The sequence below is a fragment of the Pelodiscus sinensis genome, chromosome 1 (assembly GCF_052426305.1).
Source record: "Pelodiscus sinensis isolate ZL-2025 chromosome 1, ASM5242630v1, whole genome shotgun sequence".
NCBI classification, from domain to species: domain Eukaryota; kingdom Metazoa; phylum Chordata; order Testudines; family Trionychidae; genus Pelodiscus; species Pelodiscus sinensis.
The window spans coordinates 359935224-360075188 of record NC_143052.1 but is presented as its reverse complement, the minus strand read 5'-3'; the positions used below and the strand labels follow the sequence as shown (position 1 = coordinate 360075188).

Here is a 139965-nt window from a genome sequence, read left to right as displayed (position 1 = left end):
GAATGCAGAAGCCTTGTGAATACATCGACCTTTCCTGTAACATTAAGAACCTCTGCAAGGAAATGGCAAAAGCCTTGTTTAAGGATTTCTTTTATTCAGAATCCAATTAATAATCTCATTTTTGTTATCCTTAACCTGCCACGCACGGGATTTCCCAAGGTCTCTAATATCACTTATCAATAGTCACAACTTCCCTTTCTATTGCTGTACATTCCTCTCCCACTAGCAGCTGTTCTCACTGCATCTGAAGAGGGGGAAAGTTCTCTGCTTTCCTGACTGCGGAATGCTGGCTTTGGAGCTCTCCATTAATGCCTTCTTAAGAACTCCCAGTTTGCATCCCTGTTGTAAAGTTGAGTTTCCTGTTTAGTTTGGCTCATAATTTCGCTCAGCTGTGGGGCCAGTACTATTGAAGCACTAAGTGCCTGTCGATATCACTGCCTGGGGTCTGTTCCCTGTTGGTCCATTTGAATGTAGTTGTTGGGATATGGAAGAGTTAATAGGGGTCCAGGAAGGCAATACACGAGTGGCAGGGGCCTGGCCAGAGCAGGCATTCTCCTTTCTGATGCATAAACACGGTGTTTCCTCTTTCCTTGCGGTCTGAAAAACCAGGTGAGCATACGGTTGCACCAAGACAGTGAGTTGGAGGAAAGCATCTTTGTTAACAGCATTTTCTTCACTTTCCCTTGCTTGTTCCCACTCGCTCTGTAAACACACTTCCAGGTCACATCCTTTGTATCATCTGTCACCTGCTGACTCGGGAAGTGTGGCATGGGGAAGAGTGCTGAGCTCACTGAAAATCCTGTAAACAGGGGCAGGTCTGATAATAGTCATCACCTGCCTCTCAATAGTCATCGCATGGGAGTCACTAAAGTCACTAAACGAGGATTCGGGAGACATAGTGAGAGACGTGTGAATTCACGTACAAAAATGGATAAAGGAGAATAACCGGTACTAAAGCATTGCCACTCAGAACTGTGCGTTGGGGTATCTGAACTTTGTGCTTGTTTTACCCACTACAGCGAATCAGCGAGTGATTCCACTGACCTGTAATTAATGCCACTCAGGGGCTGACCCTCAGGGCGTCCTAGCTCTGTTTGTCACCGGGCACAAGTCTTTGGTTTTCCCACTCCCTGATTCTGAGCCATCAGGTAAATGGGGAAACCTGCCTGGGTTTCATTGCGATACGGAGCAATGGCGGGTAATGTGTGTCCAAATTCAGATTTGTTCCTGCTGCCACAAGCTTTAGGGATTGGTGGCCCAGCGAGCACCATCCGACATGGGACGGACCCTGCAGGGCCAGTTGTACAAAGGGAATTTCACTGACTAGCAAAAGTGACATTTTCAGTGTGTGCAGAGACTGACGTGCTTCCCCCATGAGCAGAGCCTTCAGTAATGCGTTCTCTCCCTCCAGGCGTGTGTCCTGCGAGTGTCATCTTCAACCCTGGGCGCACAGAAGAAGTCGGGGGCTTGTACGGTGGATGCAGGAGACACTGATCTGCATCAGAGTTGGACACCTTCTCCGCAGTTCTATGGCACATTCCAACACAACACACTTCACCAACCCCTCTACCTTCATCCTTCAGGGCATCCCTGGCCTGGAGGAGGCCCATGGCTGGATCTCCATCCCCTTCTGCACTATGTACGTCATAGTAATCTTGGGGAACTTCACCATCCTGTTCATCGTGAAGAGGGAGTCGAGCCTCCATGAGCCCATGTACTATTTCCTCTGCATGCTGGCCGTCTCCGACCTCATCGTAACTACGTCCATCCTGCCCAAAGCACTGAGCATCTTCTGGTTCAATGCCAGGGAGATCGATTTCAGTGCCTGCCTCACCCAGATGTACTTCATTGACTGCTTCCATTTGGTAGGATCTGGGATATTGGTGGCCATGGCGTTGGATCGCTACGTGGCCATCTGCCATCCCCTGAGACATTCCACCATCCTGACAAGCCCCATGGTGGCCAAGATCGGCCTGGCTGTGCTGCTGCGCAGTGGCCTGCTCATGTTACCCCGTCCCTTTCTGGCCAGGCAGTGGCCATATTGCAGAACCAACATCATCCCCCAGCCGTACTGTCTGCACATCGCCGTGGTGAGCCTGGCCTGCGCCGACATTCGTGTCAGTAGCTACTACGCCCTCGCTGTGACATTGTCTCTGACAGGTCTGGATGCGCTACTGATCACCGTATCCTATATCCTCGTCCTCAGGGCCATCTTCAAACTCCCCACAAAGGACGCCCGGCTCAAGACATTTGGAACCTGCAGCTCCCACCTGTGCTCCATCCTCGCCTTTTACATCCCTAATCTTTTCATCATGCTCATAGCCCGGCTTGGCCAGATTTTGCCCCTGCACTTCCACATTCTTTTTGCCTACCTGGTTGTTTTGATGCCTACCACGCTCAACCCCATCATCTACGGGGTGAGGACCAAACGGATCCGGGCCAGGCTGCTCTCCCTCTTTACTCAAAAAGGGGTCTAATGTTTTTCCCGGTGCTCTGGTTTGGAGACTCAGCTCAGTGAAGGGCTGGTTGGTGACACACGGCTGGGGACTCATCCCTGAGTCACTGACTGCACAGAGAAATCACCAGTAACCTCCTTCCTGGCCTCCCTGGGCTGTGTCAGCAGAAGAAACTGAAGTCTCAGTGTGTAGAACTCATATACCCCCAGTAGCTTGGGAGAGAGGCAAAGCCCTGTCCCTAGGACTCGTCCTGGAGTAAGAAGACGGGTTTAAAGAATAGCCAGAGGCCTGGTGGGAGGCTCGTAATATAGGGAATAATGCTAAAGACTTTGTTAAAACTGGGAGGAAGAGGCAGGCCTTGATCACAGCACGTTGCTAGAACAGGGCTGGTTTTCAGAAATGCTTGTGCCCCAGAGGCACTAGGCAGAGGCTGTGAGCACGCTGTAGAGGGCTGGTACCAGAGCAGCTCGATAGGAGACTGTCCGGTAGCTTCACACTCCCCACAGGTAATAGGGACAGGCCATCCGACGGCCAGGGTAAGGTCTGACATGACAACATGTGTGAGAGCGATGATTTGAATGAACCCCCAAACCACCAGATGGGCGTGTCTACACTACTGTGCTATTTCGATTTAACTGAATTCAAAATAGTTAATTTGAATTAAGCTAATTCGAATTAACGCATCTGCACACATGTTTTGCTATTTCTAAATAGCGCGTCCACACTGATTGGATGCTGGATCACATTTTAGGGCAGCTGAAACTGGTTCCAGCAGGGCATCAGGTCAGTAGTTGCGTTGTGTGGCTGCTGTCTGAGGCTATCTGAGGGTCGTGTTTAAAGGGACCCCCCTGGACAGCCGGTTCTCAGCTTTCCCGCTTGCTTGCCTACTTCACTGAGGGACAGCAAAGAATTTTCCTCTGTTTCGGTCGCTCTCGTTTGGGACACCACAGCAGTCGGCACCATGGAGCCAGAGCTGCCCCTGGGCACACTGGTGCTCATGTTGAACGTCTTGCTGCAAGCCTGGCAGCAATTGCTGGAGGCTGCCTGGCACCTTCTGCTGCAGGCCAGCCCCCTGGCCCTCACCCTACCCCCCTCGGGGCTGTGGAGGAGCGACGCCCGGATGCCAGCGTGCCCCGCGTCTGACACCAGCAGTGACTGGTGGGACCACATCATCCTGGAGCGCTGGGGAGACCAACAGTGGACCCAGAACTTCAGGATGAAGAAGGACACCTTCCTGGAGCTCTGCGAGTGGCTCGCCCCTGTTCTGCAGTGATGGGACACATGCATGAGGCCCTCTATTCCCCTCCACAAGCGGGTGGCCATCGCCCTCTGGAAGCTCTCCACGCCGGACAGCTACCGATCCGCCGGCAATCAGTTTGGCATGGGGAGATCCACCGTCAGAGTGGTGCTCTTGCAGGTACGGCACTCACCAGCCACTGAGTCAGGAGGGGGGGATGCAAGTCGGACACAGGCTGGCCCAGGGAAACGTGGGGGAGGTGGAGTAAGTGCCCTCCCCAGGAGAGTTCGGTCTGTCCCAGCCACGCTACAGACCATCCGCGGTGGCCAACGGGAGTTGCTCCTGGGAGTGGGGCGTGAAGCAGTGGCGGGGAACGAAGACGCCCAGCCACCCGGGCATCCCAGTGACCCTCGGTTTTGTGTGTCTCTCTGCAGGTGGTCAAGGCCATCAACAGGGTGCTGCTCCGCATAGTCGGCGGCCTCATCGACCTGGACACAGTCATCCAGGGCTTCCCCAACTGTGGGGGGGGGCAATCGACAGGATGCACATCCCCATCCGTGCCCCAGACCATCAGGCCTCCCTCTACATCAACAGGAAAAGGTACTTCTTCGTGCTCCTGCAGGCCGTGTTTGAACAACAGGGCCAGTTCACGGACATCAAAGTGGGCTGGTCCGGCAAGGCACACGATGCGCGAGTGTACCGCAACTCCTCCGTGTGCCAGAGGCTGCACACCGGGACTTTCTTCCCTGACCGCCAGATGCCTGCTGGGGACGTGCCAGTATGCCTGCTGGGGGATGCAGCCTACCGCCTACAGCCCTGGCTGATGAAGCGCTACACGGGACACCTCAACCCCTCCCGGCAGGCCTTCAATGCCAGGCTCAGCAGGGCCCGCATTGTGGTCGAGGGGGCCTTCGGCCAACTGAAAGCACGATTTAGATGCATCCTCACCCGCCTCGACCTCTCCCAGCACAATATTCTGCATGTGGTGGCAGCGTGCTCTGTGCTCTACAATTTGTGTGAGAGGAACGGGGAGGCTTTCCTGCCAGCCTGGATGGCAGAGGCTGCCTGCCTGGCTGGCCAGTATGCACAGCCCCACACGGCTGCCAGCGAGGAGGCCCTTTAGGGGACTGTCCGCATTTGCGAAGGCCTGCATGCCCCAGTAGGGCCTTGTGCCCTGCATTCCACCCCCACCTCCTTCCCCTTTCTCCTCCCTAACCCCCTTATTGATGTACAATAACAACACCTGCATTACCACAAAAAATTCTTTAATTTAACATAACTGGGCTGAGGGGAGGAGGGGAATGAGGGCGGGAAAGGGGAGAGGGGAAAACTAGGAGGAGGGAGCTGGAAGCGGGAGGCAAGGGGAGGAATGGGGAGGGGAGGGAAGCTCAGGGTTGGGGGTCTTGCCGGCCCTCCCATCTTTCAGCACTGTGGGGGCGGGGGCCTCGGCGTTCCCGGGGGGAGTGGGTATGGCGGGTGGGGCAGGAGGGACAGGGGTGTGGAAGAAGCGGGAGGGGGAGCAGGGGTGGGAGGAGGAGCGATCGCTGGGGAGGCCGCAGGGGCTGGCGCAGCAGGAGGCACCAATCGGTCCGCCAGGGCCTGCAGGTACTCGCAGAGGGCACGGCCCTGCTCTCACAGCTCCCACAAGCTCTCCCGCCGCAGCTGCAGGTCTTCTTGCGCCCAGTGCTCCTGGCTGTGGACCTGCTGTCCCTGTAAACGCAGCTGCTGCCTCTGAAACTCCTCCTGGTTGTGGGTGCACCTGCTGGCCTGGGTGCGGATGAATGGTCCAGGCAGGGTGGTGCGCCCTGCACCCGCAGGTGCTGCGGCTGTGGTGAAGCAAGAGAAGTGGTCAGTTCTCCCTGGGGACACAGTGGGTGAAACCCAGGCCCCCTCTGCAAGGTGAGGACGGCAGGTCTCCGCACCATCCCATCCTGCTATCCCTGGGAGTGTGAGCTGGCCCAGGACTGCACCCCAGCCCCTGTGCTGCCAATAGTGTGGTGTGGGGGGGAGGGGAGATGTGTCCTGCCTCTGTGTAGAGGGGGCGACTGGAGGAAGGGCAGTGCAGTGTCTCTTCCCGGGGTCAGGAGCCTGTCATGTGCCTTCACGCGCAGACGCGTGTGGGAACAGGCCAGGGCCCCTGCATGGCACCCAGTTGGGGCCACAAGTCCCGGCTGCCACGGCAGATGCACAAGTTGCCGCTTGCTCCGTGGTCAGCAAGGCGCACAGTCCCTGGGCTCCCCCCACCCGCCTCTCATAAGGGTTGGCACTCACATGTGGAGGCCTCCCCAGCCTCAGGTGAGGCTGCTGACGGGCTCTCCGGTTTGGCTCGGGGGTCCTGGGTGCAGGGCACGCTCCCCACAGGCTCCTTGCTGTCATCCTCCTCCTCTTCCTCCTCTTCCCCTGTGTCGGGGCAGGGCCCTCTGCCCCGGTGTCAATGACCACTAGAGGGGCACTGAGTATCTGACCCCCCAGGAAGTGGGCCAGGGCCTCATACCGTGGGCAGGCCTCCGGGTCAGACCCCGGTTGGGAGGCCCTGGCATCCCGTCATTGAGAGAGCCAGCCCATGGCAACGGGCACACGTGTGAGAGTGTCTGACAGAGAAAGCTGGGTACGAGGACCTGGCTTCATTTGCAATAAAGTCGTGAGGTTCCTTCGCCCTTTATCTGATTGTGTGTTCATTGGGGATCTCTCAGACTCTGCTACACCAGCTGCTTGCACAGAGCCGGTGTAACAGATGGAGGAGCCCACACGCACAGCCGAATGGTTATCGGCACAGAGCCGCTGTAACACACAGGGGAATGTCTACACAAAGCCATATGGGTATCAGCACAGAGCCAGTGTAACACACAGGGGAGCCCCATCACACAACCGAATGGGTATCGGCAAAGATCCCGGTGCAACACATGGGGGACCCCCCCACACACCACTGAATCATAGAATACTAAGACTGGAAGGGACCTCGAGAGACATCGAGTCCAGTCCCCTGCCCTCTGACAGGACCAAATACTGTCTAGACCATCTCTGAGGGTACGTCTACACTACAGCGCTAGTTCGAACTAACTTAGTTCGAATTAGTTAATTCGAACTAAGCTAGTTCGAACTAACGCGTCTAGAACTAAAAACTAGTTCGAACTAGCGTTTTGCTAGTTCGAACTAGTAAGTCCACATTGAGTGGACTCTGAACAGGGCTTAAGGATGGCCGGAAGCAGTGCCGGCAGGGCATAAAAGGAGGACTTAGAGCATGGAGATGCTGTCTCAGGCTAGCCGAGGGCTGCGCTTAAAGGGTCCCGACCCCCACCCCGGACACACAGTTCTAAGGGGTGCCCCGCTTCCAAAGAAGTTCTGGCTTGGAGTGCCCACACTGGGCACATCACACCACTCGGCCATCAGCCCGGCTGCACTTGCCGCAGGCTGCCATCTGGGGAGAGGGAGTAATTGGGGGGCTGCAGGAGAGCTTCCACCCCCAGAAGCCCGCAGAGCCAGCCCAGTCCTCCCCATCGGGGGCTCGTACCCCATTCCTCCCTCACCTCCTTCCACTTACCCTTCCCTAGCCCCTCTTCTTATTGATGTACAAAATAAAGATAACGTTTCTTCCAACATTGACTCTGTCTTTATTGAAAAAAACTGGGGGACACTGGGAAAAGGAGGTGGGAGAGGGGAAGAGAAAGGCTGGGAGAGGGGAGGGCAACTAACATGATCAGGGGTTGGGAACAGGTCCCAGATGAAGAAAGGCTACAGAGACTGGGACTGTTCAGCTTAGAAAAGAGGAGATGGAGGGGGGACAGGATAGAGGTCTCTAAAAGCAGGGGTTGGGTGGAGAGGGTGCATTCAGAAAAGTTCTTCCTGAGTTCCCATCAAGAAGGACTAGAGGACACCAAAGGAAAGGACTGGGTAGCAGGCTTGAAACTAGTAAGAGAAAGTTGTTCTTCTTGACAAAGCAAATAGTTAACCTGTGGAACTCCTTGCTGCAGGAGGCTGTGAAGGCTACAACTAGAACAGAGTTTAAAGGGAAGTGAGATAAAGTGATGGAGGTTGGGTCCATGGAGTCCTATTAGCCAGAGGGTAGGAGTGGTGTCCCTGCCCAAAGTTTGTGGAAGGCTGGAGAGGGATGGCACGAGACAAATGGCTTGGTCATTGTCTTCGGTCCATCCCCTCCAGGGTCCCTAGGGTTGGCCGCTGTCAGCAGACAGGCTACTGGGCTAGATGGACCTTTGGTCTGACCCAGGACGGCCATTGTAAGCTCAGGGCTCAGTGTCGGGGGTCTCAGTGGACCCCCTTGATTTTCATGCACACCTGGTCCTGGGTGGCCAGGCTGGCAGCTCTCCTGCCCTAGACAGCCACTTTCCTGTGCCTAGTGCGGAGATCGTGGACGAGGTCCACGATGTCCGCACTAGCCCAGGAAGGTGCCCGCCTCTTGCGGTCCAGGGCAAGCTCCCGGGAGCCGCCAGCCTGGTCCCGGCAAGAGGGGGTGGGCTGGGGGGCATCGGGTGGGTGGCTCTGTGCCGTGCCAGGTGCAGGGTCTGCTAGCTGGGTGCTGGCTGGCTTGCACCTGGCACGGGCACCGTAGCCAGCCCGTGCCCCTTTAAGGGGTCCGGGGCCGGGAGGGGGGCATAGAGTTTCCCTGGTGTTGGCCAGAGTGGCCACCAGGGAAACCTGGGGAGGGCTAGCCTCCCACTAGTTCGAACTAAAGGGCTACACAGCCCTTAGTTCGAACTAGCTAGTTCGAACTAGGCGTTAGTCCTCGTAAAATGAGGTTTACCTAGTTCGAACTAAGCGCTCCGCTAGTTCGATTCAAATTCGAACTAGCGAAGCGCTAGTGTAGCGCATAGGAAAGTTAGTTCGAACTAACGTCCGTTAGTTCGAACTAACTTTCTAGTGTAGACATACCCTGATAGACATTTATCTAACTTGCTCTTCAATATCTCCAGAGACGGGGATTCCACAACCTCCCTGGGCAATTTATTCCAGTGTTTCCCCACCCTGACAGGTAGGAACTTTTTCCTAATGTCCAACCTAAACCTCCCTTGCTGCAGTTTAAGCCCATTGCTTCTTGTTCTATCCTCAGAGGCCAAGATGAACAAGTTTTCTCCCTCCTCCTCATGACACCCTTTTAGATACCTGAAAACTGCTATCATGTCCCCCCTCAGTCTTCTCTTTTCTAAACTAAACAAGCCCAGTTCCTGCAGCCTTCCCTCATAGCTCATGTTCTCTAGACCTTTCATCATTCTCGTTGCTCTTCTCTGGACCCTCTCCAATTTCTCCACATCTTTCTTGAAATGCGGTGCCCAGAACTGGACACAGTACTCCAGCTGAGGCCCAACCAGCGCAGAGTAGAGCGGAAGAATGACTTCTCGTGTCTTGCTCACAACACACCTGTTAACGCATCCCAGAATCGTGTCTGCTTTCTTTGCAACAGCATCACACTGCTGACTCATATTTAATTGTGGTCCACTATAACCCCTAGATCCCTTTCTGCCGTACATATGAACGGCTCTACAGGGCTCCGACCAAAGACCCATCTAGTCCACACAGACTGGTGCCCAGAGGAGAGGAACAGGGAAAACATCATCCACTGAGCCACCGCCACAGAGCAGGGGATCAGCAAGTGACCAGAGAGGGTTTGTGTTTCCCTTTTCTATTCTTTTCTAGATCTCTCAGTGTATCTTTATTAATGACTGGCTGAGGGGATGGGTTGCACCCTTGGCAAGTTCGCAGAAGACACTTAGCTGGGGGGGGAGGTAGATGCGCTGGAGGGCAGGGATAGGGTCAAGAGTGACCTGGACAGATTAGAGGATTGGGCCAAAAGAAATCAGATGAGGTTCGGAGTCCTGCCCTTGGAAGGGAAGAATCCCAGGCATTGTTCCAGTCTGGGGACCGACTGGCTAAGTAGCAGTTCTGCAGAAAAGGACCTGGGGATTCCAGTGGAAGCTGGAGATGAGTCAAGAAGGTTCTCGTAGCCAAGAAGGCTAATGGCAGATGAGGGTGCATTAGGAGGAGCATTGCCAGCAGGTCCAGAGACGTGATTGTTCCCCTTTATTCAGTTCAACTGAGGCCACAACGGGAGTACTGCGTCCACTTCTGGGCCCCCCACTACAAAAAGGATGTGGACGAAAGAGAGAGGGTCCATTGGAGGGCAACCAAAATGATTTGGGGGCTGGAGCGCATGACCTACGAGGAGAGGCTGAGGGACTTGGGTTTGTTCAGTCTGCAGAAGCGAAGAGTGAGGGGGGATTCGAGAGCAGCCTTCAACTTCCTGAAGGGAGGTTCCAAAGAGGACGGAGAGAGGCTGTTCTCAGTGGTGAGGGAGGGCAGAACAAGGAGCAATGGGCTCAAGTTGCGGTGGGGGAGGTTTAGGTTGGAGATTAGGAAAAACAATTTCCCTAGGCGGGTGGGAAGCGCTGGGAGGGGTTCCCTAGGGCGGGGACAGAATCACCATCCCTAGAGGTGTTTAAGTCCCAGCTTGACAAAGCCCTGGCGGGGATGGTTGAGTTGGGGTTGGTCCGGCTTGGGACAGGGGGCCGCACTCGATGACCATCTAAGATCTCTTCCAGCCATAGGATTCTCTCTGCCCATCCCTCCTGGGCATTTCTAGGCTATGGGACCCTATCGGCACTAGGTATAACCCCAATACTTTTACTAAGGAACCCCCCTGAGATGGCCCAGAGCTGGGTTATAACCAGTGCACAGCACTGTGCTGGCTCTCGGCCCAGGTCGCTGCTGCCGGCGCTGGGCTGAGAAAGGAGCAGGACGCGGCTGCCTGAGGGGGGTTCCCAGGGAAGACGCTTCCCTCTCCGCACTCACAGGTACCAGCTCTGGCTGAGGGCTCCCCTGCCCCACACACCCAGCACAACAGTGTGCGTGATGGGATAGTGAATAGGTCTGGGGCCCTCTCTGCTCTGCCCAGACATTCCACATCCCTGGGCCCTTGTCACAGGGGATTAGTTTGCTCCGGTGTCACAAGCCAAAAGATCCCTCTTTTCAATGCCCCACCCCAGCTGATGGGCTCCAGGCCTGAGGTGGCTGCATTTCTGTGTCCTGGGGATCCTCCAGGACATGCACATCACAAGGTTAATTCTGAGTCCACGGGCTGGACTCTGCTCAGGCTCCTTATTGTGAAAACTGCCCTTGCCGTGAGAGCTGAGCAAAGAGCTGAGCAGCCAGCGCTGGGTGAGTTCACAGACACCGTCCCCTCCTCCCCGGCCTCTCAGGACTCCGGCTGCTCAGGGTGAAGGAAAAGAATCTGGACACCACAGGTGAAGCAAGCAGGGGAGTTTATTACACACACAGCGCTGGCGGAGGGTCACTTTGCTTGTTAGGCCATGGCGTTGGATCGCTACGTGGCGATCTGCCATCCCCTGAGACATTCCACCATCCTCACAAATCCCGTGGTGGCCAAGATCGGCCTGGCTGTGTTGCTGCGCACTGGCCTGCTCATGTTACCCTGTCCCTTTCTGGCCAGGCAGTGGCCATATTGCAGAACCAACATCATCCCCCAGCCGTACTGTCTGCACATCCCCGTGGTGAGCCTGGCCTGCGCCGACATTCGTGTCAGTAGCTACTACGCCCTCGCTGTGACATTGTCTCTGACAGGTCTGGATGCGCTACTGATCGCCGTATCCTATATCCATGTTCTCAGGGCCATCTTCAAACTCCCCACAAAGGACGCCCGGCTCAAGACATTTGGCACCTGCAGCTCCCACCTGTGCTCCATCCTCGCCTTTTACATCCCTGATCTTTTCATCACACTCATAGCCCGGCTTGGCCAGATTTTGCCCCTGCACTTCCACATTCTTTTTGCCAACTTGTGCATTTTGATGTCTCCCACGCTCAACCCCATCATCTACGGGGTGAGGACCAAACGGATCCGGGCCAGGCTGCTCTCCCTCTTTACTCAAAAAGGGATCTAAGGATTTCCCCGGTGTTGTGGCTCACTGACTCAGCGCAGTGAAGGGCTGGTTGGTGAGACAGGGCTGGGGCCTCCTCCCGGAGTCACTGACTGGACAGAGAAAGTGCCAGTAAACTCGTTCTTGGCCTCCCTGGGCTGTGTCAGCAGAAGAATCTGAAGACTCAGTCTGCGTACAACTCATTTACCCCCCGGTAGCTTGAGGGGTAGGCAAAACCTTTGTCACTAGGACCAGTCCTGGGGTAAGAGGAAGGGCTGAAGCATCAGCTAGGGGCATGGTGTGACGCTGGTGAGAGAGGGAACAGTGCTCAAGACATCATTGAAGCTGGGAGGAAGAGGCAGACCCTGCTCACAGCACTTGGCTAGGATGGGGCTGGTGTTGCCGAAATGCTCGTACCCCACAGGCACTAGGCAGAGGCCGTGAGCACACTGCAAAGGGCTGGTACCAGAGCAGCATGTTAGGAGACAGCTCGATAGCAACACACTCCCCACAGGTGACAGGGATAGAGCGATACAGGGCCAGGGCAGGGTCTGACGTGACAACAGGAGGGAGAGCGATGATTTGATTTCACTCCGATGCAGGTAGTTAAGATCAGAGGGCACAAACTGGACACGTCAGGAGTGAGGTGTGTCGTGTGTACCTGTGTAGAACAATGTTCTCTAAGGGGGCTGCACTTTTCTGCCCAAAGGGCGAGTGGAGAATCCCGTCATTGAGAGAGCCAGCCCATGGCTACCGGCACACATGTGTCTGACAAAGGCAGCTGGGTTTGAGAACCTGGCGTAATTTGCAGTAAAGCTGTGAGCTTCCTTAGCCCTTTATCTGTTTGTGTGTTCATTGTGCATCCCTCAGACTCTGCTGCACCAGTGGTGTGCCACATGGAGGAGCCGTGCACAGTCGAATGTGTATCACCACAGAGAAGGTGTAAGACACAGAGAAGCCCCCACGCACACCCGAATGGGTAACAGCTCAGAGCCGGTATAACAAGGGGGGAGCCCCCGCACGCAGCTGAATGGGTATCAGCAAATAAGAGGTGAGCAGTTTGAACCGGGGGCAGAGTCACATCTTCCATGTGCCCACAGAACATATGAATGGCCATGTGGGGTCCGAGCAAAGGCCCATGGAGCCCAGCGTCCTCTCTCCACACAGACTAGTGCCCGGAGGAGAGGAACAGGGAATCATCATCCACTGAGCCACCGCCACAGAGCAGGGGAGCATCAAGTGACCAGAGAGGATCTGTGTTTCCCTTGTCTCGTCTTTTCTAGATCTCCCTGTCTATCCCTCAGCAAGTTTGCAGATAACACTAGGCTGGGGGGAGAGGTAGATACGCTGGAGAGCAGGGATAGGGTCCAGAGTGACCTGGACAAATTAGAGGATTGGGCAATGAGAAATCTGATGAGGTTCAACAAGGACAAGTGCAGACTCTTGAACTTGGGATGGAAGAATCCCAAGCATTGCTCCAGGCTGGGGATCGACTGGCTAAGTAGCAGTTCAGCAGGAAAGGCCCTGGGGATTGCAGTGGATGAGAAGCTGGATAGGAGTGAACTGGGCGCCCTTGTAGCCAGGAAGCTGAATGGCATATTAGGTGCGTTAGGAGGAGCATTGCCAGCAGATCCAGAGAAATGATTCTCCCCTTTTATTTGGCTCTGGTGAGGCCACATCTGGAGTATTGCGTCCAGTTTTGCCCCCCATTATAGAAAGGATGCGGACGGACTGAAGAGGGTCCCCTGGAGGGCAACCAAAATGACTAGGGAGCTGGAGCACATGACCTATGAGGAGAGGCTAAAGGGTTTGGGCTTGTTTAGTCTGCAGAGGAGGGGAGATTTGAAAACAGCCTTCAACTTCCTGAAGGGGGGTTCCAAAGAGGCTCGAGATATGCTGTTCACATTGGTGAGGGAGGGCAATGGTTTCAAGTTACAGTGGGGGAGGTCTAGGTTGGAGATAAAGAAAAACTATTTCCCTAGGCGGGGGGGGGGGGGGGGGATGAGCACTGTGCTGGGTTCCCTAGGGCGGGGACAGAATCACCATCCCTAGAGGTGTTTAAGTCCCAGCTTGACAAAGCCCTGGGCTGGGATGGTTGAGTTGGGGTTGGTCCGGCTTGGGACAGGGGGCTGCACTCGATGACCATCTGAGATCTCTTCCAGCCATAGGATTCTCTCTGCCCATCCCTCCTGGGCATTTCTAGGCTATGGGACCCTACGGGCACTAGGCATAGTCCCAACTCTTCTATTAATGAATGATTATTTAAAATACACAAACACAGAGAGGAGCCAATTCCTCCCTGACTCAGCCCAGAGGCCAAGACGTCTCCTCTCCCTTTGGGAAGAGACTTTAATTGCTGTGGAATCCTCACTATGGATGGAGAATTCAGCAGCACAGACAAGCTTGTCTGCAGCCTATTTACATGGAGACGGTTGCTCATTCATTAGAGGCCGAGGGAACCCCCCTGGGACGACCCAGAGCTGTATTATAGTCAGTGCCCAGCCCTGTGCCGGCTCTCGGCGCGGGACGCTGCTGCAGGCGCTGGGCTGAGAGAGGTGCAGGACGCGGCTGCCTGAGGGGGATTCCCAGGGAAGACACGTCCCTCTCAGCACTCACAGGTACCAGCTCGAGCTGACGGGCTCCCCTTCCCCCCACACACCCAGCACAACAGTGTGTGGGACGGGATAGTGAATAGGTCTGGGGCCCTCTCTGCCCTGCCCAGACATTCCACATCCCTGGGCCCTTGTCACAGGGGATGAGTTTGCTCCGGTATCACAAGCCAAAAGGACCCTCTTTTCAATGCCCCCACCCCAGCTGATGGCCTCTAGGCCGGAGGTGGCTGCATTTCCGTGGCCCGGGGATCCTCCAGGATGTAAGATTTCAGGACATGCACATCACAAGGCTAATTCTGAAGCCAAGACCTGGACTCAGTCAGGTTCCTCTTAGTGAAAACTGCTGTTGCCGTGAGAGCTGAGCAAAGAGCTGAGCAGCCAGTGGTGGGTGAGTTCACAGACACTGTCCCCTCCTCCCCCGGCCTCTCAGGGCTCCATCTGTTCACGGAGGGGGTTCCTCACGACCTGCAGGGCAAGGGGCTACTCGATGAAGCTGCCAGGGCCCCTCCTGGGAACATCTGTTAGAATTTCTCCACATCAGGGAGACACCCCGAGTGGGAAGTTTCAGTCCAAACCATCTGTCACATTACCAAATTGGAGGGAAGCAGCCAGATCGCTGCTGCACCCCTAGGTGGGGGTGTTGGCCCCAGAAATTGGTATAAAAGGGAGCCATGTGGGGTATTGAATGGGAGCTTATTGTTTGCTGATCTTATGTACGTTATTTATGTGAGTGTATAATGTCTGTGTGTGTAGGTAGGAATCTGTAATCTGTGTGGAAGCTGAATATTTCTCCGAATGTGATTAAGCATGGCTATGGACAGGCTGATTAGCCAGGCCCTGTAGGACAATGGCACTTGATGGGCCAAAGACACACCCAAAGAATGGGGGCTGTCACCTGAGGGCAGCCAGCAGGAAACACAGAGATTGGCCTCTGACCAGGTGACCTGCTGCATACAAGAAGAGGCCAGGAAGGGGGTATAAAGAGGCCATGCGGTCGATGCCATTTTGTCTTCAGCTCAGCACTTCATCCCAGAGGCAGCATTGCAGGGATTGAAGGGCCCGAAAGACCTGTGGACCCATCCTGATCGTAGGATGTGCAATAAGAACTTGTAAACCAGCAGCTGTAACATCTCTGCTAGAGCCTGCATCGAGAACTGGGAGATTCGGTGCATGTAACGTACTGTACTTTAATAACCTCACTCTCATGCTTTTCTTTCTTGTGTTAATAAACATTTAGTTGTTAGATGCTAAAGGATTGGCCCAGCGTGATTTGTGGGTAAGGTCCAAAGGATAAGTTGGCCAAAGATCTGTGGCTGGTTTCCTGGAAGCGGACAGAACTTGTTCGGGGTAGGTGGGATTGGGTGCCAGGACCCCCCACCTGCGTATGAGGTCTGGGGCCATCTGGGGCACGGATATTGCTGGAGTGTTGGAGGGGTTTTGCTCGTGAGGCTTCAGGCAGGCTGCTGAAGCGCTCTGTGGGACTGGTTTGTGGCCTGTGTGGAGAGGTCACCAGTAGGGAGGCTGTAAGGAGCCCCGGATTCAAGCAATTCACCCTGAGCGGACGCCCTTAGTTGTGCCCAGACACGGCCCGGTCCGTCACAGTGGCGTAGTCGGCAGGATCCACAGATCTTGGTCAATTGAGCTTTGGGATCAGGACCCCACGCTGTCTAAATTTGATTTTTAGTACTGAGAGTTTGGTTGGGTAAAGGACAGCCGAAATGAGTCAGTGCCAGTATGAGAGCCTAAATAGAGAGGCTCTGAAGGATTTGTGCTCGGGGAGATGCATTGCCTTTAGGAAAAGGGCCTCTAAACTAGATCTGGTAGTGCTGTTATTAACCAGAGATGTGGATGAAAAGGTGCAGAAAGAAGCGAGCCAAGGAAGCTGCTGAAAGAAGGCGGAAGGCAGATGAAGAAATTGCTAAGAGATGGATCGGGAACTTGAGATGAGAAAAGCAGAACATGCAGAGAGAAGGGCAGGCATGCAAAGAAGATGGCCCTCAGCTGTGCCCAGACACGGCCCGGTCCGTCACACCATCACAGTCTGGGGACAGGCAAATGCCATGTTTTGGGGAGTAACGTTAGTTTGATCCAAACAGCTGCATTTCAAACAGTTCGCTGGGCGAGATCTTGCTAATGAAGCGCATGATATTTAAATCCCACCTTCATTAGCAATTTCAGTCGCCTACATTTGTATCCCTGGTCTGAACCAGGGAGCAAATGTAGATGTGCCCAGATTAAATTATTTCCCTAGGAGGGTGGGGAAGCACTGGGATGGGTTCACTAGGAGGTGGTGGAATCTCCATCCCTAGAGCTTTTTAAGTCTCGGTATTACAAAGCCCTGGCTGGGATGATTGAGTTGGGCTGGTCTTGCCTTGGGCAGAGGGCTGGTCTTGGTGACTCCTGAGGTCTCCTCCAGCCCTGGGGGTCTGTGATTCTATGAAATGCCCGGGACACTTTCTTGATCTGTAGATACAAAAGGTTACACCCAGGAGGGACCTTTTGTCCATCACATCTGAGCTCTTGGTCCACACAAGGTATTAAGTGTCATGGACACACCCTATGCTGAGCGCCAGCACGTGTGTTTCACTGAGGCCTGGGCCACAAATGTCTTTTACTTCCTGGAAACGTGGAGGAGTAACAGCTAATCCAAACTAAGGACTTAGTTCGGATTAACTTCTGACTGCTGCGTGAAGCCGCGGGCAGACAGTTCGAACTAAGGGGATTTAAAAATGGCACCCACACTGGTACATGCAAATGAAGCCAGGGCTATTTAAATCCCAGGCTTCATTTGCAAGTTCGAATGCCTACATTAGCCGCCCTAGTTCGAACTAGGGGGCTAGTGTAGACATACCTTTAGGGTGTTTTCCCTGAGATTTAATCTAAACTGGCTCTACTGGTCTGTGGCTAAAGATTGCAACAAGCATCTGAAGACCCTTTTCGTGTCTCCCCTTAATATCCAAAATCAAACTGTCCGGTTCCTTTACCCTTGGCTCTGTGCCTTGCATTCCACTCCTTGGATCACTGGGGAAGCCTAACTCTGGATCCTTTTCCGTGTCTCCACATCCTCTCTGGACATTGCTGGCCCAAACTGGACACAGGGCTCCATCAAAGTAGATTGGTGCTAATGTGCCCTGTGGTTTCTGTTCTCTGCCTCTGCTAATGCAAGCCCAGAATTGCTTTGGCTTTTTCTTTGCAACAGCGCCAAACCCCACAGCTCTGAGGTGTAGCTGTGTCAGCCTAATCCCGGCACAGAAAGCATGAAGTCCGTGGAATAATTCTTCCCCAGAGCTAGCTACTGCATCTGGGAGAGGCAGATCACCTGCGCTGCCGGGAAAGACCTTGTGGTTGGGGTAAGCAGTGTCCACAGCGAAGCGCTATGGCAGCGCGGCTGTAGGATGTGGAGAGCGGAGAAGCCGGCAAACAGATCTTCCAGGAAAGCATCTAGTTTGGATTTGTAGACACTGTTACAGCCCTCTGCAACGTGTTTATGGGCTGTCCCTGGTCCCTTTAGGTCGAGTGCTTCCCTAATACCAGCCCTGGTCTAGCCAAGTTCTGTTCTAGCCTCTTCCTCCCAGCTTAGCTTTGCTTTATGTTAGCAAAGTCTTGTCCACCATTGCCTAGGCCACAGGTCTCACACCAGTCCTGGGATACACGGGTTTCTCCTTAAGGCCTCTTTTCTTTACCCAACCGCAGACAGCATGAGCATCTGGTAACCCTCTGTGGAGCCACATCCAGATCCTCCACTTCAATGCTGAGGTTCCAGGGAGAGCCACCTGGAGCCCTTCGGCACTGAGATCAAACAACTCCTCATTGATCCTGGTTAGGAAGCCCTGGGACGTGATTCCATCGGAAAGGCTGATGCAGGGGGGACGGGGCATCTCATGAGAGACGTGGCCAAATCCTCTGGAATGTAAAATGAGGGAACCGGCTGCATATGGCTGTGGATACCAGACACAAAAGACAGAGCACGCCGTCTTTGAATGGTCCATCACGCTGTTCCCAGGGGTGTGAGGGATGTTCCCCGGTTCACTGCTCTGGCTACGTGCTGCCTATCAAACCGAGACACGCTTTGTAACCGTGGGCACCTAACCAAGCCATATGACAGGTGAAGAGTCTCTGTGTCTCTAGTCGGTGCGTTCCTCTTCCAAGAAGAGAACATGGCCTTTGTTTAAACACTTGGGTTGCATAGGGCCAGCTCAGCAAACACTCCAGCATAGTCTGGGCGCCTGTCCCACCTCCCTCGTTGTGACCACACTGCCGTCAGTCACAAATCTTAACTAATGGATTTTCTATTTCCTGCCAGGTCAGTCAAAAAAATATCTGAGAGCATCAGGCTAAGAGAATGATCCCTGCAGAACGGCACTAGAAACGCACCATTGCCTGGCAAAGGCCCATTGACAAAGGCTTTCTGACATCTGTCAGTTACCAGAGATTAGTCTGTTTGATGTGCGCTGAACTGATATTGCAGAGTGTTGGTTTATTTATCTGAGGGACTTCCCCTACAGAAATCACATGTTCCAGAGATTAGACAACAGTGTACTATTATTAATGGATGAGACTGGATTCATTTGACAAGACTTAGTTTCCATAAACCATGTTGTTGACTGGCATTTATTATATTCCTTGATTCCTTGATTTTCTGACCAATCCCACATCAGCTTTTAACTGTTGCATCACCTTGTCAATACGAACAACAAGATGTCCTGTGGCACCTTATAGACTAACAGATTTATTGGAACATAAACTGTCATGGGCAAGGACCCACTTTGTCAGATGCATAGAAGGTGCCACAGGGCTTTTCCTTGTGTATGCAGATTCAGACTAACCCAGCTACCACTGTGATACTTGTCTATATTGTGAACTATCTATTTTCTTTGAATAGTTTGCATTTAATACACAGCTGCCCTTCATCTGCCTTTAAGAAAAAATATCTGGTGTTGCTGTAGCCAGGTTGTGTATTTTTAGTTCCAACTGAGGCGTGTGGTTTATCACACAGTTCATAATTCCTGGGTTGGTGAATCTGCGTTTCTACTGTAGATGCTGTTTGACAGCTTCCTTGACTGCTAATGCACTGGTGAGTATTTCATCCCCTGATGTGATACCAGAACCTCATCGTGCTTTGGGAATGCAGAAGCCTTGTGAATACATCGACCTTTCCTGTAACATTAAGAACCTCTGCAAGGAAATGGCAAAAGCCTTGTTTAAGGATTTCTTTTATTCAGAATCCAATTAATAATCTCATTTTTGTTATCCTTAACCTGCCACGCACGGGATTTCCCAAGGTCTCTAATATCACTTATCAATAGTCACAACTTCCCTTTCTATTGCTGTACATTCCTCTCCCACTAGCAGCTGTTCTCACTGCATCTGAAGAGGGGAAAGTTCTCTGCTTTCCTGACTGCGGAATGCTGGCTTTGGAGCTCTCCATTAATGTCTTCTTAAGAACTCCCAGTTTGCATCCCGGTTGTAAAGTTGAGTTTCCTGTTTAGTTTGGCTCATAATTTCGCTCAGCTGTGGGGCCAGTACTATTGAAGCACTAAGTGCCTGTCGATATCACTGCCTGGGGTCTGTTCCCTGTTGGTCCATTTGAATGTAGTTGTTGGGATATGGAAGAGTTAATAGGGGTCCAGGAAGGCAATACACGAGTGGCAGGGGCCTGGCCAGAGCAGGCATTCTCCTTTCTGATGCATAAACACGGTGTTTCCTCTTTCCTTGCGGTCTGAAAAACCAGGTGAGCATACGGTTGCACCAAGACAGTGAGTTGGAGGAAAGCATCTTTGTTAACAGCATTTTCTTCACTTTCCCTTGCTTGTTCCCACTCGCTCTGTAAACACACTTCCAGGTCACATCCTTTGTATCATCTGTCACCTGCTGACTCGGGAAGTGTGGCATGGGGAAGAGTGCTGAGCTCACTGAAAATCCTGTAAACAGGGGCAGGTCTGATAATAGTCATCACCTGCCTCTCAATAGTCATCGCATGGGAGTCACTAAAGTCACTAAACGAGGATTCGGGAGACATAGTGAGAGACGTGTGAATTCACGTACAAAAATGGATAAAGGAGAATAACCGGTACTAAAGCATTGCCACTCAGAACTGTGCGTTGGGGTATCTGAACTTTGTGCTTGTTTTACCCACTACAGCGAATCAGCGAGTGATTCCACTGACCTGTAATTAATGCCACTCAGGGGCTGACCCTCAGGGCGTCCTAGCTCTGTTTGTCACCGGGCACAAGCCTTTGGTTTTCCCACTCCCTGATTCTGAGCCATCAGGTAAATGGGGAAACCTGCCTGGGTTTCATTGCGATACGGAGCAATGGCGGGTAATGTGTGTCCAAATTCAGATTTGTTCCTGCTGCCACAAGCTTTAGGGATTGGTGGCCCAGCGAGCACCATCCGACATGGGACGGACCCTGCAGGGCCAGTTGTACAAAGGGAATTTCACTGACTAGCAAAAGTGACATTTTCAGTGTGTGCAGAGACTGACGTGCTTCCCCCATGAGCAGAGCCTTCAGTAATGCGTTCTCTCCCTCCAGGCGTGAGTCCTGCGAGTGTCATCTTCAACCCTGGGTGCACAGAAGAAGTCGGGGGCTTGTACGGTGGATGCAGGAGACACTGATCTGCATCAGAGTTGGACACCTTCTCCGCTGTTCTATGGCACATTCCAACACAACACACTTGACCAACCCCTCCACCTTCATCCTTCTGGGCATCCCTGGCATGGAGAAGGCCCATGTCTGGATCTCCATCCCCTTCTGCACCATGTACCTCATAGTAATCTTGGGGAACTTCACCATCCTGTTCATCGTGAAGAGGGAGTCGAGCCTCCATGAGCCCATGTACTATTTCCTCTGCATGCTGGCCGTCTCCGACCTCATCCTAACTACGTCCGTCCTGCCCAAAATGCTGAGCATCTTCTGGTTCAATGCCAGGGAGATCGATTTCAGTGCCTGCCTCACCCAGATGTACTTCATTGACTGCTTCTATTTGGTAGGATCTGGGATCTTCATAGCCATGGCGTTGGATCGCTACGTGGCCATCTGCCATCCCCTCAGACATTCCACCATCCTGACAAACCCCATGGTGGCCAAGATCGGCCTGGCTGTGTTGCTGCGCAGTGGCCTGCTCATGTTACCCCGTCCCTTTCTGGCCAGGCAGTGGCCATATTGCAGAACCAACATCATCCCCCAGCCGTACTGTCTGCACATCGCCGTGGTGAGCCTGGCCTGCGCCGACATTCGTGTCAGTAGCTACTACGCCCTCGTTGTGACATTGTCTCTGTCAGGTCTGGATGCGCTACTGATCGCCGTATCCTATATCCACGTCCTCAGGGCCATCTTCAAACTCCCCACAAAGGACGCCCGGCTCAAGACATTTGGAACCTGCAGCTCCCACCTGTGCTCCGTCCTCACCTTTTACATCTCTAATCTTTTCATCATGCTCATAGCCCGGCTTGGCCAGATTTTGCCTCTGCACTTCCACATTCTTTTTGCCAACTTGTGTCTTTTGATGCCTCCCACGCTCAACCCCATCATCTATGGGGTGAGGACCAAACGGATCCGGGCCAGGCTGCTCTCCCTCTTTACTCAAAAAGGGGTCTAATGTTTTTCCCGGTGCTCTGGTTCGGAGATTCAGCTCAGTGAAGGGCTGGTTGGTGACACAGGGCTGGGGTCTCAACCCCGAGTCACTGACTGCACAGAGAAATCACCAGTAACCTCATTCCTGGCCTCATTGGGCTGTGTCAGCAGAAGAAACTGAAGACTCAGTCTGTGTAGAACTCATATACCCCCAGTAGCTTGGGAGAGAGGCAAAGCCCTGTCCCTAGGACTCGTCCTGGAGTAAGAAGACGGGTTTAAAGAATAGCCAGAGGCCTGGTGTGAGGCTCGTGATATAGGGAATAATGCTCAAGACTTTGTTAAAACTGGGAGGAAGAGGCAGGCCTTGATCACAGCACGTTGCTAGAACAGGGCTGGTTTTCAGAAATGCTTGTGCCCCAGAGGCACTAGGCAGAGGCTGTGAGCACGCTGTAGAGGGCTGGTACCAGAGCAGCTCGATAGGAGACTGTCCGGTAGCTTCACACTCCCCACAGGTAATAGGGACAGGCCATCCGACGGCCAGGGTAAGGTCTGACATGACAACGTGTGTGAGAGCGATGATTTGAATGAACCCCCAAACCACCAGATGGGCATGTCTACACTACTGTGCTATTTCGATTTAACTGAATTCAAAATAGTTAATTTGAATTAAGCTAATTCGAAGTAACGCATCTACACACAAAAACTATTTTGAAATAATGTTTTGCTATTTCTAAATAGCGCGTCCACACTGATTGGATGCTGGATCACATTTTAGGGCAGCTGAAACTGGTTCCAGCAGGGCATCAGGTCAGCAGTTGCTTTGTGTGGCTGCTGTCTGAGGCTATCTGAGGCTCGTGCTTAAAGGGACCCCCCTGGACAGCCGGTTCTCGGCTTTCCCGCTTGCTTGCCTACTTCACTGAGGGACAGCAAAGAATTTTCCTCTGTTTCGGTCGCTCTCGTTTGGGACACCGCAGCAGTCGGCACCATGGAGCCAGAGCCGCCCCTGGGCACACTGGTGCTCATGTTGAACGTCTTGCTGCAAGCCCTGGCAGCAATTGCTGAAGGCTGCCTGGCACCTTCTGCTGCAGGCCAGCCCCCTGGCCCTCACCCTACCCCCCCTCAGGGCTGTGGAGGAGCGACGCCCGGATGCCAGCATGCCCCGTGTCACATTACCGAATTGGAGGGAAGCAGCCAGATCGCTGCTGCACCCCTAGGTGGGGGTGTTGGCCCCAGAAATTGGTATGAAAGGGAGCCATGTGGGGTATTGAATGGGAGCTTGTTGTTTTCTGATCCTGTGTACACTATTTATGTGAGTGTATAATGTCTGTGTGTGTAGATCTGTAATCTGTGTGGAAGCTGAATATTTCTCTGAATGTGGTTAAGCATTGCTATGGACAGGCTGAGTAGTGAAGCCCGGTGGAACAATGGCCCTTGATGGCCCAAAAACACACCTAAAGCAGGAGGGCGGAGACCTAAGAGAGGCCAGCAGAGAGAGGCTAAGGACCAGGTGACCTGCTGTATACCAGAAGAGGCCAGGAAGGAGGTACAAAGAGGCCATGTGGTCGATGCCATTTTGTTCTCAGCTCAGCACTTCATCCCAGAGGCAGCACTGCAGGGATTGAAGAGCCCGGAAGACCTGTGGACCCATCCTGATCGTAGGATGTGCAATAAGAACTTTTAAACCAGCAGCTGCAACATCTCTGCTAGAGCCTGCATCGAGAACTTCCCTGACCACCAGATCAGGGTCGGGGATGTGGACGTGCCAGTATGCGTGCTGGGGGATGCAGCCTAGCTCCTACAGCCCTGGCTGATGAAGCGCTACACGGGACACCTCAACCCCTCCCGGCAGTCCTTCAATGCTAGGCTCAGCAGGGCCCGCATTGTGGTCGAGGGGGCCTTCAGCCAACTGAAAGCCCGGTTTAGATGCCTCCTCACCCGCCTCTACCTCTCCCAGCACAATATTCTGCATGTGGTGGCAGCGTGCTGTGTGCTCTACAATTTGTGTGAGAGGAACGGGGAGGCTTTCCTGCCAGCCTGGATGGCAGAGGCTGCCTGCCTGGCTGGCCAGTATGCACAGCCTCAAACGGCTGCCAGCCAGGAGGCGCTTTAGGGGACTGTCCGCATTTGGGAAGGCCTGCGGGAGAGATTCCAGGCAGATGAGGACTGAAGTCCCCCTGGCGTGCCCCACTAGGGCCTTGTGCCCTGCATTCCACCCCCACCTCCTTCCCCTTTCTCCTCCCTTACCCCCTTATTGATGTACAATAACAACACCTGCGATACCACAAAAAATTCTCTTTATTTAACATAACTGGGCTGAGGGGAGGAGGGGAATGAGGGCGGAAGAGGGGAGAGGGGAGAGGGGAAAGCTAGGAGGAGGGAGCTGGAAGTGGGAAGCAAGGGGAGGAATGGGGAAGGAGGGGAACGTCAGGGTTGGGGGTCTTGCCGACCCTCCCATCTTTCAGCACTGTGGGGGCGGGGGCCTCGGCGTTCCCGGGGGGAGTGGGTATGGCGGGTGGGGCAGGAGGGACGGGGGTGTGGAAGAAGCGGGAGGGGGAGCAGGAGTGGGAGGAGGAGCGATTGCTGGGGAGGCTGCAGGGGCTGGTGCCTGCTCTCACAGCTGCTCTCACAGCTCCCACAAGCTCTCCCGCCGCAGCTGCAGGTCTTCTTGCGCCCAGTGCTCCTGGCTGTGGACCTGCTGTCCCTGTAAACGCAGCTGCTGCCTCTGAAACTCCTCCTGGTTGTGGGTGCACCTGCTGGCCTGGGTGCGGATGAATGGTCCAGACGGGGTGGTGCGCCCTGCACCCGCAGGTGCTGCGGCTGTGGTGAAGCAAGAGAAGTGGTCAGTTCTCCCTGGGGACACAGTGGGTGAAACCCAGGCCCCCTCTGCAAGGCGAGGACGGCAGGTCTCCGCACCATCCCATCCTGCTATCCCCGGGAGTGTGAGCTGGCCCAGGACTGCACCCCAGCCCCTGTGCTGCCAATAGTGTGGTGTGGGGGGGGAGGGGAGATGTGTCGTGCCTCTGTGTAGAGGGGGCGACTGGAGGAAGGGAAGTGCAGTGTCTCTTCCCGGGGTCAGGAGCCTGTCATGTGCCTTCACGCGCAGACGCATGTGGGAACAGGCCAGGGCCCCTGCATGGCACCCAGTTGGGGCCACAAGTCCCGGCTGGCACGGCAGATGCACAGGTTGCCGCTTGCTCCGTGGTCAGCAAGGCGCACAGTCCCTGGGCTCCCCCCTCCCGTCTCTCATAAGGGTTGGCAGTCACATGTGGAGGCCTCCCCAGCCTCAGGTGAGGCTGCTGACGGGCTCTCCGGTTTGGCTCGGGGGTCCTGGGTGCAGGGCACGCTCCCCACAGGCTCCTTGCTGTCATCCTCCTCCTCTTCCTCCTCTTCCCCTGTGTCGGGGCAGGGCCCTCTGCCCCGGTGTCAATGACCACTAGAGGGGCACGGAGTGTCTGACCCCCCAGGAAGTGGGCCAGGGCCTCATACTGCGGGCAGGCCTCCGGGTCAGACCCCGGTTGGGAGGCCCTGGCATCCCGTCATTGAGAGAGCCAGCCCATGGCAACGGGCACACGTGTGAGAGTGTCTGACAGAGAAAGCTGGGTACGAGGACCTGGCTTCATTTGCAATAAAGTCGTGAGGTTCCTTCGCCCTTTATCTGATTGTGTGTTCATTGGGGATCTCTCAGACTCTGCTACACCAGCTGCTTGCACAGAGCCGGTGTAACACATGGAGGAGCCCACACGCACAGCCGAATGGTTATCGGCACAGAGCCGCTTTAACACACAGGGGAATGCCTACACACAGCCATATGGGTATCAGCACAGAGCCGGTGTAAAACACAGGGGAGCCCCATCACACAACCGAATGGGTATCGGCAAAGATCCCGGTGCAACACATGGGGGACCCCCACACACACCACTGAATCATAGAATACTCGGACTGGAAGGGACCTTGAGAGACATCGAGTCCAGTCCCCAGTCCCCATGGCAGGACCAAATACTGTCTAGACCATCCCTGATAGACATTTATCTAACCTGCTCTTCAATATCTCCAGAGACGGGGATTCCACAACCTCCCTGGGCAATTTATTCCAGTGTTTCACCACCCTGACAGGTAGGAACTTTTTCCTAATGTCCAACCTAAACCTCCCTTGCTGCAGTTTAAGCCCATTGCTTCTTGTTCTATCCTCAGAGGCCAAGATGAACAAGTTTTCTCCCTCCTCCTTATGACACCCTTTTAGATACCTGAAAACGGCTCTCATGCCCCCCCTCAGTCTTCTCCTTTCTAAACTAAACAAACCCAATTCTTTCAGCCTTCCCTCATAGCTCATGATCTCTAGACCTTTCATCATTCTCGTTGCTCTTTGGACCCTCTCCAATTTCTCCACATCTTTCTTGAAATGCGGTGCCCAGAACTGGACACAATAATCCAACTGAGGCCTAACCAGCGCAGAGTAGAGCGGAAGAATGACTTCTCGTGTCTTGCTCACAACACACCTGTTAATACATCCCAGAATCATGTCTGCTTTCTATGCAACAGCATCACGCTGCTGACTCATATTTAATTGTGGTCCACTATGACCCCTAGATCCCTTTCTGCCGTACATATGAATGGGTCTACAGGGGTCCGACCAAAAACCCATCTAGTCCACACAGACTGGTGCCCGGAGGAGAGGAACAGGGAAAACATCATCCACTGAGCCACCGCCACAGAGCAGGGGATCAGCAAGTGACCAGAGAGGGTTTGTGTTTCCCTTTTCTATTCTTTTCTAGATCTCTCAGTGTATCTCAGTGTATCTGAGGGGATGGATTGCACCCTTGGCAAGTTCGCAGATGACACTTAGCTGGGGGGAGAGGTAGATATGCTGGAGGGCAAGGATAGGGTCAGAGTTCTGTCGACAGAAGGTGTTATTGCCTGTAGGGTTGCGTCTAGACTACACTGCCATGTCGACAAAGCAGCTTGCTTTGTCGACAGAACTCAATGTAGCCTAGACGCTCTTTGTCGACAGACGTTTTGTCGACAGTATCTGTCGACAAAACGTCTGTCGACAGAAGCCTGTAGTCTCGACGTACCCCATGTGTCCTCAACTCTGCTGCTCGTCCTGTTCCCCTGAGTAGCAGTGAACCGGTACGTGTGGCTGCAGCCTCCTCCCCTCCTCCCAAAATAGTGCCTGTGCCCCTCACACTGCTCAGCACCCTGCCCTGCCCCTCTCCCATCCCACTGCTCTGATTCCTGCACCTGCCCTGAACCTTCAGCTCTGCCATGATTCCTGCACCTCCATGTCCCTGCCCTGAGCCTTCCCAGCTGTCACGTTATTGGATTTTAAGGGGAGCAGCGAGATCACTGCTGCACCCACAGTGGGGAGGGGAGGGTGTTTGACCCAAAGTCTGTACAAAGGGGCCATGTGAGGTGTCAAATGGAAGCTTCTGTTCTACTGATTCTATGTGTGCTGCTCGTGTGCTGGTGTGACGGCTGCATGTGGAGTTATGACTATGGGCTCTGTGGTGATACCGTGAATGTTCTCTGCCTGAGACAGAGCAAGGGCCTAGACTGCCTGGTGTAAAGAACAATTGCTCGGTCAATGACTATGCTCCTTAGCACGGCTCCAAGGACAATGGCTCTCAGAGAGGCCAATGCACACCTGAGGAATGCGTCTGGGAACCTGCAAACCAGCCAGGGCAAAATGGCTGCTGGCAGGTGGAACAGAGACAGGTCACTTGACCATGTGACCTGCTCCACTGGGGAGACACCAGGAATGGATCTAAAATGCCATGAGGTGTCTCCATCTGGTCTTCAATTCTGCTACTGATCCCAGATGCAGCCTTGCGAGGGACAGGGAGCCGGGAAGGGTTGTTGGTCTGTCCTGACATAGGATGTGCACCAGAGACTGCTCAGCTGGCCGTTTGTAACATCTCTGCTGGAAGCCTGCATCGAGAATTGGGGGACTGGAGCGTGTGACGTGTTCTCCTTAACCTCACTCGCCGCCTTTTCTTTCTTCTCTTAATAAACCTTTAGATTTTAGATGCTAAAGGATTGGCCCAGAGTGATCTTGTGGGTAAGATCCAAAGTGTAAACTGACTGGGTATCTGGGGCTGGTTCTCTGGGACTGGGAGAACCTGTTCAGGGTAGGTGAGATCGGGTTCTAGAACCCCTCACCTGTGTGCAGGCCTGGGGCTGATTGGGGCACAGGAGAGCTGGGGTGTCGGAGGGGTTTTGCTCGTGAGGTTCCTGCTGGCCGGATTGGCAGCTGAAGTGCTCGGTGTGACTGGTGTGTGGCCTGTTTGGGAAAGGTCTCTGGTCTGGAGCTGTAAAGAGTCCTGGTTTTGAGCAATTCGCCCTGAGCAGATGCCCTCAGCAGTGCCCAGACCTGGCCCGGTCCGTCACACCAGCCCCAAACCCCTGTCCTTATTCCTGAACCCCAAAACCCTCCTGCCCTAACCTTCCATGCTCTAAACCTCTGCCCACCCTCCACCTCACCCTTACATTTGTTACAGGTACTAACGCAGTGCACCCCCCAAGCGCACAGCCCTGAGCGCCCACTGGGATAAGATACAGCAGTACCCACAAGAAATGTAAGTGACTTTCATCCCTGCTCAAAGCAAGAGGCGATTGCTCTCAGATTTACATTACAGGACATTGGATTTTATTCATGCCGTGGGAAGTGCTGGTTTGTGACTTGCATAACGTCTCTGTGTTTGTTGTTCTTTAAATGAAATACTAGGAGCAATTCAAGCCACACCAATGTATTGAATCCCTCGCTAATACACTGCAGTGATGGGTTACAATCATTAACATTGGCCTAGCGGTAACTCTGAAGAGGTGAGCAGTGAGAGGAGAGGGCCCAGAAACAAACATCACATATGTCCCACCCATCCCGAACAGCTAGTTGTGCCCCTGGGAGACTCCATATATCCACAGAACATAAGCTCATTCGATGGGCCATACGGCGCACCACCCACGGTCCATCTAGCCCGGTGTCCCCTCTCCACACAGTGCCAGTGCCCAGAGGAGAGGAACACGGAACGTAGCATCCAGTGAGCAAACTCAACAGAGCCAGGAATGATCAAGTGACTGGAAAGGGTTTGCATTTCCCTTGTCTCCTCTTCCTGTAGCTCTCTCTGGCCCGTGCCCATCCCTCCTGGGCATGTCCAGACTATCAGCCCCTATCGACCTAGGCATCATCCCCAATTACTTTACTGCAATATAGACACAAATACACAGAGCGGCCAATTCCTTCCTGACTCACCCAGAGCCCAGGAGTTCTCCTCTCCCTGTGGGAAAGGTCCTTAACTGCTGTTTAGTCCTCAGCATGGATGAAGAATTCAGTCTCCTAGACAGGCTTGTCCCAGTCTGGTTATACTGAGAGGGTCACTTACTCCCTAGTGGCTGAGTGAAGCCTCTGGAGATTACTCTGAGCTGTGTTATAGATGGGGCAGAGCCCTGTGCCGGCTCTCGGCGCGGGACGCTGCTGCAGGCGCTGGGCTGAGAGAGGCGGGGACGCGGCTGCCTGAGGGGGGTTCCAGGGAAGACACGTCCCTCTCAGCACTCACAGGTACCAGCTCTGGTGTGCGTGATGGGATAGTGAATAGGTCTGGGGCCCTCTCTGCCCTACCCAGCCATTCCACAGCCCTGGGCCCTTGTCACAGAGGATGAGTTCACCAGATGCAGACCAGTTTTAATCCCACTTTTAGGCTTCTGAACATTGTGTTTGTTTTGGCCAGTGCAGTGAATCAGCAGGTGTCTCCATTGACCTGCAATCAATGCCACCCCGGGGTTGTCCCTCAGGGCGTCCTAGAGGGGTTTGTCACTGGGCACAAGTCTTTGGTTTTCCCACTCCCCGATTCTGAGCAAAGGACCAGGTGCTCCACACCAGAGAAATACCCCTGAAAAGCTACACGAGCAGGCAGAGAGTTAAGGAATCCGAGGGGCCTGTAGCTGGGGCTGTCCTGGACAGTCTGACTCAGCCTAGGACATTACATTTTAATTCCATTCAGGAGACATCGTCAGGAAATGAACCAAACGGGAGAGAACCAATCCCAATGCCAATGTAACCTTGGGTGGGTGAGACGTCTCTTCACTGCCCTTCTCCAAAGCCTGAAAAAATCCAACTCCCATAGAAAAGTCCCCAGAGTCGGACCCAACAACAGACATGAGGGCAGGGGACTGGACTCAATGACTCTCGAGGTCCCTTCCAGTCCTCGTGTTCTATGATTCTATGAGAACACTTGGAGTAGACCCCAAACTACCCCCCACCAGTTCCTGACGCTTCTGGGTGTGAAGTGCTCAATCTTCACATCAGCAAAGAAACGGAAGAAATATCTTTCATCACAGACATTGATAAAATATCGCAGTGAACACAGCGTCGATGTTTCACAACGTAACAGGGCTGTTTTAGAGCCAAGTCTCAGTGACTGTGATCTCCCAGTCTGCACAAAGTGCTGCGTCTGACCCCTCTTCCCTCCGCTCACTGGTAAGACCCCTCAGCAGGGACCCAGGCAGGCGCTGCCTCGGCTGCAGATCCGGGCTGCCAGCTCCCTGGGGAGCCCCGCAGCTAAGGCCCAGATGCGCAGACATCCCCAAACCTGCCCTCTCGATGCTACGCAGACAGAGCGTGAGAGAACAGCCCCCCTTGCTGTGGGTCCAGAGCGGCTCTGGACTCGCACCGGGAGGGAAAGCCGCTGGAACCGTTGGGTAAACCCCGATCCGCACGGCAAGCCCAGAGCTGAGCTGGAGGAGGGGAGTTTCCCTCCCACCCCCCGGTGACAATGGGGACCAGCTGTAGCACTGACCGGCTGCAGGGCGAGGGCCAGCTCCCAGCTCTCTGCTCCCGGCCCCGCGGCTCCCAGCTCACTCAGGGCACCAGGCCCTTAGCAAAGAAGCTGCCCGGCTGGTTGGCTCCTGAGGTCTGACCCAGCCACAGAGACACACCCGGCTGGAGCAGCCCCAAACTACCCCTTAGCTCCAGAAAGTTCTGGGTGTGGAGGCTAAATCTGCCCAGGCACAGCTCACTCCTATCTCCCCTGCTCCATGGGGCTCTTAAAGAGACAGCTCCCTGTGGGGCACATGGGCTACCCAACCACTGATCCAGCCGGCAGCCTGCCTGTAGGGCCCCCTCCGGTTCCAGGGCAGTGTGCGGAGAGGGCAAAGCCGCTGTCCCCAGGACAGGTCCCTGGAGTAGGGAGAGAGCTTAAATGAGCAGCCACAGGCTGGGTGTGAGGCCTGAGGCCTAGAAAAGATGGGTCAAGACTTTGCTCATTCAAAGCAGAGAGAAGCTGCGAGGAGGAGGCAGGCCCTGCTCACACCAGTTGGCAGGGACAGGGCAGATGTTGCAGAAACACTCGTACCCCAGAGCCACCAGGCCCCGGCCGTGAGCACATTGCAGCGCTCTGTGGGACTGGTTTGTGGCCTGTGTGGAGAGGTCACCAGTCTGGGGGCTGCAAGGAGCCCCGGATTCGAGCAATTCGCCCTGAGCGGATGCCCTCAGCTGTGCCCAGACACGGCCCGCTCCGTCACACTTAGTAACCAGTATTGGTTCATTTTTGTGCCTTGGAAGGTCTGTGTGTCCCCTGGAAGGTGGATCTACCTGCCTGACAAGGAGGCAGCCACAACAGACTGCAGTTTGTATTTTCTCCTTTCTTTTCAAGCTCTTTGGGGAAAAGAGCTTGAGGTGCCCTGGGGTTGGTTTCAAGTGTCCACCCCTGTTTGTGGGTTCAAAGCACTTGACGGTGGGCAGTGGATTTTTATCCCCAAATCTAGGTTTTAAAGATGTTGGGGGGAAGTTTTATAGCCTGGAAAGATCAGATTTGGGGGTTGCTTTTGCAGGCCCTCACTTCTGCTTTCAACATGCCAGAGTGGGGGATCAGCCTTGACAACAAGTCTTGGCAAAGCTTTGGTTTTTCCCATGCTCAGATTTTGAGCAATGAGGGGAACGGGGAACATCATTCGGCATGGACTCCCGAGCCTAGGTTTTCCTGCATTATGGAGCAAACCCGCATCTGCACTTGTGTTTGCTCCGGGCGCAATGAAGGTTTCCCACAGCACAACATGTAGGGATTGAGGACAGAGGAGCACCATCAGATATGGATTGGCATTAGTGGGCTCAGGGTTCAATATTTGTTTTTTTGAATAATCAGATAACAATTTCCTGTGTGTGGGGAGACCAATCTGCTTTGCCCAAGAGAACAGCCTCTCTTAGTGCATGGTGTGTCTCATATTGACCTTGCCTCTCCCTCCAGGCTTTTGCACTGTGGCCATCACCCAAGAACCCAGGCACATCCAGGGGGACATCCAATACACTCAGGAGACACCGTTCTGCCTCACAGTTGGTCACCTCCCCTGTTCCATGTCAGATTCCAACACAACCAACTTCACCAACCCCTCCATCTTCATCCTGCAGGGCGTTCCTGGCTTGGAGTGGGCCCATGTCTGGATCTCCATCCCCTACTGTGCCATGTATGTCGTAACCATCTTGGGGAACCTCACCATCCTGTTCATTGTGAAGACAGAGCCGAGCCTCCATGAGCCCATGTACTATTTCCTCTGCATGCTGGCCGTCACTGATCTCATCCTAACTACGTCTGTCCTGCCGAAAATGCTGAGCATCTTCTGGTTCAATGCCAGGGAGATCGGTTTCAATGGCTGCCTCACCCAGATGTTCTTCATTCACTGCTTCTCCACAGTAGAGTCTGGGATTTTCGTGGCCATGGCTTTTGATCGCTACGTGGCCGTTTGTGATCCCCTGAGACATTCCACCATCCTGACAAAGCCTGTGGTGGCCAAGATTGGCCTGGCCGTGGTGCTGCGCAGTGGCCTGCTCATACTGCCCCAGCCCCTCCTGGCGAGGCAGTGGCCATATTGCAGAGCCAACATCATCCCTGACCTGTACTGTGTGCACATCGCCGTGGTGAACCTGGCCTGCAGTGACATACGTGTCAGTAGCTACTACGGCCTTGCTTTGCTATTCTGTCTGACTGGGCTGGATATGATTTTCATCACCATGTCCTATACCCAGATCCTCACGGCCATCTTCCGCCTCCCCACCACGCATGCCCGGCTGAAGACTCTTGGGACCTGTGTTTCTCACTTCTCCACCATCCTAGCCTTTTACATCCCTTGTATTTTTATCGTCCTCACATACCGATTTGGCCAGAATGTGCCCCTGCATTTCCGCGTTCTCATTGCCAACCTGTACATCCTGTTAACTCCCACGCTAAACCCCATCATCTACGGGGTGAGGACCAAACGGATCCGGGCCAGGTTGTTCTCTCTCTTTACTCAAAAAGGGATCTAAAATGTTCCCCAGTGCTCTGGCATAGAGACTGCGCTCCATGAAGGGCTGGCAGGTTACATGGTGCTGCACCCTGTTACTCAAATCACTGACTGGACAGAGAAAGTGCCAGTAAACTCTCCCCTGTCCTCACTGGGCCGTGTCAGCTGAAGAAATCGAAGAATCAGTCTGTGTACAACTCACTAACCCAAAGGGCTTCCACCTTTCTAATTGCTGGTAACTGGGCCCATGAGGCCCCTTCCCCTGCCCCATATAAACCCCCTTCACCAACTCTTCCCCTGAGGTTTCTGCCTTTGTTTTAGCAATACACACAAAGCCCGAACCACTGCATAGAATCCCAGACTAATGAAATTGAAGGAACCTCCAGAGGTAATTTCATCAGTCCCCTGCCCTCGCAGCAGGACCAAGCACTGTCTAGACCATCCCTGACAGGTGTCTGTCCAACCTGCTCCTCAATATCTCCAGGGATGGCGATTCCACAATCCCCGAGGCAATTTACTTCAGTGTCCAACCATGCTGACAAATAGGAAGTTTTTCTTCATGTCTTATTGCAATTAAAGCCCATTGCTTCTTGTCCTATCCTCAGAGTAGGATACATTTTTCCCTCCTCCTTGTAACACCCTTTTAGGTACTTGAAAGCTGCGATCACATCCCCTCTCAGTCTTCTCCTTTCCAAACTAAAGAAGCCCAATTCCTTCAGCCTTCCCTCCTAGCTCATGTTCTCATCATTTTTGTTGCTCTTCTCTGGACCTTCTCCAATTTCTCCTCCTTTTCTTTGAAATGCAGCATTCAGAACTGGACACAATATTCCAGTTGAGGATTGATCAGCACATTGCAGAGAGGAAGAATTACTCCTTGGCTACGTCTACATTGTGCTCTCTTGCACAAGAACATATGCAAATGAGGCACGGTGATGAATATCGTCATGCCTCATTTGCATATATTCTTGCATAAGAGAGTGCAGTGTAGACATAGCCTTCATGTCTTTTTTATTTACAACACTTCTGTTAATACATCCCAGAAGGATGTTTGCCTTTTTGCAATAGTGTCATACTGCTGTTGACTCATATTTAGCTTGTGGTCCACTATGACCCTTAGATCCTTTTCCGCAGTACTCCTTCCTAGACAGTCACTTCCCATTTTGTGTGTGTGCAACTGATTGTACCTAACTAAGTAGATTACTTTGCATTTGCCCTTATTGTACTTCATCCTATTTTTCTTAGGCCATTTGTCCAGTTTGTCCAGATTATTTAGAATTATAACTCTATCCTCCAAAGCACTTGCAACCCCTCTTAGTTTAGTATTTACAAAACTGAAAAGCATACTCTCTATGAGTATGTCTACACTACCACCCTAGTTCGAACTAGGGTGGTAATGTAGGCAACCGGAGTTGCAAATGAAGCCCGGGATTTGAATTTCCCGGGCTTCATTTGCATCTCGCCGGGTGCCGCCATTTTTAAATGTCTGCTAGTGCGGACTCCGTGCCACGCGGCTACACGCGGCACGGACTAGATAGTTCGGACTAGGTTTCATGAGGAGTAACGGTAGTTCGGAATAGGAAGCCTAGTCTGAACTACCTAGTCCGTGCCGCGTGTAGCCACGTGTCATGGAGTCCGCACTAGTGGACATTTAAAAATTCAAATCCCGGGCTTCATTTGCAACTCCGGTTGCCTACATTACCACCCTAGTTCGAACTAGGGTGGTAGTGTAGACATACCCTATGCTATTAGCTAAATCATTGATTTAGATATTGAAAAGAACTGCTCCCAAAATGGATCCCTGTGGAACCCCAGCATGAGTGTGACCCACTTGTAACTAGTTTCTGAGAATGGTTATCCAAACAGGTATGTACCCACCTTATAGTAGCCCCATCTACATTGCATTATCCTAGGTTATTAATGAGAAATTCATGCACAATTGTACCAAATGCTTGACTAAAATCCAAGTATAGCACATCTACCACTTGCCCCCATGCACAAGGCTTGTTATCCTATCAAAGAAAGCTATTTGGTTTGCCATGATTTGCTCTTTACCAATCAATGCAGACTGTTACTTATCAACTTCTTATCTTCCAAATGTTTGCAAATGGATTCCTTACTTATTTGTTCCACTATCTTTCCTGGCACAGAAGTTTATCTGACTGTTGTATAGTTTCCTGGTTTGTCCTTAGGTTTGCCCTTTTCCAGTCTTCTGGAATCTCTCCCATTTCCCATGACTTTTCAAAGATGATAGCTAAAGGCTCGGCTATCTCTTCAATCTGTTCCTTGAGTATTCTCGGATTCATTTCATCAGTCCCTGGGGAGGTGAAGACATACAACTTGGCTAAATTATCTTTAACTTGTTCTTTTGCTACTTTAACTTCTGAACTTACCTCATTTCCCCCAAAATTCATCATGTTAGGAGTCCAAGCGCCACCAACCTTCTTGATAATAGAGGCCCAACTTAAATGTCACGTCCTTTGCCTCCCACTGTGGCACTCGGCTGACTTCTGTGCTGCTAAGCCAGGCCGCTGCAGAAGAGCAAGTGGTGCAAGTGGCTGTTTGGGTGCCGGGGTCCCCATGCAGCACTGGGGGAACGCAGGCCCCAAACAGCTGCTTGCGCCACTTGCTCCCCCGTGGTGGCCTGGCTGAGCGGCACAGAAGTCAGCCAAGCACCACGGTGGGAGGTGAAGGGGGGTGGTGTGGTGACATACACAGCCTGGGGGCAGGGCCTGGCCATGAACATCACCACCCTGCCCCCCTTCACCTCCCGCCATGGCACTCAGCTGACTTCTGCGCCACTCACCTGGGCCGCCACAGGGGAGCCCAAACAGCTGCTTGTGCTCCTTGCTCTCCCGCGGTGGTCTGGCTGAGCAGCGCAGAAGTCAGCAGAGCGCTACGGTGGGAGGTGAAGGGGGGTGGGGTGGTGATGTGCAGCGTGACAGCGGCTCCAGGCCCCACCCCCTGGCTGTGAACATCACTGCCCTGCCTCCATTCACCTCCCGCTGTGACGCTCAGCTGACTTCTGCACTGCTCAGCTGTACTACCTCACGGAAGCAGACGATCGTTTGTGCCCCGTGCCCACCATGCAGTACGGGGAGTGCAGAGTCCAAACAGCTGCTTGGGCTCTGCATTCCCCCGAGTGAGAGGCAGGAGGGGGAAGAGAAGAGAAAGAGAGAGATGGAGAGAGAGGCAGGAGGCAGAGGAGAGGTGGGGGGGGAGGCAGGAGGAGGAGGAGAGAGAGAGAGACGTGGAGGAGAGACCCGAAAATCCCGTCTTATGATGGGCTATTGGCTAGTTTTAACATATAAGGCAACAATTTCTCCCCTTTTCCCCTGCCTGTCCTTCCTGAGTGTGATGCCAACTGTTTCATACTTGTGGTCATTTACTAGCATTTTAAGTTCTTCCTTCATAAGAACATAAGAACGGCCGAACTGGGTCAGACCAAAGGTCCATCTAGCCCAGTATCCTGTCTGCCCATAGTGGCCAGCACCAGGTGCCCCAGAGAGGGTGGACCGAAGATAATGATCAAGCGATTTGTCTCCTGCCATCCCTCTCCAGCCTCTGACAAACAGAGGCCAAGGACACCATTTTATCCCCTGGCTAATAGCCTTTTATGGACCTAACCTCCATGAATTTATCCAGCTTCTCTTTAAACTCTATTATAGTCCTAGCCTTCACAGCCTCCTCTGGCAAGGAGTTCCACAGGTTGACAACACGCTGTGTGAAGAAGAACTTTCTTTTATTAGTTTTAAACCTGCTACCCATTAACTTCATTTGGTGTCCTCTAGTTCTTCTATTATAGGAACTAATAAATAACTTTTCTTTATCGGCCCTCTCCACACCACTCATGATTTTATAGACCTCTATCATATCCCCCCTCAGTCTCCTCTTTTCTAAACTGAAAAGTCCCAGTCGCTTTAACCTCTCCTCATATGGGACCCGTTCCAAACCCCTAATCATTCATATGCCCCAAACTTATCACACAAAGGGAACATCTAGACTACACACTTCTTTCAAACGAGATCATCCTGACAGCCACAACCTTTTCGAAAAAGGGATCCGCTTTTTCGAAAGAAAGCACCCAGGCAATATGGATGCTCTCTTTCGAAAAAGCCCCGTTTACGGTCAAGAATGCCTTTTTTCAAAAGACCCGTTTTGAAAAAAGGCGTTGTTCCTCATAAAATGAGGCTTACCGTGGTCAAAAAAACGCCGCATTCTATCGATTTAATTTCAAAAGAACGCAGCGGCAGTCTAGATGCAGGTGAAGCCGTTTTTCGAAACCCCTTCCCTGCAGTCTAGACATAGTCTAATATACAGACAATTGCAACACAGATTTGATTTTGCCCCAGAGTTGTGTCTTGTCTCTCGGTTACCCTTGCAATTACAGCCAACGATTTTGCCTCCCACCCCCAGTTTTTTACCTCTCTCCCAGGTCACCATTTTTATGATTTACCTGTGGCCTTTATGACTTACATGTGCCCCCTGCTCCCATCAAATCTAGCCAAAAGCCCTCCTCCTCTTGCCCACTCCTCTCCTCCCCTCCCGAACCCTCCTCATTCCCTGGATCCTCTCCACCCCTCCCCCTCTAGCCCCAACTGGGCCCCATCTGCTGTGGGGTGGAGCTAGGAGCTGCTACTGCCGGACAAGGAAGGGCCGTGAGGATGCAGCACTGGGGCTGGCAGGCCAGGCAGGAGCCGAGACAGAAGCCAGGATGCACATACAAAGCAGGTGAGGGTCAGGAGCCCAACGCTCTGCTATGAAGCCTTGAAAGAAGAGCTCCTGGTGCGATTTTCTCTCTTATCTGTCAGCTCCCTTCGGTCTCTCTCTGCTTTGGGCCAGTAGCCTTCAGGATCCCTGTGGTGGGTTTGAGGAGGGACCCCTTTGCCCTGAGACAGGCCTGCAGGGCATGTCCCAGGATCAGCACTGAAGCTGGGAGGACAACAGCTGAGGCAGACGGTTAAATCCTTGGGTCAGGCGGGATGCTGGGCAGCTCGTGGAGCTGATGTGGAGGGAGATCCGTGGCACGGCCCCCATGAGTCGGCTAGTCACACAGGGTATGTCTACACTGCCACCCTCGTTCGAACTAGGGTGGTAATGTAGGCAACCGGAGTTGCAAATGAAGCCCGGGATTTGAATTTCCCAGGCTTCATTTGCATATTGCCGGGCGCCGCCATTTTTAAATGTCCGCTAGTGCGGACTCCGTGCCACGCGGCTACATGCGGCACGGACGAGGTAGTTCGGACTAGGAGTAACGAGGAACGAGGAGTAACGGTAGTTCGGAATAGGAAGCCTAATCTGAACTACCTCGTCCGTGCCGCGTGTAGTCGCGCGGCACGGAGTCCGCACTAGCGGACATTTAAAAATGGCAGCGCCCGGCAATATGCAAATGAAGCCCAGGAAATTCAAATCCCGGGCTTCATTTGCAACTCTGGTTGCCTGCATTACCACCCTAGTTCGAACGAGGGTGGTAGTGTAGACATACCCACACATACATGGCACCTTCCCTGGGACTGCAGGGCCCCTAGTGCCCCACGGCTGGAGCTGAACAGGGAGCCGGAGTCTCACATAAGCTCTGCATGTGGCTTCGCTGGGATCCTGGCAGCACTATGCAGAGAGGTTAACAAGCGTACACAGGTCCGGCTCCTGGCCAGGGCAAGAGGGCAGAAGTCTGGGGTATCCCTGCCTGTGAAGGTGTATTTGAGTGTAGGACTTGCCTGGGGTTTGCGCACAGTGCAAGAGGGAGGCCAGGTGCTTATGTCAGGGCTCTCAGGGCTCTCAGCTGTACTCTTGCTGTCTATCCCTGCGGTCTCTGTGCTTCCCTTGGCACTCGGGCTGTCCTGTCCTTTCCATCTGCAGGACTGGTCTCTGCGGTGTTCTCTGATGCCCCACTGGCTCTCGCTATCATGTTGTGAGTGGCAGCGGAGCTGTTCCTTGCACTGCAAAGCACAGGGTGGCAGTGGCCAGTGCTGACTCTGCCATGCACACATGCTAGGATGTGAGATTCCTTGGGGCACTTGGGAGGGGGCAGGCCTGTGGGGGGAAGGGACAAAGCCTTGGAGAAGATGTGGGACAGAGGCAGACTATGGGTGGAAGAGATGAAACAAGGGGCAGGTTTTGGGGGGTTCAGTTCTGAGCAATTGAAAAGGAGGCCCCCCCAGGGAGTCGTGCACAGACCCATTTCCCCGGTTTGTCATGCTGACCCAGTACATTAAGGTCAGGAGAGTGCTGATTGCTTCATGGGAGTCCTACGGTTACTGTGTTCAATCCATGAAACTCACGTGTTTCAAACCAATCTGTATTCCAGTACACGCAAGCAAGCAAACATTGAGAAACATTCGGCTGCGTGCATGTTCATAGGCTCCCTCAGTATATCATTCCAGCTCTGTGCAGAGAGCTAGCACAATAGACTTCAAGGGAGCTCCCAAAGACCACAGACTCAGGTAAGATACGAAGGCACCAAGTCAGGTTTCCTGTCGAGCAAGGTGCAGCAATAGTTGTCAGTAGCCAGACACCCCCGAGACACTACGCATATGTGCCTGTGACAATGGACCCAGCTCAGTCACTAGTCTGGATTCCACTAGTGCCTGCTAGGCTGGACAAAGAGTAAAGTCGATGTGCCCCGACATTTATAGATGGAGACAATCTCTGAGACAATCAGTAATGACATGCTTGGTACCTCCCCTTCGACTTTGCTCCTGACACTTCAGACACCCAATCGTATTCCCCATCTGTTACGGTACTGGATTTTAAGGGGATAAGACAGAGAGATTTGGGTCTGTTTAGTCTACAGAAGCAAAGAGTGAGGGGGGATTTGATAGAAACCTTCAACTTCCTGAAGGGAGGTTCCAGAGAGTCTGTTCACAGAAGTGACAGATGGCAGAACAAGGAGCAATGGTCTCAAGTTGCAGTGGGGGAGGTCTAGGTTGGATATTAGGAAAAACTATTTCACTAGGTGGGTTGGGAAGTACTGGAATGGGTTCCCTAGGGAGGGGGTGGAGTCTCCATCCCTAGAGGTGTTTAAGTCTCGGCTTGACAAAGCCCTGGCCGGGTTGATTTAGTTGGGATTGGTCCTGCCTAGAGCAGGGGGCTGCACTTGATGACCTCCTGAGGTCTCTTCCAGCTCTATGATTCTATGAAACCCAAACTCTTGGAGTGAGGAAGAGGTGGTGGTTCTGATGGGAAGCCAGGGCTGATGACGACACCCCCGTCAGCCCCAGTACTCCACAGGGTCACAAGGAATAAGGGAAGTCGATGGGAGAGCTCTCCAGCAGCGGGGACACCACCGAAGAGGACTCCAGCTACTCTAGTCATAGAGCTGGAGTTGTGGGTCCTAGTTTGACTTCTTGGCATAGTGTAGGCCTGGCCTCAGTGGCAGACTCGTGCCTCTGCAGAAAGTGTTCAGACCTCAGTCATTTTCCCATCAGTCTACTAACTCCACATCCACCCTGGATGTTTACATGGTATCAGACCCTATGGAGATCTGGCATTATCCCTAATCAGCTATAATTTATAAATATACACAAATGCACAGAACAGCCAAATCCCCTCTGATGCACCCCAGACCCAGGAGTTCTCTTCTCTCATTGGGACATTAAATTAAGGGCCCTTAATTGTGGTTTACTCCCTAACGCTGGATAATGAGCACAGAAGCCCAGCCAGGCTTCTCTCGGCCTGTTTATATCGAGATGTCACTTGTCCCCTAGAAGCCGAGCGAACCCCCCTGGGACGACCCAGAGCTGTTATAACCAGTGCCCAGCCCTGTGCTGGCTCTCGGCGCGGGACGCTACTGCAGACGCTGGGCTGAGAGACGTGCAGGACGCGGCTGCCTGAGGGGGGTTCCCAGGGAAGACACGTCCCTCTCAGCACTCACAGGTACCAGCTTTGGCCGAGGGCTCCGCTACCCCACAGCCCCAGTCACTGCGAGTCATCGGATACAGAGTAAGTCTGGGGTCCTTTCTCCTCTGCCCAGGGATTTAATGTCCCACAGCCTGTTATCACTGACCAAAGGCCCCTCTTTTCTATGCACACCCCCTGCCCTGGCTGGTGGCCGCCAGCCCCACGCTGACTGCACTCCAGAGGCTCAGCAGACCCACCCGGATGAAAGGTGTTCGTAGAGGTGCAATAGAAGGATAAATCCTGCAGCCCTGGCCCGTAAGTTGCTCAGGCTCCACTGGGGAAACTCCCCCTGCAGTAAGAGCTCAGGAGCCAGCGGGGGTGACTGTCCAGACTCTGTCCCTCCTGCATCGCAAGGGGGGTTGGGGCTGTTACATGAATTTTGTCTGCCAGAAAGAAGGGAGGTGCAGGGCACCCCACTGGACCAATTCTAAGAATTTTTCAAAATGGGCAAGACGGCTTCTCTCCTCGCCTCATTCGGGACGTCGCCTAAGCCGTGTGGGAGGTGCCTGTCGCTGTGCTCTGCAGCGTAATCCCTCCCATTCCTTAGCTGATTCTCGTATTCTGCTTCCCTGACCCGTCTCAGTCAGTCCATACAGGGCAGCCTCCCCCATTCTCTCTGTGTCCTCCACAGAGCCAAACGGTGCCCAGTCCAGAGCAGATTACTCTCCATTCCCTTCCATGGGCATTCGAACGTTACCGCTTTCTGGCCACGGGAGCAAACAGACATGGATTGTTCCTTCCTAAGAGGACCACTTTGTATTTGTTCTTATTACACTTCATCCTAATGACCTCAGACCATTTCTCCAGTTTGTCCAGGTCAGTTTGAATTATGACCCATCCTCCAAAGCACTTGTAACCCCTCCCAGCTTGGGATCCTCTGCAAACTTCAGAAGCGTCCTCGCTCTGCCAATATCTCAATCATTGAACATAAGAACATAAGAACATAAGAACGGCCGTACTGGGTCAGACCAAAGGTCCATCTAGCCCAGTATCCTGTCTACCGACAGTGGCCAGCACCAGGTGCCCCAGAGAGGCTGGACCGAAGATAATGATCAAGCGATTTGTCTCCTGCCATCCCTCTCCAGCCTCTGACAAACAGAGGCCAAGGACACCATTTTATCCCCTGGCTAATAGCCTTTTATGGACCTAACCTCCATGAATTTATCCAGCTTCTCTAGATAATTCCACCCTCCCCCTCCCTATGGAACCCCTCCAAGTGTTTCAAGCATCCCAGTGCTTCCCCACCCTCCTAGGGAAATAGTTTTTCCTAATATCCAACCCAGACCTCCCCCACTGCACCTTGAGATCATTGCTTCTCAATCTGCCATCTGTCACTACTGGGAACAGCCTCTCTCGATCCTCTTTGGAACCTCCCTTCAGGAAGTTGCAGGCTGCTCTCAAATCCCCCCTCACTCTTTGCTTCTGCAGACTAAACAAACCCAAATCCCTCAGCCTCTCCTCGTAGATCATGCGTTCCAGCCCCCGAATCATTTCGGTCACCCTCCGCTGAACCGTCTCCAATGTGTCCACGTCCTTTCTATAGTGGGGGCCCCAGAACTGGACACAATACTCCAGATGTGGCCTCACCAGAGCTCAATAAAGGGGAATAATCACTTCTCTGGATCTGCTGGCAATGCTCCTCCTAATGCACCCTAATATGCCATTAGCCTTCTTGGCTACAAGGGCACATGTTGACTCATCTCCAGCTTCTCATCCACTGGAATCCCCAGGTCTTTTTCTGCCAAACAGCTATTTAGCCAGTCGGTGCCCAGCCTATAACAATGCTTGGGACTCTTCTGTCCCAAGTGCAGGACTCTGCACTTGTCCTTGTTGAACCTCATCAGATTTCTTTGGCCCAATCCTCTAATTTGTCCAGGTCACTCTGGACCCTATTCCTGCCCTCAAGCGTATCTACCTCTCCCCCCAGCTTAGTCTCATCTGCGAACTTGCTGAGGGTGCAATCCATCCCCTCAGCCAGGTCATTAATAAATATGTTGAACAAAACTGGCCCTAGAACTGATCCTTGGGGCACTCTGCTAGAAATCGACTGTCAACCTGACATTGAGCCGTTGATCACAACCCATAAGGCTCGACAGTCTAGCCATCTTTCTATCCATCCTACAGTCCATTTATCCAATCCACATTCCCTTAACTTGCTGGCAAGAATATTGTGGGAGACCGTATCAAAAGCCTTGCTAAAGTCATGGTCTATCACATCCACTGACTTTACCAAACTGTTTAGGATAGTCAAGACAGAAGCAGACTGTGAGGGACTCCGAGAAGATCTCACCAAACTGAGTGATTGGGCAACAAAATGGCAAATGAAATTTAATGTGGATAAGTGTAAAGTAATACACATCGGGAGAAATAACCCCAAGGATACGTACAGTATGATGGGGGCTAATTTGGCTACGACAAATCAGGAAAGAGATCTTGGAGTTATCGTGGACAGTTCTTTGAAAACTTCCACACAGTGTGCAGCGGCGGTCAAAAAGGCAAATAGGATGCTAGGAATTATTAGGAAAGGGATAGAAAATAAGACCCAGAATATCTTACTGCTCCTGTATAAAACTATGGTACGCCCACATCTTGAATACTGTGTACAGATGTGGTCTCCTCACCTCAAAAAAGATATTTTGGCCTTGGAAAGGGTTCAGAAAAGGGCAACTAAAATGATTAGGGGTTTGGAACGGGTCCCATATGAGGAGAGGCTAAAGAGACTGGGACTTTTCAGTTTAGAAAAGAGGAGACTGAGGGGGGATATGATAGAGGTCTATAAAATCATGAGTGGTGTGGAGAGGGCTGATAAAGAAAAGTTCTTCATTAGTTCCCATAATAGAAGGACTAGAAGACACCAAATGAAATGAATGGGTAGCAGGCTTCAAACTAATAACAGAAAGTTGTTCTTCACAAAGCAAATAGTCAACCTGTGGAACTCCTTGCTGCAGGAGGCTGTGAAGGCTAGAACTAGAACAGAGTTTAAAGAGAAGTTAGATAAATTCATGGAGGTTGGGTCCATGGAGTGCTATTATCCAGGGGGTAGAAATGGTGTCCCTGGCCTCTGTTTGTGGAAGGCTGGAGATGGATGGCACGAGACAAATGGCTTGGACATTGTCTTTGGTCCATCCCCTCCAGGGTATCCACTGTTGGCCGCTGTCGGCAGACAGGCTACTGGGCTAGATGGACCTTTGGTCTGACTCAGGGCTCAGGGTCGGGGGTCTCAGTTGACCACCTTGATATTCATGCACACCTGCTCCTGGGTGGCCAGGCTGGCAGCTATCCTGCCCTAGATGGCCACTTTCCTGTGCCTGGTGCGGAGGTTGTGGACGAGGTCCACGACGTCCGCACTAGACCAGGTGGGTGCCTGTCTCTTGCGGCCCTGGGCAGGCTCCCGGGAGCCGCAAGCCTGGTCCTGGGAAGAGGGGGAGGGCTGGGTGGCTGGCTTGTGCTGTGCCAGGTGCAGGATCTGCTGGCTGGGTGCTGGCAGGCTTGCACCTGGCATGGGCACTGTAGCCAGCCCGTGCCCCTTTAAGGGTCCGGGGCCGGGAGGAGGGCAGAAGAGTTTCCCTGGTGGTGCCCAGAGTGGCCACCAGGGAAAGCTGGGGAGGGCTAGCCTCCCACTAGTTCGAATTAAGGGGCTACACAGCCCTTAATTCGAACTAGTTAATTCGAACTAGGCGTTAGTCCTCGTAGAATGAGGTTTACCTAGTTCGAATTAAGTGCTCTGCTAGTTCCAATTAAGTTCAAACTAGCGGTTTGCCTGTGTAGCGCCTATCAAAGTTAATTCGAACTAACTTCTGTTAGTTCAAATTAACTTTGTAGTGTAGACATATCCAGGGTGATTAAAGTCCCCCATGAGAACCAGGGCCCGTGATCTGGAAGCTTCTCTCAGTTGTCCGAAGAAAGCCTCGTCTACCTCATCCACCTGATCCGGTCTAGAGCAGACACCGACCACAATGTCACCCCTAGTGCACCCATCTCTACACTTAACCGATAGGCTCTCAACAGGCTTTTCTCCCTCTATATACTGGAGTTCTGAGCAATGTCTTGGAAACACTTTTTGTTTTTTTCATTCTCAGATTTGTGCAACCGTGTGACTGGGGACCCCCTCCAGCCCAGACCCTCCAGCGTGTGAATGGGGAGCCCCCATCAGCCCGGACTCTCCAGCATGGGCCCCATTCAGTTAAGGAGCCGTTCTGGATAACAAGAATCTTCACTGGGGTTTCCCATTTGGGGCCTATTAAGGTTCCCAGGCCACGTCGTGGGGGACTTTCCGACCACCAGAGGTGGAATTGGCATTAGTAGGGTCAGATGCTCACAGTTCATTTCTCTGAGTGAAGAGGATGGCATTTTTCAGGGTGTGAAGAGCGACCAAGCTGCTTCACCCTGAGAGGATCCTCCAGCCGTGTGTGTGATCTCTCACGTTGAAATCGCCTCTCCATCCAGGCACTGTTATTGTGACTGTCACCTTCAACCCTGGACACACACAGGAAGTTGGGGAATGAATGGTGCATGCAGCAGCCATCTCTCTGCCTCCGAGTTGGACACCTTCCGCCTGCTCTATGTCACATTCTAACACAACCCACTTCACCAACCCCTCCGCCTTCATCCTGCAGGGAGTTCCTGGCCTGGAGGCCACCCATGGCTGGATCTCCATCCCCTTCTGCGCCATGTACGCTGTAGCCGTTCTGGGGAACATCACCATCGTGTTCATCGTGAAGGCAGAGCCGAGCCTCCATGAGCCCATGTACTATTTCCTCTGCATGCTGGCCATCACTGATCTTTTCCTGTCCACAACCACCCTTCCCAAAACACTGAGCCTCTTCTGGTTCAACTCCGGGGAGATCGACTTCAATGCCTGCCTCACCCAGATGTACTTCATTCACTCCTTCTCCGCAATGGAGTCTGGGATCCTCATGGTCATGGCGTTTGATCGCTACGTGGCCATCTGTGATCCCCTGAGACATTCCACCATCCTGACAAACCCGGTGGTGTTGAAGATTGGCCTGGCCGTGGTGCTACGCGCTGTCATGTTTATGCTGCCTCACCCCTTCCTGGCCAGGAAGTGGCCGTATTGTGGCAGCAACCTCATCCCTCACACGCACTGTGAGCACATCGCCGTGGTGAAGCTGGCCTGCGCCGACATCAGCGTCAGTAGCTACTACAGCCTCTCGGTGGCATTCCTGTTGACTGGTGTGGATTTGTCTTTTATCGTTGTGTCCTACACCCACATCCTCAGGGCCATCTTCCGCCTGCCCACCAATGACGCCCGGCTCAAGACTTTTGGGACCTGCAGCTCCCACCTCTGTGTTATTTTAGCCTTCTACATCCCAGGCCTCTTCTCCTTCCTCACGCAGCGCTTTGGCCACAGCGTGCCACAGCATTCCCACGTCCTCATTGCCAATATGTATGTTCTGGTGCCCCCCATGTTAAACCCCATCATCTATGGGGCGAGGACCACACAGATCAGGGACAGGCTGATGGGGATCCTTACTCCTAAATGGACGTAACATTTGCACCTGGTGCTCTGGCTCTCAGATCGAGTTGTGGTTGATGTGTGGAGCTGGGACCACAGCCCTGAACCACATGTGGACAATCAGAGAGGGATGAGTTCCTTTCCTGCCCCTATCATGCAGGGTCAGTGCCACAAACCAGGAAGTCCACCTGTGTGCTCAAGTTTGCCCCTTTTCTCATTGCTTGGGCCTGGACCCCAAAAGGCCCGTGTCCTTCCCCACCTCTTCCCCCTCCTCCCCCGCCCTGCGCCACCTCTCCTAATGGATCATCTCTGCCACCCAAAGCACACCACACTTGCCATGGCAACGTAGTTATGGCATGTTTAATTGAAGAAAAGATGCCTTGTGAAGCATCCTTCTCAATATCTTGACCTGACAAACCTTAGGTTGTGGTTTTATTTTATTGCCTCCATAAACTGCTTTGATGTGTTTGCTGTCACTTAAATGTACTTCAGCTCTATCCTTCTGCATTTAATGGACCTATGTTGTATTTTCTTTCAGTGAAGTAAGTCTTTATGACTCTTAGCTTGGTGAACAAAAGCGGTTTCATATCCTCCCCATATCGAGGGAGGAGTTTACTGTTTATGAACTTGCACCCTGCAGATCACAATGCGATGGGGTGAGGTCAGAGACGACCCCTTGGGGGGCTTCCTGGGGTGCTGACACAGCCACTGCCATGAGCCTGCCTGCTCTTTGGGACTCCTCATCACACGGTCCTTGTAGGCCAGCTCCCTGGTCTCCCCCAGCCAAGGCCCTGAGCCGAGATCCCTGCCCCCCTGAGAAGCCAAGGAGAGTGCAGTTTAGGGCCCAGCTTCCCGGGATACCCCTCCCCAAAGGGGATCAGAACCCCCAGTGCATGACCTGGGTGAGCCCCTTTAGCAGTGAACGGGGGGATGTGCCCACTGGTTGCCCCCCACCCCCCGGTTACAATTATTTGCACTGGGCTTGATAGGAAATACAAGTGATTTTCTGAAGTACCAGCACTAGGACTGACGTGGTGATAAGTGAGAACAGGCCGAGCAAAGTAGGTTACAAACTGAAAAGTAACTGAAAACTTCACTAAGCCTGACACTAAACTCAGCACAAACTCATTATAAACTCAGGGAACCAGGGTCTGTCAGCCCTCCACATGTCAACGTGCTGCAGCCTGGAACATCAGGCGCAGGCACCTGAACCAAACTCTTCCACACCCCTGGACTGTCCTGCCTCTCATCCCCCACCCCCAGCCTGCAGGCCCCCCAGCCTCACTCACAGTGGAGTGTCTGCCTGTGCAGGGTCCGTGGGGCAGCCAAGCACCCAGGGAGCCCTGAGCTCTGAATGTGTCCGTTTCATTAAGTACAAACTGATGCAAAATCTGCCAGCGGAACTGGCAATTCCTGTAACAACCTGCTAATTAGCCCCATGTTCAGGCCTGGCCTCAGCTTTCCCTGGCCAGTGCTAATGAGCCCTACTGTGGCCTGGTGCTGTGTTTCCTGTCTGTCTCGTTAGCGTTAATTGGACTCACATGCAGAGCAGCACCCCTGGGACGGGAACTGCCTGGAAAAAAACAAAAACCCTTTGGATGCTTTTAACTTGAACTTGTTTGTGGGGCAGGCCAGAGGCCCCTCAATATATGGGTAGGGGCTCCCCTTCCTTCCTGGCTGGGCCCATGGGAGCCAAATTCTACCCACGGGGTGGGCGTGTCTCTCCCATAGAAGTCCCTGCTCTGGGCCCATCCACGGTGAGAGGTTTTCAGTCTAGGGGAGCAGGGCCGGGCCAGGCCAGGCCAGGCTGGGGGGCTGCATGTGACCCAAGTCAGCCCTGACCTCGCTCCACTCAATGGAGGACAGGGCTGGGGGGGGCTGTTTGCAACTCAGCCACGTCCAGAAGCGGGTCTCCAGCGGTGGCGAGCCGAGCGGGGGTGGGGGCCTGCCCGCCCACCCACCCACGGAGCTGTGTGTGTGACTCCGGGGGGCGAGGGAGGAAGCAGCTGCCACGTTGGCAGAGCCCGTTGGGAGCAAGGCCTGTTGAGCTGACCCGTTAGTCTCTGCCCGTGGTCTCGGCGCCCCAGGCCCAGCCGGAGCGTGGGGCACACAGGGACCCAGGCCTCTGCTTGCGGCGGGGCAGCGGCACGGCGGTGAGCTGAGTTCTGTGGCCAGGAACTGCTGCAGGGATGTTCCCGTCTGCACCCCCACCCGCCCCTCAGCGTCTGTCACCCGCTTCCGGCCCCGCACACGCGGCTTCCACCCGCAAAGGCCGGGCAGCTGCTGGGGCCACCTGAGCAGCGTCAGTGCACTGAGGGGCGGTGGGACCCTATGGTCCATCAGCACTTCAGGGCAAAGCCCCAGGCAGCGCTGAGCCTGGCTGAGTGGGCTGGGGCTACAGGGTCGACACTCCCCCCCCCAGGCAAGGCCCTGCCCGTCACACAGCTCCAAAAACACAGACCTATGCCCCTTATGCAGCCCTGTAAGCCTCCGCACACACAGCCCTCTGAGCCCCCCCCACACACCCAGAGCCCCCCTCCAAACACACGGCCCTCTGAGCCCCCCCCACACCCAGAGCCCCCCTCCAAACACACAGCCCTCTGAGCCCCCCTACAGCCCTGAGCCCCCTCACACACCCAGAGCCTCCCTCCAAACACACGGCCCTCTGAGCCCCCCTACAGCCCTGAGCCCCCTCACACACCCAGAGCCCACCTCCAAACACACGGCCCTCTGAGCCCCCCTACAGCCCTGAGCCCCCTCACACACCCAGAGCCCACCTCCAAACACACAGCCCTCTGAGCCCCCCCCAAGCCCTGAGTCCCCTCCAAACATACAGCCCTCTGAGCCCCCCCCACAGACACCCAGAGCCCCCGCCAAACACATGGCCCTCTGAGCTCCCTCCAAACACATGGCCCTCTGAGCCACTCCCTCCCCCATCCTGAGGCACCCCATCCTGAGAGGCCTCCAAAGACACAGTCCTCTAAGCCCCCCACCCACAAACCTTCTAGACCACATAGACCTCAAGACACCATCCAGTGCCCCCCTATATCCCACCCATCTCAAAAGGTTCAGGCCTTTGTTACCCACCCAAACCCCCTGCAATGAGGGGTTTACCCCACCTGGCTCTTCAAAGTTAAAACCGGGCCCAGGAGAGGGCGGAGCACAAGGCCCACAGCTGAGGCTGATACAGCCCATTAGGGCCCAGCTGGGGCTGTATAAATAAGGGCACTGGGGGGGGGGGCAGACATAGACTCACTCTTGTTCCAGCTGGGGTTGGTTAGGGGAAGCCAAAGGCTTCTGGAGACTGTGTAGAGCTGGGGGCCTGAAGCAAGGCCTGATAATACCAGGGCTGTAGGCAGGGCTGGGGGCTCTGGCCAGACAAGCTCCCAGGCTGCAGGGCCTGAGGCTGCTGCAGGGAGGCAGCCAGGGCAGGTGAAGGCAGCAGGTCTGCACCCCATGCCAGTGAGGAGGGGCCATGCCAGACTGTAGCTTGCCCTGAGGCAGGGCTAGATGAGGACTGGCCGTGGGTCACTGAGCTAAGGTGGGCACAGGGGGCTGGGGAGGACCCCAGAGTGGGGGAGTCCTGGGGCATGGCAGCACCCTGAGATGGAGGGAAAAACTAGGTAACTGGGGGGAGACACTGTCCAAAAGGGGGTGCTCCAGGGCCGACTGAGCTAATTCCTCGGTGCCCAGCTGGAGGTGCCCCTGATGCTGAGACAGCCGGGTTACACCTCCCAACACACTGTAACCCCTCATCCTCTGCCCCCAACGCACCGTAACTCACCCCTTGCCTGTAGCCCCCACACAGAAAGCCTCCGCTAGCAAACGCCTGAAGTACGCAGTTCTCCCTGGAAACCCCCAGCCCTGTGCACCTCACGGCACATGGTGCTTTACCAAGCTGATACTCCCTCCCCCCAGCTCTGGCAGGCCTCAAAACACACATTCCACTCCCCCCACACAGTGACCCCCATTGCCACTACATGCTGGAACACAGTCCTCTCCCCCCACACAAGGACCCTACTCACCTCAAAACACACTGTCCCCTGCGTCCTCACGCTGACTCATCCCAAGCCCTACGTGTCTCCAATGCACAGTCCTCTGCCCCCCATCCTGCACCTGTCAAACTCAGGGCCCTCTGCCTCCCCATAGAGCTCGGCTCACAACTGGTGCTGAACCCCTCTGCGCGCATAGCCCTCGTCCACCAGCCCACGCTGACCGCCGAGAGACAGATATGAAAACACCAGCCTCGGTCACACGCGCAATGACCCATCACGAAAGACACAGTCCAAGGCTGCCAACAGATACTGACCCTCTCCTTCAACCAGAGGTCTCCAAGCGTGCAGTCCTTGCCTCCAACACGCACTCGGCCCCACACCACCTGCTGGCCTCACCACCAGGAATGTGTCTGAGTGAAAAACAAAGCCATGCCAGCGGAGAAGATGAGGGCTGGAAGAGACCCACGGAGGTCAGCTGGCCCCTTGCCCACGTTCACCACCCCACACTTACACGTCTAGTCACTGACTGGCATTAAACCCTTCCCTGGCTTTGCTGTGCGGTGGCCCCATGGCACACTGGGGACGGGACATACGGCTAGAGACTTGACAGCTGCCAATCAAGCCAAAGAGCCTCAAAAACAGGGCACGACAGGAAACTGCTGAGCTGCAATTTACATGCAGATTGGGTCTGGCTAGAGACTGGGAATGGCTCCTTCCCTACAGTAGTGATCTCCCCCTTTTGGTGTTCCCATCTTCCCTAGCATGGATGGAAGTTGGCCACAGCCACCCTGCCAGACTTCGCTCCAACGTAGCCCTCCCATCGGTTTCTTTCCCTCCCTGAATCTGATGAAGAGAGTTACACCTCACAAAAGCTTATGAAGTAATAAAATGGTTAGTCTGTAAGGTGCCACCAGACTCCTTGTACCCTGGGAAGCCTGCCACAGGGATGCTGCACGTGGTGAGAAACCCACGCTTGTGGCTCAGCGTGAGAGAGAGTGAAATATCCTGTGGAATCTGAAGGAAAAAGAACAGTCGAGTGGGAAGGTGAGCAAAGGGGTCTCAAGCTGTGAAGAAGCTAGATGATGGACATCCGGAGCAACGATCTTCTCGTAAGAATAGATGTGCCTTCTGTGAGGAGAGAACAATGCACAGCCCCTGGCCCGTTACTCTTCCCACTACATAGCGTTTTAGGGAACAGAGCAATGTTCCATGCCGGACAGCACAGAAAGGGGAAGAGGTGATCCGGCCTTGCAATGAAAGAGCAGGTTAATGTCTCTGGGCACACCAAAATCCATGGGCAGGAATTCAGGCACGGGAGGGTGCTGAGGAAGTTGGCTGGTGTGATTGCAGAGCCATTGTTCATTATCTTTACAAACTTGTGGTGGTCAGGGAACACCCTGGATGATTTGAAATGGCAAATTCTGTGCCCATCTTTAAAAAGGGGTAGAAGGACGATCCAGGGAACTACAAACCGGCCAGCCTCACCTCAGTCCCTGGAAATTCATGGAGCTCATCCCCAAGGAACTGAAGCACTTGGAAGAGAGGCAAGTGATCAGGAACAGTCAACATGGATTCACAAAGGGCAAGTCCTACATGGCCAATCTGCGAGGATACGGGGGAAGCTGTGGATGTGATATACCTTGACTTTAGAAAAGCTTCTGGAATGGTCTTCCTCAATATCCTGGCTAGCAAGTTAAGGGAATGCGGATTGGATAAATGGACGGTAAGTTGGATAGAAAGATGGCTAGAAGGCTGGGCCCAGCAGGTAGTGATCAATGGCTCGATGTCAGGATGGCGGTCGGTTTCTAGCAGAGTGCCCCAAGGTTCAATTCTAGGACCGGTTTTGTTCAACATCTTTATGAATGACCTGGCTGAGGGGATGGATTGCACCCTCAGCAAGTTTGTGGATGACACTAAGCTAGGGGGAGAGGTAGATACGCTGGGGGGCAGGGAGAGGGTCCAGAGCGACCTGGACAGATTGGAGGATTGGGCCAAAAGACACTCAAGAAGCAGAAGTGCAGTTTACGAAGCCTGTTTGCCCAAAGTGCCCCCGTGGCGCAAATATTGGTGGGTGTCTGAGTGGGAGGGGAAGTTGAGTCCCAGAGTTCACAGCTCCCAGGAGCGGGGAGCCCCCACACTCCAGCTCATTCCCAAAACCTCAGATTCCCCTTGAGAGGATGGGGAAGGCTCCAGCTCGGGCTCCCTCTTCCAGCCTTTCCTCTGCCCCCTCCCTACGAACAGCCCTCCCGGAGCGGGACTCCCTGGTGGAGAGACCGTCGGCAGGGCAGGTGGAGTCAGGACTCCTTTGATCTCCCGGTCGTCCCACACTCAATCGCTGTCTGACCTTGGCCCAGTCGCGCCTGCCTGGCTGTGTTCAGTGTCAGGTGCTGCCCAGAACGGCGATAGGGACTGAGGAGAGGGACTTCTCCCTGATCCCCTCACCACAAGCCCTGTGCCTGCAGCAAGTGTTCATGTCTGCTTCTGCCATCCATCCCCGGACCTGGCTGGCTGCCTGGTTACCCATCCATCCGGGTCATCAGAGTATCAGGCCCTAGGAAGACAAGGCATCATCCCGAGATATTATTTTCCTAATCGACTACGATTATAAATTATACACAAACCCAGAGCAGCCAATTGCTCCCCGACACAGCCCAGCGCCCAGGAGTTCTCCTCCCCCTGTGGGAAGGGCCCTTCAAGACTGTTTCCTCCTATTGCAGGAGAACGAGTAGAGACACACCGACAGGCTCGTCACCTGCCTGCCTGCAGACACTGCTGCTCCCCTAGGGAATGAGCGAGTCTCCCCGGGACGGCCCAGAGCTGGGTTATAACCAGTGCCCAGCCCTGTGCCGGCTCTCGGCGCCGGACGCTGCTGCCGACTGGGCTGAGAGAGGCGGGGACGCGGCTGCCTGAGGGGGGTTCCAGGGAAGACACGTCCCTCTCAGCACTCACAGGTACCAGCTCTGGCCGAGGGCTCCCCTGCTCCACAGCCCCAGGACAAGGTGAATTTGTCTCTGCTGACAAAAGGCTGCAGTATAGACGTAGCCTGGTGCTTTTAGCATTTCTTATCAAATTCCATAACTTCCCTTCTGTATGATCTGCCAAGTGCTGAGACTTTTCCTGATTTATACGAGATTGTTTTTCCCCACAAATTGCTGCCGCCACTTTGCAACTGAACCAGGGTTTTGTAGAAATGTGCGCAGCTTCCATTTGGAAATTGTGGTATTTTAGCTGTCTGAGACTCGCTTCTTAAGGATTTCCCTTGATTTATTTCCATTATTCAGGCTAATTTTTTCCTACCAATCAGTTTTGCCGATCCTTTCCCTCCACTCTGCGGAGCTAGTGCTTTTGAAACACCAGGTGTCTATGCACTTTAGTAGTTGGGAACTCTTCCCTGTCCACTTAAACCAGTTCCATTCTTATTTACCCCTCCTCTGTCCTACACCCTCATTGTCTCATCCCTAAGCTAACCAGCCCCAGATTTCTCAGTGTCCACACCTGGCAGCCTGTCCTGTCTCAGACACCCTCTTCCAACCTGCTCTCTTCCTTTAGAGACACTGGGTGACCACAAGAACATAGAGCCGCCAAACTGGGTCAGACCAAAGGTGCATCAATCCCGGGTCCTGGCTGCCGACAGTGGCCAATGCCAGGCACCCCAAAGGGAGGGAACAGAACAGGGAATCCTCACATGATCCCTCCCCTGTCGCCCATTCCCAGCCCCGACAAACAGAGGCCAGGAACACAATTCCTACCCATCCTGGCTAATAGCTATTGATGGACCCAACCTGGGAGCGTGTCCAGAGCAGGTTACTCCCCACCCCTTTCATTGGCTGTCTGAATATTATCTCGGCTTGGCCAACAAGCAGGCGTCTCACTGAGCTGTGTGAGCGATGGCCAGCTCTGTCGAGAGGGGCTCTAGTTGGGATGACTTCCATGGGCACACTCTGGGCAGAGGTTGGGTTTTTCCCCTCTGATTTTGAGCAAACCGGTGAATGGGGAAGTCCATAGAGAAAGGGCACTTTGGTCCGGTTTTCCTTGCATCAAGGAACAATGAGGGATAATCCATGTCCTGGCTGTTGCTTTCCCACACCACAGTGTACAGGGGTTGTGACACAGGCCATAAAAAATGAAATCGGTATTAGCAGAACCAATTGTTCACCATTCATTTCTTTGAATAATGACAATGTTGTTTTTCAGTGTGTGAAGAACCGCAAACCTGCTTCCCTCATGAAAACAGCCTCCAACCATTGATGTCATGTCTCCTATTAACATTGTCTCCTCATCCAGGAATTTGTACTGGGACCATCAGCCAACACGCTGGACACATACAGGAAGTTGGGGAATGTACGGCGCATGCAGGAGACACCGTTCTGCCTCAGAGTTAGTCACCTTCTGTCTTACACCATGTCAGAGACCAACACAACCCACTTCACCAACCCTTCCACCTTCATCCTGCAGGGCATCCCTGGCCTGGAGCCCTTCTATGTCTGGATCGCCATCCCCTTCTGCACCATGTACACCATAGCTATCTTGGGGAACCTCGCCATCCTCTTCATTGTGAAGACAGAGCGGAGTCTCCATGGGCCCATGTACTATTTCCTCTGCATGCTGGCCGTCACCGACCTAATCATGTATACGTCCACCCTGCCCAAAATGCTGAGCATCTTCTGGTTCAATGCCAGGGAGATCGATTTCAGTGCCTGCCTCACCCAGATGTTCTTCATTCACAGCGTTTCAGGGATGGAGTCTGGGATCTTGGTGGCCATGGCTTATGATCGCTACGTGGCCATCTGTGATCCTCTGAGATATTCCACCACCTTCAGAATCATAGTGCTGGCCCCAATTGCCCTGGCTGTGGTGTTGCGCGGTGCTATCCTCTCACTTCCCTATCCCTTCCTAACGAGGCAGTGGCCGTATTGCAGAACCAACATCATCCTCCAGCCATTCTGCATGCACATGGCCGTGGTGAGCCTGGCCTGTGCTGATATCAGCATCAGTAGCTACTACGGCCTCTTTATGCTGTTCTGTGTCATGGGTCTGGATGTAATTTTTATTGCCATATCCTATATGCAGATCCTCAGGGCCATCTTCAGTCTCCCTACCAAGGACACCCGGCTGAAAACTTTTGGGACTTGTAGCTCCCATCTGTGCGCCATCTTAACCTTTTACATCCCAGGGCTCTTCTCCTCCCTCACGTACCGGTTTGGACAGGATGTGCCTTTGCATATTCGTGTTCTTATTGGCAACCTAAATCTCCTGGTGCCCCCCATGCTCAACCCCGTCATCTACGGGGTGATGACCAAACAGATCCGGGAGAGGCTGCTCCGGCTCTTTACTCATAAGGGACCCTGACGTTCTCCCTGGTGCTCTGGCTCTGAGGTTCAGTGCAGTGAAGAGCTAACTGGAGACAGAGTGTTGGGCACACTTCCCACTGACCTGGTGTAAACTATAAGGTTAGATCAGATTTAGCTGTGTTGGGCCAGTTTTGTAATGAGTGAGTCTACACTGCCAACCCCCTTTTGCCCAGTGTAAGTGCTTTTAAAGTTGACTTTAATACTCCAACATGACTAGAGGAGGTGCAGTAAGTGTGACCTGCCAGGGTGGAGTTTGGGGTAGTGCAGACACAGAACTGTTCGAGTCAACCTTCCTGGACTCCAGGAGGTTTCCCCCCAACTGCCAAAGTAGCCGCTTTGGCCAGTACTTTAAAATTTGCTACTCTCCCAGGTAGAACAGAAAAGACCCAGGAACATTTGCATTTCATTTCCTGTTTGCCCAGCAGGGCGAGCCCAGCAACTCACCGTGAATTCCCAGGGCTGTAAATGAGCAGTGGCAAGGGGCATGCAGGAGATCCTGGACCTGATCGCCATGTGGGGAGAGGAATCTGAGCAGGCAGAGCTCTGACGCCGCAGAAGAAATGCTGATATCCACACCGGAGTCAGACGGGGCACAGTGGTGAAAGGATGCACCAGGGACACCCAGCCAGGCCGTGTGCAAATAGAAGGGCTGAGGCACGTGTACCTGAAGACAAAGGAGGCAAACAGTTGGTCCGGGACAGGGCCACAGACATGCCACTTTCATGGGATTTTAGAGGGAATCCAACCAGAGTCCCAACTAGGGGACAGTGCAGATGAGAAAGAGGAGGAGGAGGAGACTGCTGAACAGGCTGGTAAAGGATCCGATCTCTCCAAGAGCCAGGACCTTTCTCTAACTTTGAAGCCGATCCTCTCCCAGGACCTATCGCTGCTCAACTTCAGTGGCGGGGAGGGCACTGCTGGCGAGTTCTTGCTCAGAGGTGAAATGAGATTGGGCTGAACCTTTGCCTGCCCTGAGCAGTGGGGACGCAGCGGGAGCTCCCTGGAAAGGTTTGTTTCTGTGCCGGGAGATGGAGCAGGACTCCTCCCGGCACAGCTCCATGCAGGTCTCTGATAGGAGCTCTTTGATCAGATGCTTTCCAAGGTGGGCTGCCTTATGCCCTACAGTAGGACACGAGCAGTCAGGGATCAGGGACTGCAAGCTCCCTTCCCCCCACATTTTCAATCCAGTTGCTTCCTCTGGCTGCCTGCAAGCGGAGCCCAGCTGCCCGGTGCTCTGCCGTGGGCTGTTCCTTACGGGTAGGCGCTTTTGTGCAGCCCAGTGCTTTGCTCACGGTAGCAGAGTTAACCATCTGGTTTTTACTGTTTCTTCTCTGAAGAGACCCATCAGAGCCTGCACCTTGCAGCTCTGTGCTCCTGCGGAGGCAGGGCGTGGTACCCAGTCTGTCTAGCTCGCAAAGAACCTCCCCTCCCTTGGCTTGAACCAAAGCCCATCAGAAGACTCACCGAAAGCAGTGCACAGGCGGGTGAAGGCAGCACAGCTACACCTGTCCAGACAAGGGTGGCAGGACTAAGGAAATGCCTCTTGGCTCAATAGCATTGAGGACGGGCCACAGAGGCCTCTCCCTTACCATCCAGAATGGAGAGCAATGATTCCAAGGCAAGAACCTCTCTGAAATCTGGGATTGGGAAGCAGGAAAGCGCTGCCCAGCAGGGATCTCTGCTCCAGGACTGTGTCTAGACTGGCCAGTTTTTCCGGAAAATCAGCCGCTTTTCCAGAAAAACTTGCCAGCTGTCTACACTGGCCACTTGAATTTCCGCAAAAGCACTGACTTCCTACTGTAAGAAATCAGTGCTTCTTGCGGAAATACTATGCTGCTCCCGTTTAGGCAGAAACGCAAAACTTTTGCGCAAAAGGGCCAGTGTAGACAGCTGAGATTTGTTTTGCGCAAAAAAGCCCCAATGGCGAAAATGGCGATCGGGGCTTTTTTGCGGAAAAGTGCGTCTAGATTGGCCACAGACACTTTTCCGCAAAAAGTGCTTTTGCGGAAAAGCGTCCGTGCCAATCTAGACGCTCTTTTCCGAAAATGTTTTTAACGGAAAACTTTTCCGTTAAAGCATTTCCAGAAAATCATGCCAGTCTAGACGTAGCTCAGGTGTAAACGAACCTGCGCCTGCCACACCCAGCTCCATGGTTCCCTCACCACTTCTGGTAATCTACCCTCTCTTGGTGTCCACATTTCTGTCGTTGCCCAATGGCACTGGGAGCTCCCTCGGAGGAACACCACGCATGGCCAAGAACAGTCAGTTCCTATTGGCTAGCCTGAACAAACCAACTGTAGGATTCTCCCTTGAACCACATTTTACCCACCAACAAATCCAGTGTTCTTCCTGGAGCCATGGTTTGTCTCCCCACAGAAACCCCCACTCATGCTCAGGTACAGGGTTCTGATGCCTGGATCGAAACTGTGCCTCAGTTCTGTTGGGACATCACCTTTTCCTGTCTGATCCTGCTCAGGCTTTGCCCTGCCCGTCTTCAACGCTCCAGATCTCCTGCTACACTCCCCCCGCCCCCATGGTGATCTCTCTCTCCTTCTCAGTGGAGCCTTCTGACCCTGACGTGTGTGAGCAGTGACAGTTGGCTAAACTTGACTTCTGTAATCACATTTGTTTGATTTATTATTATAAGGGGTGTGCCTGTTTGGCTCCCCTTGTATGGTTACCACCTGGGAATAAATTCGTTTCTTGAACATGCTGTTTTTTCTCTTTCTCTCCTCACTTCATGGGCGTTTTTGACTTTCCCATTCTCTCGGCAGAAATGTTCCATGAACCTAACCTCAGGATCCCTGCAGAACCCAAGATTGCTGTGGGGTTTGCTCATCCAGTGGGTTAAAGTGAACTTGCATGGTAGTGGGGCTAGGGACATGGTGAAGCTGGGAATATATGAGTGGCAGTTTGGAAGTGCTGTTTGACTCGCCTGCTGAGTCCAGGGGCAGATAAGGGGCCATCTAGGCAAGGCTGATTAACCAGGCCTCTCAGACCACTCGGTGAATGTGTGTCTGCGTGTTCCTCTCATTCTAGGGGGGAAAACCCGGCTCTGGGGAACCGAGGTCCTGTAGGAGAGCTCCGTGGGGAGGGAACTGGCAGAAGGGAGAACACAAGTGACACAAGCAGCACATGGAGGGCTTGTTTACACTAAGTGGAAGATCGACACTGACACAGTTGATCTTCCAAGGTTTGGATTCGTGGGTGTAGTGAAGATCCTCTCATTCGAACGGAGAGGGCTCCCCCATCAGTGCCGGTACACCTGCTCTTCATGAGGACTAAGAGAGGTCAACAGGAAGTGTGTGCTCCTGTCAGTCTCCCACTGTGTGTAGGGCATGAACACACGATTTAGGATAAGTCAACTCCAGAGCTATGTCTACACTCGCGACTTCTTGCACGAGTAATATGCAAATGAGGCTAAGCATGGAATATCGCCGAGCATCATTTGCATACCTAATGAGCCACCATTTTTTTCAGAAGAGGCTCTTGCGCAAGGAGCGTCTACACTGCCCCTTCTTGCGCAAGAAAAACCATCTTGCGCAATGCCATTACTCCTATTACTTTTCAGGAAGAACAGCATTGCGCAAGAGGGTTTTTCTTGCGCAAGAAGTGGCAATGTAGACTCTCCTTGCTCAAGAGCTTCTTCTGAAAAAAATGGTGGCTCATTAGGTATGCAAATGAGGCTCAACGATATTCCATGCTTCGTCTCATTTGCATATTACTCGCGCAAGAAGCCGCGAGTGTAGACATAGTCCAGGTGTGTATTTATCATAGCCGGAGTTGCAGATCTTGTCAACGTTCCTCTTTCATGTAGCCCAGGCCTGGTAGGATGATCAGCTCCCCCCGCCTGAGCCAATGGAATGGCAAACACCAAAGTACCGCACAAGTCTGGTAACAGGAGCCGGAGCAGGCAAAGGCGGCTAGAGAAGAGGTTCTGCCCAGGGGAAATGAGGAACAGAATGAACAACAAACGAGGAGAAAGAGAGAGGGGAATCCCCACTGTCTCTTCCTAGTCAAAGTGGAACCAAAGTTGTCCTACTCCATGGACTCCCACCTCTCCAAACAGGAGCAATTGTGCCCTGCATACGAGGGCTCAGGTTATGTAGCTGAGCTCTTCACTGCCTTTTAGAAGCTGGGTGTTGTTCCTAACAGCCCTCGGAATGAAAAATGCCCATCTGAGTTGCAAAGCTGGCTGGCAAAGTTCCAGCGATAGTCAATACAACAGCAATTCATCGTCATCTAGATTATTCTGACTTGGAAGCCAGGGCTTGAAACCATGTCTGAGTGCCCCTGAAAAGCAGGGTGATGTTCAGGAGTCAAAAGAGGGGGGTTGGAACATGTGACAGCAAAGGAAGACCTGAGGGCAAGGAGAGTGAGGGGCAAGTGTGAAACATGCTTGGAGGAAGCGTTTGACCTGGGCTGCTCCCGGGGATTTCTGACACTCGTGCAAACATGATGTAAAATAACCGTTGGGGAGCAAACCATGACAACTCAGGACGAGATGGCTCCTTTCACTGGTCGCTGTCAGTGAAGCCGGGCGCAGGGTCTGAGCGCCCACATGGGGCCTCACCCACGCTCGGACCCCTTGGGGCGTACTGGCCTGTACCTGGTAGGGCCCCTGGAGAAGAGCAGCCCAGGCCACCGGTCTGTCCTGGCTGCATGTAGCTGGTTGATATGGTGCCACGAGGCTGCCCACTGCAGCTGGCCTGTGGCAGGCCTGGGCTACCTCGGAACATAACACTGGGGTAGGTGGTGCCAACAATACAGTCCCCTATGTGTGCGGGCCCCCAGGCATCCTCTAGTTATCTCCCAAATCTCTGCTGGGCCGGGGAGCAGGCAGTGAGCCCTGCCCAGAGGGTGGGCTAGCCCCAGCGCTTCTTCCTGGGACCCAGGATTGAGACCCACAAGGTTCCACACCCACAGGGGTCGGTTTTGGGACCGGTTCTGTTCAATGTCTTCATCAGATATTTTGGCCTTGGAAAGGGTTCAAAAAAGGGCAACTAAAATGATTAGGGGTTTGGAAAAGGTCCATACGAGAAGAGGTTAAAGCGACTAGGACTTTTCAGTTTAGAAAAGAGGAGACTGAGGGGGGATATGATAGAGGTCTATAAAATCATGAGTGGTGTGGAGAGGACGGATAAAGAAAAGTTCTTCATTAGTTCCCATAATAGAAGAACTAGAGGACACCAAGGCCGTGTCCACACTCAGGGGTTCTTTCGAAAAAAGTAGCCTTTTTTCGAAAGAACTTCCCCTGCGTCCAGACTCAAGCCGCGTTCTTTCGAAATTAAATCGAAAGAACGCGGCTTTTCTTTCGACGGCGGTAAACCTCGTTTCACGAGGAAGAACGCCTTTTTCGAGGGAGATCCGTCGAAAGAACGTGAGTCTGGACGGGGGGAGCCCTTTCTTTCGAAATTATTGGCCTCCAGGAACAAGCCCTGGTGGACAATCTGGGCCATGGGTTGCACGTCTGTGGTTCCTGGCTGCAGCCATTCCTTAAAGGGACAGGCGCACCCTCACAGCCACTTGTTGCAGACAAGGAGCCAGAGCACACGGCGACCTTGCTGCAGCATGTCACAGCCCCAAGAGCGTCCTGGCCCTTCCTCCGAGCCTTCTGGGGACCCAGACAAGGGCTCCAAGCGCCGGGCACCATCCTGGTCCGGCGCAGAGATCAAGAGCCTGCTGGAGCTGTGGGGAGAGGAGGAGGCCTTACAGGCCCTCAAAAGCCGGCGGCGAAACGCCAACATTTATGGCCGCATGGCTGAAGCCCTGGCCCAGAAGGGCCACTACCCCCGCACCCAGGACCAGGTGCGCTCCAAGGTAAAGGAGCTGCGGCAGGGCTACGCCAAAGCCAGGGAGGAGAGCTCCCGTTCTGGGGCAGCCCCCCACTACTGCCCCTACTACCCCGAGCTGGACCAGATCCTGGGTGGCAGTGCAGAAGCACGCACACCACGGCGGTTCGTCCAGTCTGGATTGGCAGACCCGGTGGTGGACGCTCCCGAGCAGGACCCAGAGCAGTCTGGAGACGGGGACATGGGCCCAGAGGAGGAGGACACCGAGGAGACGGCGACCCTCACCCTGGAGCCAGTCACCCAGACCTCTGAGGCCTCCCAGGCGTCATCTGGCGCGGGAGAGGAAGCAGCAGGTGAGTACAGTGAGTTTGTGTCACACCCGGGGGGGGGGGGAGGGGAAGGTAGGTGGGTGGGTGCACAGTGGGTGATGCACAAGGGAAACCTGTCATGCTCATGCTGATGCCCAGGTCTCTCTCTCTCACACACACACACACACACACACACACACACACACACACACACACACACACAGTGTGACCTTCAGAATGTCTGCTTCCCCTGTCTCAAGGGAGAGGGCATGCCCTTTTGGACAGCTGTTGCACACATGACTGATTGTGATAGAAATGTAGCCGTGTTACTCTGATCTGAGGAAGTGGGTCTGGCCCTGGAAAGCTCGTCCCCTAATAAACCATCCTGTTAGTATTGTAAGTGCTACAGAGTCCAGTTTATAGGACTGATTGTGTCTTCTTCTTTTCCTCCACAGCCGGACCAGCCGTGGAAGAGGGCCGCAGCACCCCAGCCCCACCTCCATCTCCATCTCCACCTCGGAGACATGGGAGCCGCAGACACAGGCGTGTCTACGCCGACATCCTCCGGCAGCACGTCGAGGCTGTGCAGCAGCAGAACGCCATCCTGCTCCAGAGGGCGGAGGCAGAGGAGCGGTGGCGTGATCGGCTCATGAATGAGCTGGTCCTGCAGCGCACGATGCTGTACGCCACCCTGAGGGAGGTCAGCGGCTTGCCTGCTGCTGTGCCTGGTCCTGCTCCTCCAGCACCCCATGACCCCACCCCACCAAACCCCCCTTCCACAACAGCAGCCCTTTCCCCCCTTGGACCTCCCTCTCCCCCAGCCCCCCCAGCTCCCCAGCCCCTCTCTCCCCCTGGCCCTCCTCTCCCCCAGGCTTCCATGTCCCAAGAGCCCCCCAGCAGCCAGCCAACCGACAGGTGCATCACCCGATCCCGTAGCCGGGGAGCACCCCAAACACGAGGCCCAGCCAGGAAAGGGAAATCTGCCAAGCCCCGTTCAACCTGATCCCCTTCCCCCCTCCAGGTTTCCAGGCCCCTTCCCCCCTCCAGGTTTCAATCACCCCCATCACCCCAGTTAAAGCACAAACAAAGGGTTAAAGGCACTGTTTGTTTATTGTATATAGTTTGGCAACAACAAAAATGAAGAAAATTTTTGTTATTTTGCCACATTGTTTGATAATATGTACAAAATTATAAATAAGTAAAGAGAACATTTTATTTTGAAACACACCCTGGTGTAAGTGATGTGTCCAAACTGGGTCAGGAGATGGGTTGTGGAGGGAAGCTTCTACTGGGGGCCAGGGCCCAGTCCCCAGGCAGAAGCCCCTCAGTGCACTCAGTGGCCTCCACTGGAGAATTGCTCCCGGAGGGCCTCCCGGATGCCAACAGCAGACCGGTGAGCCTGGCGGATGGCAGCTGTCCGGGGCTGGGCAAAGAGCCTCTCCTGGGCATCAGCAGCTCTCCCCCACCCTGGTAGGAAGGCCTCCCCTTTCCTCTCCACGAGGTTATGGAGGATGCAACACGCGGCCACCACCTCGGGGATGTTGGTCTCCCCCATGTCGAGGCGTGTGAGCAAGCACCGGAATCTGCCCTTTAAACGGCCAAACGCACATTCCACCTGGTTGCGAGCCCGGTTAAGGCGATCATTAAACTGCTCCTTGCTCGCATCCAGCTGGCCGGTGTAGGGCTTCATCAGCCACGGCATCAGGGGATAGGCGGCATCAGCCACTATGCACACCGGCATGTGCACATCCCCAACCGCAAACTGGCGATGGGGGAAAAAAGTTCCTGCCTGAAGCCTCCGGTACAGGTACGAGTTCCTGAAGATGCGGGCATCGTGTGCCCGCCCTGACCACCCAACACAAATGTCCGAAAACTGTCCACGATGGTCGACCAGGGCCTGGAGGACCATAGAAAAGTAGCCCTTTCTGTTTATGAATTGGGCTGCTCGATGGGGCGGTGCACGGATGGCAATGTGTGTCCCATCGAGCGCTCCTCCGCAATTGGGGAAGCCGAGGGCAGCAAAGCCGGCCATGACGCTGTCCAGATCCGGTAGACAGATGAGCCTGTTGAGCAGCTCCGAATTGATGGCCCTCACCACCTGCAGAACGAGACAGACAACAAAGTGTTAGAAGGGGTGCCTTATGTCTTAGGAGGAGAACCCACCGCCCACCTTCCCTCTCAAACAAACAGCCCGGGAATCCCCTCCTCAGAACCCCCCCCCCGCCCCCCAATTCAGGGTGAGTGGAGGAGCTCCCTCCCACTCCCACTCCCACTCCCACTCCACTTGGCCCTTCCTGACAGTCTCCCTTCCCCCCACCCCAAACTGTGACTGTCCCCAGACAATGACTTACCTCCATCAAGACGGCCCCGACAGTAGATCTCCCCACGCCAAATTGGTGTCCCACGGAGCGGTAGCTGTCGGGGGTTGCCAGCTTCCAGAGGGCAATGGCGACCCTCTTTTCCAGGGGGATGGCGGGCCGCAGGTGGGTGTCTTGCCGTTGCAGAGCAGGGGCGAGCCAGGTACACAACTCCTGGAAAGTGGTCTTTCTCATGCGGAAGTTCCGTAGCCAGTCTTGGTCATCCCAGATCTCCATCACGATCCGGTCCCACCATTCAGAGCTGGTGTCAAACCTCCAAACACGCCTGTCCACGAAAAAGTTCGGAGGCAAGGGCAGTGTGGCTGCCGGACGGGGGAACCCCTCGTCCCTCTGGTCTGGGTCCAGCTCGGGAAGGAGCCTCATGATTGTCTCACGAAGATGCAGCAACAGCTGCAGTATGGTGGTGTGGGGCCCTCGCTTGCCCAGGGGCAGCTCTGGCTCCATGCCACAAATAAGGGTCTGCAAGCAGAAAAACCTCAAAAGAAAAAAGCTGCTGGGGTGTCCCAGGAAGCTGAGCACTCCAAAGCAGCACTGCAATGCCTTGCAAAATTCCTCGAGGGACAGCAAAGGCAGCTGCAGGAGCAGAGCAACGGGTGTTCAGGAGTGTCCCTCTCACCACGCGTCTCTGCAAAGGGAAGGCAGGCAGCACCCGGAAGGAAATGCTGCCCCCATGCCCTGGCAGAAGCAGTTCCGGGTGGCTTTCAATTTCGAAAGAGCGTCCGGCAGTCTGGACGCTCTTTTTCGAAATAGCGGATCGATCTTTCGATCCGCGCATTGTAGTCTAGACGCGCTCTTTCGAAAGAGCCTCTTTCGAAAGATGCTTTCGAAAGAGGCTCTTTCGAAAGAAGCCTGCAGTCTAGACACACCCTAAATGAAATTAATGGAGAGCAGGTTTAAAACTAATAAAAGAAAGTTCTTCTTCACACAGTGTGTAGTCAACCTGTGGAACTCCTTGCCAGAGGAGGCTGGGAAGGCTAGGACTACAATAGAGTTTAAAGAGAAGCTAGATATTTTCATGGAGGTTAGGTCCTTAAAAGGCTATTAGCCAGGGGATAAAATGGTGTCCCTGGCCTCTGTTTGTCAGAGGCTGGAGAGGGATGGCAGGAGACAAATCACTTGATCATTGTCTTCGGTCCACCCTCTCTAGGGCACCTGGTTCTGGCCACTGTCGGCAGACAGGCTACTGGGCTAGATGGACCTTTGGTCTGACCCAGTACGGCCGTTCTTATGTTCAATGATTGAGATATTGGCAGAGCGAGGATGCTTCTGAAGTTTGCAGAGGATCCCAAGCTGGGAGGGGTTACAAGTGCTTTGGAGGATGGGTCATAATTCAAACTGACCTGGACAAACTGGAGAAATGGTCTGAGGTCATTAGGATGAAGTGTAATAAGAACAAATACAAAGTTGTCCTCTTAGGAAGGAACAATCCATGTCACACACACAGAATGGGAAGCGACTGTCCAGGAAGGAGTCCTGCAGAAAGGGATCTAGGGGTCACACAAGCTAAATATGAGTAAACGGCATAACACTGTTGCAACAAAAGCCAACATGATTGTGGGCTGCATGAACAGGTGTGTTGTGAGCAAGACACGAGAAGTCATTCTTCCGCTCTACTCTGCACTGGTTAGCCCTCAATTGGAGTATTGTGTCCAGTTCTGGGCACCGCATTTCAAGGAAGATGTGGAGAAATTGGAGAAGGTCCAGAGAAGAGCAACAAGATGATGAAAGGTCTAGAGCACATGAGCTAGGAGGGCTGACTGAAAGAACCCGACTTGTTTAGTTTAGAAAAGAGAAGACTGAGGGGGACATGAGAGCTGTTTTCAGGTATCTAAAAGGATGTTACAAGGAGAAGGGAGAAACATTGTTCTCCTTGGCCTCTGAGGACAAAGAGCAATGGGCTTAAACCTCAGCAAGGGAGGTTCAGGGCTGATCTAGATGGTGCTTGGTCCTGCCGTGAGGACAGGGGACTGCACTCGATGATTTTCAAAGTCCCCTCCAGTCCTAGCGTTCTACGATTCTAAAATAGGAAATTACACAAATTTCAGGGAAGACTTTTTTTTTCTGACTCACCCAGGGCACAGGAGTTCTCATCTCCCTTTGGGAAGGCCCTTCATTGCTGTTTACTCCTGATGTTGGTTAAATAGCCCAGACAGGCTGGTATTCAGCCTCTTCACATCCAGCTGTCGCTTCAACCTCAGAGGCTGAGCAAACCCCCCTGGGACGCACAGAGCTGGGTTATAACCAGTGCCCAGCCCTGTGCCGGCTTGCAGCGTAGGAGGCTGCTGCAGACGCTGGGCTGAGAGAGGTGGGGACGCGGCTGCCTGAGGGGGTTCCAGGGAAGACACGTCCCGCTCAGCACTCACAGGTACTAGCTGAGGGGCTCCCCTGCTCTGCATGCCCAGGGCAAGGTGAATTTGTCTGCCTTCAGCTTCCACCCACTGGTCCGTGTTCGGCTTTTCTGCGCCAGGTCACGGAGCATCACGATGACCTAAGGTAAATCAATGAAGTTCCCTACGTCCCTGTCTGTCCCGCATTGTCTCCCGCTGCCAATCGCTTCTGAGGCTATTTTGGCTCCATCTCCAATGTAGCAATATCCCTTTGGAACGTGACCCTGAGACTGGATACACCCGGGTTCCCCGATGCCAGTGCAGCGGTAAAATCCTTCCCCTGCGCTGGCACCATGCCCCTGCCTCTGCATCCACAAGAGCATCAGCCCCTTCAGACCCAGCGTCCGAATGGGACCTCACCAGGAGTTCCTTCTCCACCATGGCTCCCAACTCCTTGGCAGAGCCTTGCGTAACCCAGTGCCTGGCCGGGGGGTCGGGCCCACATTCCCTCTGGGGAGGAGCACTTTGCATTGGCTGCACTACAACCCTGGGTTTTCATGGGCCCAGCTCTCCCCTCTGCCCATCTCTGGCCCGGAGTCAAGTGTTACGGGCAGGGATTGTCTGTTTCCAGATCACGGATGAAATTTCACATAGAATCAGGCCTTGAGCCGATCCCTGAAGAGCCCCCGTAGAAACAGCCCCATTCACCGAGCATCGCCCATTGACAGAGTCGTCAGCCAGTGTCTAGTCATGACGGCATCCGAACGGCTCCCTGGGCCAGCCCAGAGGTCCCTCCGGCCCAGTGTCTGTGAATTCAGCTAGTTCTTTGCTGAGCCCTGACAAAGAAGCCTTTCTTGATCGGCACAGGTAAACCTGGTTTCACGAGGCATACCTGTGCCGATCAAGAAAGGCTTCTTTGTTGGCGCGTCACGTCCAGACTGCCCCGATCTGCCGACAAACAGCTGATCGGCAGAGCGGGGCAGCCATTTAAATTTAAATGAAGCCGCGATTATTTTAATCGCGGCTTCATTTCCCTCTGCCGATCTGGCTAATCTACATGCCTCCGTCGACGGAGGCATGTAGTTTAGACGTACCCTTATAGTCTGAGCCTTCACAGCATCCTCCAGCAAGACGTCCCGCGGGTTGTTGTGCTTTGTGCAGACATACCTCCTCTTACTGCCTTTGGTTTGCTTGTAACCCTGTTCCCCATTTTACATGTGCCCTGCTGATAGTGTAGAGTTGTTATGTTCTGGGGGATTTTGTCTCACTACATTCAGTGCCCCAGAGAAACAGCGCTCTGTTGCCTCGCCTCCAAACATCATTCACTGACATTAATTCTATTCCTGCAATTTGGAAGTGCCCCAACACCAGGGTTACTCTGGTTTCTAACCTGTGTCAAATCTTTTAAAAAGCAATGTCTTCATTTCTCACACGTTTCCTTTAAGAACGCGCGGCCCTGCATCTGCTGTTTCTCTTTGGTTTGGTTCTGCTGACTCGATTGCCAACTTCTGGTGCCCAGTCAGATGTGTCTGAGCTGTCAGCTTGTAACCCTGCCACTCTCCCGCGCGACCTTTAGCATCCTCTGCGAGTGCAAGCGGCTCAATAGTATTTCCACATCTCCACTGACACGAGTAAGCCCTTTGCTGCTTTCCAAAGCTATTCCTTCCACATACCTACGATTTCTGCAACACCGAGGGATTTCCTTTCTCCCCCTAAGATTTGCCAACTCCTTCTCTAGGATTTCTTTTATTAAAACACGAAATAACATCCATATTTGCATCCTAAGCCCTCCAGGCTTGGGTTTCACCCTCACGTTTTTAACATCTCATCAATTTCCATATTTCCCCTCTCTGTTATATGCTATGAAATTTCCCTTTTCCCAATTTATTAGAGATTGTTTAACTAACAAATTGTTGCCCTCACTTTGGAAATGAACCTGTTTTTTGTCCAAATTAGTGGAACTGTGGCCTTTTAGTTTTCTGTAAATGGCTTCTTAAAGAATTCTCAAGTTTATTCCTTTTTTCCTGTATATTTTGTTCCTCCCAATCAGTTTTGCTGATTATTTCCCTCAGATTGAGTAATTAGCCCTTTATAAACATTGCGTATCTATGCACATTAGGGCTGTGTCTAGACTGGCCAGTTTTTCCGCAAAATCACATAATTTTGCGGAAAAATTGGCCAGCTGTCTACACTGGCCGCTTGAATTTCTGCAAGAACACTGACACTCTCATGTAAGATCGTCAGTGTTCTTGCGGAAATACTGTGCTGCTCCCGTTCGGGCAAAAGCCCTCTTGTGCAAAAGCCCTCTTGTGCAAATCATTTGCGCAAGAGGGCCAGTGTAAACAGCACAGGACTGTTTTCCGCAAAAACGCCCCGATTGCGAAAATGGCGATCGGGGCTTTTTTGCGGAAAACTGCATCTAGATTGGCCACGGACGCTTTTCTGCAAAAAGTGCTTTTGTGGAAAAGCGTCCTGCCAATTTAGACGCGATTTTTCCAAAAATGCTTCTAACGGAAAAGTTTTCCGTTAAAAGCATTTCCGGAAAATCCTGCCAGTGTAGACGTAGCCTAGGAGTTGGGAACTCTTCTCTGTCCTTTTGAATGTAGAATCATAGAATCACAGAATCCCAGGGCTGGCAGAGACCTCAGGGCTGTGTCTACATTGGCACCCCTTTCCGGAAAAGGGATGCTAATGAGACGAGTCGCAATTGCAAATCCGCGGGGGATTTAAATATCCCCCACAGCATTTGCATTTACATGGCTGCCGCTTTTTCCAGCTTGGGGATAAGCCGGAGAAAAGCGCCAGTCTGGACGCGATTCTCTGGAAAATAAGCCCTTATCCGGAGGATTTCTTATTCCTACTTGACTGCTGCTTTTCTCCAGCTTATCCCCAAGCCGGAAAAAAGCGGCAGCCATGTTAATGCAAATGCTGCGGGGGATATTTAAATCCCCCACGGATTTGCAATTGCGACTCGTCTCATTAGCATCTCTTTTCCGGAAAGGGATGCCAATGTAGACGTAGCCCAGGAGTCATGGAGTCCAGCCCCCTGCCCAAAGCAGGACCAACCCAACTCGATCATCCCAGCCAGGGATTTGTCCAGCCGGAACATAAAAACCTCTAGGGATGGAGATTCCACCCCCTCCCTAGGGACCCAGCCCAGTGCTTCCCTGCCCGCCTAGGGAAATAGTTTTTCCTAATATCCAACCTGGACCTCTCCCACTGCAACTTGAGATCATTACTCCTTGCTCTCCCATCTGCCCCCACTGAAAACAGCCTCTCTCCAGCCTCTTTGGAACCTCCTTTCAGGAAGTTTCAGGCTGCTCTCAAATCCCCCCTCACTCTTCTCTTCTGCAGACACAACAAGCCCCAATCCCTCAGCCTCTCTTGGTAGGTTCTGTGCTCCAGCCCCCTCATCATTTTGGTTGTCCTCTGCTAGACCCTCTCCAATGCATCTACATCCTTCCTGTAGTGGGGGCCCCAGAACTGGACACAATAGTCCAGATGTGGCCTCACCAGTGCCGAATAAAGTGCTATAATCACTTCCTTAGATCTGCTGGCCGTGCTCCTCCTAATGAAACCAAATATGCAACTTGCCTTCTTGGCTACAAGAGCCCCCTGTTGACTCATATCCAGCTTCTCATCCACTGGAATCCCCATGTTGTCTTCTGCAGAACTGCTACTTAGCCAGTCGGTCTCCAGCCTGTATCAATGTTTGGGACTCTTCCATCCCAAGTGCGGGACTCTGCTGTTGTCCTTGTTGAACTGCATCAGATTTCTTTTGGCCCAATCCTCTAATCTGGCCAGGTCGCTCTGTTGCCTCTCCCCCTAGCTCAGTGTCATCTGCAAACTTGCTGAGGGTGCAACCCATCCCCTCATCCAGGTCCTCAATGAAGATGTTGACTAAAACTGGCCCTAAAACCAATCGTTGGGGCACTCTGCTGGAAACCGACCGCCAACCAGACTTCAAGCTGTTGATCACTACCCATTGGGCCGGACAAACTAACCAGCTTTCTATCCACCTTACAGTCCAGTTATCCAATCCAGACTGTCTTAGCTCGCTGGCAAGAATCCCGTGGGAGACCGTATCAAAAGCTTTCCTGTAGTCAAGGTATATCACATCCACTGACTTCCCCATGTCCACAGAGCCAGTTACCTCCTCATAGAAGCTAATAGGGTTGGTCAGATATGACTTGTCCTTGGTGAATCCATGTTGACTGTTCCTGATCACACTTTCCTCTTCCAATGTATTCAATCCCATTCTTTATTGCCCTCTCTTCTGTCCTACACCCTCTGCTTTGTCTTTTCTCTAAATTAGCCAGTCCCAGACTACTCAGCATCCATACCCAGCAGCCTGCCCCATTCTCAGAGCCTGAGTCAGAAACCCCCTTCCTATCCAGTCTCTTCCTTTAGTGAACAAGCCCCAGGTGGGTGCCCAGAGCAGGTTACTCTCCATCGTGTTAATTGGCTATCTGACTATTGTCTCCGTTTGGCCAATGAGTGGGTGTTTTATTGAGATGTGTGAGTGATGGCCAGTTCTTCCATCTAGGTGGCTCAGTTGGGATAATTCCCATGAGCACAGTCTGGGCAGAGATGTGTTTGTTTTTTTCAACTCTGATTTTGAGCAACCTGGTGAATGGGTATGGAGGAGTCCGTACGGCTCTGCCTTTACTGTAATGTGGCTCTGTAGGCCTTGGCCCTGCTAAAGCTTGGTGCAAACATGTACCCAGGCAGGGTCTCGAGGAGGCCAATGTGAGGAAATGTAACCTCTTGCACTAAAGCAGCAGATTAAGACCAGACCCCAGTGCATTCATTACGAGCCAAGCTGAACCATTCAAGGACCTTGCTGAATCTTGCAAGAAGAGAGAGCAAAATAATGGACACACCTTGCATTTACCAGAAATGCCTGCCGCAAATGGGTAAACAACTTCCAATAACTGTGCATGTTAGGGTCTGAAAAGACGAGAGAGGAAAAAAAGGCAAGTATCAGAGGAGTAGCCGTGTCAGTCTGAATCTGCAAAAGCGGTGAGGAGTCCTGTGGCACCTTATAGACTAACTGAAGTGTAGGAGCATAAGCTTTCGTGGGCAAAGACCCACTTCGTCAGATGCATGGAGTGGACAAAGTGGGTCTTTGCCCACGAAAGCTTATGCTCCTACACTTCAGTTAGTCTCTAAGGTGCCACAGGACTCCTCGCCGCTTTTGAAAAAAGTCAGCATCATTAAGCTTTAAGGAATAAGGATCTAATCTAAACAAGTAATGAAGGTGGCAATTATGGCAGTAGGTGACCAAGTCTAGCTTTGCTATAAAAATAGGCATCACAAAAGCTTCGATGGGCGAGACTGAGGAGGGCAAGTGCACGTATCCCGCTTGTTGGAACTAGAAGTAGAAACTGTTCATCCCGACCTCCTGTCTGGCATTTTAAACTGCGTTATGGGTGACCTGGAAGTGAACTAAGTCTAGAGATTGTCATGATTGGCTCTCAATAAGAAATGTGCTTTATATTAAACTTTATATTAAACTTTGCATTAATTGCTTTTATTTTGTTTTGTGTTGTACTAATTGCTTTTAGAATCATAGGAATTAAGTGAAAAACTGTATTTACGTTTAAGGATTGATAATCGTAAAAACTGCTTTAAAGCTTGCAATAAATACGGAAAAGGTTAAGTATCAGAGGGGGAGCCGTGTTAGTCTGAATCTGCAAAAGCGGTGAGGAGTCCTGTGGCACCTTATAGACTAACTGGAGTGTAGGAGCATAAGCTTTTGTGGGCAAAGACCAACTTTGTCAGATGCATGTCTTTGCCCACGAAAGCTAATGCTCCTACACTTCAGTTAGTCTCTAAGGTGCCACAGGACTCCTCGCCGCTTTTGAAAAAAAGTCAGCATCATTAAGCTTTGAGGAATAGAGAACTAACCTAAACAAGTAAAGAAGGTAGCAATTATGGCAGTAGGTGACCAAGCTTTGCTATAAAAGTAGGTGTCACAAAAGCTTTCGTGGGCAAAGACATGCATCTGACGAAGTGGGTCTTTGCCCACGAAAGCTTATGCTCCTACACTTCAGTTAGTCTATAAGGTGCCACAGGACTCCTCGCTGCTTTTGGAAAAGGTTAAGTCTCTCTGGTGTATCCTGGCACCTCTCGCATCTACATAAATTGAACCACGTGACAATGGGGAAGTCCAGAGAGCAGGACACTGTGGTCTGGTTGTCATTTTATTAAGGAACAATGAGAATCATAGAATACTAGGACTGGAAGAGACCTCGAGAGGACATCGAGTCCAGTCCTCTGCCCCCATGGCAGGACCAAATACTGTCTAGACCATCCCTGATAGACATTTATCTAACCTGCTCTTAAATATCTCCAGAGATGGAGATACCACAACCTCTCTGGGCAATTTATTCCAGTGTTTGACCACCCTGACAGTTATGAACTTTTTCCTAATGTCCAACCTAAACCTCCCTTGCTGCAGTTTAAGCCCATTGCTTCTTGTTCTATCCTCAGAGACCAAGATGAACAAGTTTTCTCCCTCCTCCTTATGACACCCTTTTAGATACCTGAAAACTGCTCTCATGTCCCCCCTCAATCTTCTCTTTTCTAAACTAAACAAACCCAATTCCTTCAGCCTTCCCTCATAGGTCATGTTCTCTAGACCTTTCATCATTCTCATTGCTCTTTGGACCCTCTCCAATTTCTCCACATCTTTCTTGAAATGCGGTGCCCAGAACTGGACACAAGCCTCCAACTGAGGCCTAACCAGCGCAGAGTAGAGCGGAAGAATGACTTCTTGTGTCTTGCTCACAACACACCTGTTAATACATCCCAGAATCATTTTTACTTTGTTTGCAACAGCATCACACTGCTGACTCATATTCAGCTTGTGGTCCACTATGACCCCCTAGATCCCTTTCTGCCGTACTCCTTCCTAGACAGTCGCTTCCCATTCTGTATGTGTGAAACTGATTGTTCCTTCCTAAGTGGAGCACTTTGCATGTGTCCTTATTAAACTTCATCCTGTTTATCTCAGACCATTTCTCCAATTTCTCCAGGTCATTTTGAATTATGACCGTATCCTCCAGAGCAGTCGCAATCCCTCCCAGCTTGGTATCATCTGCAAATTTATTAAGCGTACTTTTTATGCCAATATATAAACTGTTGATGAAGGTATTGAACAGAGCTGGTCCCAAAGTCCAGGTATACCACATCCACCACTTCTCCCTTATCCACAAGACTCGTTATCCTATCAAAGAAAGCTATCAGATTGCTATGACATGATTTATTCTTTACAAATCCATGCTGGCTGTTTCCCATCACCTTGCCTCCTTCCAAGAGTTTACAGATGATTTCCTTCATTCCTTGCTCCATTATCTTCCCTGAGGGATCATTAATACCCACATTCATGTTCCCATCTGGGCTTTCCCACCCCACAGTGTGCCAGAGTTATTGGCACAGGCCATAAAATAGGAAACCGGCATTAGCGGGTCCAGTTGTTGATCATTCTTTTCTGTGAATAATGAAATTGTAATTTTTCAGTGTGTGAAGAACCACAAATGTGCTTCCCCCATGAAAACAGCCTCCAATGGTTTATGTCGTGTCTCCTATTAACATTGTCTTTCCATCCAGGTGTTTGTAGTGGAACCATCACCCAACACCCTGGGCACATACACGAAGTCAGGGGAACGCACGGCGCATGCAGGAGACATTGTTCTGCCTCTGAGTTGGACATCTCCTTCCTTACGCCATGTCAGAGTCCAACACAACCCACTTCACCAACCCCTCCACCTTCATCCTGCAGGGCTTTCCTGGCCTAGAGGTGGCCCATGTCTGGATCTCCATTCCCTTGTGCGCCATGTATACCACAGCCATGTTGGGGAACTTCACCATCCTGTGCATAGTGAAGATGGAATTGAGCCTCCATGAGCCCATGTACTATTTCCTCTGCATGCTGGCCGCCACCGACCTGGTCCTGTCGACATCCACCACGCCCAAAATGCTGAGCATCTTCTGGTTCAATTCCAGGGAGATCGATTTCAATGCCTGCCTCACCCAGATGTTCTTCATTCGCTGCTTTTCAAGGATTGAGTCTGGGATTTTGGTGGCCATGGCGTTGGATCGCTACGTGGCCATCTGCCATCCCCTGAGACATTCCACCATCCTGACAAACTCTGTGGTGGCCAAACTTGCTCTGGCTGTGGTGTTGCGCGGTGCTATCCTCTCACTGCCCTACCCCTTGCTGGCGATGCAGTGGCCGTATTGCAGGACCAACCTCATCCCCCAGCCATTCTGCACGCACATGGCCGTGGTGAGCCTCGCCTGCGCCGACACCAGCGTCAGTAGCTCCTACGGCCTTTTTGTGCTACTCTGTGTGACTGGTCTGGATGTGATTTTTATTGCTCTGTCCTATATGCAGATCCTCAGGGCCATCTTCAGACTCCCCACGAAGGACGCCCGGCTCAAGACTTTTGGGACTTGCGTCTCCCACCTCTGCGCCATCTTAGTCTTTTACATCCCAGGGCTCTTCTCCTCCCTCACGTACCGCTTTGGACAGAACGTGCCCCTGCATTTCCACATTCTTATTGGCAACCTGCAACTCCTGGTGCCCCCCATGCTCAACCCCATCATCTACGGGGTGATGACCAAACAGATCCGGGAGAGGCTGCTCCGGCTCTTTAGTCATAAAGAGACCTAACATTTCCCTGGACACTCTGGCTCTGAGATACAATTCCGTGATGAGCTGGTTGATGACATGAGTCTACACCAATAATCACGTTCAGTTAACTTTATGGGCTTTGAAAGTCAACTGCAGTATTCCACCTTGATTAGCGCACGTTCATGAGAACATAAGATCGGCCATACTAGGCCAGAACAAAGGTCCATCAAGTCCAATATCCTGTCTGCCTACAGTGGCCAATTCCAGATGCTCAGTGGGAGGGGACCAACCGGTAATCATCACGTGATCCCTCCCCTGTCACCCATTTCCAGAGAAACAGAGGCTAGGGACACCATTCCTACCCATCTTGGCTAAGAGCCATTGATGGACCTAACCTCCATGAATTTATCTAACTCTTTTTTGAACCCTTTTAAAGTCCAGGTCTTCACAACATCTTCTGGCAAGGAGTTCCACAAGTTGACTGTGCGGAGTGAAGAAAAACTTCCTTTTCTTTGTTCGAAACCTGCTGCCTATTCATTTCATGTGGTGACCCCTAGTTTTTATATTGTGAGAATAAGTAAATAACTTTTCCTTATTCACATTTCCATACCAGTCATGATTTTATAGACCTCTACCATATCCCCCTTAGTCTCCTCTTTTCTAAGCTGAAAAATCCAAGTCTATTTAATCTCCCTTCACATGGGACCCATTCCAAACCTGTCATCATTTTTGTTGCCCTTTTCTGAACCTTTTCCAATGCCAATGTGTCTTTTTTGAGATGAGGCGACCACATCTGTAGACGGGATTCAAGATGTGGGCATCCCAGGGTTTTATATAGAGGCAATAAGATATTTTCTGTTTTATTCTCTATCCCTTTTTTAATGACTCCTACCATTCTATTTGCTTTTTTGACTGCTGCGGCACACTGAGTGGATGTTTTCAGAGAACTATACACAGTGACTCCAAGATTTCTCTCTTGAGTAGTTGTAGCCAAATTAGTCCTCATCATCTTGTACGTATAGTTGGGATTATTTTTCCAATGGGCATTACTTTACCTTTATCAGCATGAACTTTCATTTGCCATTTTGTTGCCCAATCACCTAGTGTGGTGAGATCTTTTGAAAACATGATCCCATCGACAGGCTGTACCTTCCTGGTGGGCGCTGAGTTTAAAAGGAGAAATGTGGCCTTGTGCATCACGTGTCGTTTGTGCGGCACAGAGCTTCATTCATGGTGCGAGGTGACCTTCTGTGTGTCTAAACGCAGCTGCTGCAAAAGCACCCCCAGGACCTCGCACTGCTGTGAAGGACGGGAGCGTAACTGTCCCTGTAACTATATTGGCAGAGCTGTGGGCAGAGGAAGGGGGAGATTTCTGTGTGCTGGGTGGTCACGGCTTGAATTGACACTTCACTAATACTTATCAAACAGCCTAGACCACGTCCGATGAATGTCTGTGTGGTCCCCCCACCTGCTCCGACTCTGCCTTTGGAGCAGGCAGCAGAGGTGACTCCCAATAGGATGTGCCTGGAATCCGATTGTTTTCCACACACAGAAAGGGAGGGGCTGAGAGTAGGGACAGTTTGCCGTGTAGTGACCACAGGGGTCACCTCCTGCCCTGAGCCCCCACCCCCTGCCCTGAGCCCCAATGCCTACCTTGACTCCTGCACCCCCACCCTGCCCTGAGCCCCCACCCCGTGCCCTGAGCCCCAATGCCTACCTTGACTCCTGCACCCCCACCCTGCCCTGAGCCCCCACCCCCTGCCCTGAGCCCCAATGCCTACCTTGACTCCTGCACCCCCACCCTGCCCTGAGCCCCAATGCCTACCTTGACTCCTGCACCCCCCCTTCCCTGAGCCCCCACCCCCTGCCCTGAGCCCCAATGCCTACCTTGACTCCTGCACCCCCACCCTGCCCTGAGCCCCCACCCCCTGCCCTGAGCCCCAATGCCTACCTTGACTCCTGCACCCCCCTTCCCTGAGCCCCCACCCCCTGCCCTGAGCCCCAATGCCTACCTTGACTCCTGCACCCCCCCCTGCCCTGAGTACCGCTCACCTCCCAGGCTCCTGCTGTCACTTCTGCTCTCCCACCCTCTTCTGCCAGCCCCCAACACCTAACCTGATTTCTCCACCCCAGCCCCTTGCTCTGAGCTCCTCTTCGCCCCAAGCCCTCATTCCTGCCCCCCACTCTCTGTGCCCTGCCCTGATCCATTCTCCTCATCCCAATCCCTCACTCCAGCCCCCCCACTATCCCCCTGCCCTGAGCCCCTTATCGCCCCGAACCCTGACTCCTGCACCCCCAAAGCACCAGCATCCTGCCCTGACCCAATCCCACACTCCAGCCCCCCACGGCAACTCTCTGCCATGATTACTGCATCCTGGAAAAGGGGTGAGGGTCTCTGCTAATACATAGACGGGGCAGGCCAGAGCAGTACAGGAGACTGGTCCGATTGGGGTTCGGCCTGCCTCCATCTAAAGGACCCCCTCCCCCACCTACAGGGAGCATCTACAGACTCCAGGGCACCCTTTAAGGGCTCCGGGGCCGGGAGGGGGGCAGACGAGTTTCCCTGGTGGTGCCCAGAGTGGCCACCAGGGAAAGCTGGGGAGGGCTAGCCTCCCACTAGTTCGAATTAAGGGGCTACACAGCCCTTAATTCAAACTAGCTAATTCGAACTAGGCTTAGTCCTCGTAAAATGAGGTTTCCCTAGTTCAAATTAAGCGCTCAGCTAGTTCCAATTAAGTTCGAACTAGCGATTCGCGTGTGTAGTGCCTATCAAAGTTAATTCGAACTAACGTCTGTTAGTTCAAATTAACTTTGTAGTGTAGACATACCCTAAGTCCTAACCTGATGCCCTGCCGGCACTGGTTCTGGCCAGCCTTAACCTCGGTTCAGGGTCCACTCAGTGTGGACATGCTAGTTCGAATTAGCAAAACGCTAATTTGAACTAGTTTTTAGGTCTAGATGCACTGGTTCGAATTAGTGCTGTAGTGTAGACATACCCTGAAAGCCTCACGCTGTGAGAGGGCACAGGTCAGCGAGAGGGCTACACAGGGCCCGGTTCCAGGCTGCACCTGGGGAAAGTCCAACACGCCCGGCATATGTCCTCCCAGCGGGGGGTGTATGGTGGAGAACCCAACTGGTGCTCTAAGGAGGCCTGCAAGTGCTCTGAGTCCATCTCCCTCCTCCCATGGGCTCAGTTAGTGTCAGGGCATCTGGCCTCTGTCCAGCCTTGCCCAAGTCACATTGCCTCATGCCTCAGTTTACCACTGTGGTCACAGTGATGTCTTCATAGGGACTGTCCTTTGCTTTCTGTCACAGAGAGTATGACGGTTACTGATGAGAATTACTGAGCTCTGGCCTGTCAATGACATTCCCTTGTGCCTGCAGAAAGTGATCACAGGGCACCCGGACCTGGGGAGACCTAGGAATGCTCCCTAGTTTCCTTCCTAATCGACTATGATTGTTAAATACACAGAGCAGCCAATTTCTCCCTGACTCAGCCCAAAGCCCAGGAGTTCTCCTCCCTTTGGGAAGGGCCCTTAATGGCTGTTTACACCGAAAGCTGGAAAACGAGCACAGAAGCCCAGACGGGCTTTTCTCCAGCATATTCATCCAGATCCCTCTTCTCCCCCAGAGGCTGAAGGATCCTCCCGGGACGGCCCAGAGCTGGGTTATAACCAGTGCCCAGCCCTGTGCCGGCTCTCGGCGCCGGACGCTGCTGCAGACGCTGGGCTGAGAGAGGTGGGGACGCGGCTGCAGACGCTGGGCTGAGAGAGGTGCGGGACGCGGCTGCCTGAGGGGGGTTCCAGGGAAGACACATCCCTCTCAGCACTCACAGGTACCAGCTCTGGCCAAGGGCTCCCCTGCCCCACAGCCCCAGGGCAGCGTGGGTACAAGGTGCAGAGTTGGTCTGGGCCCTTTGCGGGCTTCAGAGCCACGAAACATCCCAGGCCCTGCCCCTGCTGGGGACGAGTTTGCTCCTTTATCACTGGCCAAAACGTTGCTCTTTGCTGTGTCCGCAGGACGATAGCACCAGGTCCAAGGGGGCTGCACGTCACTGGCACGGGGGACCCATCGGGATAAAAGCTCTTAGTGGATGTACAGTGTAAGGCCCAATGTTGCTGCCATGGCCCCTACTTTGAAAACTCCCCTGCAGTAAGGGCTGAGAAAAGCCCTTGGCAGGCAGCAGGGTGTGAATGCCCAGACCCCGCCCCTTCCCCTGCCTCCCAGGGCTCAGTGTTAGGGAGGCAGCGGAGATCTGACTTGTGTCTGCTCAGGGCAGGCAGGCGCGAGGACGCCTCGCTGGAGGAACCATGGCCACATTTCAAGGGCAGCAAGAGGCACTTCCCAGCTTCGTAGCTCGGCTGGCCGACCCGCCCTGCCCCAAACTCACAAACCCGATTCCAGCGGCCGAGCAGCTCCAGTGCGGGAAATCGCAGCACAAAGGCGAGTTGGGCCAAGGCGTCAGCTCCGGATGAGGAGCTCTGCCAAGGGAGCGTGTCAGACCCGTCACGCACGGCCGGGCCCAGCCCCCGTGGCAACAGCCCCACTGATCCCACTGAGATCTGAGCGCCAACACCGCACAGAGCCCCAGGCCAAGCAGGGTTTGCGAGGATCCATTTCCTGGACCAGTGTCACATTGGAGACGTCCCGTGGAATTGACTGTTCCCTTTCCCGCGAGTCGTGAGACCCAGGCAATGCAAACCCGGCTCTGCCTCCTGTGTCTACACTGGGCCACTTATTCTGGAAAAGCAGCTGCTTTTCTGGAATAAGCTGCGAGCTGTCTACACTGGCCCCTTGAATTTCTGGAAAAGCAGTGACGATTTACTGTAAGAAATCAGCTGCTTTTCCGGAAAAACTATGCTGCTCCCGCTCGGGCAAAAGTCCTTTTTCCGGAAAACTGTTCCGGAAAAGGGCCAGTGTAGGCAGCACAGTAGTCTTTTCCGCAAAAAAGCCCCAATTGCGAAAATGACGATGGGGGCTTTTTTCCGGAAAAGCGCGTCTACATTGGCCATGGACGCTTTCCAGAAAAGCATCCTGCCAATGTAGACGCTCTTTTTCCGGAAATACTTATAACGGAAAACTGTTCCATTTTAAGCATTTCCGGAAAAAGGTGCCAGTGTAGACGTAGCCGTAGGGTTTAAGAGTCTCCGCCTGTTCTTACAGTTTCACCTTCTAAGTCTGCGCTGCTGCCGTATGAAGCCCAGCCCCTTGTCCTGCACGCTGGGGCAGGAGAGAACTTCCCCGTCTTTCTGGTGACAGAATGACTTTTCTCCTACTTCCATGGCAGCTTTTCATAGAGTTGCAGTCGGCTCCCATGTCCCCTCAACCTCCTCCCTCCCAAATTAACCAAAACCTCCTGCCTCAGCTTCCTCAGAGGGCTTGGAACCCACCTGCCTGTGGATCCTTTCCAGTTTCTCTGCATCCTCCCTATAGAGCCGTGAGCCAAATTCAACTCAGAGCCCCCCTGAGGTCTAGCCCACGCCGAGTAGAGCATGTGACGACTCCCCCCAAATGCTCTCTGAAATTGACTCCCGAATGCCAACATGCATCACTTGAAGATACTTTGGACAAAACCCCTCATGTAACCTGTCAATTTTCCTGTCTCAGTTGGCTGGATCTGCACAGATTATGGTGGTAAATGTGACTCTCCTCTGTGTACAGTTAGAGAGATGCAGGGTAGAACAGTGTATGGTTTCAAATATGTCCCTCGACATCTGTAAACAGCCTCTTTTGTCCTTTAAGTCTTAACAGTGGTTGGTCTTAGGAAGTCATGTGAAACTGGTAGGGTCTGACCAGTAAGGGTATGTCTACACTACCCTCCTAATTCGAACTAGGAGGGTAATGTAGGCATACCGCACTTGAAAATGAAGCCCGGAATTTGAATTTCCCGGGATTCATTTGCATGAAGCCGGCCAGCGCCATTTTTAAATGCTGGCAGTTCGAACCCCGTGCCGCGCGGCTACACGTGGCACGGAGTAGCTAGTTCGGATTAGGCTTCCATGAGGAGTACAGCTAGTTCGGATTAGGAAGCCTAATCCGAACTAGCTACTCCGTGCCACGTGTAGCTGCGTGGCACGGGGTTCGAACTGCCAGCATTTAAAAATGGCGCTGGCCGGCTTCATGCAAATGAATCCCGGGAAATTCAAATTCCGGGCTTCATTTTCAAGTGCGGTATGCCTACATTACCCTCCTAGTTCGAATTAGGAGGGTAGTGTAGACATACCCTAACTTCCCATGGAAGGGCGGGATAATCTACAGACCCCAGACTAGTAAGGTCTGACCAGTAACTTCCCATGGAAGGGCGGGATAGTCTACAGACCCCAAACTGGTAGGGTCTGACCAGTAACTTCCCATGGAAGGGCAGGATGGTCTACAGACCCCAAACTAGTAAGGTCTGACCAGTAACTTCCCATGGAAGGGCGGGATAGTCTACAGACCCCAAACTAGTAAGGTCTGACCAGTAACTTCCCATGGAAGGGCGGGATAATCTACAGACCCCAAACTGGTCGGGTCTGACCAGTAACGTCCCATGGAAGGGCAGGATAGTCTACAGACCCCAAACTAGTAAGGTCTGACCAGTAACGTCCCATGGAAGGGCGGGATAGTCTACAGACCCCAAACTAGTAAGGTCTGACCAGTAACGTCCCATGGAAGGGCGGGATAGTCTACAGACCCCAAACTAGTAAGGTCTGACCAGTAACGTCCCATGGAAGGGCGGGATAGTCTACAGACCCCAAACTAGTAAGGTCTGACCAGTAACGTCCCATGGAAGGGCGGGATAATCTACAGGACAAGGGGAAAGCAGTAGTTGCTTCGCCTTTGGCTGGTGTGGCCCTCCTCAGAGGAGAGTTAAAGACCGCAGAGAGAGAAGGAAGTCCCTTCTTTGGAGGCTTGGCTGGAACGAGAGCCGTTTCCAGATGGGTTCATGATAAGGGGTAGATCAAGTTCTGCCTATTTTGTTATTTTAAATTTGTAACCTACTTTGCTCTGCCCGCTTTTGCTGGCATCCTTTTAAATCCTACTGCTTGTGCTAAGTGCAATACCTTTTACTTTGCATCAGGGGGCTTGCCTGAATAATTCATTGGGGGGCTGACCCCCTTTGGGGAGGGGTATCCCTGGAAACTTGGCCCAAAATTGCACTTTCCTCGCACCCGAAGAGGGTCAGTATCTGTATCTCGTTTTGGAGCGGGGGGTGGTGGTGGTGGTGGAAGGGAGTGATCTCAGCTCTGTGCCTTGGACGGAGGAGACCAGGAGATCTGACCCAGCAGGACAGGGTGGTGGGAAGCCGCAGCGAGTGGGAGGTGAGTGTTAGGGTGTCAGCACACCAGGAAGCACCCCAAGGGGCCTTCTGTGACTGCCCCCCATCACAGAGCGGTGTTACCTACCACGACCTGCAAACTCCCACAACCTAACATCCTTGAATACCTTCTGACAATAGAATAAGAAGCAAGGGGTAGCAAGGGTGGTTTAGGTTGGACATCAGGAAAAACTTCCTACCTGTCAGGGTGGTAGACACTGGAATAAATTGCCTGGGGAGGTTGTGGAATCTCCATCACTGGTGATTTTCAAGGGCAGGTTGGACAGACGCCTGTCAAGGCTGGGGTAGATAATATTTAGCTCTGCAATGAGTGTAGAGGACCGGACTAGATGACCGCTCAAGGACTCTCCCACTCCTGTGATTCTATGGTTTGACTTTTTTGCAACAGCTGAGAGATGTAGCGTGAGGTCAACATGCACATTTCTCCATTGGCCCAGCCTCCATCTGTCTGGGACCTGGATTGCCGGCTCTGAGAGGGGACCCCTGCTGTCTCGGTGAGCAACGTCTGCGCTGAAGTACGAAAGCAGAGCCTCTGTAGCCTCTGATGTGTCGCCAAGCCCTCCCACTGATCTGCCAGAAAAGCATCCAGTCTGGGTCTGAAGCTGTGGGGAGTTGGAGAATCTGCCAGCTCCCTTCACAGGTTGTCCCAAGGGTCGATCACCTCCATGTTGAACGTTCGGGCCTCATTTCCAGATGTAATGTGTCTGGCTTCAACCTCACCAGGACGTGCCCTGCCTTTCCCTACTAGACTAGAGATCGTTATTACAGTCTGGCCCTCCCCAGTCCCATGTGAGGGAGGTTGCTGGACCAGGCGAGGTTAATTTGCAACCCTCTGCTGATGGGTTCTGGGCTTTCCTGGGTTCCATCAGCCAACCCAGCCAGGCTGCTCTCTGGGCTTCGCACCCCCACCCAGCACCACTGCCGGCCCTGGCCCCCGTCCGGCTCCCTCATGGACACCGGGCTCCACAACTGGGATGGGTTCCACTGCTGCTCTGGCCCTGGCTGCAGGCTCTGCTCCCCGGGCTGCTACAGCTGCCGGTCCGACCCCGGGTGCCAGGCTTCCGGCTCCTCTGCAAGACGCCAGCCCCCTTGTCCCACTCCCAGCCACTGGACCCCAGACCAGAGCTGTCAGGGCCAGGCGCTCTCTGGGGCCTGACTCTCCTCTGTACAGTTCTCCCTTCCTTACTGCCTCTCCCAGCTACTCAGCCCCGGACTTTTCCCTCTGCCCTCATGGAGGAACTACCCCATTCCCAGAACTTGTCTTGGAAACCCCCTTTCAGTCCACTCCATCCCCTCTGGAGACCTGGTAACCAGACAGCGCCCCTGCCCAGAGCAGGTGATTCACCCCCTTCCTCAGGCACCCAGACATCACTGTGAGTCGGGCGCTGTTCAAAGGCGCAGGTGTTGCTGTTGAGCTTCTGTGCGTGGTGTTCGGGTCTTTCTCCTGAGGTGAGGTCTAGTCTGGATGTTTCTCCCAGCACACGTCTTCTCCACAGCTTTGGGGTTTCCTCTCAGATTTCAAGCAGCTTGGTGAATGGGAAAGTCGCTGCCACGTGGGCCGCCTGGCCTGGGCTGCAGGAAAGTGGTCGGTGTTCACCCAATAGATTGGGAGCTTCCCCACATCACACCATGGCATGTCATTGACACGGGGGGCACGGTGGGGTGTGGAATTGGCATTAGCAGGGTCAGTGTTTCCTAATTCATTTCTCTGATTAATGCACAAGCCATTGGTCACAGCGTGAGGCACGAGCAACCTGCTTCGGTCAGAGAACAGCCTGCGCTCAGTCATGTCGTGTCTCACATGAACGTTGTCTCTCCATCCAGGCATTGGGTCTGTGACCATCTCCCTGCACCCTTGGCACATGGTATAACTCAGGGATCGCACGGCACATGCTGAAGTCCCCGTTCTGCCTCCGAGTTGGACACCTTCTCCTCTACTCCATGCCAGATTCCAACACAACCCACTTCACCGGCAACCCCTCCACCTTCATCCTGCAGGGCATCCCTGGCCTGGAGGCTGCCCATGTCTGGATCGCCATCCCCTTCTGCGTCATGTACGCCATAGCCATCTTGGGGAACGTCGCCATCCTCTTCATCGTCAAGAAGGAGCCAACACTCCATGAGCCCATGTACTATTTCCTCTGCATGCTGGCTGTAGCTGACCTGATCCTGTGTACATCCACCGTTCCCAAAATGCTGAGCCTCTTCTGGTTCAATTCCAGGGAGATCGATTTCAATGCTTGTCTCACCCAAATGTACTTCATTACTTGCTTCTCTAGCATGGAGTCTGGGATCTTCGTGGCCATGGCCTATGATCGCTATGTGGCCATCTGTGATCCCCTGAGACATTCCACCATCTTGACGAACACAGTAGTGGCCAAGATTGGCCTGGCTGTGGTGCTGCGTGGTACCATAGTCTCACTGCCCTACCCCTTGCTGGCGAGGCAGTGGCCGTATTGCAGAACCAACCTCGTCCCTGAGCCAGTCTGCGCTCACATCGCCGTGGTGAAACTGGCCTGTGCTGACACCAGCATCAGTAGCTACTACGGCCTCTTTGGGTTTTTTGGTGTGTTGGGTTTGGATGTGATTTTCATTGCCATGTCCTACACCCAGATCCTCAGGGCCATCTTCCGCCTCCCTACCAAGGATGCCCAGCTTAAAACGTTTTGGACCTGCAGCTCCCATCTCTGTGTGATCATTATCTTTTACATCCCGGGCCTCTCCTCCTCCCTCACCAGCCGATTTGCACAGAACGTGCCCAAGTACTTCCAGCCTCTTATTGGCAAGATGTACCTGCTTGTCCCCCCCATGCTACACCCCATCATCTATGGGGTGCGGACCAAACAGATCCGGGAGAGCCTGCTCCGCCTCTTTACTCCTAAAGGGCCCTAACATTTTCTCCTAGGGCCCTGGCTCTCAAACAGCTCTGTGCTGAGCTGGCTGATAACAGGGTGCTGGGCCCCTTTCCCTGAACCACTTACTGGGGAGGCAAAAAGACATTTCCCCCAGACCCCACTTATTTTTCTAAGCCCCTCCCTCCATTCCACCTAGTCCAATGGGGCCCAGCCCCCATCTCCATTGCTTCCACCATCACTCTGCCCTTGTCCCTGCCTTTTATGCATCCCCCTCCCCCATCGTTCTATGGACCTTCTCACTCTGTTCAGCCGTAGCCGCAGCCATGGTGGCACAACCCGCAGCCCTAAATTCACCAGCAGAACAGGCTACACAGTCAGCGTACCCTCTGATTCCCCCCCCCCCGACCCGCCATAGATATATATTTAGTTACCATGGGGACAATTTCTCCAGACAGGGCAGGTTGGGTGCTTCAGACTTAGCTGCCCAAACCATTCCATTTACGCATGAGGGAGCAATCATGTTTTTAAAGGCTCAGTGCTGTCAAAGAAAATGTCGGCCCTGGGAGATCAAAGCCCGACAGAGCACATGTGTGTGCCTAGCAGGGCGTCTGAAGAAGTGAGAGTAGCAACCATAACACAAATCATTTCTGAGCCCTGCCCCTTCTCCTGCACTCTTCAGAGAAGGGGCATGTGGATGGGGGAAGAGGGGAGGAGAGAGACACCCTGAAATCAGCCTCCCCCACACACAGAGAAAAGGAAAGTCCTGGGAACAGCTGGCTGGGGGTACAAGGCAGAAAGGCAGGAGCAGGGTGGCAGAGTGGGGAGGATCGCTGGGAGAGAAGTTGTCAGATGTGTCTGTGCTGCTGTGTCACTGCAGGCGACCGCTTCCAAACGAGGGGTGTCGGAGATTGGTCACTTTGTGTGTCTGATGTTCATACGCTGAGGATGTGTCTAAACTACATGGCTCTGTCGATGTAGCCATGTAGATTAGTCAGGACGGCAAAGAGAAATGAAGCCGTGACTTAAATAATCGTGGCTTCATTTATGTAAAAATGGCCGCCACGCTGTGCCAATGAGCTGATTGTCGGCACAGTGTGGCAGTCTAGATGGGGATCTACCGACCCCAGAACCCTTCATCGGCAGATCCTGTTGGCCTCATTTCAGCAGATCAGCACAGTGCGGCGGCCATTTATATTTAAATGAAGCCATGATTATTTAAATTACAGCTTCATTTCCCTTCTTCGTGTAAACTAATGTGCATGGCTCCGTCGACAGAGCCATGTAGTTTAGATGTACCCCGAGGGTCTCCAGTGACCCTTTCGGTATGAATCCCTGCTTTCCAGTCACTAAAGTAAACTATAGTAAAGAATAAAATTGTCAGACACATGGATGAATATAATTTGTTGGGGGAAAGTCAACACGGTTTCTGTGAAGGGAAATCATGCCTTACTAATCTATTAGGGTATGTCTACACAGCAAAGTTATTTCAAAATAACTTTACTAGCATCTACACAGCCAAACTGCTATTTCGAAATTACTTTGAAACAGCAGAGAACTTATTTCAAATTTGGTAAACCTCATTCCACGAGGAATAAGGCCAAATTCAAAATAGCTATTTCAAAAAAAGTGCTTGTAGACACTTATTTCGAAATAGGGGGCTTCTAGCCTTCCAAGGGTGCCCCGGTGGCCACTCCAGCCTCAACCAAGAACACTCCTCTCTTCCCCCCCCCTCCCTGGAGCCCTTAAAGAGGTTGACTCTGGCTACAGTGCCTGTGCCAACTTCAAGCCTTCCAGCCCAGAGCCGCATTCACTGCCCCTGACCCAGTGGCCCCAGAACATGAGCCAGCAAGCCACTGGCAGCCAGCCCTCCACTACTCCCCAGGAGCAGTCTGCCAGCTCCCAGGAGCCTGCCAGGGCCCAGAGAAGGTGGGCGCCTTCCTGGTCTAGGACAGAGATCATGGACCTTATTCAAGTTTGGGGGGGGGATGCCCCCAACGACCATGATCTCTGCACTAGTAGAGGAACATGTTTATCTATGGCAGGATAGCTGCCAGCCTGGCCACCAAAGGCCACAGGTGAACCCAGGAGCAGGTTCTCATGAAAATCAAGTTGGTCCAGTGAGACCCCCAACCCTGAGCTTCCCCTCCCACTTGCTTCCCCCTTCCAGCTCCCTCCTCCCAGGTTTCCACCTCCCCTCTCCCACCCTCTCTTCTCCCCTCTCCCGCCTCCTTTCCCCAGTCTCACCAGAGTTTCCCCCCACCCCTCCTGTTTTGTTAAATAAAGAGAGTTTGTGTTCATGAAAATACGTGTATTTTATTTGTCATCAGGAAGGGGGGTTAGGGAGGGGTAAGTGGAAGGACGTGAGGGAGGAATGAGGCACAAGCCCCCAGAGGGGCAGACCAGGGAGGCTCTTAGTGCTCCTCAGGGTGGAAGCTCTCCCGCAGGGCCTCCTGGATACTGACAGCCCCCCAATGGACGTCCCGGATGGCAGCCTGCAGAAAGTGCAGCCAGGCTCACAGCAATGCATCCAAGAGAAGCACCAGAGAGCCCAGGGGCAGCTCTGGCTCCATGGTGCAGAGTGCTGTGGTGTCCTGAGTGAGGGCAATCAGAGCACACAGAGACAAAATTCTTTGCTGTCCCTCATCGAGGTGGGCAAGCAAACAGGGAAAGCTGAGAATGGGCTTTCCGGGGGAGGTCCCTTTAAGCACAGGCCTCAGATAGCCTCAGGCAGGAGCCACACAAAGTAACTCCTGACCTGATGCCCTGCCGGACCTGGCTCCGGCCGGCCTTAAATGCGATTCAGCGTCCACTCAGTGTGGACGCGCTATTTTGAAATAAATAGCAAAATGCATTTTGTTTGTAGACGCCAAATAAGCTATTTCGAAATAACTATTTTGAAATAAGACATTTCAAAATAACACTGTACTGTAGACATACCCTTAGAGTTCTTTGAGGGGGGTCAACAAACATGTGGACAAGGGGGATCCAGTGGAAATGGTGTACTTAGATTTTCAGAAAGCCTTTGACAAAGTCCCTCACCAGAGGCTCTTAGGTAAAGTAAGTTGTCATGGGATAAGAAGGAAGATCCTTTCGTGGATTGGTAACTGGTTAAAAGACAGGAAACCAAGGATAGGAATAAATGGTCAGTTTTCCAAGTGGAGAGAGGTAACTAGTGGAGTCCCCCAAGGGTCTGTCCGGTGACCAATCCTATTCAACTTATTTATAAATGATCTGGAGAAAGGGGTAAGCGGTGAGGTGGCAAAATTTGCAGATGATACCAAACTGCTCAAGATAATTAAGACCAAAGCAGACTGTGAAGAGCTTCAAAAAGTTGTCACCAAATTAAGTGACTGGGCAATAAAATGGTAAATGAAATTTAATGTTGATGTAGTCTCCTTACTAAAGGTGCCTCTGATTTTTTCTGGGAAGATCCTGTGTGCTACAATCTAGCCCTAGAAACTACAACTCCCATGAGCCCTTGAGGCATCCAGGGGAAGTAGGGCTCATCTGGGCATGTTGAGGGAGGGGCTGGGCAGTCTGGGGCTCTCCATTTTTTGGGAGAGGGGAGCCATGCTGCTGTGGAGGAGCCTTATCCAGTCCAGAATCTGTGGTGTTGCAGCTACAGCACAGGACTGAGAGCCTGCGGGGCTTGGATCTAGCAGGCTGCTTCAAAGGCTGCTGATTGCCCTAGAGGGGAGAGACTCTGGCTGCACCTGTGGCTGTGAAGAGCTACACACACCAGCACACAGGAGGAGGCTGTAAGTAAATGGACTTTTTGGGAAGGTGCTGCCTGGGACAGATCTCAGAGATAGAGACTGACTGTGGGTCCAAAGAGAGGCAGAGTGTCCAGCCCAGGGAACCAGAGATGCTGGCAGTTGGTGGAGCCTGCTCCAGTGGCAGAGGGAGTTTGCAGCTGGCCACACAGCTTGGACTAACACACACACGAGCAGCACAGGGCTGTCTCCACTCCAGCTGCAGATCTTCAAGCGTGCCCATGCAAGTGTCTGGGACTCTGAGTCCAGAGGAGTGCACACTCTGGGGTGGGATACATGGTGGCAGAGCAAATGCCAGAGATAAGTTCCTATTACTTCTGTGTACTTTGTTATTTGATGTTATTCACTGTTAACCCGTTAAACCCTGTTTCTTTAAGTTGTTAAGTAAAGGTGTTTTCATTCTAAAATGTAATCAATTAGATGTATATTATTTATAATTGTTGTCCTGGAGTTAGATCCAGATTATTGCTGGGCTACGTTTATTCCTGGAGGCTCCCAAGGCACACCATTAAGTGTGTACAGGGCCAGCGAAGTGGAGGCACCGCCATTGTAAATTCTTTATGAGCAAGGGACTGCAGCAAGGGGGTGCATAGGGAATCCCCAACTAAGCAACATAACAACTGGGGTTCTCAGGATCTCCTTTGATGTTAAACACATCAGGCTCCCAGGCACACCTGTGAGTGTGACCCTGCCCCCGAGTAACCTGGGAAGGAAAAAAGGGGTTACAGTGATAATGCCCATTAGAAAAAATAATCCCAACTCTATCTGTAAAGTGATGGGGATTAAATTAGCTGTTACCACTCAAGAGAGATCTTGGAGTCAGTGTGGAGAGTTCTCTGAAAACACCCACTCAGGTTAGGTCTAGACTGAATCCCTCTGTTGACAGAGAGATGTAGATTAGGCACATTGAAGTTGCTAATGAAGCCGGGATTTAAATATCCTGTGCCTCATTAGCATAAATATGGCCACCTCTTTTTTCAAAACGGAGTTTTTTTGAAGAAAAAAAAAGCAGTCTAGACGCGGATCTGTCGAAAATAAAGCCTTTTTCAATAGATCCTGTATTTCTCAAACAATGAGGTTTACAGGATCTGTTGAAAAAAGCTTTATTGTCAACAGATCCGCATCTAGACTGACTTTTTTTTTCAAAAAAACTCCATTTTGAAAAAAAGCGATGGCCATGTTTATGCTAATGAGGCGCAGGATATTTAAATCCTGGCTTCCTTAGCAATTTTGATGTGCCTAATCTATATCTCTTTGTCTACAGAGAGGTGTAGTCTAGACACCCTCAGGGTGCAGCAGCAGTCAAAAAAGCAAATAGAATGTTAGGAATCATTAAAAAAGGGATAGAGAACAAGACAGAGAATATCTTCTTGCCTCTATATAAATCCATGGGACGCCCACGTCTTGAATCCTGTGTACAGATGGGGTCACCGCATCTCAGAAAAGATATAGTGGCATGGGAAAAGGTTCAAAAAAGTGCAACAAAAATGATGAGGGGTTTGGAGAGGCTGCCCCATGAGGAGAGATGAAAAAGACTTGGACTTTTCCTCTTTGAGAAAAACAGACTAAGGGCTGACATGATACAAGCTTATAAAACCATGATGGGTATGGAGAAACTGAATAAGTAAAAGCTATTTACTTGTTCCCGCAATATAAGAACTAGGGGTCACCAAATGAAATGAATAGGTCGCAGGTTTAAAACAAACAAAAGGAAGTTTTTCTTCACTCAGCGCACAGTCAACCTGTGGAACTCCTTGCCAGAGGACGTGGTGAAGACCACGACTAGAGCAGAGAGATTCATGGAGGTTAGGTCCATCAATGACTATTAGGCAGGTTGGGGAGGAATGGTGTCCCTAACCTCTGTTTGTCAGAGGCTGGAAATGGGTAACGAGAGGGATCACTTGATGATTCCCTGTTCTGTTCACTCCCTTTGGAGCACCTGGCATTGGCCACTGGCAGCAGATAGGACACTGAGCTAAATGGACCGTTGGTCTGATCCAGTGTGGCCGTTCTTATGTTCTAATGTATTGACTGCTGCTGCCCATTCAATGGATGTGCTCAGAGAACTATCCACAATGGCACTAAGAGGTCTATGGGAGGCAGTAACAGCTAATTTAGAGCGGAGACCCTCTGAGCTGTGCGGCCATGTCCCATACCCAGATCCTCAGGGCCATCTTCTGCCCTCCTACCAAGGACACCTGGCTCAAGCCTTTTGGGAACTGCAGCTCCCACCTCCAAGCCCTCTCAGCCTTCTACGTCCCCAGTCTCTTCTTCATCGGGGAAAATGGGCAGAGAGAGACACCCTGACATCAGCTCCCTCCACCCCAGCACAGAGCGCAGGAAGGTCCGGGGAACAGCTGGCGGGGGTCCAAGGCAGAGTCAGAAGCAGGGTGAGGTGGTGGGAGGGGCCCTCCGATGCGCGTTGTCAGATGTGTCTGTGCGCGGCTGCACCCCTGTGCACTTCCCGATCCCAGCGAGGGGTATGGAGACTGGCCAGTCGTGTCTCTGATGTTCAGACGCTGACGGGCTCCAGCACCCCGCCACCAGCCAGCTCAGCACGGAGCTCAGTCTGAGAGCCAGGGCTCCAGGAGAAATTCTAGGGCCCTGTATGTGAAGAGCAGGAGCAGCCTCTCCCGGGTCCATTTAGTCCACACCCCGTAGACGATGGGGCTGATTGTGGGGGCGGGGGGGCAGCAAGAGGAATATTTTGACGATAAGAATGCGGAAATACAGGGGCATGTTCTGGCCAAACACGAGATCCATGTGCCCCTTCTCTGCAGAGTGTGGGAGGAATCCTGGAGCCCCAGGGCTGGAAGAGACCTCAGGAGTCATCGAGTCAAGCCCCCTGCCCAAAGCAGGACCAACCCAACTCAATCAGCCCAGCCAGGGCTTGGTCAAGCTGGGACTTTGAAACCTCTAGGGATGGAGATTCCACCCCCTCCCTAGGGAACCCATCCCAGCACTTCCCACCCGCCTAGGGAAATCGTTTTTCCTAATATCCAACCTAGTCCTCCCGCCCCCCCCCCCACCGCCACATGAGACCGTTGCTCCTCGTTCTGTCACCTGCCAGAGGGGCAGGGCTCAGACGTGCAATTCAGCTGCTTGCAGATGCTGTGGTCTGAGGGAGCCTTCCGACTGGTGAGCGCCCCGTGCACCAGAGCGCATGGTCCCCAGAACTCACCACTGCCTGTCGCACACACTCACCATCTGTGTGTGTTTCTCTCTGTCTCACAGACACAGGGAGTACGTCTAGACTACAGGGTTCTGTCGACAGAAGTTTTGTCGACAGATACTGTTGACAAAGAGCGTCTAGACTACAGCCAGTTCTGTTGACAACGCAAGCCGCTTTGTCGACGTGACAGTGTGGATGCAAAGGACAGTGCAGATGCAATAACTCCTTCTGTCGACAGAATTCTGTCAACAAAAGGCGTTATTCCTTGTAGAATGAGGTTTACATACGTCGACAAAACTGCTGAGTTTTGTCGACATTATGTCGACATAACTCAAAGGCAATGTGGACACAGATATAGTTTTGTCAACAAAAGTCCACTTTTGTCGACAAAACCCTGTAGTCTAGACACACCCAGGGACTCACACGCTGTCAGGCTCACATATGCACACACCAGCACCCACCCACAGTCTGTCTCACACGCACACACACTACCTCTCTCACATTCGGCTCCCAGCACACACCTGGGTGAGGGTTCCTGCCCTCACCTCGCCACGTGTCCTGCCTGGCACGCACCTGCTCTGTCGGGCTTGGCTCTCCAAGGCCTGTGACTTTAGTTCTTCAGAGCATTTCAAAATGGAACTTCTCTCTCGTGCGTCAGTGGAATGCTGTGGGCAGTGCGTTGAAAATACCCAACCTGTGCTGGTGCACATCCGCACATTACCTGGCTAGCACGGCACCTAACAAAATCCATTCTGCACACAAAGGGGAAACTACAGACTCAGAGGGGATGTTGACTGTGTAGCCTGTTGTGCTAGTGAATTTGAGGCTGGAGGCTGCACCACCATGGCTTTGTCTGCGGCTGAACAGAGCGAAAGGCGTCTCTGTTGCTCCCTTCCCATGGAGAGTCCCAAGGGTAGGGCCCACGCAGCCATTCTTCAGGACACGGTCTGGTCTGGTGGATGTTTTATTGAGGTTACAGTTAGAGTGATGATCACACATTCAGGTAGAACAGCAACACACAACTCTGGCCGGTGACATACATTTACACACCCCTCCGTAACAACAGCGGTGGGCTCTGAGTGGCAGTGTGCCCTCTCATGCTTTCAATCTACATTTTCTTCTGTGTGCGAGGCATGCACGGAGGTGCACCACCAATAGACACACGTGTTGGCAGATGTGGGTGCTGTGATCGCCCTGCTAATCAGCTAGATTGCACTGGAGTCTCCCCTGCGCTTGCAGGATGCCCAGGACTTGTGGCTTGTATGTCAGGACAGGGATGGTTCCTGCAGGATTCTCCCCGAGTAAGGTCAGTTCCTCCCGTCTGGGCTCCCCATTCACACGCTGAGCACCTCTGCCCCTATGCGCCCCGCGGGTCCATAGCGATGTCGGCTCTTTGCCCTGATTGCTCCTCTGTGCCCCCGGGAGCCTCAGGAACCTCACTGTTCTGTGCACTGATGAGGTTCTCTGGGTTCCCCTTGGCGCACAACCCACATGCTGTGACTGAGACCCGTGCTGAGACGTGCGCTTGTGCACAGCTGTTATGATCCAGCCTTGACCCGGGGCAACGTGGCACAATATTAGCATGTGGCCTGGCTATTCCCCAGGCTGTGAGCGCTGGCTTGTCCCCTTGGAACTCTTTTCTTATGCCTGTATATTTATATCTGCCTCTAGAATTTACACTACATGCATCTAACAAAGTGGGTCTTTGCCCACGAACGCTCATGCTCCAATACATCTGTAAGTCTATAAGGTGCCAAAGGACTTTTCGTTGTTCTTGCAGATTCAGACTAACACGGCCACCCCTCTGATACCTCTCTCCACAGGCTCTGGAGCCACTTTGGGATGGGACCAGAACCCCATAGAGCATTGAGGGTTCACTTCCTGCATGTCCTCCGGCCAGAGCCTGTTTCTGCTACAGCCATAGCCCTGTCCCCAGACCTCCTGCAGTCCTGAGGCAACCCATCTCCTGCCCCAGCGTCTTCTGGCTCCTCTGGTCTCCGTGTGTTGCACAAGTTAGCCCAACCCCTCCTCATCCTGCACCCTCTGCTGGGAGGGCTCCTTCCTTGCCATGTCCGCTCTGTGCTGAGATGCTGCAGAAAGATGGTTCTATCTACAGGGCCACTGAAAGGTCCTTCAATGACAAGTGAGATCATCAGGTTTCCACGCATCTAGGCCTTTTCTGGTCAGGCTGTTCTGGCCACTGTGTCCTGCCAGATTCTGTGCCCAAGGCCTTGGATTTGTGTTTCAATCTGTATCTTGAAGGGGATCTGTTCTGTATGGCTCCTGCAAGGCAGCAGGGAGGCAGCGAGTCATAAAACCCGAAACTGACCCTGTTCCGCCAGGGCCACCTTCTTCCTTCAGGGAGCCCAGTGGGGGCAGGGCTGGAGGTGGAGAAGGTCCGTGGAATGATGGGTGAGAAGGGTATAAAAGGCAGGGACAAGGCCAGGGTGATGGTGGAGGCATTGAGAGGGGCGGCTGGGTTCCACTAGAGTAGGTGGGATACGGGGAGGGGCTTGGAGAAATAAGTGGGGTCTGGGGAAAATGTCTTTTTGCTTCCCCAGTTTGTGTTTCAGGGAAAGGGGCCCAGTTACCCGTCACCAGCCAGCTCTGCATGAAGCTCAGTCTCACAGCCAGGGCCCTAGGAGAAAATGCTAGTTCCCTTTAGGGGTAAAGAGCCGGAGCAGGCGCTCCCAGATCTGTTTGGTCCGCACCCCATAGATGATGGGATTTATCATGGGGGTGACAAAAAGGTACATCTTGCCGATAAGAACATAGAAGTATGGGGGCACGTTCTGTGCAAACCGGCTGGTGAGGGAGGAGGAGAAACCAGGGATGTAAAAGATAATGATCACACAGAGGTGGGAGCCACAGGTCCCAAAAGTCTTGAGCCGGGCGTCCTTGGTGGGGAGGCGGAAGATGGCCCTGAGGATCTGGGTGTAGGACATGGCAATGAAAATCACATCCAGACCATTTACACAGAAAAACCCAAAGAGGCCGTAGGAGCTACTGACACTGGTGTCAGCACAGGCCAGCTTCACCACGGCGATGTGTGCGCAGACCGGCTCAGGGATGAGGTTTGTTCTGCAATACGGCCACTGCCTCGCCAGCAAGGGGTAGGGCAGTGAGACTATAGTACCACGCAGCACCACAGCCAGGGCAATCCTGGCCACTACTGTGTTCGTCAAGATGGTGGAATGTCTCAGGGGATGGCAAATGGCCACGTAGCGATCGAAAGCCATGGCCACCAAAATCCCAGACTCGATTCCTGAGAAACAGATAATGAAGAACATCTGGGTTAGGCAGGCTCTGAAATCGATCTCCCTGGAATTGAACCAGAAGAGGCTCAACATTTTGGGCATGGTGCATGTAGACAGGACCAGGTCGGCAAGAGCCAGCATGCAGAGGAAATAGTACATGGGCTCGTGGAGTGTTGGCTCCTTCTTGACGACGAAGAGGATGGCGACGTTCCCCAAGATGGCTATGGCATACATGATGCAGAAGGGGATGGCGATCCAGACATGGGCAGCCTCCAGGCCAGGGATGCCCTGCAGGATGAAGGTGGAGGGGTTGCCGGTGAAGTGGGTTGTGTTGGAGTCTGGCATGGAGTAGAGGAGAAGGTGTCCAACTCGGAGGCAGAACGGGGACTTCAGCATGTGCCGTGCGATCCCTGAGTTATACCATGTGCCGAGGGTGCAGGGAGATGGTCACAGACCCAATGCCTGGATGGAGAGACAACGTTCATGTGAGACACGACATGACTGAGCGCAGGCTGTTCTCAGGCCGAAGCAGGTTGCTCATACCTCACGCCGTGACCAATGGCTTGTGCATTAATCAGAGAAATGAATTAGGAAACACTGACCCTGCTAATGCCAATTCCACACCCCACGGTGCCCCCCGTGTCAATGACATGCCATGGTGTGATGTGGGGAAGCTCCCAATCTATTGGGTGAACACCGGCCACCTTCCTGCAGCCCAGGCCAGGCGGCCCACGTGGCAGCGACTTTCCCATTCACCAAGCTGCTTGAAATCTGAGAGGAAACCCCAAAGCTGTGGGGAAGACGTGTGCTGGGAGAAACATCCAGACTAGACCTCATCTCAGGAGAAAGACCCGAGCACCACGCACAGAAGCTCAACAGCAGCGCCTGCGCCTCCGCACAGCGCCCGACCCACAGCGATGTCTGGATGCCTGAGGAAGGGGGCAGAGAATCACCTGCTCTGGGCAGAGGCGCTGTCTGTTTTCCATGTCTCCAGAGGGGACAGAGCAGACTGAAAGGGGGTTTCCAAGACAAGTTCTGGGAATGGGGTGACTCCTCCATGAGGGCAGAGGGAAAAGTCCGGGGCTGTGTAGCTGGGAGAGGCAGTAAGGAAGGGAGAACCGTACAGAGGAGAGTCAGGCCCCGGAGAGCGCCTGGCCCTGACAGCCCTGGTGTGGGGTCTGGTGGCTGGGAGTGGGACGGCGGGCTGGCATCTTGCAGAAGAGCCGGAAGCCTGGCACCCGGGGTTGGACCGACAGCTGTAGCAGCCTGGGGAGCAGAGCCTGCAGCCAGGGCCAGAGCAGCAGTGGTACTCAGCTGGGCTATGGAGCCTGGTGTCTATGAAGGAGCCAGACGGGCACCAGGGGCAGCACTGTAGCTGGGTGGAGGTGCGAAGCCCGGAGAGCAACCTGGCTGGGTTGGCTGATGGAGCCTGGGAGAGCCCAGCGTCCGTCAGCAGAGGGTTGCAAATTAACCTCGCTTGGTCCAGTGACCTCCCTCACATGGGACTGGGAAGGCCCCGAGGGTGCCGGCCTGGGGAGGGCCGAGCTGTAATAATTCTTGTAATCTGGTGGGAAAAGGCAGGACACGCCCTAGTGAGGTTGAAACCAGGCAAATTACAACCGGAAATGAGGCCCGAATTTTGAGCACTGATGGTGATCAATGCTTGGGAGAAACAATGAACTCCAACTCCCCATGGTTCCAAGTCCAGACTGGATGCTTTTCTGGCAGATCAGTGCAAGGGGGAGAGGGTGAATAAAGAAAAGTTATTTATTAGTTCCCTAAATAGAAGAACTAGAGGACACCAAATGAAATTAATGGGTAGCAGGTTTAAAACGAATAAAAGAAAGTTCTTCTTCACACAGCGTGTAGTCAACCTGTGGAACTCCTTGCCAGAGGAGGCTGTGAAGGCTAGGACTATAATAGAGTTTAAAGAGAAGCTAGATAATTTCATGGAGGTTAGGTCCATAAAAGGCTATTGGCCAGGGGATAAAATGGTGTCCTTGGCCTCTGTTTGTCAGAGGCCGGAGAGGGATGGCAGGAGACAAATCGCTTCATCATTGTCTTCGGTCCACCCTCTCTGGGGCACCTGGTGCTGGCCACTGTCGGCAGACAAGCTACTGGGCTAGATGGACCTTTGGTCTGACACGGTACGGCCGTTCTTATGTTATGTCCTTATGTTATAGCTAGAAGCTGCAGAAGCTCCGCATTTGTACTTCAGGGTAGACACTTCCTACACCAATGACAGTTCTGTCACAAAGGATCCTCAAGAGGTCATCTAGTCCACTCCTCTGCTCTCAGAACAGACCTCATTCCTATCTAGAACTTCCCTGATAGATTTCTATCTAATCTGCCCTTAAAAATCTCCAGTGAGTTTGAATCCACAACCCCCATAGGCAATTCATTCCTGGGTTTAACCACCCTGAAAGGTAGGATGTTTTTCCTAATGTCCAACCTAAACCTCCCTTGTTCTCCAGTACTTCTTGTGCCCCTGTCAGAAGTTGTATGAGGATGCTCAGGTGTATGAGTTTGCAGGTAAATTATTACTCAGCTCTACTCAGCGTGGGCTAGACCCCAGGGGGGTTCTGACTCGAATTTGGCTCACGGCTCTGTAGGGAGGATGCAGAGAATCTGGAAAGGATCCACAGGCAGGTGGGTTCCAAGCCCTCTGAGCAAGCTGAGGCAGGAGGTTTCGGTTACTTTGGGAGGGAGGAGGTTGAGGGGACATGGGAGCCGACTGCAACTCCATGAAAAGCTGCCGGGGAAGTAGGAGAAAAGTCGTTCTGTCACTAGAAAGACGGGGAAGTTCTCTCCTGCCCCAGCGTGCAGGACAAGGGGCTGGGCTTCATACGGCAGCAGCACAGACTTAGGTGAAACTGTAAGAAAAGGTGGAGACTGGAGCCAATTCCTAGGGGTGGTGGACGCTCCTTCCCTGGAGTTACGGAAAGGGGGCTGGGAGCCCTCTGTCGAGAGAGCTTAGACTCAAAGTGCCCTGTATCTGGCAGGGGGTGAGACTAACTCTTCCCTTTTCACATGTAGCCCTGCGATTCTTCAGTGCACAATCCTAGGGTGGGCTGGGAGGGAGGGACGTACTTGCCTGTGTGCGGGAAATCGGACTGGATAATCGAATGCTCAGTCCCACTCTTAAACCCTACGAGTCTCCCACTGCAGGCCGCAGAGCTGGGTTTGCATTGCCTGGGTCTCACGACACGCGGGAAAGGGAACAGTCAATTCCACGGGACGCCGCCAATGTGACACTGGTCCAGGAAATGGATCCCCGCAAACCCCGCTTGGCCTGGGGCTCGGGGCAATGTTTGCACTAAGAGCTCAGCGGGTTGGGTGGGGCCATTGCTGCGGGGGCTGGACCCGGCCGTGAGTGTCGGGTCTGACACCCGCCTCTGGCGGAACTCCTCGTCCAGGGCCGACGCGTTGGCCCAACTCGCCTTTGTGCTGCGATTTCCTGCACTGGAGCTGCACGGCCGCTAGAATCAGGTTTGCGAGTTTGGGGCAGGGCGGGTCGACCAAATTTGAAGCTGGGAAGTGCCTCTTGCTGCACTTGAAACGAGGGCATGGTTCCTCCAGCGAGGTGTCTTCGCGCCTGCCTGCCCCGGAGCAGACACAAGTCAGATCTCAGCTGCCTCCCTAACGCCGAGCCCTGGGATGCAGGAGGGGAGCGGGGTCTGGGCATTCACACCCCGCTGGCTGCCGAGGGCTTTGCTCAGCCCTTCCTGCAAAGGGATAGAATTGTAGAACACTAGAATTGGCAGGGCCCTCGAGAGTCACTGAGTCCAGTCCCCTTCCTCATGGCAGGACCATGCACCCAGATCATCCCTGCCAGGTGTCTGTCCATCATGCTCGAATGATGGAGATTCCAGAACCCCCTTAGGTAATTTATTCCAGTGTTTGAACATAAGAACATAAGAACGGCCGTACTGGGTCAGACCAAAGGTCCATCTAGCCCAGTATCCTGTCTGCCAACAGTGGCCAGCACCAGGTGCCCCAGAGAGGGTGGACTGAAGACAATGATCGAGCGATTTGTCTCCTGCCATCCCTCTCCAGCCTCTGACAGACAGAGGCCAAGGACACCATTTTATCCCCTGGCTAATAGCCTTTTATGGACCTAACCTCCATGAATTTATCCAGCTTCTCTTTAAACTCTGTTATAATCCTAGCCTTCACAGCCTCCTCTGGCAAGGAGTTCCACAGGTTGACTACACGCTGTGTGAAGAAGAACTTTCTTTTATTAGAGTTAAACCTGCTCCCCATTAATTTCATTTGGTGTCCTCTAGTTCTTCTATTATAGGAACTAATAAATAACTTTTCTTTATCGGCCCTCTCCACACCACTCATGATTTTATAGACCTCTATCATATCCCCCCTCAGTCTCCTCTTTTCTAAACTGAAAAGTCCCAGTCTCTTTATCCTCTCCTCATATGGGACCCGTTCCAAACCCCTAATCATTTTAGTTGCCCTTTTCTGAACCCTTTCCAAGGCCAAAATATCTTTTTTGAGGTGAGGAGACCACATCTGTGCACAGTATTCGAGATGTGGGCATACCATAGTTTTATACAGGGGCAGTAAGATATTCTGGGTCTTATTTTCTATCCCTTTCCTAATAATTCCTAGCATCCTATTTGCCTTTTTGACCGCCGCTGCACTCCCCTTTGACCACCCTGACAGGTAGGAACTTTTTCCTAATGTCCAACCTAAACCTCCCTTGCTGCAGTTTAAGCCCATTGCTTCCTGTTCTATCCTCAGAGGCCAAGGAGAACAATTTCCCCTCCTCCTCCCTGTAGCACCATTTTAGATACCTGAAAACCGCTATCATGTCCCCCCTCAGTCTTCTCCTTTCCAAACTAAACAAGCCCAATTCTTTCAGTCTTCCCTTATGGCTCATGTTCTCTAGTCCTTTCATCATTCTTGTTGCTCTTCTCTGATCTTCCCGTTCTCTGTGTGAAACTGCTTGCTTCTTCCTAAGTGGAGCACTTTCCATTTGTCGTTATTAAACTTCATCCAATTTACCTCCGATCATTTCTCCAGTTTGTCCAGATCAGTTTGAATGATGACCCTATCCTCCGAAGCACTCACAGCCCCTCTCAGCTTGGGATCATCTGCAAACTTAATAAGTGTCCTCTCTGTGCCATCATCTGAACCGTTTATGACAGAACAGAACCAGTCCCCAAACAGAACCAGTCCCCAAACACCGGTATTCTCTCAGTGGGGCTGAGCAAAGTAGGGGTCATTGCAGCAGGATTTGGCTTTGTATTGTACACCCACTAAAACCTTTTATCCCGACAGATCCCCTGTGCCAGTGACGTGCAGCCACCTTGGACCTGGCGCTATCGACCGGGGACACAGCAAAGAGCAACATTTTGGCCAGTGACGAAGGAGCAAACTCCTCCCTGCGTAGGGCTCTGGGAAGTTTCGTGGCTCTGCAGAGCGCAAAGGGCCCCAGACCGACTCTGCCCCTCACACCCACGCTGCCCTGGGGCTGTGGAGCAGGGGAGCCCCTCAGCCAGAGCTGGTACCTGTGAGTGCTGAGAGAGACGTGTCTTCCCTGGGAACCCCCCTCAGGCAGCCGCGTCCCCACCTCTCTCAGCCCAGTGTCTGCAGCAGCGTCCCGCACCGAGAGCCAGCACAGGGCTGGGCACTGGTTATAACTCAGCTCTGGGCTGTCCCAGGGGGGTTCGCTCAGCTTCAGGGAGAAGAGGGATCTGGATGAATATGCTGGAGAAAAGCTTGTTAGTGCTTCTGTGCTCGTTATCCAATTTTAGGAGTAAACAGCCATTAAGGTCCTTCCCAAAGGGAGGAGAACTCCTGGGCTCTGGGCTGAATAATGGAGGAATCGGCTGCTCTGTGTATTTAACAATCATAGTCGATTAGGAAGGAAACTAGGGATCATTCCTAGGTCTCCCCAGGTCCGGGTGCCCTGTGATCACTTTCTGCAGGCACATGGGACTGTCACCGACAGGCCAGAGCTCAGTAATTCTCATCAGTAACCGTCATACTCTCTGTGACAGAAAGCAAAGGACAGTCCCTATGAAGACATCACTGTGACCACAGTGGTAAACTGAGGCATGAGGCAATGTGACTTGGGCAAGGCCAGACAGAGTCCAGAAGTCACAGAATCCCAGCTGTCAGAGACCTCAGGAGTTCTCCAGCTCCCTGCCCAAAGCAGGACCAACCCCCACTCAATCAGCCCAGCCAGGGCTTTTTGCAGCTGGGACTTAGGGTGTGTCTACACTACAGTGTTATTTTGAAATAACGCGTCTACACATAAAATACATTTTGAAATCGCATGTCCACACTGATTGGACACTGAATCGCATTTAAGGGCGGCTGAAACCAGTTCCAGCAGGGCATCAGGTCAGTAGTTGCTTTGTGTGACTTCTGTGCGAGGCTTGTGCTTAAAGGGCCCCCCTGGACAGCCGGTTCTCAGGTTTTCCTGCTTGCTTGCCTACCTTGCTGAGGGACAGCAAAGCATTTTTTTCTCTGATTGCTTTGGTTGCCCTGACTCGGGACACCACAGCTCTCGGCACCATGGAGCCAGAACTGTCTCTGGGAACTCTGGTCCTCATTTTGGATGTCTTGCTGCAAGCCTGGAAGCAAGTGCTGGAGACTTCCTGGCAGCTTCTGTGGCAGCCCAACCCCTTGGTCCTCTTCTGGACCCCCCTGGGGGCTGTGGAGGAACAGCGGCTGGCCGCCAGCAAGCCCTGCCGCATCTGGCGTCTGGACACCAGCAGCGACTGGAGGGACCACATTGGCCTGGGGAGACCAACTGTGGACCAAGAACTTCAGGATGAGGGACACCTTCCTCGTGCTCTGCGAGTGGCTCGCCCCTGCTCTGCGGTCACGGGACATGCACATGAGGCCTGCCATTCCCCTCCAGAAGCCCTCTGGAAGCTCCCCACACCGGATAGCTACCGATCCGTGGGGAACCAGTTCGGTGTGAGGATATCCACCATCAGAGCAGTGCTCATGCAGCTATGGCAGTCTCTGGCCACTGTGGCGGGGGATGTGTGTGCCAGGAGAGGATGGGCTGCCCTAGGGAAAAGAGGGGGGGTGTAAGTCCCCTCCATGGGAGGGTTTGTTCTGTCCCAGCTGCACTACAGACTGCCCTCGGTGGCCAGGATTGCAGGGGGAGTTGCTCCTGGGGAGGAGGCACGGGGCAGTAGTGGGGAAGGAGCACTCTCAGCCACCCTGGCACCCCAGTGACTCTAGGTGGTTTTGTCTGTCCCTCTGCAGGTAGTCAAGGTCATCAACAGAGTGCTGCTCTGCAGAGTCATCCACCTCACCGATGTGGACATGGTCATCAAGGGATTTGGTGCCCTGGGCTTCCTCACCTATTAAAGGGGAATAATCTCTTCTCTAGATCTGCTGGCAATGCTTCTCCTTATTCAGCCTCATATGTCATTAGCCGTCTTGGCTACAAGGGCACCCTGTTGACTCCTATCCAGCTTCTCATCCACTATAATCCCCAGGGTCTTTTCTGCAGAACTGCTACTTAGCCAGTCGGTCCCCAGCCTGTACCAATACTTGGGATTCTTCCGTCCCAAGGGCAGGACTCTGCACTTGTCCTTGTTGAACCTCATCAGATTTCTTGTGGCCCAATCCTCCAATGTGTCTAAGTCACTCTGGACCCTATCTCTGCCCTCCAGCGTATCCACCACTCCCCCAGCTTAGTGTCATCCGCAAACTTGCTGAGGGTGCAATCCATCCCTCATCCAGGTCATTAATAAAGATGTTGAACAAAACCGGTCCTAGAACCGAACCTTGGGGCACTCCGCTAGAAACCGACCGCCATCCTGACATCGAGCCGTTGATCACTACCCGCTGGGCCCGGCCTTCTAGCCATCTTTCTATCCATCTTACCGTCCATTTATCCAATCCATATTCCCTTAACTTGCTGGCAAGAATATTGTGGGAGACCGTATCAAAAGCCTTGCTAAAGTCAAGGTCTATCACATCCACTGACTTCCCCACGTCCACCGAGCCAGTTACCTCAGCATCTGCTCAACCAGGACGAGGAGGTGGGCTTCGGCAGGTTTCTGTTAGTGTGGCCCGTTTCCGATCTCCCCCTCCACTCCCCTGTCCATGCGCCAGGCAGAGCCCTCTAGGTGGCAGCTACTGGCGTCCTTGCCACCTTTGAAGCGCAGCAGAAGCTGCCCAGTGGTCTCTGCTCTGTGGCCCCTCCAGGTTCTTTGTTTTCCCTTTTGGCTCTTTCACCGTCTCATGTGTCCCTGGTGCATCCTTTGGTGCCTCCTAAATGTGCTGGAGTTTGTGAGCTTAGTGGGCCCACCCCAAGGGCGGGGGAAGGTCCTTCAGCTGTGTGGGCCTGTGCCCGCTCATTCCCCAGACTCCAACAGGCCCTCTCTCCGGTCTGTGTGGAGCTACTGCTGCTGCTGGGCAAAGAGCACCCTGCTGAGCTAGACCCCCCTCCACACATCCACCTTGATGGCCGGGGGAGGCCCTGGTTGCTGCTGGTGCTCTGGGGCGGGGGGACAGCTGGTCTGCTCCCCAGGGAAGGCGCGAGGGACCCTGCCTCTGCTTCTGCTCCCACCTGAGGGCCCCTCCGGCCTGTCTGCCAGGCTGATGCCTGGTGGCTGGTGCTCGGGTGGCCTGGGAGCCAAGATGTCACAGCACAGTGAGGAGGGGGCTTGGGCAGGACTGAGGAACTTTTCATCTTTGCCCTTTGGGTGGGGTAATTGCTGCTGTCTTGGGGCCGGTCATGAGTTGCTGTGGGGTCCAATGGGAGCTACTGACACCCCTGCCATGGGGGAGCCTCCCAGCCCTCCTGGCACCTCTCAGATGCACCACACTCAGCACCTGGGGCTGTTGGGTGGATCCCTGCCCCTGACGGGGCTCCCCTTCCCTCAGGAGGCAGGGTAAGTGGTTTCCTTCCAGCGTGGGTCTGACATGGCCCCAGGCGGCAGTGCTGGTGGGCGGTAGAGGAGATGGACAGGGTGTATTTTAGCTACATCAGAGCCGATCCAGCTGGAATGGAGACCTGTTCCTCCGACCTACAGCTTGAGCTGCCGAGGGTCACTGGGGCTGTGCAGGCACCTGCGGCACCTCTGGGTTCACGTGCAGAGGCTGGTCTGAACATCGAAGGCATGGGGCTAAGAATGGGTGCACTTCTTCTATCAGGCATCCTTCTCATGCAAGACCACATCCACGTGCTGAAATCACTGTGTCCTAGCAGGTACCCCGGGAGAAATGCAAGCCCAGGTACAAGGCAAAGGAAAATGAAATAACACTTCCCCTGTTTCCCAATGTAGGGCAAGGAAAGAGCCGGGCGCATGGGCCTGGTGCCTGAGCCAAAGTCAGCAAGAGTTATACTAAGAGTCACAGACAGGCCGTGTCACAAGCAGATGTTTGCCTGCAAGTCAGTGTCTCTCGGTACTAGAACTGCTGGCACGGATAGAAGCACATGGAACATGTATGTACACTTCACCAGGACAGGACAGGGACACCCCACTGAGTACACGATAAAATAGTCAGAAACAACAGGAGTGAAAGCAGAACAAGGGGCAGTGAAGGCTTTGGAGGAAAGTCCAAGGGGGGCACCAAACGTGTCATTAACTCGTACGATGATATGGACAGTGTGTATCATACATTGTTCATTTCTGATCAGAAATGTCAAGGCAGCTCGACTTAACCCTTTGTCCAGCCTAGGGGGCAATAGTGAAATCCAGACTATCGATTGAGCCATGTCCATTGTCCCGGGTACAAATACATAAGGGCTCAGAGGCCATCTGGCCAACTACTAGACATGTGCTTCGTGCTATGATAAACCTGACTCGGTGCCTTCGTATCTTATCTGAGTCTGTGGTCTTTGGGGGCTCTGGTGAAGTCTATGATGCTGGCTCTCTGTGCAGAACTGTCAGGAGACTACGAAAGCAAACCCAAATGCATGCAGCCAAACGTTTATCATCCCTGATGGAGCAGGAGTCTGGCCAGGGCGCCACACCCACGAACCCTGAATTGACTATATTGCTGTCCTGAATGACTGCATTGGTAACCCTGACCCTTCACAGCCCCTGAAAATGTCCCTCTCACGTGCTTTGTTCAGGGAGAATTGCCTGTGATTTCTGTTGGTCACACCTCAGCCTCACACACATCACGGGATCAGTGCATCTTTGTCCACAGTACCTGGGGCGCTGCCCCTCCCTTCCGACACCGTCAGCAGCACCGTGGCCAAACCCAAAGGAATGGAGCCTCCTTGGAAACTGAGCGCTGCCCGGATGAATCTCTGGGAAGGTGCTTAAGGGGCCTGGCTGAACATTTGTGCATGGGATGGGGAGGGAGAGAGATGGGATGACACCGAGAAGAGCAATGACTCCCAAATCCTCTGCCTGGTCCCCAAACTGGCCCTGCCTGATTCAGGGCAGGCTGACTCCATCAGGTGGAGAACTCGAGTTCTGGGGAAAGCCAAGGGGAGGCACCAAAGAATTTAACAGGGAGATGCGAGAAGGTCAAAGAGACAAAGAACCTGGAGGGGACAAGGGGGCGGAGACCATTGAGCAGCATCTATGATGCCTCAGATCTGACAAAGCTGCCAGTAGCTGCCATCCAGAGGGCTCTGCCTGGGTGCACCGTCCATGGGAGACCGTGACTCCATTTCCCTCCTGCTGGTGCCTAGTTAGTGACAAGGAGATGGTGTTTAAAGCAGGTATATCAGGACTTCTGTCTTGTCTCTTATTGTCTGTCTAGTCTTGGCCTGGTCACATCTCCCCGGGCCTCTGTTTGCCACTCTGTGTCATGGTAACCTCTCTGTAGCGATGTTCCTTCACTGGTTGGATTGGAGATCCTTCAGACAGGGTGTGATGATGAGAATTACTGAGCTTTGGTTCCACGAGGAGTAACGGTAGTTCGGATTAGAGAGCCTAATCCGAGCTACCTACTCCATGAGGGCACGGAGTCCGAACTACTGGGGCTTTAGAAATGGCGGCACCCGGCAAGATGCAAACGAAGCCTGGGATATTTAAATCCCGGGCTTCATTTGCAACTTCGGTTGCCTACATTAACCACCCTAGTTTGAACTAGGGGGGTAGTGTAGACAGACCCTGAGTGACAGCCCCATGTGCCTGCAGAGAATGATCATGTCTCCCCTCAGTCATCTGACCCCAGAACTGTCTTTCGACTGTCTACCCACCCTGGGCACTGACAGAGTGTCAGGACCTGGGGAGAGCCAGGCATTAGCCTCGTTTTCCTACTAATGAGCTATGATTTTTGCATATACACAAAAACATGGAGCAGCCAATTCCTCTCTGAATCAGCCCAGAGTCCGAGAGTTCTCCTCTCCCTTTGGGGAGGTCCCTTAATTACTGTTTATTCCAAAAGCTGGATAATTAGCACAGAAGCACCGACAGGCTCCTCTGCAGCCTGGTTACATTCAGATGCTGCTGCTCCCCCAGGGCTGAGTGAATGCCCCTGGGATGGCCTAGAGCTGTGTTATAACCAGTGCCCAGCCCTGTGCCAGCTCGGCGCGGGACGCTGCTGCAGACGCTGGGCTGAGAGAGGAGCAGGACGCGGCTGCCTGAGGGGGGCTCCCAGGGAAGACACGTCCCTCTCAGCACTCACAGGTACCAGCTCTGGCTGAGGGGCTCCCCTGCTCCACAGAGCCAGGGCAGCGTGGGTGTGAGGGGCAGAGTCGGTCTGGGCCCTTTGCGCTCTGCAGAACCACAAACATCCCAGGGCCCTGCTCAGGAGAGGAGTGTGCTCTTGTATCACTAACCAAAATGTCCCTCTTTGCTGTGCCCCATGGATGACGGCCCCCAGGGCCAAAGTGGCCTCATGTCTTTGGCATGGTGTAGCCTTTGGGTTAAAAGGTCTTAGTATATGCACAAGGCCAAATCCTTCTGCTGAGGCTCATACTTTGCTCAAGCCCCTTGAAGGTAAAATTCCCTGGCAATAAGAGCAGATAAAGAGTCAAGGAGCCGGTGGTATGTGACTGCCCAGATACTGTCCCCTCCTGCGTCGCAGGGCACTGCCAGTGAACATGAGGGTGGTGATCTGACTGTTATTGGCACTAAAGCAGGCAGGTGTGAGGACTCCTCACTCAGACAATTATAAGACTATCTCAGAATCCGCAGGAATGTTTTCCTAGCTTGATCTGGTAAGTCGGCCGCACTGTCATGCCTGAAACTTGCAAAAAATAATTCAAACAATTCCAACGAAAGCACAGCCCCAGCGTGGGAAAGTGCAAAAAGTTTGGCAGACTTGTTGGCCACTTAAGGTAGTGTTGCCTAACAGAAGGGGTCACACAGCCTTCGCTAATGGTGGCGCCACCTGCACCAGCTGCACTGGCCCATCCATTTGGGAATCCCTTCCCGCTATGCTCTTTGCTCCCCTGAAGCAAGGAGTTCCACAGACCAAATGTGTAGCACGGAAATCGCTTTCTGTGATTGGGGTCACATGTTGAGATTTCAGTGGAACTGAGCATCCCCCTTTTCAGGAATGTAGATCCTGGCTCTACTGTCTGTGTGGAGAGATTCGTAGGGTGTAAGAACAGGAGTGAGCATTAAATTATCCTCTTTGGCTTCCTGGACCCGGGCCCTTGAATTCCTTCTAGTTGTCTCTGTACTGAGCTTCGTACCTTATGCTTGACTCATACTTGGTCCACACTAGGACTGTACACTGAACAATCATACTCATAGACTCATAGACTTTAAGGTCAGACGGGACCATTATGATCATCTAGTCTGACCCCCTGCACAGTGCAGGCCACAGAATCTCACCCACCCCTCCTAGAATAATCCTCTCACCTAGATCTCAGATATTGAAGCCTTCAAATACTTTGAAGGCCCCAAGATGCAGAGAATCCTCCAGCCGTGATCTATGCCCCATGCTACAGAGGAAGGCGAAAAACACACAGCTAACGGGTTCAAAGGAAACAAGAGTTAGCAGTGCAGCAATTCTGGCTAATCCATCCTGGAGAGCTGGCTAATCCGCCCTGTCTCCTTTGGAACGCTTCAAATGTAAGGAGATCCCCTAACCCTCCCAGGCATCTGTTCCTTGGCTCTCCTGTTGTTACACTGGGGAGATTTGTCCTGAGATTTCTTCTAAGGGCCTGTCTACACAGCAAGTCTAAAGCCTAAATAAGCCGTACAACTTGAGCTAGGTCAATTGTGTAGCTCAAGTCGAAGTAGCTTCATTCGGCTTTTGGCGCTGTCTGCACAGCCAGAAGTCCGAGTTAGAGCACTCTTCCTCCGACTTCCCTTATGCCTCGTGAAGTGAGGGTTACAGGGGTCAGAGTAAGAAGTCCTCCAGTTTGACGTTCTGTGGAAATAACTGCTTGTAGTGTAGACGCGAACTGTGTTATTTCAGAATAATGTCCAAAATCACACTGCTGTGCTAAATACATCGACATTCTTCTAAATCCACAATAAAACACAGGACGTGTTGTGTCTAAACCACTGCAGACGGATTTCAGAAACTCCAGGAAAGGAGCTTCCACAACCTGCTGATGAATCTCCTCTTGGTCTTATAGTTTTGCCTGAGATGTTATCTCAATCTGCTCTGCTACCATTTGAAGCCCTGGCCCCTTGTTCTGTGCTCTGGGGCAGGCGAGAACTTCCCCATCTTTCTTTTCTCCTGCTTCCCCGGCAGCTTTTCATGTATTTGCAGTCTGCTATCATGTCCCTCTCAACCTCCTCCCTTCCAAAGTAAACCAATCCTCTTGCCTCAGCTTGCTCAGGAGGCTTGGAACCCACCTGCCTGTGGATCCTTCCCAGTTTCTCTGCATCCTCCCTATAGATCGGTGAGCCAAATTCGACTCAGTACCCTCCCGAGGTCTAGCCTGTGCCAAGTTAGAGCAGTGTCATGTTTTACCCTGACCTGCAAACTCATATGCTACGTCTAGACTGGCAGGATTTTCCGCAAATGCTTTTACCGGAAAAGTTTTCTGTTAAAAGCATTTGCGGAAAAGAGCGTCTAGATTGGCACAGACGCTTTTGCGGAAAAGTGTCCATGCCAATCTAGACGCGGTTTTGCATAAGAAAGCCCCAGTCGCCATTTTTGCCATCGGGGCTTTTTTGCGCAAAACAAATCTGAGCTGTCTACACTGGCCCTTTTGTGCAAAAGCTTTTGCAAAACGGGAGCCCGAACGGGAGCAACATAGTATTTCCACAAGAAGCACTGATTTCAGACAGTAGGAAGTCAGTGTTCTTGTGGAAATTCAAGCGGCCAGTGTAGACAGTTGGCAAGTTTTTCCGCAAAAGCATTTGCTTTTGCGGAAAAACTTGCCCATCTACACACAGACATTCAATTTAACGTTCTTGTACTAACTTCTGACAGTAGGACAAGAAGTACTGGAGAACAAGGGAGGTTTAGGTTGGACATTAGGAAAAACATCTTACCTTTCAGGGTGGTGAAACACTGGAATAAATTGTTTAGGGAGGTTGTGGAATCTCCATCACTGGAGATACTTAAGAGCAGGTTGGACAGACACCTGTCAGGGATGGTCTACAAGAATGAGGTTATGAAGTGTTACATGCCATGAGTGTAGAGGACTGGACTAGATGACCTCTCAAGGAGCCTCCCAGTTCTATAATTCTGTGGTTTGACTTTTTTGAAACACCAAATAAATCCAGAGCCCCGGGAGATGTAGAGTGAGGTCAACATGCACATTTCTCCATTGACCTAGCTACTATCTGTCTGGGACATGGATTACCTGCTCTGAGAAGGGAGCCCCTGCCATCACCATAAGAAGTGTCTATGCTGAATTACAAAAGCAGAGGCTCTGTAGCCTTTGAAGTGTAGCCACGCCATTGCACTGATCTGCTGGAAAAGCATCTAGTCTGGGTTTGAAGACATCTGGAGATGGAGATTCCACAAGCTCCTTTCACAGGTTGTCCCAAGGGGTAATCACCATCAGTGCTCAACATTTGGCTCTCATTTCCAGTTGTAATTTGTCTGGCTCAGCTTCCGTTCACTAGGGCGTGCCCTGCCTTTCTCCACTAGATTAAAGAGATCGGTATTACTGTTTATGATAAAAATACGAGACTCTTTATATCTCTTGCTGTCCGGCATTTTCTCCAGACTCCAATCAGTGGGGAGGGAAGAGGGGATTCAGCACCCTTTCCAGTTTTCCAACATCCCTTTGAAATGTGAACCCGAAGACTAGACACAATCAGTGTAACCAAAGCCACGTGCAGAGGTAAAACCCTTCCTCTTACTCCAGCTCACCATGCCCCTCTTGACGCTTCCAAGGAGCCCGCGATCCCATGGTTTTGCATAGTGATCACTACATTCTTTTCGGGGGCCCTGCATTCCACAATACAGAGCCCTAGTCTGTGGGCTGGGCCCCATTCCCAGCCCCTGGGTGACAACTTTGCATTTGACTGTGTCTTTGTACGTGGCCAGGTCACCAATTGCTTCAGATCAATCGCTGTGCCCGCCCTTGCCTCCTCCTTGCAACCACTTCCCCGGTCTTTGGTCCATCTGCAAATGGTATTTGCTGGGATTTTCTATTTGCTTCCAGGTCATTGATGAAAATGTTCAATGACACCAAGCCTAGAACTGGTACCTGCAGACCCCGCTGTGAATAACCCACACACTGCCAGTGGCCGATGGACAAAAAGCTGTGTAAGGGCTGTCAATGAGCCAGTTTTTAGTCCCTGCAATGTGTGTGCTACTAATATGGGATGTATTCATTTATCTGAACATTTTCCCCTAGAAAATCAAATGCCTCAGAGAGATCTGTCTGTTGCATGTGGGCACTTTCCTCTATTGGTCAAACATGTCCTCTCATTAAAGGGTGAAATCAGGTTGATTTGACCTTGCTCTGGGGGTTATTTTTTTTCAGCTAATCCCAAACAAGGTTTTCTATTGTTTCCTAAGCCGGTCAAATCTGTTCCCCAAAACCTGCCCTTTTAAAAAGACTTTATTTTGAACACACAACTATTCGGTAGTTGTCTTTTTTTATATGTGGATTTGATTCTTCCTCATAGTGCACTCTGGTGCCGAAGGAGATGTGTTATTCTTCAGCGACCGCGTAACTCTGGGGTTCAATACTCAGGGTCTATTATTCTCCTTCACTGCTAATGGGCTGGAAAGCCCATTTCATCTCTGCAGGTGACCTGACTGCCTCCTTCTCCGCAATTATGGATAAAGAACACATCTGTCAGGGCTGTTGCCCGCTCTGGCACTCTGAGCGCAGATGGAGAGAGCCTGCAAGGGACCTTAAAATACCTTTCCTCTAAAGGCTTCTGTTTGAAAAACCTCCCCAAAGTCACAGATTCTCTCGCATTGGGAGAGAGCCTACCACCACCCAGGTAAAACAAAGAAACATGCAAAATCAACAACCTTCATTTTTCTTGAACCCAGGAAGATGCACTTTGGAACTTCTTCCAGAGGGGTCCCATAAGCTCTTTTACCACTGGAGAGTTTGAAAAAAAGAGAACAAACTGCAGTCTCTGATAGCTGGCCGCTCAGTCATAGGCAGGCCCACACAGACCTTCTGTTACCTTCTAGGGCACTAGGATCAGATCATAGCCTTAAAAAAGGTGATTTTATTAACAAACAACAGATATACTTGGTACCGCATACTTGGTAGTGAGGTATATAAAGCAACTGAGAAAAGAACACATTTAAACACAGAGAATTGTGCCCCTGGGATTCAACTTTAAAGTTACAGTGTGTGTGGGAGGGCACTTGGACTTAGCACAGAGGAGTTTCATCGAACAACAAAACAAAGGAAAAGCTTCCTGCCTGTCAGGGTGGTTAAACACTGGAATAAATTGCCTATTGAGGTTGTGGAATCTCCATCACTGGAGATATTTCAGAGCAGGTTGGACTGACACCTGTCAGGGATCATCTAGCCAGTGGTCAGTCCAGTAGATAACTTCTTGAGGTCCCTTCCAGTTCTAGTGTTCCATGAAAGAAAATAACCTGATCACGTCTAAAGAAACATTCCCTATCTACTCACACAGCTGTGCTTCAAGGTCGAGTTCATTTCTATGCCTGGATATTCCTTTGTTAGGCATGGTAGTCCTGCTCGGTTCAATTCATCTCTCTCCCCTCCTTCCCCACCGGATCCTTATTTAGAATCACACAAAGAAAAACAGCAGGCAGGTTCCCTTCCATTTCAAATCTCAACTCTTTCTTCCCATTGGTTCTCCTGGCTCCCTGCCAACACTTTCTAGCTACCTGGGTTTAACCCTGTATTTTGGGATCTTTAAAAAAGGACAGCACCTCTCCCATCCATCACAGCATCTGTTTCTTGAACACATCTACCTTTCCTCTAACATTCAAAAGTTTCCTTTCTCCCTCTAGGATCATGTCCTAACTGTTCTCTAGGATTTCCTTTGTTCTTAGCATACTTCATAACCTCCTTCTGCTGCCCCTAAGTCATGCCAAGCAGGGATTTCTCCATGTCTTTTACTTCCCTTATCAATTTTCATAACTTCCAATTTCTATTATTTGCTCTCTGTTTCCCCTTTTCCCATTTATTTTACCTTCTTCCACCCGCTACAACTTCTGTCCTCCCTTTTTTCTCTTAACTGTGTTTTTAGCCAAAGTTGCCCATCTACTAGACTGGGGAATCATGGCTCTTTAGCTATCTAATACATTCTTTTTAAAGAACCTTTCTTTGTAATCCTAGGGTGTGTCTAAACTACACCCCTCTGCCAACACAGGGATGCAGATTAGGCATGTTGCTATTGCAAATGAAGTGGGGATTTAAATATCCCGTGCTTCATTTGAATAAAAATGGCAGCCTCTTTTTGCTGACGTGGCACTTAGCTGGCAAAAAGCGGCAGTCTAGACGTAGATCGGTCGACAAGGAAAGCCTTTTCCGACCGATCCCTTATGCCTTGTGCAATGAGGTTTACAGGATTGGTCGGAAAAGGCTTTCCTTGTTGACCGATACCCGTCTAGACTGCCGCTTTTTGCTGGCAAAGTGCCGTGTTGGCAAAAAGCAGTGGCCATTTTTATTCAAATGAAGCACAGGATATTTAAATTCCTGCTTCATTTGTAATTGCGATGTGTCTAATCTACACCCCTCTGTCGGTAGAGGGGTGTAGTTTAGACACAACCTTAGTGTCCTGTTTCAATTTTTCCTCCCAGCAGTTCAGCTATGAGCAATTAGCACCTTTGAAGCACGAAGTGTCTGTAGATGTTGCAGGTTTGGAGCTGTTCAGCATTTGTCCAATTCAGTGATACCAATTATATTGTTTATTTGTCCGTCCTTCACACTATTCCCCCTTCTTTATCTCTTCTCTAAACTAAACAGTCTTGGACTATTCAGTCTGCCTACCTGTTGCAACCATTCCATTCTCAGAGCTTGTCTCAGAAACCCCCTTTCAATCCGCTCTGTCCTCTAGAGAGACTGGGTAACCAAGACTGAGCCTACGACCAAAGCAGGCTATTCTCCGCCCCCTTCGTTTGTCACCTAGACATCGTCTTTGTTCTGGGCACTGCAGGTGTTGCTGTTGAGCTACTGTGTGTGATGCCTGGTCTTTCCCCTGAGGTGAATTCTGGTTGGGAATTTCCCCCAGCAAACGTCTTCCCAACGGCTTTGTTTGTTTCACTCCCAGATTTTGAGCAACTTGGTGAATGGGAAAGTCCTTGCCATGTGGGCTGCCTGGCCTGGGTTGCAGGAAGGAGAAATGATGGATGGCCCATATCCACCCAATGATCCCTGCTGGTGTCAGTAAGGTTTCCCACATCTTACTATGTGGGAATTATGGACACAGGGAACATCATGAATTATGGAATTGGCATTAGCAGGCTCAGTGTTTCCTAATTCATTTCTCTGAATAATGAACATGCCATTTGTCAGGGTGGTAAGGGGCCAGTCTGCTTCAGCTAGTATATCTGCCTCCACTTTTATACGCTGTGTCTCATATTAACATTGTTTTTTCATCTAGGTACTTGTACTTGGGCCGTCACCCAAGACCCTGGGCACATACAAAAAGTAAGAAGAACACATAATACAAGTCGGAGAGACGATTCTGCCCAAAGTTGGATGCTTTCTCAACTACTTCATGCCAGATTCCAACACAACCGACTTCACCAACCCCTCCACTTTCATCCTGCTGGGCATCCCTGGTCTGGAGGCGGCCCGCGTTTGGATCGCCATCCCCTTCTGCGCCATGTATGCCATCGCCCTCTTGGGGAACTTCACCATCCTGTTCATCATAAAGAGGGAGCTGAGCCTTCATGGGCCCATGTACTATTTCCTCTGCATGCTGGCCGTCATTGATTTGGTCGTGTGTACATCCACTGTTCCCAAAATGCTGAGCATCTTCTGGTTCAATTCAAGGGAGATCAATTTCAGTGCCTGCCTCACCCAGCTGTTCTTCATTCACAGCTTCTCAGGGATGGAGTCTGGGATATTGGTGGCCATGGCTTTCGATCGCTACGTGGCCATTTGTGATCCCCTGAGACATTCCACCATCCTGACAAACCATGTGGTGGCAAAGATTGGCCTAACCGTGGTGCTGCGCAGCAGCATCATCTCACTGCCCTACCCCTTCCTGGTGAGGCAGTGGCCGTATTGCAGAACCAATGTCATCCCTGAGCCGTTCTGCGTGCACATTGCCGTGGTGAAGCTGGCCTGTGCCGACACCCGTGTGAGCAGTTACTATGGCCTCTTTGCACTATTCTGTGTGTTGGGTCTGGATGCAATTTTTATTGTAATATCCTACATCCAGATCCTCAGGGCCATCTTTAGACTTCCCACCAGGGATGCCCGGCACAAGACTTTTGGGACTTGTAGCTCACACCTCTGTGCTATCCTAATCTTCTACATCCCCGGTCTCTTCTCCTCCCTGACATACCGGTTTGGCCAGAATGTGCCCCAGCATTTCCATGTTCTTATTGGCAACGTGTACCTTCTGGTGCCCCCCATGCTCAACCCCATCATCTATGGGGTGAGGACCAGTCAGATCTGGAAGAGCCTCTTCTGATTCTTTGCTCATAAAGGGCCTTAACATTTTTGCCTGGTGCCCTGGCTCTTAGAGTGCTCTTCCCTGAATCACTCACCTTGCCATCAGAGACATTCCCTCTACTAATTTCTCCAAGCCCCGCCAAATCCCACATACTCCATTGGGACCTAGCCCCCATCTCCATGTCTTCTGCCATCTCCCTGTGCTTGTCCCTGTCTTTTATACTGTTCCATCCTCATCACTCAATGGATCTTCTCCACCTCCAACCCTGCCCTACCTCGGCCCTCTGAAGAAGGCAGGGGCGATTTGCGGTTAATGACTCAGTACCTTGTTGCTGCCTTGCAAGAGACAGACACAGCCAGATCCCCTTTGAGACACAGGTTCTGCTCGCAAGGAGTAACTACAGTCGAGATAAAACCCGTTTTCGTCAGTTACTCTACAGAGGGGCAGGTGTGGGAGGGATAGAACCTCCATAGAAGAGGGATCAGGGACATGAGTGGTTGGTCCAGCCCTTCAAAACAACAGTGACCAGGGGAGCCAGAAGATGCTGGGGAAGGAGAGAGGCCCAAGGGTGGCTGAGGGGACTCTAGGAGCAGGGCTGTGGCTGCAGCAGAGACAGACTCCAGCTGGGGAAGAAGCCAGGACTTGAAGGAAGAGGCCGCTGGACACGCTAGAGGGCGTCCACATGCGGGAGTTATTTCAAAATAACAAGGTGAGCAGCTACATACGAAGCCGGTTCTGTCGAAAGAACAACTCCTGCTTAGGAAGAGGAATCAGCTTATTTCAAAATAGTTATTTCGGGTGTTATTTTGTTGAAATACCCTGGGAGTGCAGACGTAGCCAACGTGTGCTCCTGGCGGATGGGAAGAAAGTGAGGCACATTGGAAAACATAACCCCAACCACACCTATGAAATGATGGGATCTAAATTATAGCCAAGGACGTTAGTTCATTAATCATTTATCAGGTGATGTTATGCTTAGGCAAAAGGTGTATGTTAATTAAAATTAAATGGTGAGGCTATAGATGTGTAGGACCGATCAGTAGTGAGGGGAACCCAGTGCTAGACATGAGTAGGAGAAACTGGAAGGCAGGATCCTGTAGGCTGAAGTCTACAAGACTATTTTAGGCCTTGAAAACTAGAAATAGTAACATAAGTGACTGGAAAATACCCTGTGCTCTCAGACTCTGAGAAAGTAGCTAAGTGATAAAATTGTGCAAAATGAATCATAAAATGCAGTAAAAGTGTGTCTGTCTCAGACCCGAGTTTTAATCTCAGGGTACAGGTTCTGAATCAGCGCTGATGCAAATAAAGGGACTACACTGACCCTCTCAAAATTGCAGTAGTAAGGTTTTCAGGGGACACGGCTCAATGAGCGAAGAGGGCTGGCACTGTTATGGCCATACACAGGATGTAGCTGTAGTCAGAATTATGTTACACAAACGGGAGCCCGGAATGGGAAAATTGAGCTTCCTCTAGGAGACTCCAGCCGGACCATCGCTCACCGGATGCCCCCACCATGAGAACCCCATCGGACCCTAACACTGTTTTTATGGTGGAGTGTGACTGTTTTTGTACCTGGGCATAAGTACGAGTGGGATTTCTACATGCTCGGGTAATCGTAGGGTTCACTGTAACTGTAATAAAACATAAACCAGACTAGACTTTGTCCCTATGGCTGTACCTGTGGTTGCTGCCTTCGGTCGGCTTGTGTTCCTGCAGACTCTATCTTTGAGTAAGCAGCAGAGGTGACTCTCTCTGTGTAGCCACCAGGGCCCAAGCCATGGTGGTGCAACAGCACCATGCAGAATAAATAAAAGAGGCTAAAAAATCAATGCTCCCTCTTCTTTTTTTCCATGAGCGTGCAGAATCAATTTTGCTATGTGCCCTGCTGTGTGTAAGGTGTGGAAATGCACCACCAGGAGTCCGTCTACACAGCAGAGCAAAAGTCGAATGAAGTGACGGAACTTGAGCTACGTCAATTGTACAGATGAAATGGAAATAGCTGAACTCAGCTTTTGGCACTATATGCACAGCAGGAAGCCGAAGGCAGAACTCTCTCCATTCCACTTCCCTTACCCCTCGTGAAATGAGGGTTACGGGAGTCAGTGTGAGAAGTCCCCCAGCTCGACATTATGTTGAAATAATGGCTTGCAGTGTGGATGCACTAACACTGCTGTGTAGATGGACCCCAGCAGAAAATCCCTTGAGCTATTATATACATATATTGATGTATCTGCATGTGCATAACGTTGTGGGTGTAAATAGATATAAACATGGAGAGAACTCCTACGCAAGGGCCCCCTGCATTTTTATTTGCCCACCGACAAGCTGAAGAGGAGAAGAGGCAAGGAGGAAGGGGAGACTGGCTTCTAGTGACTCCTGCTGTACCTGGAAACCTCTCTCCTCACTGTAACAGAACCTGTGGTTCAAGGATCGGCCATATATATATAAGTGACTCATTGTAAGTATCTATATCGCCAGCCAGGGCAGACTGGGTATTTCAGAACTCACTGCCCAAAGCATTCCATTTACACACGAGGGAGCAATAACATTTTGAAATGTTCAGAGCTGTCATAAGAACAGCCAGACTGGGTCAGACCAAAGATCCATCTAGCCCAGTGTCCTGTCTGCCAACAGTGGCCAGCACCAGATGCCCCATAGAGAGGGATCTCAACAGGTAATCCTCACTTGATCCCTCCTCTATCACCCAATTCCCGAGAAACAGAGGCCAGGGACACCGTTCCTACCCATCCTGGCCAATAGCCATTGATGGACCTAACCTCCATGAATCTATCTAGCTCTTTTTTGAACCATGTTAAAGTTCTAGCTTTCACTGCATCCTCTGGCAAGGAGTTCCACAGGTTGACTGTGTGCTGAGTGAAGAAAAACTTTCTTTTGTTTGTTTTAAACTTGCTGCCCATTAATTTCATTTGGCTACCCCTAGTTCTAATACTGTGGGAATAAGTAAATAACTTCTCCTTATTGACTTTCTCCACACCACTCATGATTTTGTATACCTCTACTCAAACTCTAAACTAGCAGAGAAGGGGTACGTGGGTGGGAGAAGGTGGGGTGGACTAAGGTAGAGAAGGAACTGGCCCCCAGGATTCCTCATCCACAGTAGATGGCAATAGGTCCCTCCCTGTTGTGTTGAGGCAGGACACAATGGTGAGGAAACTCAGAGTGCACAACAGGAGTGTGTACAAGTGTGCCCTCAGCGTGGTTTCAAAGTGAACTGGCTGCAAGTCCTGCATCTGGCTCCAGCTACACGCGTGGGAAAGTTTGAGGGGACAGGGTCACAGGTCAGGAGCATGATCAAAATGTCAGGAGGGCCCAGGGGGCAGAGCGTGGGAGGAGCAGCTGCCCCCAGGTTGCATTCGTGGTAGAAGGGAGAAGTGGTTTGCAGAGTCCCCCTTGGCGCTGCGCTCCAGAGGCTGATCCTGGAAGAAGTCACCAAAAATGAACCCCCCCCCTCCCCTCGGGCAGGACTGGGGAGAGTGGGCAGATGCCCTGACACTGGAGCATCCTTCAGGTGAAGAAAGGGGAGAAATTTCTCATTCATATCCAGCCCATTCCGAGTGTGACGCCGATGTGGGGTTGGGTTTCTTGGCTAGATAACCTGCCTGGATGTATTTGCTCTCTCCCATAGTCACTACCCACCCACCTGTGTGTGGTTCAGAGGGGTTTTGGCTACCCCGGTCTGCCTCCGAGTGAAGAGTCCGGGACAATCTCAGCATGTGAAGCAAGCCCTGGGGAGGGACCGTAGCTGGGACAGTGATGCAGATGGAGCCATCATTCGATTCCTTTTCTGTTGTATTTCTGTCCCAGCCAGGCCCGACTCCTGAAAACACCACTGTGCTGAAAAGGGCCCCGGGCAACCCCACTTGGCTGTTCCCCCCAAAATTCGGGATAGGGTGGGAGATGGGGAGGTCACTTTGCCCTGGGTGTGGGGGAGGAATCACACTGTGAATGGAGAAGTCCCCTTGGACATGCCCTGACCTGGGCCAGCCCAGCGGATTTCTGCACTGATCTCCGCCAGACCGACACGGTCAGAACGTTAGCCCCGTGCCTGGGGTGGAGCAGCTGAACCATTTGCACCGTTGGGGGCTGCAGGGTCTAGATTGCTGCTGACCTGCCCTCGGGACATCGGGGAGCCCACACGACGCTAGCAGGCTGGGAGAAGGACGCCTTTCCCCTCCCAATGGGCTTGCAGTCAGGCAGGATCCCATCCCTGGGCCTCCACCAGGTGGCAGTGACTTTTCAGGAGCTAATAGACTGGGTACGATAACTCTTGGGCGCCAGGCAGAGCCAAGTTCCCTGCCACAATCGATGGAGAATGGGGGTTTGGTCCAGTGTCCCGCAGCAGGATTCCCAGGCATTGTGCAGGTGGCAATTCATTAACCACAGCGAACCCACCTCCAGGGTGTGGGATGAATAATCCAAAAGGCCCAGTCTGCCCTGAGCGCGTGGGCCCCATTACCGACCTGCCATTTCTGCGCTCCCAGGAGAGGCTCACATGCTGCCATTCTCCAGGGGCGATTCCCTGCTCGCCTCTCGCTCATGGAGCCCGGGGATTGTCTGGGAGCCTGCCAAGCCGAGAGCCCGCTGGGACTCAGGAGGGGACTCATAAAGGTTGCGGCCCAGCATGGCGCGTGACAGACAGGAAAGAGTCGCACCCCGAGTGTCAGGGCTCTGCCTCCCCATGCAGAGAGGAGCGTTCCTCTCCCGCAGGACGGGATTGGGGTGAGTTGGGTCTTTGTGCATTAACGTGAGGGCCGAGGGGTCAGGGGGAGTCCATGTCTCAAGGCAAGAGACCCCAGGGCGGGAATTCACCAGCATGGCGACTGGAATGGCTCAGGATGGTCAGAAACACCCAGGGATCTGGCTGGTAAAAGAGGCACGAAAAACACATCAAACGGTGCGGATGCATATTTGCTTCTCAGAGCAGTTCCTTGTCTCCTGCTCTGTCCTGTCTGTTTCAAGAGCTTCCCTTGGGGGCTTTGGGTTCCTCTCTTCTTTCCCAAGTGCTCCACCTTCAGCAGCTTCCCCGTGCTGGGGGAAGTGCAGCCAAAGCCTCTGTGCTACCGGAGGGTTCGCCGCGAGACTGGGCCGACACCAGCCAGATTCTGCCCACAGCGGGTCACTCCAGAGTCACACTGGTCTACCTTAGATCAGAGTCGGGGCCTGTGTGGGAACTCCCTGCCTTTCACACCCAGCCTCTGAACGCCACGGAACTGGGGGCTTCCTCCAGTCCTTTCGAGCCCCGCCAGAACAGCACTCTCTGTGCTAGCACCCGAAGGCAGGCTTCACAGCCCAGAGCAGAAGGCTGGTGTTGAGGGTGAATCTGGTGCCTTTGAGATCACCGTTAAAACTCCCAACACAGCCCGGAGAGCACCCGAAATACACCCGTGGGCACTTAAATAACTGGACTGAGATCATCTCGCCATGAACCCCCAGTGACGATCGCTTGAGTCATGCCCTGGCCTCCAAGCCCAGTCGGCTCCTTCGGATCAAAGATGAACGGACAGAAGAAGTAGCTGAAATTGCAAACACCTAGCTTTAGAGGTGCAGCACAATCAGGACAGTAATATTTGTAAGGGGGATAGAGGGATCTGTTCTCCTTGTGCCCTGAGTCTTTAGGTCTGGAGAGGATGAGAAAACCCCCCAAAATAATAGAAAGAAAAGCAGGATTTTGGCCTGGAGGAAATCAATCGGTCCAGGAACGCACAGTGTGGGTGCATCTGCACTGCACTCGTAGCTTGAAATAAACTAGGCAATTCAAGCTGTGCAAATGGTGTCACTTATTTCCAGGGCATTTCTGAAACGTCTCTTAGTCCTCATAGAACCCAGTTTCCAGGGACGTCGGAATGGCGGTTTGGGGGGGTGGTACTGGAAGTATCCTGAACTAGCGCCGCTGTCTAGACACCCCCTGTGTGTGCCGTGGGGAGGAGTCGTGGAACTGAGGGAAACAGAGAATGGGCGTCCTGCCTAGAGCACAGAGGAGAGGTGGAACTAGGCCCCCTGGGCCAGCCTATAAAGTAGTGACTTGTAGCAAATAGTCGCTGATATCATCTCTCACGCAAACCATTCCTCCCCCGACCAGGGCCGCATTATGACTTTGGTGGGCCCATGAACTTCTGCCTTCATGGGCCCCTTCTTCCATAAAACAAAATATTAAAAATTATTTTTGATATAACTTTAAATACTTCAACATTTTTTATCTGTTTTAGGCAACATTTAATAGATTTTCGTGGACCCTAAAAGTTTCATTTTTTTCTGATGTGAGAAAAAAATTAAAACATTTTCTTCAACCCTAAAAGTTCATTTTTTTTCTTCTGATTTTAAAGGAAATTAAAACATTTTCGTGGGCCCCTAAAAGTCTCGTGGGATCTCGGCACTGTGCCTACTGTGCCTAATGGATAAATCGGCCCTGCCCCCCACAAGCAACCCCCCGGCAGCCTGATGCTCACGTCAGCAATTGCTGGCCCAGAAGCGCAGGCTCAGTACGGTCTGTCCGGGGCTGCTCTGCCTCAGAGCTTTGTGTCATTTTGAGTCTGTTCCTCTCGCCTTCCCCTCTTCGGCTGAGCTCCTGCTTCTGGGGTTCCCTTTGCCCCCAAACGGCTGTTCCGTCTGGTCTCCCACTTTACCACTTCAGGGGAGATGTTCCTGTAGCTGTTGCTGTGGGGCCTGTTCCTGGTTGAAGGGTGTAAATGTGTGGCAGGGATGGAGATCCCGGGGGCAGGCCGGCAGGGCTGAGGATCATGGAACAGGGCAGGGTGTACAGGGACAGGCAGAGCTGGGGGTTGCGGTGACAGGCAAGGAGTATAGACACTGCTGGAGGCAGTAGGGGCTCGGATTCGTGTGTACCGGGAGAGGTGGACAGTGTTGGTAAAATGTTATTTTTCCTTGTGATTGTGGGTCCCAGGCCAATATTCCTGGCCCTGGGTGCTCTGGGGCAGGCCCCAGGGTCTCTCTGCCCTAGCCAGCTGCAGAACTGCAGCCGGGGTGTCACCACCTTCCTTTAGGGCGGTTTCCAGCTCTTGTTGTTGTGTAACTTGAGGCATTTCACCGGTTCAAAGAAACATTGATTGCTGTGTGCCCCTGGGCCCATAGTGATCTTACTGTGTAGGGCCCTGCTGCCTGTGCCGGGCAGGCTAAAGACACACCCTGCTAAGCTTCCCATTGTTTCACAGATTGCACTTTTACATGGGAAGTTTCCTGGCTGGTCCCAGAACAAGGCAGATTGTTTACAGCTGGATAGCTAAGCATTGAGGGTAACCCCCGATGGTGTTCCTTTGCACATTTAAAACCACAAAGCGTTCTACAGGCCATATACCCAACCTTACACACAAAAAGGACACCCCCGTCCCCAACTCAGATACACAGCCCCGGCGGATTAGGACACGAAGGTTGATGAGTTACATGAGGCCATTTGTCCCAAGCACCTTTGAGTGACGAAGATTTATGTCCATAAGTCTGTTTCCCAGACATGGGGAGAGGGTCTGGCACAGCACAGAGTGCTCATCAGTGCCGCTTCCCTTTCCACAGAAGAAGACTCCAGGAAACATGTGAGGAAAGAAGCCTGAAACGGGGGAACCGCTAGATCCAGGCGAAAGCGGGTTCTGGGCCTTTGCATGGGACCCTAGCCATAGCATGGAGCTTAGTTTTCATTTTTTGTTGTTTGCTAGGCAATCTGCTTACATTCCAAGTGATTACAGGCAATGTTCCCTCTCATTTTTCCCTTCCGTGTGCAGAATAAATGTTGTTCTGTGCACTGAGGCATGTGCAGATGTGCACCACCAGTAGAAAAACATGCTGCTCCCCTTTGGTGTTATGGCATTTGAAACTCTCCTGGCAGACTACAAGAGCTGATTACAAGAGATAGTAAAGAGATAAACCTCATGCCATGAATAACCGTGTTTAATGTTTTATTCTACACCCAGCATGCCTTTCAGTGCAGTCTGAGGAGCAGGGGGATCTCAGATCTGCTCTCACAAGTGTGCGTTGTCCTCTCCACATTGAGGGAGGTGCAAACTGGGTAAGAAATTCACACCGGTCGCAGTTTAGACCAGGGCAGGACAGGACAGCCTCGGGGTCACAGGCTAGGCAGCTGGGGGTTCTTCTGGCGTCAGCCTCTCTCTTGCTGGTTCATGCTGTGGCCAGAGGGTAAATGTAACTGGGCAGGGCTGCCCGGGCTCCCGCTGAGGAATGAATGTGCATGTCAGAGAAGTCAGAGGCAGCCCAGGAGGAGATGGAGTAATAGGACGTTCCCGTCAGAGTCTGAACACACCGTTCCGAGTGAGCAATGCTTTGGCACCGGTTACTCTCCTTTATCCATTTTAGTATGTGAATTGACACGTCTGTCACTGCTTCCCTTGAATCCTCATTTAATGATGTTAGCTCCTAGGCACGAATATTAATAGGCCTGTTTACAGGATTTTCAGTTGGATCGGCACTTTCCTACACAACGTACTTCCCAAGCCAGCAAGTTACAGAGATTACTGAGGATGTGACCCGGAAAGTGTATTTACAGAGCAAGTAAGAATAAGCAAGAGTCAAAACAAAGAATTCTCTGTTCAATGCAACTTTCAGTTGCAAGGATGAAAGGAACAAGCGTGTTTCTTCGTCAGAAAGGACAATATTTGCTCTGGCCAGACCCTTTATCGAGCTTTCCAGGCTGCAAGGATGAGGAGGGGAAATACATTCAAAGGTCAAAGCCTGCTCTGGCTGCATAGCCTTTCTGGACCCCTGTTCATTCTTACATATTCCAACAGTGCAACCCTGGCCGTTAACGACTCCAAGACAGTGTCTCATGGAAAGAAAGAAGGGAAGATACAAAGGTGGGGCCTGTGGCCCTGAATACCAAGAGCCTTGTGCCCATTTCGATGAGCACAAAGTCAGAGGCCAGCATGAGAACATCAGTTTGGGCAGGGGAAAGTGACTCTTTCCCTTTCCAAAACAGGCCGTGACCTGTAACGGGTGTGGTTGGAGAGTGTCACTGGCCATGCAAATGCCCAAACCCTTCATTCTAATTTACCTTCAGCAACGAGAGCCTCGGGGTCGATTGGCACTGGGGGAAGGAAGGATCTTTTCAAATCTTTGGAATTTGCCGTGTGTCAGGTTAGGTGAATGGCTTGTCCCTTGGACGTGTCTCAGGAGCCAGGGAGAACATTGTTGTGATCTGCTCTCTACCAGTCACTGGTGTCCAGACATTTCTCATGGCCCATCTTATTCATCTCCTTTGTAAGGTAACAATCCCTGTCATCTACCTCTGTCCATCATTCTCTGAACCCCTCTGGCTCTGCAGGATCTTGGCTGAGCAGGGTGCACCATACTACACAAAGGAGTCCACAGGAAGATGAAACATTGACTTACTGGTGTGAGGGCATTGCGTTTTCTGCAGGGTTCCACCTCCCACTCCTCCTGGGTCTCAGTTTCCGCAGTTCATACCATTATATGAGATCTTCGTTGGGTGGTTGAGGAACTCAAGCATTTCCCTTCTGCTGGGTACATGTTACAGTTACTGACTCTGATGTTCATCCACCCTCAGGCTGAATCACCTGGTGTGGTTGAATCCCTCCGGTGATGTCTCCTGAAGCGACTGTGACCGAAATGATTAGATGCCACCTGTACATGTTGACACTTCACTACAACCTCCTTTCTAAATTGGTCACAACTGTACATATTTACTGTCCTATTTGTAATAATATTGGTGACCCTCTCGCTCTCTTTTCCCAGGCACCTGGAGCCTTTCTGAGACTCACCAATACATTGACCAAAGCATGGCAGATTTCAATCGCACACCAGCTGGCACTTCGACTTTCATCCTAATGGGCATCCCAGGCCTGGAAGCTGCCCACATCTGGATTTCCATCCCTTTCTCTCTGTGCTACATCATCGGCTTCCTGGGGAATCTCACAGTGGTGTTTGTGGTAGGCAAGGAGCAGGCCCTGCACAAGCCCATGTACCTACTGCTCTGCATGCTGGCGCTCACCGACATCGGCATGTCCACCTCCGTCATGCCTAGAGCACTGTGTCTATTTTGGTTCAATGTGAAGGGCGTGACTGTGGAAGGCTGCCTCACCCAGACATTCTTCATTCACACACTTGCAGTTATGCAGTCAGCTGTCCTGGTGACGATGGCCTTCGATCGCTACGTGGCCATCTGCAACCCTCTGAGATACACCACCATCCTCAGCAATGCCCGGGTAGCTACACTAGGGCTGGTGGGTTTGATAAGAGCCGTCCTCTTCATTCTGCCCATGCCCCTGCTCCTAAGCAGACTGCCATTCTGTGCCAGCCATGTCATCCCCCACACGTACTGCGAGCACATGGCTGTGGTGAAGCTGTCGTGTGGGGACACCACAGTCAACCGCATGTATGGTCTGGTGATCGCGTTTGTAGTCACCGGGCTCGACATGACCCTCATCCTCCTGTCCTATGCGGTGATCTTCCGGGCTGTCCTCAGAACGTCCTCCAAGAAAGGCCACCATAGAGCCCTCAGCACCTGCACGGCCCACCTCTGTGTGATGCTGATGTTTTATACTCCCAGCCTCTTCTCTTACCTAACCCATCGGTTCGGCCAGGGCATCCCTCCCCATGTTCACATCTTCTCAGCCAACCTCTATCTCCTTGTTCCTCCCATGCTCAACCCCATCATTTATGGGGTCAAAACCAAAGAGCTTCGTGACAAAGTGGGCAAATACACCTGTAGAGTTTGTTCTTGTGGAGCCACTGGCATTAAGCATGTGTGAGAAGAGGGGGGGAAGGACACGTCCTCGTTAAGGAAGGGAGCTCTGTCCCAGTTCAGCAATTGTGGAAGTTCTCAGTCTGAGAAGTGCTTGATACCTAGTGTCTTATCACTCCGTCATCAAGCCTGGCTCTTCCATTGTGGGGTTCCCTCTCCCTGACCATTGCCTGACCTGTTTGGGTGTCACCTTTCCACGCCCAACCCTACAAACTGCAACTTTTCCTTGCCACGACTTCCAGACCACAAAACATACCTCAACTGTCTGGCACAGTCTCGCTGTGCATTATCCCTGTGAGAACGGGGTTCTTTGTCTCTTTGGATAGCTGACGGGATTGCTTCCATTTGTTAACTGCAAACTACATTGCTGATCCTCTTTATCACAGGTACAGTGACCTAGTGTTCCGTCATGTCTGGGCGCCTCCAACCCTGCACCCCCATCCGCAGCCAGATGGGACTCTGACCCAGCCAGTAGAGTAGAAGGTTTTATTGCTTTTCAGGGACACAGCGTAGCATACGAGCAATGTTAGCACAGGAGCTAGGGAAAGCAGCCTTATTCCTTTTGGGGGGAAGGGCTTACAGGCCCAGAACCCCCCTTTCCTGCTCCCAGTCTCCCCTCCTAATCCTACCCAGCTGAGACTAACCAGCAACTGGTCCCTTAGCCCCCAGGCACCCTCCCCTTTTGCTTTGGTCAGATAACCTCCACCTAGTCCAGGTGTCAGGTGGCTGTGCCATTTCCTGTGTGCCTCTCCTCAGGGAACATCTCCTGCTGGGCACTGCACACACACATACACACACAGTCTCTGCATGGGGCAGTAGGGGTCACACACAGCACAGCAACCAGTGGATGCCAAACCAGAGTGGATGCAGGGTCACAAGAGTGGACAGCCCACCAACTATGTCACACCTGGGGTATGTCTACACTACCCCGCTAGTTCGAACAAGCATACCGCACTTGCAAATGAAGCCCGGGATTTGAATTCATTTGCATAAGCGGGGAGCCGCCATTTTTAAAACCCCGCTGGTTCGAACCCCGTGCAGCGCGGCTACACGGGGCACGAACTAGGTAGTTCGAACTAGGCTTCCTAGTTCGAACTACCGTTACTCCTTGTGAAATGAGGAGTAACGGTAGTTCGTGCCGCGTGTAGCCACGCGGCACGCGGTTCGAACCAGCGGGGTTTTAAAAATGGCAGCTCCCCGCTTATGCAAATGAAGCCCGGGAAATTCAAATCCTGGGCTTTATTTGCAAGTGCGGTATGCCTACATTACCCTCCTAGTTTGAACTAGGAGGGTAGTGTAGACATACCCCCAGTGAGCCAGCACTAAGCTCTTCTATGTTGTTCGGCCCTTCACAATATCCATTGCCTGATATCTCATTTTTCCTGTGCTTTGTGGAGACCTTGGTGAGTAGGAGAAGTCAGGGGACGTGCTGCCCATGGTTCACTAGCCCCAAACTTAGGACAAACCAGATGAGCAATTTGGGGTTGAAGCCATTTAACACAAGGTTGCTTCTGAGGAGAAAAATGTTAGTGAACTTGGTCAGTTGCCCTGTCCTTGTGTTGGCTGCTTTTTAGCAACTCTGCCGACTAAAGAGGGTTTTCTCAGGTGGACTTGTTAATAATAAACCTGAGCAACCAGACCCCAGAGGAACATACAGAAAACATTCTTCATTCTGGGGCATTTATGAAGCAACATAAAATCTATTCTGAATAGTTTTCACCAGTGAAAGAAGTGATTACAGTGCCACTGCTCGTAAGTTTTCAGGTGTTATATTTTCGAAATAACCTGGTAGTGCAGACATAGCCAAAGTGTACTCCTGGGGGGTGGGAAGAAAGTGAGGCACATAGGAAAACATAACCTATGAAATGATTGGATCTAGAGTATAGCCAGGGATGTTAGTTCATTAATAATTTATTGGGTGATGTTATGCTCAGGCAAAAGGTTGCATCATATTTTTTCATTTTATGTTAATTAGAGTTAAATTGTGGGGCTATAGACATGTAGGACCAATCAGTAGTGAGAGAAACCCAGTACTAGACATGAGTAGGAGAACCTGGAATGCAAGATCCTGTAGGTTGAAGCCTAAAGACTAATTTAGGCCTTGAAAACTAGAAATAGTAATGTAAGGGGACTGTTAGCCCCTTACTAAAACTCAGTGGGAGTTTTTGGTTGGCCAGCTCCCAGTACCAAAAGGGGAAGGGTCCACGAGAAATCAGGGCCCTCAGACTGACAGACCCCAGGGACAATGGGAAGAGGCCAACACGCCAGCTTAGCCTGATTGACAGGTTGGACAGGCCAATGAGGAAATTAGGAGGCCAGGTCCCATCGTCCACGTGAGCTAGGATTTTCTGGGTCTCTGTGAGAAAAGGAGAGAGAGCTGAGAAGAGCAGCAGGAAGAGCAAGCTGTGTGGAGAGACAGACCTGCAGTGTCAGAGCTAGGCACACGCAGCCCAAGGAGTGTAAGCTGCGCTGAGGGGTAGACCTGCAGTGACAAAGCCACACACGCAGCCCAAGGAGCGCAGACCCTGTGCTGAGCAGCAGACCTGCAGTGACCAGAGAGCCAAAGGGACAAGGAGCTGGAGTCTGGCAAAGCAGCACAGTCTGCAACTTGGTGTGGTGAGCAGCTGGGACCAGCAAAGGGAGGAAAAGAGTCTCTGGGCAGGGACGTGCCACCAGCCAAGAGGCCCGGCAGGCCAGACTTGGAGAGGGATTGTAACTCCAACTGGGAGAGGGGTCCTGCCACCTAGAGCCTGAGGCCGTGTGGTCACTGCCAGAGCAAGCGTGTCCAACCTGCAGCCCCCTGCAGCATAGCTAGGGCCTGAGAAAGAGCCCTGGGACCTATAAGGAATAGACTGTGAACTGTTCTTACACTCTGTAGACTGCTGGTTGTGATGTCCCCGTGCTACAGAGCGGGGCTGTGTGTTCCCATTTAACCTTCCTCACTTCTCCTTATTCTTTTCTTTTTAATCAGTTGTTGTTTAATAAATTGTATTTGCTTTGAACTGTATGAAATTATCACTGGGCCAAGAAAGCATGCAGTGTGCAGAGAGCATCTCGCAGTGGGGACACCCTAGCCCCTGCCCCAAGTGACTACAAGGTCGGGGATTAAGCCCCAGAAAACCTGGGCCCATCCTTGTTGGGATTTCGAGGACTCTGCTACTCAGGAGAATGGAAGGGGAGCCCTCAAGGTCAGGGAGACTATGGGGTAAAGGAAGTGGGAGTGGGGACTCAGATCCTTTTGCTGGTCCATTTCACGGGGGTGGTATAGAAGCCAGGAAAGTTCCCCACAATAGCAAGACCATGCCCCCGCTTACATAATTGGCGTCACAAACAGGATCCTATTCAAAGGGTCCACCCCATTGGTTTACTTGTTGAGTTCTGGTAACACCATCCAGGCCTGGTCGAGAGCACTACCATGGCTGGAATTGAAGGACTACAAACCCAGGTTGCTGAACTTCAGTGCAGATTTTCAGACCAAAGTGAGGCATTACAGCAAGCTAGAACTGAGCAGAGAGAAGCCTTATCGCTGGTCAAGGCAGTTATAGACCAACAGGCAGCAGTAGCTAAGAAACCCCCTACTATTTATGTCCCACGGGAGTGGAAGGTCACAGAGTTTGATGGCTTCCCAACTAGGCCAGGAGATATTACGGTAGAGGAGTGGCATTGTGCAGGTGGCAATTCATTAACCACAGCGAACCCACAGCCAGGGTGTGGGATGAATAGTACAAAAGGCCCAATCTACCCTGAGGGTCCCATTACCGACTTGCCAAATCTGTGCTCCTGAGAGAGGCTCACATGCTGCCATTCTCCAAGGGCGATTCCCTGCTCGCCTCTCGCTCACGGAGCCCGGGGATTGTCTGGGAGCCTGCCAAGCTGAGAGCCTGCTGGGACTCAGCAGGGGACTCATAAATGTTGCTGCCCAGAATGGTGCATTCCAGACGGGAGAGAGTCGCACCCCGAATCTCAAGGCTCTGCCTCCTCGCACAGAGAGGAGCGTTCCTCTCCCGCAGGACGGGATTGGGGTGAGTTGGGTCTTTGTGCATTAACGTGAGGGCCGAGGGGTCAGGGGGAGTCCATGTCTCAAGGCAAGAGACCCCAGGGCGGGAATTCACCAGCATGGCGACTGGAATGGCTCAGGATGGTCAGAAACACCCAGGGATCTGGCTGGTAAAAGTGGCACCACGAATGCATTGGAGATGCGGATTCATATTTACTTTTCAGAGCAGTTCCTTGTCTCCTGCTCTGTCCTGTCTGTTTCAAGAGCTTCCCTTGGGGGCTTTGGGTTCCTCTCTTCTTTCCCAAGTGCTCCACCTTCAGCAGCTTCCCCGTGCTGGGGGAAGTGCAGCCAAAGCCTCTGTGTTACCGGAGGGTTTGCCACGAGACTGGGCCGACACCAGCCAGATTCTGCCCACGGCGGGTCACTCCAGAGTCACACTGGTCTACCTTAGATCAGAGTCGGGGCCTGTGTGGGAACTCCCCGCCTTTCACACCCAACCTCCGAACACCACATGAACTGGGGGCTTCTTTCAGGCACTTTGAGCCCCTTAACAGAACAGAAAGGTTGGTGCTGAGGGTGAATCTGGTCCCTTTGAGATCAGCATAAAAACTCCCAACACAGCCCGGAGTGCACCCAAAATACACCCGTGGGGACTTAAATAAGTGGTCAGATATCATCTCGCCATGAGCCCCCAGCGACGATCGCTTGAGTCATGCCCTGGCCTCCAAGCCCAGTCGGCTCCTTCGGATCAAAGATGAACGGACAGAAGAAGTTACTGAAATTGCAAACACCTAGCTTTAGAGGTGCAGCACAATCAGGACAGTAATATTTGTAAGGGGGATAGAGGGGTCTGTTCTCCTTGTGCCCTGAGTCTTTAGGTCTGGAGAGGATGAGAAACACTCCAAAAATAATAGAAAGAAAAGCAGGATTGGAGGAAATCAGTCGGTCCAGGAACGCACAGTGTGGGTGCATCTGCACTGCACTCGTAGCTTGAAATAAACTAGACAAATCGAGCTGTGCAAATGGTGTCTCTTATTTCCAGTGTATTTTGAAAGGCAGTGCTGTTCCGAAACATCCTCGTGAAACGCGGTTTCCAGGGACGTCGGAATGGCGGTGCGGGGGGGTGGTACTGGAAGTATCCTGAACTAGCGCCGCTGTCTAGACACCCCCTGTGTGTGCCGTGGGGAGGAGTCGTGGAACTGGGGGAAACAGGGAATGGGCGTCCTGCCTAGGGCACAGCAGAGGAGAGCCGTAACTAGGCCCCCTGGGCCAGGGGGTGTCTCAGGCTGTATAGTGGGGGGCTGCACTAGTAGCAAATAGTCACTGATATCATCTCTCATGCAGACCATTCCTCCCCTCGCAAGCAACCCCCCGGCAGCCTGATGCTCACGTCAGCAATTGCCGGCCCAGAAGCGCAGGCTCAGTACGGTCTGTCCGGGGCTGCTCTGTGTCGTTCTGAGTCTGTCCCTTTCGCCTTCCCCATCCAGGCTGAGCTCCTGCTTCTGGGGTTCCCTTCGCCCCCAAACGGCTTTTCCATCTGGTCTCCCCCCTTCCCACTTCAGGGGAGATGTTCCTGTAGCTGTTGCTGTGTGGCCTGGCACCGGGCCTGTTCCTAGCTAAGGGGTATAAATGTGCGGTAGGGCTGGAGATCCCGGGGGCAGGCGGGTAGCGTTGAAGATCGTGGAACAGGGCAGGGTGTACAGGGACAGGCAGAGCTGGGGGTTGCGGTAACAGGCAGGGAGTATTGGCACTGCTGGAGGCAGTAGGGGCTCGGATTCGTGTGTACCGGGACAGGTGGACAGTGTTGGTAAAATGTTATTTTTCGTTGTGATTGTGGGTCCCAGGCCAATATTCCTGGCCCTGGGTGCTCTGGGGCAGGCTCCAGGGTCTCTTTGCCCTAGCCAGCTGCAGAACTGCAGCCGGGATGTCACCACCTTCCCTTAGGGCGGTTTCCAGCTCTTGTGTAACTTGAGGCATTTCACTGGTACATTGATCGCTGTGTGCCCCTGTGCCCAAAGTGATCTTACTGTGGCACGGTGATAACACAATTGTGATACATTCCGTGCAAGGTATGCGAGACGCCACTGGACAGTTCTGATTATGATGGTCCTGTCTGTGTGCATGGAGCGTTTGTAGCTGACGCTGTGAGCATTGACTGGGTCTCTGTATTTCAAATGGAGTCCCAGCTGGGAATGGGCCCTTCAGTCTAGGTAGTCGGCTGGGAAGGGCCATCAGGCGAACAAGGAATTAGGGCAAGAAACAGGCTTCAGGAGACACCCCAATGTTGGTCCTACTGCGCCAACTCCCTGTCCCGGCGCAGCCAAGGCCCCAAGCTAAGATCCTGCCCCCCGAGAAGCAGCACAGACACTGAACCTCTTCAGGTCGAAGGAAAATTCAGTTTTGGGCCCAGCTTCCCCAGATGCCACTCCCCAAAGGGGATCAAACCCCCAACGAATTGTTTGGATCCGCCCCCTTTAGCAGTGAACGGAGCAATGTGCCCACTGGTTGCTCCCTCACGTAACAATTATTTGCACTGGGCTTGATAAGAAATAAAAGGGATTTTATGAAATACCAGCTGTAGGACTGAAGTGGTTATAAGTGAGAACAGGCTGAGCAAAGTAGGTTACAAATTTAAAATAACAGAAAATGCTTCACTAATTCTCCTCTAAAACCTCTGCACAAACTCACCCTAAAACTGTCCTTATGCCAGGTAACCCTCCAAAGCAGGGTAGTCTCCTTTTCCCTGGGGTCTTTAGTAATCCCCTGCTGGCTGTGCCAGGCTGGCTAAAGACACTTCCTGCTAAGCTTCCCACTGTTTCACAGATTGCACCTCTACGTGGGAAGTTTCCTGGCCGGTCCCAGGAAACAGCTGGATAGCTAAGCATTGAGGGTAACCCCCGATGGTGTTCCTTTGCACATTTAAAACCACAAAGCATTCTACAGGCCATATACCCAACCTTACACACAAAAAGGACACCCCCGTCCCCAACTCAGATACACAGCCCCGGCGGATTAGGACACGAAGGTTGATGGGTTACATGAGGCCATTTGTCCCAAGCACCTTTGAGCGACGTAGATTTATGTCCATAAGTCCCTTTCCCAAACATGTCACAGCACAGAGTGACCTCATCAGTGCCGCTTCCCTTTCCACAGAAGAAGACTCCAGGAAACATGTGAGGAAAGAAGCCTGAAACGGGGGAACCGCTAGATCCAGGCGAAAGGGGGTTCTGGGCCTTTGCATGGGACCCTAGCCAATGCGTGGAACTTAGTTTTCATTTTTTGTTGTTTGCTAGGCAATGTGATTACATTCTAAGTGATTACAGGCAATGTTCCCTCTCGTTTTTCCCTTCCGTGTGCAGAATAAACGTTGTTCTGTGTACGGAGGCATGTGCAGATGTGCACCACCAATAGGAAACATGCTGCTCCCCTGAGGCACTGTGGGCTTCCTGCTAAGCAGCTGGGCAGCATTTGAATCTCTTCGGGTGGATAACGCTGATTACAAGAGATAGCAAAGAGATAAACCTCACGCCATGAATAACCGTGTTTAATGTTTTATTCTACACCTAGCATGCCTTTCAGTGCAGTCTGGGGGAGCAGGGGGATCTCAGCTCTGCTCTCACAAGTGTGCGTTGTCCTCTCCACACTGAGGGAGGTGCAAACTGGGTAAGAAATTCACACCGGTCACAGTTTAGACCAGGGCAGGACTGGACAACCTTGGGGTCACAGGCTAAGCAGCTGGGGGTTCTTCTGGCGTCAGCCTCTCTCTTGCTGGTTCATGCCGTGGCCAGAGGGTAAATGTAACTGGGCAGGGCTGCCCGGGCTCCCGCTGAGGAATGAATGTGCATGTCAGAGAAGTCAGAGGCAGCCCAGGAGGAGATGGAGTAATAGGACCTTTTTATTGGAGATAGTCGTTCCCCTCGGAGCCTGGACACATCGTTCCAAGTGAGCGATGATTTGGCATCTGTGCTCTCCTTTATCCATTTTAGTATGTGAATTCACACGTCTGTCACTGCTTCCCCCGAATCCTCGTTTAGTGATGTTAGCTCCTAGACATGAATATTAATAGGCAGATGGTGAATATTATTATACCTGCTCCTGTTTACAGGATTTTCAGTTACATCAGCACTTTTGTACACAACATACTTCCCAAGCCAGCAGGTTACAGAGATTACAGGGGATAGGACATAGAAAGTCTTTTTTCAGAGCAAGTGAGAATAACACGAGGGAAAGCAAAGAAGACTCTGTTCCATGCATCTCTCTTCCCAGGTTTCTACATCGGAAAGGACAATACCTGCTCTGGCCAGACCCTTTATCTAGCTTTCTAGGCTGCCAGGACGAGGGGGGAAAACACGTTTGAAGGAGAATGCCTGCTCTGGCTGGACCACTTCTCACTAAAGTATGGTCATCCCAGACCCCTGTTCATTCTTACATATTCCAACAGCGGTGGGGTCCGTGGCCTTGAATACCAAGAGCCTTGTGCCCATTTCGATGAGCACAAAGTCAGAGGCCAGGAGGAGAATGTCAGTTTGGGCAGGGGAAAAGTGACTCTTTCCCTTTCCAAAACAGGCAGTGAACTGTAACGGGTGTGGTTGGAGAGTGTCACTGGCCATGCAAATGCCCAAACCCTTCATTCTAATTTACCTTTAGCAACGAGAGCCTCGGGGTCGATTGGCACTGGGGGAAGGAAGGATCTTTTCAAATCTTTGGAATTTGCCGTGTGTCAGGTTAGGTGAATGGCTTGTCCCTTGGACTTGTCTCAGGAGCCATGGAGAACACTGTTGTGATCTGCTCTCTACCAGTCACTGGTGTCCAGACATTTCTCATGGCCCATCTTATTCATCTCCTTTGTAAGGTAACAATCCCTGTCATCTACCTCTGTCCATCATTCTCTGAACCCCTCTGGCTCTGCAGGATCCTGGCTGAGCAGGGTGCGCCATACTACACAAAGGAGTCCACAGGAAGATGAAACATTGACTTACTGGTGTGAGGGCATTGCGTTTTCTGCAAGGTTCCACCTCCCACTCCTCTAGGGTCTCAGTGTCCACAGTTTATACAGTTATATGAAACCTTCGTTAGGTTTCTGTGGAACTCAAGCATTTTCCCTCTGCTAGGCACATGTTATAGTTACTGACTTTGATGTTCATCTTCCGTCAGGATGCCCAGTGACCTGGTTTGGTTGGATCCCTCCAGCGATGTCTCTTGATGCAACTGTGACCAAAATGATTAGATGCCACCTGTAAATATTGCCACTTCCCTGCTACCCACTTTCTAAATTGGTCACAACTGTACATATTTTCTGTCCTGTTTGTAATAACGTCGGTGACCCTCTCACTGTGCCTCTCTCCCTTCCCAGGCACCCGGAGCCTTTCTTAGACCCACCAACGTCTTGACCAATGCATGGCAGATTTCAATCGCACGCCTGCTGGCTCTTCAACTTTCATCCTAATGGGCATCCCAGGCCTGGAAGCTGCCCACGTCTGGATTTCCATCCCTTTCTCTCTGTGCTACATCATCGGCCTGCTGGGGAATGTCACAGTTGTGCTTGTGATATGCAAGGAGCAGGCCCTGCACAAGCCCATGTACTTGCTGATCTGCATGCTGGCGCTCACCGACATCGGCATGTCCACCTCCGTCATGCCTAGAGCACTGTGTCTATTTTGGTTCAATGTGAAGGGCGTGACTGTGGAAGGCTGCCTCACCCAGACATTCTTCATTCACACATTTGCAGTTATGCAGTCAGCTGTCCTGGTGACGATGGCCTTCGATCGCTACGTGGCCATCTGCAACCCTCTGAGATACACCACCATCCTCAGCAATGCCCGGGTAGCTACGCTAGGGCTGGTGGGTTTGATAAGAGCCATCCTCTTCATTCTGCCCATGCCCCTGCTCCTGAGCAGGCTGCCATTCTGTGCCAGCCATGTCATCCCCCACACGTACTGCGAGCACATGGCTGTGGTGAAGCTGTCGTGTGGGGACACCACAGTCAACCGCATGTATGGTCTGGTGATCGCATTTGTAGTCACCGGGCTCGACCTGACCCTCATCCTCCTGTCCTATGGGCTGATCATCTGGGCCATCCTCAGAACTTCTTCCAAGAAAGGCCACCAGAGAGCTCTCAGCACCTGCACGGCCCACCTCTGTGTGATGCTGACGTCCTATACTCCCAGCCTCTTCTCTTACCTAACCCATCGATTCGGCCAGGGCATCCCTCCCCATGTTCACATCTTCTCAGCCAACCTCTATCTCCTTGTTCCTCCCATGCTCAACCCCATCATTTATGGGGTCAAAACCAAAGAGCTTCGTGACAAAGTGGGCAAATACACCTGTAGAGTTTGTTCTTGTGGGGTCACTGGCATTCACCGTGTGTGAGAAGAGGGGGGGAAGGACACATCCTCGTTAAGGAAGGGAGTTCTGTCCCGGTTTGGCTGAGCTCAGCATTGTGGAAGTTCACAGTCTGAGAAGTGCCTGATACCTAGTATCTTGAAAAAACAACGAATTGTCTGGTAGCACTTTATAGACTAACAAAACATGTAGATGGTGTCATGAGCTTTTGTGAGAACAGCCCACTTCTTCAGATGACCGGAGTGTTGGATGTCTAGGGACAAAATAAATAAGTGGAAGAAGGGAAAACTGAGAAGTGGGGGAACAAGAAAAGGCAGCGGGTAAAATATTTGTCATGGAAAAACCGAGTCTCTAAACATTTAAAGACTAGATAGTCAAAGGGGGCAGATAATAACTATTAATTAGCAAACAACAAAGAGTCAGGAAACACTTATTACTCCGTCCTCAAGCACGGCTCCTCCATTGCTGGGTTCCCTCTCCCTGACCATCGTTGACCTGTTTGAGTGTCACCTTTCCGCTCCCAACCCAGCAAACCCCAACTTTGCCTTGCCATGACTTCCAGACCACAAAACATACCGCAACTGTCTGGCCCAATCTCGGGCCTCCATGACATCAGTTGCCTGATATCTCATTTTTCCCAATCTTTGTGGAGATCTTGGTGAGTTGGAGCAGCCAGGGGAAGTTCTGCCCATGGTTCATTGGCTCCAAACATAGGACAAATCAAATGAGCAATTTGGGGTTGAAGCTCTTTAACACAAAGCTACTGCTGAGGTCAAAAACGTTAGTGAACTTGGTCATTTGACCTTTCATTGTGTTGGCTCCTTTTTAGCAACACTGCCGACAAAAGAGGGTTTTCTCAGATGAACTTGATAAAACAAACCTGAGCAGCCACATCCCAGAGGAACGTCTATAAAATGTTCTTCATGCTGGGGCATATAGGAAGCAATGTAAAATCTGTTCGGAATAGTTTGCACCAGTGAAAGAAGTGATTATAGTGCCACTGCTCCTAGGCTTGAACATCAGCCGAAGCATTCGACTTCTGAGAATGACTGTGAGCGTAAAATGTTGCCTTCTAGAGCCTACCCGCAACAAAGTAATTCAGCATGAACCATCGACATTGGCCACTGCCACTGAACGGCTTCAGAAATGAAAAGCACGAGAACGTTATTATTGTGCTACATGCATGTTGGTCTCCTTCGGACTAGTTTAACACTGTGATTCGCCGTTGTTTGCTAATGTGAATAATCACCTACTTGTCCTTTTCTTAAGAAAAAGAACTCAGCCCTTTGATAGGTATCTAACGAAAGCTTTGTGGTGCTAGTGGACATGTCGACCAACATGGTAATAAAACAGCTGGTGGACTGGGCCCTTTGCATTGGTTTTGTAAGTGACATCGGGCCATTTGCACAGTGGTAATCCGGCAGGCTTTCAAGCTGAGCTGGAGGCAGAGAGCAGACACTGGAACGACAGCGGCCAGAGAAGCAGCCGAGAGGGTGAATCTGGGTGGGAGGCAGAGCAGAAGTGATGCTGAGCTGGAATAGGGGCTGCAGGCAGAGCAGCAGAGCTAAGGCAGGACTGGGAGCTGGGGCAGGGAGCCAGGAGGGTGGACCCCAGCCACACCACAAGTAACACAGCAGCTGAGCACAGTGAACCACTGGGGCGTGAGATGGGTTATGGACAGAGGGCCCAGCACAGGGAGAGAGCAAAGCCAGGCCTGGGCAGGAGGCCTGGGATGTGTGAGGAGCAGACTGTGGACCTTCTTGACCTCCTGGAGATGCAGTTTGTGACGTCCTGGTGCCCACAGAGGGGGCGTGTCTTTCTTCCATGAAATGTTCTGTTTCCTCCCCAGTTTTCTATCCGTTGTGCAAACAGTTGGGTTTGGCTTGAGCTTTGTGTGCTGATCATGGGTCAGAGAAGTGGTGGGAGCATCTCCTGTCCTAGGTGATCCCAAAGACACTGGGGTCCAGCCCAGGGCTGGCCTGTGAGGTGGGTGGTCAGGGCAAAAGGGGAGGAATGGAAGAGGTGGGGGTTTGACACCTCCCATGTGGCCTGACCTGCTCACCAAGATCCAGCTGGCCATCTGGAACCAGCAAGCAGCCACCCTGGTGTGGGACAAGCGATGTGATGGGTTGCTCCAAGCTGCAGTGGGACCAGGCAGGTACTGAGCCAGGTCAGTCCTCCGGTGGCAGCGGGGGGCACAGGGCCGAGGGACCTTGAATTAGCAGCTGTGCCTGGCACGGAGCTGGGCTGGAAGAGGCTCTCTGGAGAGGGCAGCTGGCATGGGGAGATGGGGGAAGAAGTGCATTTTCCAGCAGCCCTGTCCTAGCTGGGGGCATGGAGCCTCCCTTCTAGCTAGGGTGTGTGTGTGTGGGGGGGCACACTATTCTCCCCTACAAGCCCCAGGCTGGCCCAGGTAAGGGAGCACACACCCATCTCCATGCAGGTGAGAACCATACTGACGGGGGGTCGGGGGTGGAGAGGGTGGCACATCCCTCCCTGCAGAGAGGTGCCACATGGGGGGGGCACGCAGGGTACAGAACCACAGTTCCATGAATTGCTAATTATGCCAAAAACTGGATAAATAGCCCAGAAGCCCAGACATGGACTCAGAGACGCTGGTTGCAGTGTCTCCGGTCTCCAGCCTGTTGGCTTCCAGATGCTGCTTCTCCCCCCCCCCCCCGAGGCTGAGAGAACCCCCCCGGGACAGCCCAGAGCTGTTATAACCAGTGCCCAGCCCTGTGCTGGCTCTCAGCGCGGGACGCTGCTGCAGACGCTGGGCTGAGAGAGGTGCGGGACGCGGCCGCCTGAGGGGGGTTCCAGGGAAGACACGTCCCTCTCCGCACTCACAGGTACCAGCTCTGACTGAGGGGCTCCCCTGCCCCACCGCCCCAGGGAGGCATGAGTGTGATGGGTCAGAGAGTCAGTCTAGGGCCCTTTGTGCTCTGCAGAACTCCTAAACATCCCAGGTCCCTTGGCATAGGGGATGAGTTTGCTACTGTGTCCTCTTTTCTGTGCACCCCAGCTGATCCCTAATGATGTGCTACAACCCAGAGGTGGCTGCATTTCAGCGGCACAGGGGATCCTTCTGGAGCTGAGGAATTAGTCGATGTACAATACGGGGCTGTGCCTAGGACTTTGCTCAGGCCTCACTGAAACAAAACTCCCCTTGGAGTAAGAATGGATAAAGAGCTGAGGAGGCAGCTGCGTGCCCTGCACAGACGCTGTCCCCTCCTCCTCCGGCATGGCAGGGCTCTGGCTGACCGTGGGGCTCTTTCCTGGGAAGCGTGGAGGTGCCAGGGTTCCGCCCTGCAACCATTGAACCCCCTTTTCAGTAGAGGCAAGACCAGGGTTCCCGGGGGCTCCGGTGAAGCGCCACAGCCGAGCTGCTGTGATGCTTTCAGTCCCAACAAGCCCTCAA

General features: G+C 52.5%; 12 protein-coding genes across 12 annotated transcripts; 11 read left to right on the top strand and 1 right to left on the bottom strand.

Moving 5' to 3' along the window:
• The first annotated feature begins 1478 nt into the window (after window positions 1-1478).
• On the top strand, window positions 1479-2477 carry LOC149526154 (olfactory receptor 51E1-like). Its single transcript, XM_089775416.1, has one exon. It carries the CDS (start codon window positions 1479-1481, stop codon window positions 2475-2477), a length of 999 nt encoding a protein of 332 aa, XP_089631542.1.
• An 8535-nt stretch (window positions 2478-11012) lies between these two features.
• On the top strand, window positions 11013-11600 carry LOC149526153 (olfactory receptor 51E1-like). Its single transcript, XM_089775414.1, has 2 exons — window positions 11013-11328; window positions 11401-11600. Exons 1-2 carry the CDS (start codon window positions 11013-11015, stop codon window positions 11598-11600), a joined length of 516 nt encoding a protein of 171 aa, XP_089631540.1.
• Window positions 11601-20839: 9239 nt separating this feature from the next.
• On the top strand, window positions 20840-21787 carry LOC149526152 (olfactory receptor 51E1-like). Its single transcript, XM_089775413.1, has 2 exons — window positions 20840-21515; window positions 21588-21787. The coding sequence occupies exons 1-2, from the start codon at window positions 20840-20842 to the stop codon at window positions 21785-21787; spliced, it is 876 nt and encodes a 291-aa protein (XP_089631539.1).
• Window positions 21788-32104: 10317 nt separating this feature from the next.
• On the top strand, window positions 32105-33052 carry LOC142819467 (olfactory receptor 51E1-like). Its single transcript, XM_089775411.1, has 2 exons — window positions 32105-32792; window positions 32862-33052. The coding sequence occupies exons 1-2, from the start codon at window positions 32105-32107 to the stop codon at window positions 33050-33052; spliced, it is 879 nt and encodes a 292-aa protein (XP_089631537.1).
• A 12223-nt stretch (window positions 33053-45275) lies between these two features.
• LOC142827815 (olfactory receptor 52R1-like) lies at window positions 45276-46602 on the top strand. The gene has a single exon (XM_075923781.2). It carries the CDS (start codon window positions 45432-45434, stop codon window positions 46434-46436), a length of 1005 nt encoding a protein of 334 aa, XP_075779896.2. The 5' UTR covers window positions 45276-45431; the 3' UTR covers window positions 46437-46602.
• Window positions 46603-54798: 8196 nt separating this feature from the next.
• LOC142819449 (olfactory receptor 52E4-like) lies at window positions 54799-55746 on the top strand. The gene has a single exon (XM_075906844.1). The coding sequence runs from the start codon at window positions 54799-54801 to the stop codon at window positions 55744-55746; it is 948 nt and encodes a 315-aa protein (XP_075762959.1).
• Window positions 55747-74234: 18488 nt separating this feature from the next.
• On the top strand, window positions 74235-75233 carry LOC102463230 (olfactory receptor 52R1-like). Its single transcript, XM_025182505.3, has one exon. The coding sequence runs from the start codon at window positions 74286-74288 to the stop codon at window positions 75231-75233; it is 948 nt and encodes a 315-aa protein (XP_025038290.3). The 5' UTR covers window positions 74235-74285.
• Window positions 75234-84447: 9214 nt separating this feature from the next.
• On the top strand, window positions 84448-85404 carry LOC102462986 (olfactory receptor 52R1-like). Its single transcript, XM_075906726.2, has one exon. It carries the CDS (start codon window positions 84454-84456, stop codon window positions 85402-85404), a length of 951 nt encoding a protein of 316 aa, XP_075762841.2. The 5' UTR covers window positions 84448-84453.
• Window positions 85405-94963: 9559 nt separating this feature from the next.
• LOC102462742 (olfactory receptor 52E4-like) lies at window positions 94964-95965 on the bottom strand. The gene has a single exon (XM_075906621.2). It carries the CDS (start codon window positions 95963-95965, stop codon window positions 94964-94966), a length of 1002 nt encoding a protein of 333 aa, XP_075762736.2.
• An 18590-nt stretch (window positions 95966-114555) lies between these two features.
• LOC102462498 (olfactory receptor 52R1-like) lies at window positions 114556-115479 on the top strand. The gene has a single exon (XM_006118859.2). It carries the CDS (start codon window positions 114556-114558, stop codon window positions 115477-115479), a length of 924 nt encoding a protein of 307 aa, XP_006118921.2.
• A 9734-nt stretch (window positions 115480-125213) lies between these two features.
• Window positions 125214-126215, top strand: LOC102462253 (olfactory receptor 52P1-like). Its single transcript, XM_006118858.3, has one exon. The coding sequence runs from the start codon at window positions 125244-125246 to the stop codon at window positions 126213-126215; it is 972 nt and encodes a 323-aa protein (XP_006118920.3). The 5' UTR covers window positions 125214-125243.
• Window positions 126216-134474: 8259 nt separating this feature from the next.
• On the top strand, window positions 134475-137050 carry LOC102462005 (olfactory receptor 52P1-like). Its single transcript, XM_006118857.3, has one exon. It carries the CDS (start codon window positions 135603-135605, stop codon window positions 136572-136574), a length of 972 nt encoding a protein of 323 aa, XP_006118919.3. The 5' UTR covers window positions 134475-135602; the 3' UTR covers window positions 136575-137050.
• The last annotated feature ends 2915 nt before the right edge of the window (window positions 137051-139965 follow it).

Bases quoted from the DNA above. Each gene is read 5' to 3' on its own strand.
- LOC149526154 (XM_089775416.1), top strand. From the start codon at position 1,479: ATGCAGGAGACACTGATCTGCATCAGAGTTGGACACCTTCTCCGCAGT.
- LOC102462742 (XM_075906621.2), bottom strand. From the start codon at position 95,965: ATGCTGAAGTCCCCGTTCTGCCTCCGAGTTGGACACCTTCTCCTCTAC.
- LOC142827815 (XM_075923781.2), top strand. From the start codon at position 45,432: ATGGTGCATGCAGCAGCCATCTCTCTGCCTCCGAGTTGGACACCTTCC.
- LOC142819467 (XM_089775411.1), top strand. From the start codon at position 32,105: ATGTCAGATTCCAACACAACCAACTTCACCAACCCCTCCATCTTCATC. The intron at 32,793-32,861 runs GCCTCCCCACCA...CCACCATCCTAG, and splicing joins GATCCTCACGGCCATCTTCC to CCTTTTACATCCCTTGTATT.
- LOC102462986 (XM_075906726.2), top strand. From the start codon at position 84,454: ATGCCAGATTCCAACACAACCCACTTCACCGGCAACCCCTCCACCTTC.
- LOC102462253 (XM_006118858.3), top strand. From the start codon at position 125,244: ATGGCAGATTTCAATCGCACACCAGCTGGCACTTCGACTTTCATCCTA.
- LOC149526153 (XM_089775414.1), top strand. From the start codon at position 11,013: ATGGCGTTGGATCGCTACGTGGCGATCTGCCATCCCCTGAGACATTCC. The intron at 11,329-11,400 runs GGGCCATCTTCA...CCCACCTGTGCT, and splicing joins ATCCTATATCCATGTTCTCA to CCATCCTCGCCTTTTACATC.
- LOC102462498 (XM_006118859.2), top strand. From the start codon at position 114,556: ATGCCAGATTCCAACACAACCGACTTCACCAACCCCTCCACTTTCATC.
- LOC149526152 (XM_089775413.1), top strand. From the start codon at position 20,840: ATGGCACATTCCAACACAACACACTTGACCAACCCCTCCACCTTCATC. The intron at 21,516-21,587 runs GGGCCATCTTCA...CCCACCTGTGCT, and splicing joins ATCCTATATCCACGTCCTCA to CCGTCCTCACCTTTTACATC.
- LOC102463230 (XM_025182505.3), top strand. From the start codon at position 74,286: ATGTCAGAGTCCAACACAACCCACTTCACCAACCCCTCCACCTTCATC.
- LOC102462005 (XM_006118857.3), top strand. From the start codon at position 135,603: ATGGCAGATTTCAATCGCACGCCTGCTGGCTCTTCAACTTTCATCCTA.
- LOC142819449 (XM_075906844.1), top strand. From the start codon at position 54,799: ATGTCAGAGACCAACACAACCCACTTCACCAACCCTTCCACCTTCATC.